Source organism: Bos indicus x Bos taurus, chromosome 27 (genome assembly GCF_003369695.1).
Source record: "Bos indicus x Bos taurus breed Angus x Brahman F1 hybrid chromosome 27, Bos_hybrid_MaternalHap_v2.0, whole genome shotgun sequence".
Classification (NCBI taxonomy): domain Eukaryota; kingdom Metazoa; phylum Chordata; class Mammalia; order Artiodactyla; family Bovidae; genus Bos; species Bos indicus x Bos taurus.
The window spans coordinates 39,368,417-39,480,190 of record NC_040102.1 but is presented as its reverse complement, the minus strand read 5'-3'; the positions used below and the strand labels follow the sequence as shown (position 1 = coordinate 39,480,190).

Sequence of the window (111,774 nt, the reverse complement as noted above, 5' to 3'; positions counted from 1 at the left end):
TGGTGGTCAGGACTCAAGGAGCTTCCACCAGACGGGGACGGTGTCTTGATCCTCTAGAACGAGGAGCTTTGCCCAGGGGTATTGGGCGTCCCTAGTGGCTCAGCTGTAAACAATCCGCCTGCCGTACAGGAGACGCGACTTCGATCCCTGGGTTGGGAAGATTCCCTGGAGGAGGAAACGGCAACCCACTCCAGTACTCTTGCCTGGAGAATCCCATGAGCAGAGGAGCCTGGCAGGATACAGTCTATGGGGTCCTCCCAGTCTATGGGGTCGCAAAGAGTCGGACAGGACTGAGTGACTTCGCAGCAGCAGTAGCAGTCTGGTAGTGATAGTTTCCAGTGAACATGTCGGATTCGTCATCTCCGAAGAAGACTTAGCTTCGGGACCATGGACCAGGGACCAGGCTTGATCACTCAAGAGCTTTTGTGTAACAGAGTCTCATTAAAGTATGAAAGGAGACAGAGAAAGCCTCTTATCAACCTGCCTGGGAAATTGACTCAGTAGTCTGGGCCAGGGGTGGGGTGGAAGGGCTGGTACACGGGGCTGCGGGCTTTGGGCAGGGCTAGAGGGTGCTGGCTGGTACATGGCAGAAACCTGGGTTCCTCTGTGTCCCAAGGCTGGCCTCAATAGATCCAGCCAAGATGGTGGGGAAACTGTACTCCAACCGCCAGCTTTTTCCCAAATGAAAATATCTTACAGCTTCCTCCTCACAGGTTGTCAGAGATCAGAGATCAGTCGCTCAGTCGCGTCCGATTCTTTGCGACCCCATGAATCACAGCACGCCAGGCCTCCCTGTCCATCACCAACTCCCGGAGTTCACTCAGACTCACGTCCATCGAGTCAGTGATGCCATCCAGCCATCTCATCCTCTGTCGTCCCCTTCTCCTCTTGCCCCCAATCCCTCCAAGCATCAGAGTCTTTTCCAATGAGTCAACTCTTCGCATGAGGTGGCCAAAGGACTGGAGTTTCAGCTTTAGCATCATTCCTTCCAAAGAAATCCCAGGGCTGATCTCCTTCAGAATGGACTGGTTGGATCTCCTTGCAGTCCAAGGGACTCTCAAGAGTCTTCTCCAACACCACAGTTCAAAAGCATCAATTCTTCAGTGCTCAGCCTTCTTCACAGTCCAACTCTCACATCCATACATGACCACTGGAAAAACCATAGCCTTGACTAGATGGACCTTTGTTGGCAAAGTAATGTCTCTGCTTTTGAATATGCTATCTAGGTTGGTCATAACTTTCCTTCCAAGGAGTAAGCGTCTTGTAATTTCATGGCTGCAGTCACCATCTGTAGTGATTTTGGAGCCCAGAAAAATAAAGTCTGACTCTGTTTCCACTGTTTCCCTATCTATTTCCCATGAAGTGATGGGACTGGATGCCATGATCTTCGTTTTCTGAATGTTGAGCTTTAAGCCAACTTTTTCACTCTCCACTTTCACTTTCATCAAGAGGCTTTTTAGTTCCTCTTCACTTTCTGCCATAAGGGTGGTGTCATCTGTAGGTTGTCAGGCCTTCCTAAATAAATGGGGATGAAAGACCCCAGGAGGAAGGAGCAAACAGTTTTCAAAACCAAAGGCATGGCTATGAACTCTGCTGGGATTCCCCTCTATGGATTCCTTTTAGAACTAGATAAATGATTGAAAATCTCTTGCATCATTCCCAGCCCAGATAGTATTGTGCTTCTGTAAAGAAGTGTTTTTCAAAAGTGCAGGTTGTAGGTGGGGGACTCTATTGACCAAAATAAAACACAGACCCAATAATGACAATAGGATAGAGGGGAAAGGGGAGACAGCAAGTTATGCATACCATATAGTAAGGGCATGGATCGATTTGTGACTTTGGTGTGCAGGTAAAGGCTGTGATGAGTGTCCTCTATTCCTTTTAGAAGATGGATCCTAACCTCTTTAATCCATGCTTTGCCTCTCCATGCCTTTGAAAATGTGCTTTACCAATGCCTCCTTTCTTTGCAGAAACTCCTTTCCAAACCTCAACAAATATTATTTCTTGATGATAGATTTTAAATAGGTTAGTTTTTGTCTAAGTTAGTTGCTTTAAATTTTCTTGATGCCTTATCTTCAGTTTGCTTTTTGAAATTTTCTTCCAGTATCTCTGAGCAAGGCCCTGAGCTATACTATCTACTTCAATTATTGTTCAATTGCCAGATATGTGTGAGAAGATTTAATAAATATAATATTTATATATTAATAAATATAATATTCTTGGACCAGGTTCCAAGCATAGTGTGTTTAACTGATAATTTGTTGTTAGCTACTGTAACTAAAGATTTCCATGATTTAACATAAATATCTTTCTTGTTCACACAACAGTTTAATAGTGCAGTTCTCATTTGTCAGTTCCTCCGTGTAATGATTCAGGGCCCCAGGCTCCTTTATCCCATAGCATAGAGATCAACAAACATTTTTTATAAAGGGCCATGTGCATGCATGCTCCGTTGCTCAGTTGTGTCTGACTCTTTGCAATCCCATGCTCACGGACTGTGCCCTGCCAGGCTCCTCTGTCCATGGAATTTTCCAGGCAAGAATACTGGAATGGGTTGCCATTTAGTAAATGTTTAAGGCTTTCTGGCCATACCATCTCTGTTTCAACTGTTTAACTACTCTGTCTCTGCAGCAAACAGTAGTTTGCTCTTAACACCCCTAACATGGGGTGTTAGGGTGAACAGCATGGGCTGTTATGGTCACCAACACTCCCTGGCAGTCAAATTCTGTGAATAACTTCCTCTGTATATATGTGAGGTTCCACTGTAGCTCGTAGATTGTATTGAGTGGTTTTGAATTTGAGGATTTAACCAACAGCAGACCATGTAGCACTGTAGCATTTAATATTTTAAAAAATCCATATATTAAGTGAACCCAGGCAGTTCAAACCCATGTTGTTCAAGGGTCAACTGTACTTTAGAATGAATGGGTGTAGCTATGTTCCAATGAAACCGTTTACAAAAACAAGCACCCTTCTGGATTTAGCTTGTGGTTTGTTAACTACTGCTATATGGCCTCAGAGACTTCTGCATTTACTTAGTGGCTGGGCACAAAGAAGGCATATCTGCTTCACGAGCCCAGAAATGACAAACAGCGTTTTCTTTACTGTATCACTGGTAAAAAGGAAGCCCTGACCAGGTAAAAGTCCGCCGGAGTTGGGGAGGTTGGGAGGCTGGGAAATGTAGTCCTTAGCTGGACAGGGAGCACCCACAACCCTCAAGCAGGGAGGATGGGGGTGGGGGTTGGGGTTGTGATTAGCTATCTCCATCACAAACTGTATTCCCCTGGAGTTTCTTTTTCCATCAACGTATTTATTCTATAATAATCATATAAGGTTACCATATACTATCTAATAGTCAGGATTTTTTTTAAAGATCTAGAACATCTTTTTTTTTTTCCCCCAAATAAAATCTTAAGAGAAAACCTAGTATATATAAAACACCGAAGTGGAGGCACTCTAGGATTGAAGCAGGAATGCATATGTGGTGTGGGGACGAATAGAGTATTAGCAACTCAGCTTTTCCCTTGACAGGTGTTGGTCTTGGGGGTGCTTCTGTGGGAAACATGCAATCGTAGTGTGAAAACCAGTGCTACAAAATTAATGCTATTATAATATCATACAGTCCATAACGTCATAAAAATCCTCATTTCAAGGTAATTCACTGAGTTATTGTTTATTTTAATTCATCTGAAATTTTACTCCTTCCCAATTACCCTTTACTTTGAGTAACTAAAATCTCTCTAGGATACCATTTATGGAGCTATTAAGGAATTTACTATAAGGGACTTGACTCATTCTTTTCCTTGTCTGCTTCTTCTACTTTCGTAAGGTGAAAATATTTTGATTTTTCAATTTCCTGTAGAAAAATCGAAGATATTAAGCTACTCTTAATCTCTTTATACCCACCACTGCTTCAAACACATAAAAGGATATTCTAGTATTAAATCAGGTTTGAACTTTCCGTTCACTTGATTTTTTTTTTTTTTTTGCTTCAGAGTAATGAATTTCCTTTTAGGATTCCGGCTTTATTAAGAACACCATCTTTAGAAGACAAATGACATATGGTGGCACTATTCTTAGATGAAATAAAGATACGACTCACTAAAATTTCCCTGGGACAGGTTTTGTCATAAAAAATGAAAATGTTGACCTAAATGAAGGCCAATGGCAAGGAGAGGGGTTGAAGCCTTTCAGGAGTATGTGATGATTCACTATTGTATGATCGTATCATGTATATAACCAATTACTATTTATCGAGCACGCACTCTGCAAAGCAGCCTGAGATGAATGACATAAGAAACCTTTAATCTAGTAGGAAGGACAAAATTAATAATAATACCTTATACACAGATAGCCGTTTAGTTGATGAAACAAAAAGAGCCACTGTGAAAAAACCACGGTAAGAAATGTACAAAGTGGCATCTGCATACGCATGTGTTTATTCATTCATTCCGTAATTCATTCACTCACCAAATAGTTATGCAGTGGCTACTAAAGGTGCTTGCTGTGCTGCACAGAGGCAGTGGGGATGAGCACGGGCCCGCTGGCTTCACGGGAGTCCCTGTGAGTCGGCTCACTGGTTGGACCGGCAGCAGCATCACCAGGGAATTCATCAGGATGTTCGCAAGCCCCATCTTTTTTTTTTTTTATATATAATTTTATTTATTTTCGGCTGTGCTGGGTCTTCACTGCTGTGCAGGCTTCTCTCTAGCTGTGGCAAGTGGGGGCTCCTCCCTCACTGTGTGGTGCAGCCTTCTCCTTGCAGCGCTTTTCTTGTTGCAGAGCACAGCTCGAGGGTGCTCGGGTCTCAGCAGTTGCGGCTCATGGGGTCTAGAGCACAAGCTCAGTAGTTGTGGCACACAGGCTGAGTTGCTCGGGGCATGTGCGATCTTCCTGGACCAGGGATTGAACCCGTCTCCTGAATTGGCAGTCGGATTCTTTACCACTGAGCCTCCTGGGAAGCTCTCAAGCCCCATCTTTACAGGTGAGACCCAGCAATCTGTGCAGTAAGCCTTTCAGGTGCCCAGTAAAGTTTGAGAAGTATTCATTTAGAGGAAGGAAAATTCCACTGTTGTTGAAATTTCATGGAAGAGGAAGAATTTGAACAGAACCCTTAAATTTGGAGGTTAATGGAGTGAGGAAGGGGCGAACATCCCAGCTATGGGAGATCACCATCCCCCCCCCCCGCCCCCCACCAAATACACACACACTTAAGGACAGCATCCTAGCAATCTCTCCTCCTCACCATTGCCCTTGTTCAGGCCCCACCAGTCTGCACTCTCTTCCCCAAGGCCATTCCCACATCCTCCAACTCCCCTGCACATACTGCAATGATGCTCTTTCTAAATCACCCCTCTGATCATGTTATTCTTCACTGAGAAGTCTTCCATGGCTACCCCTTGCCCACATGTAACTAAGCAAGACCCTTATAAAGACTTCCGGGAACAGACCCCCCCACCCATGTCCTCCGCCTGCCTTCTGTCTGTAGAAAGACTTTAGTCAAAGGGAATCAGTCAAGCAGGACAAAACAATACTTTGGCCATTAAACAAAGTCAAGGACCTTTAGTTCTTTCTCAAGGACTATAGATAATATTCTGAGTCTTGGCCTGTGAGCTGTTTTGCAGATTCTGAAACCCCCACCAGGTGGAGAAGTTAATTGCATGCTGCCCACAAGCAGGTAGACCCCAGACCAGTTGGAACCAGAAGGCTGATGATGCTGACTCCGGATTACCTCTCCACCAGCCATTCAGAAGGACGTCCACAAGCTGACCATGCCCTGATCCTTGAACACCATGATTCCTCACTACGCCTTCTAGGGCAGGACACACAGCCTTGAGGGCATTTGCCCGCTATGACCCCCTTTGCCCGGCCAAGCAATAAAGCTATTTTTGTTTCACTCAGAATCTTGTCTGAGATTTAATCCAGCACTAGTGTACAAAGACCAAATTTTAGCAATTCAGCACACTCTCTACAGTCAAGTGATATCAGGAATTAGGCAAGAAATTTGAATGTAACTGGCTTTGTTCAAGACAAAAAGAAGCAGAGGGCCTGGGGTAGGGAATGAGAGAGTGTACCATTTCCTTCCTAGAGGAATTTAGAGTCAATAAAAGAAGGCTGCAGACCACAGGTTGCAGACTGGGGCTGCCCACATACCATCTCTGACCTACAGGAGTAATCCGAAGTCTTTTGCACAAAACCCAAGACTTGTTCCCATCAGCCCATTCTTCACTCTCAGACTTTCCCTGCTGCTTTGTCCCAACCTCAAATCCAGTGTTGGCCACACTGAACTACTACCAGCACGTGTAGAAGACACCAGGTCTCAGAATTTGTTCTGTTCTGCCCGGCACGATGCCCTTTCCCACCAAGATTACTAGACATTTACGCATCTTCAAGATGCAGTTCAAAGGTCAACTTTTTGGAAGACTTTCTTGACTTTGGAAGGTGGTATTGACCCATAGTATTATATTGTCTCTTTCATATTATTATAATTCTGTTATATTCTTCTATTATAGCACCTGTTTCAGTACTTTGCACATATTTGTCTTCACAGGTATTTCATTCTACTAGACAATGAACTTCTTGAAAGCAGGAACCATACCCTATTCATTTTCATACGCCAGTTTCTGGCTCAGGTTAGGCAGAAATGTTGAAGAAAAGAACGTACAAGCAAAAAGAGAAGCTGAAGTCCATCTAGAAGTTAGCTCAGTTTTGCTGGATGTTGGTCTGCACCCTGTAGGCCTGTAAATCCTGTACTTACTTCAAGACTGAAAAAAGAGCCCAGAGACATCAATGGTTTAATGGACGGAGGGATCTTACATGTGTGCTGCAGACGGTGGGCAGGTGGGCAGGACCATGGCAGGGGTCTTTGCTTCCGGTGGGAGGGGGCCCACGTTGACATCCGGCTAGCTCATAGGTTACCAGGAGAAGCAAGCAGAGGGGCACACCCCTCACGGCCCCTTCGAAGAACTGTCACGTTAGGGGGGTTCCGATCTAAAGATTAGAACAATCACTCACTGGGGCTGGGGCAAGTATGTAGGAAGGTCAGTCATGTGAACAGATGTAGGTGAAGCAGACTCTAGTTGAGCAGAGCAAGAGAACAGTCATCTTGGGTGGAAATGTTTTAACAGAGAACGGGAACTATACCTCAAAATACAGTTTTGAACCAAATCACAAAAATTTAAGTAAATCTATGGCTGAACAAGAGACTATGGTAAGTGGGGCCATTTTGAAGTTTTTTATTTTAGATAAAATACCAATGTATTTTGGCAAGGAATATGGTACTAAAGGGCTTCCCTGATGACTCAAATGGTAAAAAATCCACCTGCAATGCAGGGAGACCTGGGTTTGATCCCTGGGTTGGGAAGATCCTGAGGAGTAGGGAATGGCAACCCACTCCAGTATGCCTGCCTGGAGAATCCCCATGGACAGAGGAGCCTGGTGGGCTACAGTCCATGGGGTCGCAAAGAGTCAGACACGACTGAGTGACTAAGCACATGCGCACGCATGGTACTAAACCATAGACAGCTATTAGAATATCATAAAACTTCTCACCCCTTTCCAGACCAAAGGGAAGATCAGAAGGAGAAATGAAAATGAAATGACTTATCAGTGGCTTTACTTTTCTACAATATTTTAATCAACTTGTCACTTGTTATCCAAGATAATTTTGTGATGTATGAAAGAAAAAAGAACAGCGTGTTAAAACTGTATGTTACATATGAGTTTGGCTTCATAAAATATATTTTAGGTCTTTTCACACTGTGACTCGAAAACTGTGTATCAATGAAGAGAGGAGAGAGCAAATTTGGGTACTTCTCACTCATTTAGTTGTATTTTATAACCACATGTTTGTTTTAATTTCTCTTAAAGTAACTCTACTATCATTGAAAGAAGGTTGTACTAAGAAGTGATGGACTAGGCCTTGGATCAAGGATGACTCAAGGTCATATTAGGGAACAATTTTAGAAAAAGTGTATTTCCAGACACATTTAAATCCATTACTAACCAGGAAAAGCTAAGTTTCTCCCAAATCCTCTAGAGCTAGGAAAGACGGCAAAGCACTCTACTTGGAAAAAAAATGCTTCAAGAGACATTGCCCAGAAAGATACAAATATGCTGACAGGTATATAGTCAACCCTTTATCTAAAGGAGAGAAAAGGACAGGGAATTCAGTGGCAGTCCAGTGGTTAGGTCCCCATGCTTTCATTGCTAAGGGATGAGGGTGCAGATTCAATCCCTAGTTGGAGAACTAAGATCCTGCAAGCTGCCCAGCAGGACCAAAAACTAAAAAAGGAAAAAGGACACAAAACTCACCTGGGACAGCACATGAGCTGTAGTTGTTCAGTCCCTAAGTCAGGTCTGACTCTTTGCCACCCTGTGGACTGCAACACACCAGGCTCCTCTGTCCTTCACTATCTCCCAGAGTTTGCGCAAATGCATGTCCATTGAGTCGATGATTCCATCCAACCATCTCATCCTCTGTCTACCCCCTTCCCCTTTTGCCTTCAATCTTTCCCAGCATCGGAGTCCTTTCCAATGAGTTTGCTCTTCCATTAAATACTACCTTGCTGACTTCTTGCATTTTAAAAAATACACTCATGTTATTTTTCCCTTGATAAATTCAGTCAGCTCTGAGCAAATAAGTTGCTGAATTTTTCGAAGACTTAGAAATAAATGTCTACATTTTTCTTTGTTCTATTCCTGTCTCCAAGATCTGAAAATACATTGTAAAAGTAAACATAAGTTTATTATTAGAAAGGCTTATTTGAATACTGTAGACAAGATAGGAAACAAAACTAAGCAAAAATAAGGGTGAGAGGAAATTCCCTGGAGGTCCAGTGGGGCTCAGCGCTTCCACTGCGGGTGGTCCTGGGTTCCACCCCTGGAGGGGGAACTAAGATTCCTCAAGTCTCTGCACCGCTGGGAAAAAAAGGTGTGTGTGGGAGGGACATCACCATTACTGTACATACTTTGCAGACAACCCCCCCCCCCAAAAAAAATCCCCTTTAAAAAGTAAAACCACAAGCTACGACTTGGATCTTCTAACAAAGTATCAATGGCTTTCCACATTAATAAATAAGTCCATTTTTAGCGACTCCATGGACTGTAGCTGTCCAGACTCCTCTGTCCCTGGGATTTCCCAGGCAAGAACACCGGAGTGGGTTGCCCCATTTCCATCTCCAGGGATGGAACCCCGTTGTCTCCTGCACCTGCAAGCCTTTCATTACCACCGAGCCACCCGGGGAGCCCTACATTAATAGTCACACACACAATTATTTTAAGTGGCCGCAGAGCATTTAGATGTACCACAGCTTTGTGCTCCATGGGGTCGCAGAGTCGGACAGGATGTAGCCACTGAACAACAAAACTCACAGCCGACTTCCTGCTGTTGGGCATTTTATTTCGGCCTGTTTTGCTACTACAAACAGCTGTGGGCGATCCAGAAATTACTGGAAAGACACAGGAACGTCTTTAACTCTTCCCTAGGAGTCTAGCAGAATTCTGACGGTGCCCCTTTTCCCCACAACAGAAGACTATTTGGGCATTATTAGGGGAGAAAAAAAAAATCCCCTCTTGACGGGCTCTCTCCTTGCGTTTCGCCAGCGTTCCAGCTTATCTTGGAGCGGCCGAGGTGGCCTAAAGCCCGGAGCCGGGATCCGCCTCCAGGAAGGTCTGACCTCCGCCAAGGGGACGCGGGGGAAGGGCGCTCGGCCCAGCGGGCGCGCGCGCCCTCGCGTTCATGCGTGCGCGCTCTCGCGGACGTGCCTGTGCGCGTGCGCCAGCGAGCCCGGACGTGCCTGTGCGCGTGCGCATCGCCCGCCGGGCTCTGGGGACCGCGGCTGCGCGGGCCGCACCAGGTGCAGGTAGTGGCCGCTCGCCCCTCTTTGGCTTTCGCGCTCCGGCGCCCCGTCGGGTCGGGGGCGGGTGCGGAGAGCGGCGTGGAGGACCCGGGGCTGCTGTCTGTTCCTCTCTCCACGCCCTCCCCGGGTGTCTGGGGCGGTGCTGGTAGTTGGCCACCGTCCCTTGTCCCCGGCCTCCCCTCGCCCTTGACCTTCGCGGTCGCAGAAATCCTGGTTCTCTCCGTGTTGAGGATCCAAAAAGTCCTCTCACCCCTACTTCGAAGACTACGCCCCGAAATGTGTTTTACTCCGTTAATACCAGAAGCATTAAATGTAATACGGTCTCGGCCATCCTGAAAAAGGATGCTTTCCGCAGCCGTATCAGGCCAGGAGTGCCCGTATGTGTTTCATAGTCAAGTTCTGTTTCTGTGATTCGAATGAATTGTCGTTTCACCCCTTTGTCTTCGAATATCTTAGGGTAATTGGAGTCTGAAAAGGGCTGCGTCCAAACAGTGGTTCGATAATAAGTATAAATTAAAATGAAGTAACGTTATTTTCCCTAAGTTTCCTTAACAGCTCACAACCGAACGCCTGAAAACCACACCCTGGATGTTGTTTTCTTAGACCTTTTAAGGTGTTCTAAACCACAGTGAATATACCTGTTGGGCGTGTTGTGTTCTGTTCCAGGAAAGGTGCTGAGCCTCTGAATTTCAACCATGCTGTCCGACGGCTTGCAAATTTTCCTAAGGATTACCAAATGTCATCTGATACATGCAAGATCATGCCAGCGATTAGTAAATGAAAGGCGGTTTTTGGCAACCGCACCAGCACCGGGATTGCGTCGGCGGGTCGTCATCACTGGCATCGGTTTAGTGACCCCTCTTGGCGTTGGAACTCAGCTGGTGTGGGACCGCCTTGTCCGGGGAGAGAGTGGAATCGTCTCCCTGGTTGGCGACGAGTACCAGAGCATCCCTTGCAGCGTTGCTGCTTACGTGCCAAGAGGTTGTGATGAAGGGCAGTTCAACGAGCAAAACTTTGTGCCCAAGTCAGATACCAAGTCCATGTCTCCTCCCACGGTGATGGCCATCGCTGCCGCTGAGTTAGCCTTAAAAGATGCGGGCTGGCACCCTCAATCAGAAGCTGACCAGGCAGCTACAGGCGTCGCAATCGGCATGGGAATGGTTCCTCTCGAAGTGATTTCCGAAACCGCTTTGACGTTTCAGACCAAAGGTTACAGTAAAGTCAGCCCATTCTTCGTCCCTAAGATTCTGGTCAACATGGCATCAGGCCAAGTCAGCATCCGCCATAAGCTTAAGGGCCCCAACCACGCGGTCTCCACGGCCTGCACCACCGGGGCTCATGCGGTGGGAGACTCGTTCAGGTTCGTAGCCCACGGAGATGCGGACGTGATGGTGGCCGGGGGGACGGACTCTTGCATCAGCCCCCTGTCCCTTGCTGGGTTCGCCAGAGCCCGGGCTCTGAGCACAAACACGGATCCGAAGTCCGCCTGTCGACCGTTTCACCCCCAGAGGGACGGGTTTGTAATGGGAGAAGGCGCGGCAGTGCTGGTCTTGGAAGAACACAGGCATGCGCTCCGCAGAGGGGCCCGGGTCTACGCAGAGATTGTGGGCTACGGACTCTCCGGGGATGCCGGCCACATAACCGCCCCCGACCCTGGAGGAGAGGGTGCCTTCAGGTAAAGACTGCTCGTTTGTTCCCGTTTCTTCAGCTAAGACTGTTGGAGGCTCAACTTAGGGGAAATGGTAGTATCTGGCCTTGGTGTTTGACCGTGTTTGAAATATTTGAAAACGTTTGAATATCCTTTTGAGTTTTATTGAGTAGTTGCTGGTACTGGAAATGTCAAGCGTAGCAGCCAGCTGGATGAGGAGATGGTCGAAGCCCTTCATCACACTTCAGATTATACTCTTATATTTCCTTCTCTTAAGGAAATCGAGGCACCCAGAACTGAAAAAAGTGTTAACATCCATGAGATTTTCAAAGGTTTTCCCAGAGAAATGTTTTATTTATTTTTTTGAAATATTTTATTTTAAAATTTGTCTGTTTGGAGGTTTGGCTTTGTACTTCTTCATTCACTTAGAATTCTTATGGCCTGAATAAGAAGGTTTTGAAAGATATTTGAAGCATTAAGATAATGGCACATTTTTGTGTGGATTTTTTTTTTTTTAGATTATTGGGAAATATGCAAAGTTTTACATTTAAATGTGAAAGAAAAAATTAAATCATAGTTATAAATCTTTTCTCCTTATTTTAACTCTGTATGCATACCCCACTGATAAGAAATTCCCCAAAGAAAAATTATTCTGAGGCTGAGTCTACATGGCTTTTTCCTCCAGGAAAAAAGGACAGTTCAAATAAAATGGAAATATGTTTTATTAGAGATTATAAAATCCATAGGCTTATATGTTTATGTCACAGTGATGAATCAGTCCAGGGTACTGGGGGTGCCTTGGTATTCCCATGCAGATGGCATTCTAGTACACGTGGTAATCCAAGATGCTGTTCTGTTATGGGAACGAAAAGGGTTCTTTTCATCCAGTGTACTTGGATATTTCTGTAGCCATTATCTGTAGTCCTATGGACAATGAGTGTGTGTTCAGTCGCTCAGTCATGTCTTACTCTTTGTGACCCCATGGACTGTAGCCCGCCAGGCTCCTCTGTCCATGGGGATTCTCTAGGCAAGAATACTGAAGTGGGTTGCCATTTTCCTTCTCCAGGGCATCTTCCCAACCCAGGGATTGAACCCATGTCTTCTGCGTTGGCTGGTGGGTTCTTTACCACTGAACCACTGGAGAAGCCCACAGATGATGGGCTTGTTAAAATGAAGCGTTGTTCTGATGAGTTCAACTGCTTTTTTCTTATTTATTAGATGCATGGCCGCTGCTGTGAAAGATGCAGGCATCCAACCTGAAGAGGTATCCTACATCAATGCACATGCTACTTCCACGCCTTTGGGAGATGCTGCTGAAAACAAAGCCATCAAACAGCTTTTCAAAGACCACGCACACGCCCTTGCGGTCTCCTCCACCAAGGGAGCCACAGGGCACCTCCTGGGGGCTGCCGGGGCAGCTGAGGCCGCCTTTACTGCCCTGGCTTGTTACCATCGGAAACTGCCGCCTACTCTAAACCTGGACTGCACAGAGCCGCACTTTGATCTCAATTACGTGCCACTCAAGGCACAGGAATGGAAAGCTGAGAACAGACGAATTGCACTCACCAATTCCTTTGGTTTCGGCGGTACTAATGCAACACTTTGTATTGCTGGCATGTAGGACAAATCACTTGTAATTAAATATTGATGTTTTTAACTGTTGTAAACTTCATTGAGAAATAATACATTTATATAAATGCATATTTTTGTATAATGATACCCAGGCACCCTTTATTCTTATCTGGGTTTCTCAGCCTTGGCACTGTGGATGTTTTGTGCAGGGTACTTCTTTGCTGGGGAAAGGGGAGCTGTCCTGTACATCATACGATGCTTTACAGCTTCCGCGTCCCCGCTCCCTAGATTCCAGTGACCCCTCCTTCCCCAGCGGTGACAACCAAAAATATCTCGGCACTGCCACGGGTTTCCTGGGAGGCCGGGAGCACAGAAGGGAGATGCTAACGGGCCGCGTGTGTTCCCTTCCCGCCGGCCTTTGCCGTAGCACTTTATCGCCTATGTGCCCATCTCCAGCCATATTCGTGCACTGAGCCTCAGTCGTAATTCTCACTGGCACACAGTTCGTCCAGTTGATGTTTATTAGGAGCCAGCTGCGGATGCGGTTTTGTGTACTGGCCACCAAGGATAGTGTGGAAAGACTGGGAGATCTAGAAAGACACCAGCACTGAATGTCAATACATGTAACCTGAGAAGCGGGCAGGAGGGAAAGTCAGGTCTGGTGGAAATCAGGTCACAAAATTCACTTTTAAAAATAATATTGTTCTTCTTTCATATGTATTATAAATTATATTATATATTTTGTTCTTTCATATACATTTTATATATATATATATATACACTTTATTTATTTATTTGGCTGCAATGGGTCTTCGTTACAGCATGTGAGATCTTAGCCGCAGCATGTGATCTAGTTCCCTGAGCAGGGGTTGAACCTCGGCCCCCTGTATTGGGAGCATAGTGTCTTAGCCACTGGACCACCAGGGAAGTCCCAGAAGCTTTTAAGTTTTGTTAAAGCACTGAGAGTATTTGGAAGCCATTGAATGTTTGGAGTGTTATGATGGTTCTCTAAGCTGTCAAGCTGGCCAGGCTGAAATAGGAATACATTTCCCAGAATTCACTTTCCCTTATGTTTGGTCAGGGCTGGCCCTGAGAGATTCTTGTAGGCAATTTGCAAGGTGCAGGGGAAACAGCAATGATTTTGTAGCTCACATGGGTTGTGGCTTTGCTGGCTGACAACCTTGTGCTGAGGCGGTGGCCCAAGCCTGTAAATTGAGGCATAATTTACATGCAGTAAATTGCACCCATTTCAAGTGTACAGTCAAATAAGTTTGATAAAAATAGTTCCACTTGTGGAACTGCCACCTCAATCAGAATGTAGGGCGTTTCCAGGAATTCCCTGGTGGTCCAGTTGTTAGGACCCCACACTTCAGCTGCACAGGGCGTGGGTTCCATCCCTGGTTGGGGAAACAAGATTCTGCAAGCCATGCAGCACAGCCCAAAACAATAAAGAGAATCTTGAGGATTTAAGATAAAAGAGCATAGAGCATTTCCATCACTCTAAAAATCTCCCCGTGCCCCTTCACAGTCAGTCGCCCTACCTCCAGAAGAGCTTACGATCACTGTAGATAAGATTTGCCTTTTCTAGAATTTTATATACGTGTACTCCTATAGAATGAATGCTCCTTGGTTCCTGACTGCGCATGTCTCGTGGCTGCTATGCTGCACCCCTTGTACCGCAGGCGTCTACTCCCAGCTGGTTTATGGGGCAGCCCTTTCTGCAGGAAAATTCGGAAGAGGACAGTCAGTGGGATCAGCAGCAGCCCCTGGCCCCGCGTCTGTTTCTGGCGCACCCTGGTCAGGAGCCACCCTCTCCCTAAGCCACTGTTCTTTCTAAATTCCCCTCGCCCTCAGCCATTCTCTTGGCAGGACTTGGCGGCTTGCCTGGTGGCTCAAACCTTTACTCCTGGAAGCCAGCCCTTGGCAGTCCCACCACACATCTTTCTCAGACAACAGTTGCTGCGGGGTCAGAGAGCCCTGGCATCAGGAAGCCTGGGGGCACCAGGAGGTACCCAAGTGGACCACTGGGGTTGCATCCTTGTCTCCCCGTCCCACTGTGAAGAAGCATCGCCTCTCATAGCTGGTCGGGGTCAAATCCCACGGCCAGTATGCTGCCTTTCTGGTCCCTGGGGCACTGGGAGGCCAGAGTGTCCTGGCTCTAATAATACACTGGCTGTGTGCCCTGGCCAGAGAGTGTGTCTCCTTTGGAGCTCAGAGCTTTAACCCTGCAGAGCTCAGGGTGGCAAGGATGGAAAGCATGCACTTCCTCATCCTGATTAGATCAGTGGGACTGATGGTGAGTGGGTCACTCCTGTTCCCCATGCCCCTTTCTGTACCCAGGTGTTTTTCTTACTGGGGACTTAGCCCCATACAGAATTCCTCATCGTTCAGTTGGTAAAGAATCTACCTGCAATACAGGAGACCCAGGTTTGATTCCTGGGCTGGGAAGGTCCCCTGTAGAAGGAAACGGCAACCCACTCCAGTATTGTTGCCTAGAGAATCCCATGGACAGAGGAGCCTGGTGGGCTACAGTCCATGGGGTCCCAAGAGTCGGACACGAGTTAGCAACTAAAGAGAGAGAGAGAAGTCTTTGATTTAAGCATACGCTGCATCCTGAGGCTGGGCGCCACATCCCTTCGGGAGCTGCCTCTAAGCTGGTGATCTAGGGTCCCTTTGGAAGGCAGTCTGGCCTTCTGGGAGGCCGGCTGCTTCTGCGGGGCAGGGTGTGTCGCACAACCCAGGGGTCCCATGCCCTTGGCCTCTGCCCACGGCCTGTCTTTGCTGCAAAGCAGGGCCCCTGCTCAGTGTCGGAGGAGGTCGTCAGGAGGATGCAAATCACAGAGGTGACCAGATTTCCTTGCCAATTGTGCCATAATGAACTCTCATCAGATCTTCATCCGTGGCCATTTTAAAGTCCTTCTGTCATTTACGGACATTTGTCATGCTCTGATGCTTTTGCAAAAGTGTTCCTTTAAGAAGAATCTTGAAGCATTTCTTCAAGGTTTGTGGAAAAGTATAGCTTTCCAAAGGGCTTCCCTGATAGCTCAGATGGTAAAGAATCCGCCTGCATTGCAGGAGACACCAGTTCAATTCCTGGGTCGGGAAGATCCCCTGGAGTTGGGATAGGCTACCCATTCCAATATTCTTGGACTTCCCTTATGGCTCAGCTGGTAAAGAATCCGCCTGCAGTGCAGGATACCTGGGTTTGATCCCTGGGTTGGGAAGATCCCCTGGAGAAGGGAAAGGCTACCCACTCCAGTATTCTGGCCTGGAGAATTCCATGGACTGTATAGTCCATGGGGTCCTAAAGAGTAGGACACCACTGAGTGACTTTCACTTTCACTTCACGTCATAGCTTTCTGAGAACTAAGATCACACCACTGAACAGAATACGGATTCACAGAGTTCTGACGGAAAACTGCTGAGGGTGACTAAAATTTTTATAACCCTTTATTGGAAACATTGTTGATTCTTTAGTGTTTTGTTTTCTCCAGATTTAAGAAAACCATTTGTCTTTTAAACTACCAGCAGTTTGCTGACTTATACCCTTGGGATCAAAGATGAAACATTTATCTTTTTCTCCCTACTTTATTTCTCCAGAACTGAGAAAATTTTAGAATGAGTAGTCTTATTTTCATGGCAATACAGTTATTTGCATAAATTCAATAAGAATCTGTTCTTGTCAAGGGGCTGAACTGTAGCAGCTGAGGGCTGAAGCCAGCATTGAGCTGGTGGTCCCTCCTGAGCCTTGGCCATTTGCCCTTTGTCCTGACAGCCGGGCTGTTCTCAAGGGAGTAACCTGATGGCTTAGCCAACAGGGACCCGAAAGTGGATTTTCATGAATAACCCCTGGTGTGGTCAGGATGTATGGAGAGACGTCTGCGTCCCCCCTGCAGGAGACTGGGCACCTCACTTGTCTTCCATGTCCCCACTCATGAGGCGCTGACACCCCTGGCGATCAGGAGGCTGATGCCCCAGTCTAGGTACCAGCCCTGGTTACTGGCCCTTCAGTAGAATCATCAGTAGGTGGGATGCACAGGAAGGGCATCCGCCGCAGCACCTGGATGGGGTGACGTGTTGCCAGGACCCTGCATTGCCCTTGAATACAGTGAGTTGGTTAATGCAGCAGCAGCACCTCCTGTTCTAAACAGTGCCCACGGCAGCTGCCAGAGGAGTCCAGGGCCACCCCCAGGAGTTCCCCACCAACGACGGGTCAGCAACCGGATCATATCAACTAAGTGAGGGTTCTAAATATGCTTTGATTTGCGTGGACACTGCTTCTGGCCTAACTCAAGCTTTCCCATCACCACATGAACCAGGCCGCCACCCTCTGTTGATCAGAGAAGCAGAGCGCCATGAACTGACTCCCTCGTCAAACAGTGATGGGGGTCACATGTCAAAGGCTGGGATGTGTGAGACTAGCAAAGGAGCATGGTGTTCAAAGGAGGTTCCCTCTGCCCTCAAACCTGCAGGCAGCAGATTAAATCACTAACAGGTCCAACCAGCCTGCCTGGGTGGACTAAGAAGCTGTCCCAGACTTTATGCACTTGAGTGATCAACCGGCAGGGACTGTTGCCCCCTAGGCCAGCCTGGGGGCCCTGCCAAAAATCGCAACCCCATGAAGTATTGAAGTGTCAGCAGACAGCAGTGCCCTGCTTCTCATCGCGGGGCAATGTGCTGTGCTGCTGGGAGCACCAAGCCCCCACGCCCGGGACAGGTGGCGTCCACGGGAAGCTGCAGTGGGACGTCCCACCTAGGTAGGAGGGTAGCTTCCTACTCCGGGGGAACTGCTCAGTCTCCGCCGGACCCCTTGTGGTGCTGCCAGCTGCCTGTGGAAATGCAGTATGCCTGGAGTGGACTGTGCACCCACTGAGAGAGGGGTCCTGGTCTGGTGGACCCCACCCCAGTCCATCTCACACCTGACAGGGCTGCCTCTCCCAGCCAGCATGTGTGGTGTGCTCAACCAGGTCAGGTCCTAAAGCTGCCCAACTCCTGCTCCTCGAGGACAGGCGGGTCTGTTCTCTTTTCTGCTGGTACCATCACCTGGCCACCACCTTCATCCCTCCATTGGCCTGGATGCTATTTTAGCCCACGTAGAAGCCCTCCCCCAGTTCACCCAGCAAGCCTTGAATAGCTGGCAAAGCCAGCCCTCCCTGTACACCGAAATGCCTCTAGGGAGAAAAGCCGTCCTCCAAGTTAAAATGGCCTGGGAGGGTTCTCTCTGCTTGCTTCACAAGGAGGCGCCTGTGTGTTTGTTGTCTAAACACGATGTTGCATGTTCACACCTGATGGATCTGTGAGTATGTCTTCTTTGTTAAAGTCACATGGAGACACAAGCAAACACCCTGAGTGATCCACCCCCAGCCAAGGGAACTTTGGTAAATCCGTGGTTTGGGTCATGCGGCTCTTGATGGGGAGATGTTACTTAATTTGGGAATCGTTCTGATCTCTGCTTTCTCTTCGTGTGCCTATTGCTGCCAAACAAGCCACAAGCCATGTTGATGCTGGTGAAAGGCTTGCTGACTTCTCAGAGCCCGTTGTAGGGAGCAAGGGTGCAAGTGTGATTGGAGGAGCCAGTGGGGAGGCCTGGAGTGTGGAGGGACGTTTTAAAGAAGACGCGACCTTGGACTGACCCTTGAGCTGGCCCCAGGCAATCGGAGGCTCCTCAGTCCCTCCCCAACCTTGAACTGTACCTTCCGCCCTCCTTTCCCACAGTCCCATTTTCAAGGACGCAGCCTGGAGAGAGAGCAACGAGGTGTTGAGACTTCTGGACGGAACACCCAACTGAACTGGGTAAGGGCTCTGTATGAACGTTAAGATCTGCTGGGAGGGTGGAGATGCCTCCTGGACTGGCCCAAGCCAGTCCTCCTGTGTAAGTTTCCTTGCTTATTAAATCTGCCACCTACCTGCCTGGCTTTGGTTCTTCCTTGCCTTCAGTGTTTGGGGGGCCAGCTTCAGATATCCTCCGGGGATCTCCTGAGTTTTTAAGCCAGCGCTCAGGAGCTGCGTTGTCAGGGGTCCCGTGCCTGGGGACCCGCAGACCGCCGAGCTGGCGGGAAAGGCAAACCCACGCCTGGAATTGGAATCCTCACCTGTGACGCTGCCTTTTTTTCCGGCCATGCTGCACGACATGTGGGATCTTAGTTCCCTGATCAAGGATCAAACCCATGTGCCGTCTGTAGACAGCGCTAAGTTTTAACCACTGGACCACGAGGGAAGTCCCGACACCTGTGAGGATGGGCCACAGGCTCTCCCTTTGCAGCTTGCTGGGACACACAGAGGCAGCGGCAGCTGATCCACCTTGGTCAGTGGGAGTCCACAGTGCTGGGCTGTCTATGGCCCCCATCGCTGGCACGATGACTTATTCCGTCACGCACCTTTTAAGTTCTGGGTGGCCAGTGACAATGGCTGACAGCGTCAGCTGACCGAGTCGTTTTGTCTCCTGGGTTGTTCAGTGGATGCACAACCCGCGTATCATGTGAGTGTTTCTCGTGGGTGTGAACGTGTGACACGCAAGTCCGTCCTCTCCACGGAGGGTCTGTGTGTGCCTCTGCGTGCTTCCACTCCAGATCATCTCATCTCTGATCTTCCAGATTTTTTCGTTCCAGACCCCTGACTAAAGCCCAGACCTTTGGCTACTGTCCAGGAATACTGATACAGTCTCACTTCTGTCCAAAGTGAAGGACCAGAGGCGTTGTTTGCAGATCTGCCCAGTGGGGGGTGTCCCCTCTCAGTGTCTTTCGGGTATGCTCCGTGTTGAAAGATAAACTTAGGCATTTCAAATATTTTAAGAGTTTATTTGGACATTTTTTTATTCAAATCAGCCAGCACCAAACTGTGTTGAGGCAGCTTCACCAGCTGGAGCTCAGAGACTGGCTTGTAGGAAGCAAGGCAGGGACCTACTGGTTGGATATAGCTTAAAGCTCAGCTGGGTGAATGTGATTGGCTGTCCTTAGTTTAGCTTTAATAACCTTGAGGCATTTCAGCCTTAGATTTTGGTTTGCTGACTCAGGCTGCCAGGACATTGGAGCCATATCAGTCTAACAGCCTCCTATTTGATTAACACCCTGAATACGGCTTTAATGCAGCTGCCATCTGTTTTCAGCTTGAACCACTGCAAGGAATGTTTAGGAGACAGAATGGGTGAATTGAAGGATTTGGTAAATGATTCCCTTTGTCTTCCTTCCCAAAGTCTTCCCCTCTAATACTCTGAATTTTCTATTCCCTCCTAGAGTATAAATTCCATCAGAGTAGGATTTTTTTTTTTTTTTTTGGCTGTGCTGCTTGGCATACGTGATCTTAGTTACCTGACCAGGGATCGAACCTGGGCCAATGGCAGTTGATGTGCAGATTCCTAACCACTGGACCACCAAGAAAGTCCCCAGAGTAGGGATTTTTGCTGCTAATTTTGCTGCTATGATCCCTGGTGTCTAGAACAGTACCTGGCACAATGTGTGTTCCCGATAAACATTTGTTGAATGAACAAACGAGTGGGTCTCAGAAAACCCGTAAGACTGGTTGGAAGCACTCATCTTACCCTGTTTGCTTTCCCACAGCCCCTCCTTCCAAAGCTTAACTTACGGTGTTCTCCAAATATCCCCTGCACAGCGCTGCCCTTCACCTCCACTACAGCTGACAGTCTCCCCGAGTGTCTGCAAGAGGCAAATCTCTGGTCTTCCTGCCTCCACTTTTCATTGCTTCCCAAGCACCGTCCATTTTGTTAGGGAATTGTTGATTGAAACTAAGTGCCTTGCTCAGGCATGATGATGGCCCCTTGCATGAGTTGTCTCCCAACAGAAGGCCCCAACAAGACGCATGGTGCTGCTCCTGGGAGGATTCAGAGGGAACAAAAGCAGGGAGAAGATGCCAACCCATAATATGTCCTGCCAACCTCCCAGAATCCTTTGCGCTGGGGTCCACCTTGGCTGAGAGAAGCACTCGCCACCAGGAAGGACCCTGAGTCAGAACAAATATGGACCAAGCAAGATGACTGGCCAGAGACAACCCAGAAACTAAACCATCACTATTAAACCTGCAACTGCGAGCCACGTGGCAGGGCAGTTCTCCTGGGCTCCCCTACCCTCTCCTGGGTTCTCCTGGGCTCCCCTACCCTCTCCTGGGTTCTCCTGGGCTTCCCTACCCTCTCCTGGGTTCTCCTGGGCTCCCCTACCCTCTCCTGGGTTCTCCTGGGCTCCCCTACCCTCTCTACCTGGGTGCCCTTTCCCAATATACTTTCTTGCTTTGTCAGCATGTGTGCCTCCTCAGAAAATTAATTTCTGAGTGTTAGATAGTAGCTCGTTCTGGGGCCCCAAAAGGGCCTGCCACAATTTTAGTCACTGTTGACGGAATTGATCTTTTTCTGATGTAAATCAGATCATGTCTTTTCTCGGCTTGCCTGTGGCTGCCCACCTGATAGTGATGAAAGGCAGACGCGGGCCCCGCCCTGGCCCACCTGGTACTGCTTACTTGCAAGCCAAACTGTGTTCTTTTTCTTCCTCAGGCGTATCAAGCTCCTTTCCGCCGCTGTCTTTGCTCTGCTCTGTCCTTTTTCATGTGTGTGCAAATTGGCTTCCTCCTGTCACTCAGGTTTCAGCAAAACGCCTCTTCCTGAAGGAGTCTTCCCTAGCGCCCAATTGTAAGGAGACCCCCTATCTCTCTCCATCCCAGAGCAATTTTTTTTCCTTCATATCTCTTATCACTATTAGAAATGATCTCCTTTTAGAAATATTTTTTTCTGAGCTTTTAAATCCCTCTGTTAGAATGTAAACTTTTTGAGAAAAGAAATCTTATTGTTCTTGGGAACAAAAATCATATTCCCAGAATCCAGCCAAGCACGCGGCACACGCATGTCAGCGCACACACACACACACACACCAATACAAACAGTGACTTAGCGCTGATAGTGACTTAAAATATCTGTTTCAGGAAGACAGCAATGAAGAGCAGTTTGTTCATGACCTTGGAAAAACCAAGAGAGCTGTTTTTACCGTCACCAGTAAGTACAGGGGGTGGAACTCTTGGCTGTGGTTAGCAGAGGCTGTAATGCTTTTCTCTGTCTAGTTATTTGAGGCTCAGCTTTGATCTCTGGGACCAAGGAGGGTCATGGATATCTTGGTAATTTCTTTAGAATTGCATGAAAGCAGTGTACCTTGAATTTTAAAAGCCTAATTATGTTGTTTTGAACAAAAATGACTTTAGCTTGTGATTCAGCCAGTTTTTTTCTGTAAAGAGCTGGAGAGTTAATATTTTTGGCTTTATGGGCCATATGGTCTCAGTTGCTGCTTCTCAGTTCTGCCCTTCTAGTGCAAAGGCAGCTATAAACAATACTTAAGCAAGCGGCCGTGGCAGGGCGTGACCTGGCTCGGGAGTTGGAAATGGGGAGGCAGATTTGGTCAGTGGGCTGTAGTTGCATAATTCCTGCTCTAAGTCTTCAAGGAAGTACATTTTCAGAGATGTTTAGCCAGCTAGTCTTTCTGTGCCAGTAGGGGATCCAGAAACTTTGCAGCATAAATTTAGAAAGCTGAATTTGGGGACTAGAAGAGTAACAATAATTGTAATAGCAGTAGCTGATGTGACAGAGGATGAGACGGCTGCATGGCATCGCTGATTCAATGAACATGAACGTGGGCAAACTCCGGGAGATGGTGGGGGACAGGGAAGCCTGGAGTGCTGCAGTCCATGGGGTCACGGGGCTGGACATGACTTGGTGCCTGAACAACAACAAACAATGCTTAGGTAGTATGTGGGGGAGTATTTCAAGTACTTTTCTTAACGTCTTCTAGTTTCATCCTCACGATGTTACTGAACTTGGGTCCACCTGCCTGAGTGCCCAGTTAAAGCCAATCTGCTGACACCAGGCTCTGGTGAAGGAAAGTACAGTCTCTATTGCAGGGCATTAGACAAGGCATCCAGGGACAGCTAGTTCTCTGGAAGCCCAAACTTCCTGTTGGGTTTCAGGAAAGCATTTTTAAAGGTCAGGTGTGGGAGGGGAGTTGCTGTTTTTGTGATCAATCAGGTCATGATTGATGAGCCTCTGATGGCTCATCAACCATCCTCTGATTGGTTTAAATTGTTATTTAAGAAAAAGGAGGAAAAAACCCTCCTTTTTCTTATCCATAAATTGGAGTTGTTACTGGAACAAACTTGGGTCCATTTTCTGCCTCGCAGCAAAGCCAATTTACTGACACTGGATTGTGGTGGAAGAAAAAAGACAGTGTTTATTGCAGGGCACCTAGCAGAGAGTATGGGCAGCTCATGCTCAAAGGGCCCAGACTCCCTGATGGGCTTCAGGAGAAGGCTTTTAAAGGCAGCCTTTGAGGGGCGGGCTGAAGGGTGCCTGACTTTCTTCTGATTGGTTTGTGGGAGGTGACAGGGTGATGTTTCAGGAATCTTAATCATCAGCATTCTGGTTCCAGCCAATCTGGGCTCTTGTGCTTGTGCTCAGGCTATAGTGACCATCCTCCACCTGGGTTGGGGGGAAGTCTTAGTTCCTGCAGAACTACTCAGAGATACGCATCAGTTCAGTCGCTCAGTCTTTGCAACCCCATGGACTGCAGCATGCCAGGCCTCCCTGTCCATCACCAACTCCCAGAGCTTGCTGAAATTCATGTCCATTGAGTCGGTGATGTCATCCAACCATCTCATCCTCTGTCATCCCCTTCTCCTCCTGCCGTCAATCTTTCCCAGCATCAGGATATTTTCCAATGAGTCAGTTCTTTGCAACAGGTGGCAAAAGTATTGGATTTTCAGCTCCAGCATCAGTCCTTCCAATGAACACCCAGGACTGATCTCCTTTAGGATGGACTGGTTGGATCTCCTTGCAGTCCAAGGGACTCTCAAGAGTCTTCTCCGGCACCACAGTTCAGAAACATCAGTATGCATCAGATCGTTGTGTACTTTTCTTGAGGAGGAACGCAGGGCTGTTTCATCACTGTAGTGTTGTCATTCTTTTTCGTCTTTACCTGCTTTCTTTTCCTTCTTGAATCTCATACTTCCGTAATTAGTAACTGCACCTGCCTTTTCTTTGGAGCTTAGGGAAGGTCTAAGAGACTAAAGCCTTTTTCTATAAACAACAAATGGGCACACAGAGGAGCTTTTGTACCCAGGAGGGCCCCACAGGGTGCTGCTTGGTTTCAGAGTCAGTAATATTATCTATGCAACAATGGTTTTGAGCCTCAAATAAAGTTATCAATATATTAACTGCCTGCTCTATACAGAGAGTGGCTGTTTTGTTGAGAGATGAATGTGGGCTTTTCCATATTAATGAATTCTCTAGGAGCTTGGTTGCTAAGTCCAGAGAATTCAATTGATTTGGATTTCATATTTCTATATCTATATAGGTTTATTAATACTATTATAATTACAGTTACTATTATAGTGTCATCCATGTGACCTGTTAGTAAATAGGAGAAAAGCTTTGTCAAGGTAAAAAATGCCATATCCAGATATTAATTCCCCTAAAATAAGCAGTGTAAACCATAAAGCATTAACAAAGAACCTTAAAACATTCCTTCTGAAGAGACGAAAGGTTAGAAAGCTGCCCCTGTTGGCTGGCTCAGGCCCACCCCTTCCTAGAGCAGCGGGGCATGAGATGACCTCTCAAGGTTCCTTGTAGTTTTGGTTTTGTTTTCTGATGTCTGTTTAAAGATTATGCTAATACTGCTGATGTAAAATCCTTTGTACACAGTGATGCTTAAAAATACTGGCTCCTGACCTGAATCTATCCCTGCCGAGTTAAAATTGTATGCTGGAGATTAACAGGACTCAAATGCTCATGTTTTATACAAGCCATTGGGTCTTTTTCTTCTCCTCAAAAAGATTTCTTGTTATTGTTATATTTTGGACTAAAGCAGAAAGAGAAGGTTGATAAAAAATGCATTCAGATAGAGAAGGATTTAACTAAGCTTAATTTTTATATTGTGGGTGAGAAAAAGGAATGAATAATAATGTAGAATACAAAGACCCAGGAGGTGACCCCCCAGTAAGATATCACCAGAGCAGCATATTAACTAGGAAAGAGGCTTTGTAGATGAGAATAGAGTTCCCAGATTGGTAAGCCGCGTGGATCCAATAAGTAACTCGTCTAGAATTTTGGGAGAATAGGCTTTGGAGCCGGCGTAGGAGGGTTCAGACACCAGCAGTTCTGACCTCTGATGGCCTCTGTGTTCTTGGCAATGTATCTTGTGCTTCTCATCTATAAAATGGGAATAATGATAGAACCTACTTCTCAGGGTCGTTGGGAAGATTAAAGAGGTAATAAATGTAATGTGGCTAGCACGGTGCCTGGAATATGTGCTCAATAATAGCAGTTAATTAAAAATCATACGTACTATTGTGCTTTATTTTGTTTCCTTTTTGTTTTGCTTCTTTGCTTTGTTTTTTTTTTTCTTTTTTGCTGCACCATGAGGCTTGTGGGATCTTATCCCAGGGATCAAATCTGAGCCCCACTGCAATGGAAGCGTGGAGGCTTAACCACTGGACTATCAGGGTAGTCCTTCTGTACTTTTTATGATGGAAAAATTTAAAAATTTTAAAAATATTCGGAGAGAAATATAATAACCCCCATGCATTCATCAGCAGTTACCCATTTACGAGCAATCTTGTCTTACCCAATGCCCATTCACTTCTCTTACTTTTTCTTGATTATTTTGAAACAGATTACATTCATATATTTTACTTTGAAATATTCCAGTATGTATCTCTAAAATAAAGGTAGCAGAACACAGTGGCAGCGTTCAGAATATGCCACTGAGACATAAATATTATTTTGAAATGAAGTCATTTGAGAATAAACTTCTTTTTCCCCTGAACTCTTTTTATCTGCCTAAGAGCAGAGACTCTCAGAAGAACTCAACGGTAGTAAAAGTTCCAGGAATGTATAACTAGGGAAGACGGACTCATCACTCATCCGAGAAGTTGGAGCCATATCTACACAGACATTGTCACAAAACCATACCTATCATCTGTTCTCCTGGGGGGGCCATTTATCTTTCCTAGAAGTCACTTGTTTTCCCATAAGTGCCCTTTCTTCTCCTCTTCTTGCCCTATTAAGGTTCATCAGTCCCAGACTATAAAGATAAGACGCCTTTTTGAATCATGTTCCTTTTTGCTTTGCTTCTTTCTTCCTGGCCGCACCTTGCAGGCTCCTGCCCATTCTGATAACCTTGAGACACACCTGGATCTGTCCACATTCTGTCCTCTCCCAGGCTCCACCACCCTGGCCCACGCCACTGCCCTCTCCTGTCCATGTCACCGTAGCGGCCCTTGTAGTAAGTCTCCCTGATTCTCTCCTTGAGTCCCTGCCGCCTGTTCTCAAACCCAACAGCCAGAATAACCCTTATAAAACCTAAGCCATTTACACAACTCCTTTGCTCAAACCCTTTCAGAATAAGTATTGAAGTCCTTGCAATGGTTTAAAAGCTTCTAAATAATCTGCACCACTTCACCTCACTCTACTCCAGCCTTATTTTCGTGCTTGGCAGATCTTTATTATTATTTTAAATTAATTTTTAGTGGGATATAATTGATTTACACTGTTGTGTTAGTTTCAGGTGGACAACAAAGTGAAGCACGCATCCACATCCATATATCCACTCGTTTACAGATTCTTTTCCTATGTGGGGTATTACTGGTTATTGAGTGAGTTCCCTGTGCTGTACAGTAGGTCCTTGTTATTCTGTTTTATATATAGTAGTGTGTATATGTCAGTCCCCAATCCTAATTTATGCCTTTTCCTCTTCCCCCTTGGTATCATAAGTTTGTTTTCTATGTATCTGTGACTATTTCTGTTTTGTCAATCAGTTCATTTGTACCATATTTTTAGATTCCACATGTAAGCCATATCATATGACATTTGTTTTTCTCTTTCTGACTTACTTCCCTTGGTATGATAACCTCCAGGTCCATCCATATGCTGCAAATGGCATTATTTCTTTTTTGCAGTTGAGTAGTGTTCCATTGTATATATGTACCATATCTTCTTGATCCTTTATCCTGTTGATGGTGGCTCAGATGGTAAAGAATCTACCTGCAATGCAGGAGCTGCTGTTGCTGGTGCGAAGTCGCTTCAGTCGTGTCCGACTCTGTGCGACCCCACAGACGGCACCCCACCAGGCTCCCCCGTCCCTGGGATTCTCCAGGCAAGAACACTGGAGTGGGTTGCCATTTCCGTCTCCAATGCATGAAAGTGAAAAGTGAAAGTGAAGTCGCTCAGTTGTGTCTGACTCTTAGCGACCCCATGGACTGCAGCCCACCAGGCTCCTCCATCCATGGGATTTTCCAGGCAAGAGTAATGCAGGAGAGCAGGGTTCAATCCCTGGGATGGGAAAACCCCCTGGGGAGGGGAATGGCTACTCTCTCCAGTATTCTTGCTTGGGAAATCCCATGGACAGAGGAGCCGGCAGGCTACAGTCCATAGGGTTGCAAAGAGTCAGACACAACTGCGCAACTAACACTTTCACTCTTTTTCCCCCAGTATTCCATTGTATATATATGCACCACACTTCCTCATCTAGTCAAGTGTTTTCAGACACTTAGGTTGCTTCTTTTGCAGGTTTTTAAATGCACCTGTCATATCCCTTCACAGGGCCTTTGCTCTGGATGTTCTTTTTGCCGGTAGTGCTCTTCTCCCAGACTCCCACATGACCAATTCTCTTACCTTCTTCAAGCCTTTGCTCAAACATCACCTTCTCAAGAACCCGCAGCCTAACCACTCTTAAATACTGCACTCTACCTCCTGCCCCCACACTACTGATCATTCTCACCCTGCTCCTCTTTTTAATTTTCTAAGGTATTTAGTTGCCTGCTCATGTACCTTATCATTTACTTGTCCATTGCTTACGTATTTGTTCCTCCAGAAGGTAAGTTTCCTGATGGTCTTTTGTTTTGTTCACTGAAGCATCCCGTGTGTCTCGGTCAATGTCTGGCACAGAGAAACTGCCTAGAAGACACTTGCTGGATGGATGGCTGAATTTCTGTCAGTTATCCCTATAAAGAGAACGTAAGTGCATTCCATGAGCCAAAGGACCTCTGGCTCATGTGACCATCCACTCCCCATTTTTTTTTTTTTTTTCCTTTTCTTCCTCTTGGCAATTCATCTGTGTGCCTGGCACTGTATTAAATGTTTTCCAGTCTTGTCTCATTTAATCCTTCAAACAACCCTTAAGAAAATAGGTGCTAACAGTATGCATCTTCAGATGATGAAAATCAGGCCTAGGAAAACTCAGCTCCTGGCCATAACCTGCAGGATGAGAGCTGGAAATAAAATCCAAGAGACACCTACATCACTGCTTTAAGCCACTAGGTCATTCCTTCCCCGGGGGGTGGAATTGCTCTAAATTTAGTCATTTATGGCAGTTTCTCCATTCGTTCATTCAACAGGTATTTATTAAGCACCAACTGCGTCAGGTCCTTAGGACACATCAGTGGACCAAACAAGAACCCTTGCCCTCTGCACTTTCCTTTCACCGACCTCTTTCAAAGCTCCAGTTCCGGGCTAATGTGGGGGGAGTCAGGCCGCGTCCTAGGGTCTGTGGGTCTATGGCCATAGAGAACACCCTTCACATAAAACCACTCTTCTTATGCGGTGCATACAGACCATGGAATACTTGTCAGCCACCAAAAGGAATTAAATGCTGTTACACGCAGCACATGGATGGACCTAGAGATGATCAGACTACATGAAATGAGACGGGCAGGGAGAGACAAATGTATGCTCTCCTTTATATGTGGGATCTGACATGGCACAAGTAAACGTGTCTGCAGAACCGGGCAGGGAGAGACAAATGTACGCTCTCCTTTATATGTGGAACCTGACATGGCACAAGTAAACGTGTCTGCAGAACAGAAACAGACTCACAGACAGAGAGAACAGGCTTCTGGTGGGCAAGGGGGCGCGAAGTGGGGAAAGGGTGGTTAGCAAATACAAACCATTATACCCAGAGTGGATGAACAAGGTCCTACTCTATAGCACAGGGAACTATATGCAGTATCCTGTGATAAGCCATAATGGAAAAGAATATGAAAAAGAATGTATATGATCATATGATAACGGAGTCACTTTGCTGTACAGGGCCTCCCCTGGTGGCTCAGATGGTAAAGAATCTGCCTGCAATGCAGGAGACCAGGGTTCGATCCCTGGGTCAGGAAGATCCCCTGGAGAAGAGGAAGGCAACCTACTCTAGTGTTCTTGCCTGGGAAATCCCACGGACAGAGAAGCCTGGTGGGCTCTAGTCCACGGGGTCACAAAGACTCAGAGACAACTGAGGGACTAGCAATTGCTGTACAGAAGAAATTAACACAATGTCGTAAATCAACTACACTTCAATTAAATTAAAAAAAAAATAATTCTTCTTCACCCAAACTTGTTTTGACAGCCCATCCGAAGTACCTGGATTAATGCCACCTTTGGTGAGATTTGAAAGGCCTGCCTTTAAGTACTTTCTAAAAATGTTTAGATTGGCCCCCACTTTATAGATGAGGAAATGAAGCCTTAGATGACTTTGTGACATTCTGAAAGTCAGTAAATGGCAGAGCCAGGATTTCTGGCTTCAAACTTTATGCTCATGATTCTTAGTTACCACTAGAGCAGCACCTGGTGCGCTGAGTGGGATGGGGTGGGGATGATGGGGGGTGGGGGTGTTCTGCCTGGTAGATAAGAGGAGAATTGAACAGGAAAAGGAAGGGATCCTGGAGGCCCAGACTTGCCCAGGTGTTTTCCTGCTGTGGGGTAACAGGGCCCTGTTTGATTACCAGGGGCAGGTCAGTCCTTTGGCGGGGTGGGGGACATGAGAAGAGATAGGGCAGGGGTGATGTCGGGAGCCCTACGGGCTGGACCTTGGAAGCACCTGGGTACCTTTTCTCACACTGATTTCTGGAGGGCACAGCCTCAGAGGCACTGGAGCTGGGGCTGGAGAAAGTCACCCGTGCTGGGCTGTGGCCTCCCACCTCGCCTGCCGGACGGACTCAGCCTGACTCAGGATGTGGCAGCTAATGTCTCCACCTGGTTGAGATGGGAAATGTCTAAAGAGCAAGGATTCTGTTTATTGCCGTTCTGCTCTTCCTGTCCACATGGGAGAGGAAGTGAGATGTAATGGGGAGAGAACAGGCTTTGGATTCAAAAAAGTGGCTCTGTCATTTACCACCCAAATTATTTGTTTCCTGTCCATAAGAAGGAGCTGAGGCGCCAACAGTACTTATAAATATTCATTCATTTTTGGAGCATTTATTGGCATCTTTTATACACAAAGAAGTATACATGCTAAGTATCAAGGATATGATAGTTTAAAGTTCCTGGCATATACTTGCTGCTGAATAAATAGTAGCAATTATTATTGTCATTATAATTACTGGTATACATGAGTGAATCAGCAGTGAGTCTTCTGGAGTGGTAGATATCACATCAGTTAGCATTCCAACTAACTAACTAGACGTCCCACCCTAGTATCTTTGTGGAGCCTTATCTGCTGGGAATGATCCTTTTCCTCTCTAACTGGAAGTACTGTGTCTTTCTGCAATGGCTATGTGACTTCTGACAACCCTGGTCAACTGTATCCCAAAAGGAAATTAAGCTGCTTGCCCTGAATATCTTTGTTTCATGATGCTTGATAGAGATTTGCTAATAATTTCGACCTGGTAAAGAGTCGGTCAGTAGAAAATTAGAAATTTTAATGAGGATTCTCATTAGCTGTTCCTTGCAAATAATGGAGCTATAATCTTACTCAAGATTCTTGGCAAAGCAATTCTCATTTCAATTCTTCCAAGTAATTATTATTTAGTGTTTATAACACTTTGTATTTCCTTAAATTTTTTCAATTATCTTTTCCATTATTCTTTAGGGGAAAAAAATCCCCAGAAAATAAAACCCCTGAGGCATCTTAGCATATTAGTCTCTATTTCACAGATGGGGGAAAATGGGACAGATCTTTAACAAACACCAGTGTAACCCGTTATGCTTATGAAAATGATAGAAAGTTCTCTCTTAATGATTAGTCACAAGCAGCACTTAACCATTAAAATAAGAAGTACATGCACACACACACATACACACACAGAGATAGAAAAGATGCTGTTGGTTTAATGCTTGCAATGTTCAGTGAGCAAAAACAACTCTGTATGACTTCTTTCCAGAAAATTCATGTGTTGAATAAACCCAGATTAAAGATGGTGATTTCATCACCTCTTTGCTGGTTTCTTGCCTTCAGAATTCCTGTTTTCCTCCTTGTCGTCTTCATTTCTTCTATTATTTTTTTAAATAAAAAAGTGAAAGTGATGTTCAGTTGTGCCCCACTCTTTGCAACCCCGTGGAAAGTGGTAGATTTAATAATGGTGGGTCTTTTCATGAAGGTGGTGAATGCAAACTCTTCCATTGAGAATGGATGGACAAGGTCCTACTGTATAGCACAGGGACCCACATCCAATCTCTTGGGATAAACCAAAATGGAAAAGAATATTAAAAAAACAATGTTTATATGTGTATAACTGAGCCACATTGTTATACAGCAGAGACTGGCACAACATTGTAAATCAACTTCTCTACTCAGTTCAGTTTGTCAATAACTCAGTCAATTTCAGTTTCATGCAACTACAAACGTTTGTTTTTGGCTCCTACACTCTGGGTGATCTGGGCTGGTCTGCTCCATGCTGAAGGGGCAGTGTCTACCCAGGGTATGCTTTTCTCATGGCAAAGACTCAAGCACGATAGTATAAGCATAATGCATAAGCACGTGTTCAGTCTTTGCTGGCGGCTCATCTCATCAGCCAAAGCAAGGCACACTGCCGTCCCAAAGCTGAGGGACAGGGAAGCTTGCTCCGCCCGTCAGAGGGCCAGAGCACGGGTTTGGATGTGTTGCTGGTGCGAGTGGAGAGGTGGTAAAGCCCTGAAGACACAGGCAGTGTCTTCCTCTTCCCCTCTTGCCCTGACTCTTCTGACTTGCCCTTTAGAGGGTAACTGCAACTGAGCAACTGCAAGATGGGGTCACCGTAAGATAAAGTCTCGGGAAGGATGGCTGCCCAAGGATGTGCTAGGTCGAAATGTAATATCTAAGGAGGCTACCCGGGGTTTCCCAGGGATGTTAGACTTCCGGCCAAGACACTTGCATAATTTTCTATCCCTGTATTGTAGCCCTTTGCCAGTGACTCTGAGGATCTTCTCTTCTGAAGGTGGGGTCCGTTTCCCTGTCCCTGGAATCTGGGTTGGCTGGTGGCTTGCTTCGGCCAATCCCAGTCATCATGGGCTTTGCATGCTTCTGTTCTCACTTTGCCACCAGCATGAGAACAAGCCCAGGCTAGCGGGCTGCAAGATGAGAAGACCACGTGGAGCAGAGTCTCTGCTGAAGCCACTACCAGTCAGCCAGGGCACAGCCGGCCCGCCAGCTGGCGGCAGACAGGAGTGTGCTCAGATGGGAATAATACACAGATGTTGGTTTTTAATTGAAGTATAGTTGTTTACAATGTGTTAGTTTCTGCTGCACAGCAAAGTGATTCAGGTATATATATATTCTTTATATATATAAATATACATAGTTATATATATAACTCTATATATTCTTTTTTTTTTTTTTGGTATTCTTTTCCATGATGGTTTATCATAGGATATTGAACATAGTTCTCTGTGCTCTACAGTAGGACTTTGTTGTTATGGCTGCTGTTTTAAGGCATCAAGTTTTGGGTGGCGTGTTAGGCAGAAGTACTAACTTAAACACCCTGGATCGTCCCATCTTGGGCTACCTGGTACCACAGCATCGCTTTCCCAGATCCTCCACATTCTTGGAACGAACAGGAGGTGATAAAACATTTGCTGTTTGCTGATGCTGTCTCTTGTTGCCCAAAACTGCATTCCCCACAGTTCAGGAGATTTTTTTCGTGCCTGACTTTTCCACAGTTAGCTTATATAGTGGGTAGCTATTTCTTTAGAAAGATTCTAGGATACAAATTGGTTTTGGAGAATGTAATTACTGATATAATACAATGGAAAGGGAAGCTTGCAGGGTTTTCTGTTCAAGCTGTCTGATGCATTCTGATTTCTGTAACAATGATAATTAATTGTAGCTGGGTAGAAAATCCATTCTCTTTGAGGAATCAGTGAACTGTAGAGAAATTTGTCAGTAACCGTTGTCTGGAATTTTAGTCTCCATGTAGGAGACAATAATTTTGCAATGATAGCTAATGTACAGCAATACCAATCCAAGATAGAGAAGCCTATTATGCACTATTGTGTATTTCTAGAAATATGTTATATTGGGATTGAGATCAAAAAGGTAAGAGGCCTGATATCAAAGCTCTGCTTTTCTCTTCCCTATTTTATATCAGCATGCCGACTTAAAGAAAATGCACAATGTAAGAGTTGTGAGTTGAGTTTCATTGGGGGCAAAAAGAAGACTGTGGCCTGGGAGAGAGCACCTCAGATAGCTCTGAGAAACTGCTCCGCAGATGCAGGAGGGAAGAGCAGTATGCATGTGATTTTGGTGAAGTGGGGGGGGGGGCGGTACATGCATTGAAACACACACTTTTTTTGCGGAAGGTTTCTGTCAGTCCTGAGGAGCAAATGTCACCATGAAGGAGTTTAGTGCTTTTCTAGATGAGAGGAGATGCAAGAATTGGGCTCCTAAAATCTTCTCCTGAAAATAACTATCTGAAGGCCTGTTATGCCCATTTTCCCCAGAGCACCGATTGCCTCATTTCTGTTCTCCACCTTGAGTTCCTTTCAGAGGGTGTTGAAGGTCAGTGGCTTTGACTGCATGACTGCAGCGGCTCATGATTTAATCCTTGTAAATCCTTGCAAATCAGAGGGAGATGGCAAGTGCCCATGGCAAGTGCCAACTTGTAGTTGACAAGCCCTGAAATACAATATAAAGAGAAAAATGTGAAGCTGTAAGTGTGGCAGACTTTTGCAGTTATCAAACATAATTAAGGCCATGATCTTTGGGATTTGAAGAAATTATCAGTCTATGAAGGTATCAGGGGAACTTTCCATCTTTGCAGTTAATCTACAATTCCACTGTAGATTTTCTGTGGTTTAGTGTTTTGTTATCAATGTTTTTCTGCTCATAGCTGAATGCTACTAGATTCCCCTTCACTTTTGTGGATGTGTTTCATTAGTTAATTTTTTGTGTACTATTGTTATTGGAGTGCTGGTTTTAGCCTGTCCAAAGAATGGGGACTGTGTCACAAGTGAAATCTGTGCTAAACAAGAGATACAGCAGGATGCCTCACACTGCTTCGATTTACACTGATAAATCTATTAATCTACTTGGAAAAGTTTTCTCGGATGTGGTGGACTTGTACTGTTCCATTCACAGTTCACCTCCCATCCCTCCTGGAGGGCAGAGCTGTTATTTTTTTTCGTGACCTCAGAGTCTAGCATAGATAAGCACTGAATAAATGCATCAGTCATTTTGGCTTACCAGGGGCTCAGCTTCCATCAAGCCTCTCTGTAGGGCCAATGAGAACATGAAGAATCCAGGCCGTTTTTGTGTATTCACTCTTACTGGTAGGTTTCACAAACAGAAAGCCTTTCCCTTAAAGATTTCAGGTGATGTTTTGGATTTCTTCTGGAGTCCTGGAGCTTGGTCACTGAAGAACGCAACTCATATGATCGTCTCTTTTTTAAGTGACTCATTAAGCGGAGAAAAGAAATATTTCTATGAAGAATGTGAGGGCAACAATGTTTGCATTTTGCTCACTGCTTTATCTCTAGCACCTAGAACAGTCCTGACACATAATAGGAACTCAGTAGACATCTGTTCAATGAATAAAAAGAAATTGGAACAGGAGAGAGACCAAGAGTTCTGGGCGAATTCTCATCCCAGCTGAAGTCTTGAACCGCTGCCTCTTCCTTAGACTTCCTGGCAAGAGGGGACTGCCTTGGGAAAAAGTGTTACACACCTTTATATAGGTGTTATAAAGACAGACGTGCTTTAGGTTTCCTTTCACTCGCCCTTTATCTGAATCCCTGCCTGCCCCATTTTCCTGAGTTCAGGTCAAGTTTAGTGCCAGCTCCAAGGTGAGGTCCTTGATTACTCCTCTCTCATGATCTCCCCCTTATCTGAACACGTGGGATCAAATCTGCCCTTGGAATCGTACAAAGTTAATATTCCTGTTATGTAAACCAGGCAGATATCCTGACAGCAATTTTATAAAAGTGCAAGGGGGACTTCCCGGGTGGTCCAGTGGTCAAGATGCCGCACTTCTACTGCAGGTGGCATGGGTTTGATACCCGGTCAGGGCATTAAGATTCCGTATGCCTCATGGCTTTGCCCAAACAAAAAACAAACAGAACCCATAAACATGCAAGGAGCTCAGAAGAGAGAGCTGAGCTGGAGATGCGCGTTTGCATCATTGGTGAATGGGTACTGATGAAAGTTGTAAGGGCAGATGAGATCGCTTGGGAGAAATGCGTAGGATGAGAAGAGGCAGGGAAAGCAGCACTTCTCAGCCTGGAATGTGCACATAAATCCCCTGGGAATCTTGTTCAAATGTTGACGGATTCAGAAAGCCTGGGACAAGGCCCACGATTCTGAATTTCCATCCTGGTCCAGAGGATGGCGATGCTACTGTTTCATAGACCACACTTGGAAAAACAAGGGCATAGATGATTGAAACTTAAGGAGCAATGATGTTTTAATAATAGGTAAAGGGAGAGAAAGCTGCAAAGAGATTGTGAAGAGTTGCTAGAAATGGAAGAAATCAGGAGAGCTATTGTGTCATGGAGTGAGCGGTGGGGAGATTTTCAAGACAGAGAGCACGTTCAACTCAAAGACTGCAGAGAGACAGTAACCAAGAGCAGGCTCTTTTGGATTCTGCAGGAAGAGGTATCTCCGATGATCTTAGGGCCATTTTCATGGAGTAATTTCTTTGAAAGGAAGAAGAGAAAGGAAGCAATAGCAGTTGTTGGATGCATATAACTTTCAATATAATAGAAATTTGAACACGTTTATATACCGAAGAGAAAGAAGCAGCAGATATATTATGCCTAACAACCTAAATGGGAAAAGAATTTGAAAAAGGATACATGTACATGTATTACTGAATTACTTTGCTACACACCTGAAGCTAAGAGAATATTGTTAATCAGCTATTTGTTGTTGTCGTTTAGCTGCTAAGTTAGCCCACCAGGCTCCTCTGTCCATGGGATTTCCCAGGCAAGAATACTGGACTGGGTTGTCATTTCCTTCTCAGGGGATCTTCCAGACCCAGGGATTAATCAAACCCACGTCTCCTGTATTGGCAGGCATATTCTTTACCTCTGAGCCACCTGGGAAGCCCTAATCAACTATACTTCAAAATAAAATAAAAATACAAAATACATTAAAAAAAGAAAGAGGAAGTGGAGAAGAAAGGCCAGAAGTAGGGCAGTAGATTGGAGCAAACTCTGAAGAAGGTGGGAGGTGACAGGAGTCAGACAAGAGGCAGAAGAGGATGGATAAAAGCTGAAGTCTGAAATCTGAAGGAGAAGCAGGTTTAGGGAAATGGGATTCGTACACGAAGCTTCCGTTTCTCTATGAAGGAAGGTTAGAGTTATCCATGGGAAACTGACAGGGGAGGGTGGTATGCCGAGGTAACAGGCTTAAGGAAAATCGTGGAAGTGTGAAAGAGCTGTTGAGGACAGTGGGGAAGGGGATGGACCAGGGACAGAATTTCTGGGTAGAACTGAGTTTCCAGTTGAGGTTTAAAGCCTTGCATTTGTAATGGTACCAGTGCTCCAAGTTATGTGATTTTTCTTCAAGAGAGCTGCTCAACAGCCTGGGTGCGAGTGCAGGAGGGATGATCCATGGTTGTATTTTCGCTGAGTAGGTGTCATAGACCACACAAGGCGTTTCAGATTCTTGACACGCACACTTGGGTGTACCTATACCCACATGAAATCTTGAATTTGCCATTTACAATACCCAACATGGAGTTTCTATGTATTTTGCTGGTAAATGAGGCTTTGGATCTAGGAGAATCACTGATTCCCAGCTCAAACAGATATTAGGGAACTGTCAGCAAAAGTTAAAAACCAGGGTATCTTATTCTTTCTAGCTTCACCATCTAATCAGGTAACCACCAGCCACATGAGGTTATCGAGCACATAGAATACTGCTAGTCTGAACTGAGGCCCACTGTAAGTATAAAACACACACAGGATTTCCCGAGTGGCCCAGTGGTTGAGAATCCACCTGCTGATGCAGGGTACAGTGCAGGTTTGATCTCTGGTCTGGGAAGATCCCACATGCCACTGGGCAGCGAAGCCTGTGAGCCACAACCACGGAAGCCTGTGCACTCACAGCCCGTGCTTGGCAACAAGAGAAGCCGCTGCAGTGAGAAGCCCGAGCACGGCAACTAGAGCATAGCCCCCACTCGCCGCAATTCACAGAAAGCCCACATGCAGCAATGAAGACCCAGCACAGCCAAGAAACAAATAAGTAAATTAAAAAAAATACACACAGGATTTCAAGACTTACAACTAAAAGAAAGCAAAATGTCTTACTAATGATTTTAAAATATCCACTGCATATTGAAATAATAATAAGATTTGGCTATGTTAAATTAGATGAAACCAATTGTTTAAATTATTTTCACCTTTCATTTTACTTTCTGGAACATAGCTGCTAGAGGATTTAAAATTATATGGGTGGCTCACATGATGATTCTATTGCATGGTGCTGCTCTCGGTTCTTCTCTGGATCAGTTAATCTTTACTGTTAGTTACCCTCTGTTTCTGCTTGTCGTGTTAATCACTGTGTCCAGTGGTACAGCTCAGTCAAGTCTTTTCTGAGCTCAGATGATGGCTGACTTTGCCACCCACTTTTTAATTGCTACTATTTCTAGGAGCAGTTGAGTCACGTCTTTGAATTAATCAGAGAATTTTTGCCAGAAGTCCTGTGGATTGGCAGCCTGCCAACGTGCAGAAGCTAAAAGCCTGACTCAAATGAGGAAACTAGTCTTTTCTGGGTCCCAGCAGGGCCTCTGTTATTGGAGATTGGGTTTTCCTAACATCCATAGAGGGAACCCAGGGAAGGATTCTGATTGGCTCTATTGCACATCCCTGAACCAATCCCTGGGGTCACACAGGAGGATGTTGTCCCAGTGTGATGATGACCCACTTTGATTGGGTCACATGCCAAAGCCTGTGACTGGTAGGGAGAGTTTGTTACTAGTAGGAGGGAGAGAGAGAAGTGTGTATGTGTGGGGCAGACAGAAGAGTAGTTCTACCGTCTACTATCATCAGCAAGAAGTCTTCAAACCCAAGCCTTTTATTTCAAGGGCAGGTTGTACTTTCGCTTGATTGAGCGTCAGCAGGCTGGAGTTTACCCACAGGAACGTGTGCATCTAAGAGCACAAACCATCCTGAATCAGAGACTAAATGACCTGCATGGAAAACACTTAACGCTTTCCCTGAACCGTTTGTTTGCCTCCAAGTCTTATAGCATTTGTACGGTTTCACTTAGTAAAAGTATAGAAGAGACAACTGTAAGTGTTGAGCAATTAATTACATGCTGCTCCACGTGACTGAGCCATTACCCACAGCGAGGGAGTATATACAAACTGCACAGAAAAACATCCCTTGGGTTGGTTCTGGAATTAGTCCATGCTTGTAATAACTGCATTCCAGAAAATTGTTTCTCTGTCCACTTTCAGCATATTTTAAAAAGACTAACATCTGCATTATTTAAAATCATGGTATAGCGTTGCATTAAAAAAAACCCAACTAATTCTTGGGGTGGGTCAAATGAGCCTCTGGGAATTCTCTTTGAAAAGAAGATAATCTGGAGATGTGAGAAATGTAATTGCTTCTGCTCGTCAGCAGACTGTGATCTTGTTTCTATGCTGTTTTTCTTTACCTGTTGATTTTGAGATTTGAGGACATGGCCTGTCAACAGTCATTGACAAAGCATGAGGATATCATTAGCTTCAACCTGTAATTAAAATAGTTTTCATAACCATTCATGATACCATTCTTGTGAGGAAGGCCATGATACATAGAGAAATGGGGAATCAGAGTTATTAAGAAGTTTTTCTAAGGTCATACAGATAGTAAGCGACAGAGCTGGGTCTTAAACCTCTGTTTTCTCTATTAAATAAGGATGCTTTTGGCTACGTGTGACCAGGTACCTGGGTCATAGTGGCTTAATCACAAAAGACCATTAGCAATCTCACATAAACAGAAGACTGGAAGCAAGTTGTTCTAGGTCAGTTCAAGGAGCCAGGCTTGTGTCTCTTTGATTCTCTTGACCTGCCCCTTAAGGCCACAAGATGATTGCAACAGCTCCAGCTGTCACATCTTCACATTGTAGAGTCAATCCAAAGAGAAGAGAGACAGGAATCCTCTCTCTCTCTTTCCTCCTCCCTCTTCCTTTCTCCTTCCTTTCCTGCCCATTTCTGCCACTCCCTCCTTCTTGCCTGACTTCATCCACTTCTCCCTCCCTTTCTCCTTTTCCGTCTTTTAAGTCTTCTTTCTCTCTTTCACGTTCTTTCCTTCTCCCCCTGTTTTAATTAGGAGATGCATCTTCCCTGATAACTTAGATGGTAAAGAATCCGCCTGCAGTGTGGAAGACCTGGGTTCCATCCCTGGGTTGGGAAGATCCCCTGGAGAAGGAAAGGCTGCCCTCTCCAGTGTTCTGGCCTGGAGAGTTCCATGGACTGCATAGTCCATGGGGTCGCAAAGAGTCGGACATGACTGGGTGACTTCCACTTTCACATCTTTCCAAGAAATAGTTCTAAGATTTCCTGATGTATCAGTATGGCTAGAGTTCGGTTACATTTATTATCGCTAACTACAAAAAGGGCAGCGAAAATGAATATCTGGCATTTTTAGTCTCTGTCATGGAAGCGGATTTTGCCACAAGGGATGACAGTATTGTAAAGTGAACGTAGAGATGATAACCAATAGTATCTACTATATCTCTGTACTTAAGATCCAGTGTCCTTTTTAAGGTATCTCATCAGATTGAGTTTTATTAGTCAGAATTAGAAACAGGCTTAGAATGTATTAATTGATTAAGAAACCATTGTCTGGGACTTCTCTTGCTGTCCAGTGGTTCAGACATTTTGCTTTCCAGTTGGGGGGTGCAGGTTTGATCCCTGGGTGGGGAAATAAGACCCCTCCCTACCCCCACCTCATGGCCAAAACCCCAAAAACATAAAACAGAAACAATATTGTAACAAATTCAAAACAGACTTTTAAAAAGGGTCCTCAACAACAACAGCAACAAAATCTTTGGCCTTTCCTGGTGGCTCAGTGGTTAAGAATCCACCTGCCAATGCAGGAGACATGGATTTGATCCCTGGTCCAAGAAGATCACCCATATGCCACTGAAGAATTATGCCCGGACACCACAGCTATAGAACCTGGGCTCTAGAGCCCAAGACCTTCAACTGTTGAGCCCGCAAGCCACAGCTACTGAAGCTGTGTGCCCTGTAGCCTGCGCTCTGCAGCGAGAAGCCACCACCAAGAGAAGCCTGTAGCGAAACTGGAGAGCAGCCCCAGCTTACTACAACTAAAAGAGCTCACACACAGCAACGATGACCCAGCACAGCCAAAACTAAATCAATAAATATTATCAAAAAAGTCTTTAAAAAGAACTGCTTATTGAAGGACTGATTGCTGGAAGAAATATCAATAACCTCAGATATGCAGATAACACCACCCTTATGGCAGAAAGCGAAGAACTAAAGAGCTTCTTGATGAAAGTGAAAGAGGAGAGTGAAAAAGTTGGCTTAAAGCTCAACATTCAGAAAACTAAGATCATGGTATCTGGTCCCATCACTTCATGGCAAATAGATGGGGAAACAGTAGAAACAGTGACAGACTTTATTTTTTTGGGTTCCAAAATCACCGCAGATGGTGACTGCAGCCATGAAATTAAAACACACTTGTTCCTTGGAAGAATGACCAACTTAGACACCGTATTAAAAAGCAGAGACATTGCCAACAAAGGTCCATCTAGTCAAAGCTATGGTTTTTCCAGTAGTCATGTAGGGATGTGAGAGTTGGACTAGAAAGAAAGTTGAGCACTGAAGAATTGATGCTTTTGAACTGTGGTGACACTCGAGAGTCCCTTGGACTGCAAGATCGAATCAGTCAATCCTGAAGGAAATCAGTCCTGAGTGTTCATGCTGAAGCTGAAGCTCCAATACTTTGGCCACCTGGTGCGAAGAACTGACTCATTGGAAAAGACCCTGATGCTGGGAAAGATTGAAGGTGGGAGGAGAAGGGGATGACAGAGGATGAGATGGTTGGATGGCATCGCCGACTCGATGCACATGAGTTTGAGTAAGCTGTGGGAGTTGGTGATGGACAGGGAGGCCTGGTGTGCTGCAGTCCATGGGGTCACAAAGAGTCAGACTCGACTGAGCAACTGAACTGACTGACTGATTGGGGGACCACTCTTTACCAGACAGATGGTAGGTGTCCTGGGATTTCAGTGATAAGTAGGTGCTGTTCTTGACTTTAAGGGATATACAGACAGTGAAGGAAGGCAGGACCCAAGGGAAAATGTGTTAAATGCAAATCAGCATTAAGTGTTATTACACTGGAGAATCAACGGTAGGGGTTTAAAGAAACAGATATTACCTCTAGCAGGTATTTGGTCTTAAAGAACTAAAATGAGTATATCACCAATTCAGTCCTCTGCTGAGAAGTCTGGCTGCAGTATGTCCCTTGGCAATGATGCAAAGCTCTTACAAATAGCTGAGTCCTCATTTTTGGTAGAAAGTAGAGGAAATGAGTTGAAAATGTCACAGCTGAATTTGTGTGTACATACAAAGCCAAAACCGAGGTATATACATTAGAGTCTTTTTTGACAACAAACCACTCTTCAGCAACTTCAAGTAGTCTCGGACAACAGTCACCTTGGGACATTGGCCAATTTGGGGTTGCTGATCTAAGCTTGCTATTTAATATCACTGTTTTTGTTCTTTTTCTTTAAAATGTATTCCTTTTGATACCCTATGGCCAGGATGCTTATAATTGGGGTGTAATTAAAGTTGGCTATTGACTGTCCAGTTTTTGGAGCCAGGTTTTAAGCCAATGGAAGCATGGGCCTAGGACACTTACGATCTCTATTCTGAGAGTCTCATGCATGAGATTCATCTTCTCCATGAAATCTAGCTTTGACATTCAGATAATTTTAGAGGCAGAAATTCTTTGTATCATATCCTACTAGGAGAATATTCTTCAAAACATGAAATTTTTGCCTCTTATAAGTTGACTTTTTGTCATGTACTTAAAAAAAAACCTCCCATGGCCTTGATATAGTGCACTGTATATAGTAGGAGTTCGTAAATAATAGCTTTATTAAATGATGCTTATTTCTCAGAGGCTTTGAGCAGATTATTAAAAATAGTCTTAAATCTGAATATTAAGAAGCTCAGAACTAAAAAAATTGCTTTTGTGATAAAATACATTGAGCAGTGAAACAGGTTTTACATGTTTCCAAAAATATTTATGAAATAAGACATACAAAAAAGTGCAAAGTATAACATAACAAACACCTTTGTACTTCCTACCCAATTTTAATAAAAAAATTAAACTTGTTTTAAAATGAGTAGTTGCTCTTTTTTGTGTGTGTGCAAAAAACCTGGGACTTCCAGTATGAATCTTGACAATGAATCAGGAGTTAAGAGCAAAGGTCTATTTTCTCCTATATTTAATCTCTTTTTAAAAATTTTAAAGTGTAGCTTATGTACAACATCATATAGATTTTAGGTATACAACATGATGATTCGCACTTTTTAAAGGTTATGCTACATTTAGTTACTATAAATCATTGGCTGCATTCCTGTGTTGTGCAATCTACCCTTGTAGCTTCTTTTATACACAGTGGTCTGTGCCTGTTAATACCTCCCCCTCTGGCCCCTCCCCACCTCCCCTCTCCCCGCTGGTAGCCACTACTTTGGTCCCTGTATCTGTGAGTCTGCTTTTTCGTTATATTCACTAGTTTGTTGTAGGTTTTAGAGCCACACATACGTGATGACATATGGATTTTGTCTTTCTCTGTCTGACTTATTTCACTTAACGTAATACCCGCCAAGTCTATCCACGGTGTTGCAAATGACAACATTTCATTCTTTTTTATGGTTGGTTAGTATTCCATTGTATCTATGTACCACACGGCCTTTATCCATTCCTTGGTTCCCATGTATGTAGTTTTAAAGATGAGTAATTTACTTGCTTTTGAGCACTTCACTGCTTCTGTAAAAATAATGCGTGTACACTTTTAAAGTCAAATGATGCAGAGAAAAACAAAAACCTAAACCCTGACAATTGGGAGAAAACCTCAGATAACATTGTTTCAGATATTTCTCATGTCTGTACCATATGTGGAAATATGTACACATTTTACATGAGTGACTTCATGTCAGTCATTCTGTTCTCTAAGTTGTTTTTACCCTTTCTTTTCTATAATATATAGTGGGTATCTTCCCATTTAAAGAAGCAAAATGTCTATTTCAATTTTTATAGCTGCGTAAGTTTTCATTCTCTTATATCATTGTGTGTTTAAAAAGACCCCCATTCATGGATATTTAGGTTTCTAGTTTTCCCATATTGTAATCAATATGTTGCTGAACATTCTTGTGCATCATTTTATTTTTATCTTGTTAAAACATTTCCTTCGATAAATTCTTAAGAGTGGATATGGTGGCTTGTGCCATGCTGAGGTTCAGATGGCTGGCTGATTTATTCAGAGCTTTATTGAAGCAATTTAACTGGGGCAGTTCTGTTTTCATTGCCCTTCTGGAACCAGCAGGCTAGCTAGGAATGGCCCACACTCAACTGCACAATCATTTTCCTAGACCCTCTCTGTATCCCATTTTTAACACCCTCTGGCCAAAGCCAGCCATCGGAGACCAGAGGTGACATCACACTCTGCCCACCATGGGAGACAGCCAAAAGATTACATTGCAAAGGACAGGAAAACCAGGCAGGGAAAATGCAGCCAGGTGGATGGGCACAACCCCTCAATCTAGGGCAAGTGCAGTGAACCGCCACCACCACACAAAAGGCAGGTCTTCATCTGAAAAAGGTAATGCTGTGGGATTGGAAGGGAGTCCTCTATTACTAGCTTATTCCAGTAAACCAAACAATTAATTCCAACAAGTCCTGCTCCCAATTAGACCAACTGAAAGCAGCACTTGATGAAAAGTGTCCAGAATTAGTCATTGGAAAATGCATAATCTTCCATCAGGATAATGCAAGCCCACATGTTTCTTTGATGACCAGGCAAAAATGTTACAGCTTGGCTGGGAAGCTCTGATTCATCTGCTGTATCCACCAGACACTACAACTTCAGATGTCAATTTATTTTGGTCTCTACAAAATTCTCTTAATGAAAAATTCTAATTCCTTGGAAGACTGTAAAAGGCATCTGGAACAATTTTTTGCTCAAAAAGATAGAAAGTTTTGGGAAGATGGAATTATGTAGTTGCCTGAAAAATGGTAGAAGGTAGTAGAACAAGATGGTGAATATGTTGTTCAATAAAGTTCTTGGTGAAAAGGAAAATGTGTCTTTTATTTTTACTTAAAAACTGAGGGAGCTTTTTAGTCACCCCAATATTTGGTCATGATGTAGTTCTATGCTAAACTTGGGGTGACTAACAAGTTCCTTCATCTCAGAATTATAACCGTCATTTGCAGTGGGTAGAGATTAAGATCCTCACATTAGAAAGAAACATTTATTGACATATTTGTACCTTACAAAAAACACTGAGATAAAAAATACATGATATTGTTGCCTTGTCTAGTCACTAAGCCATGTCCGACTCTTTGTGACCCCATGGACTGTAGCTACCCACCAGGCTCCTCTGTCCATAGGATTTTCCAGGCCAGAACACTGGAGTGGGTTGCCATTTCCTTCTCCATGATATTAACGTAACTATTTAAAGTGTACAACTCAATGGAATTTAGTATATTCACAAATGCTATACAGCCATTGCCTCTCCCTAGTTTCAAAACATTTTCATTTTCTTGTAAGGAAATCCCACGCTCATTACACAGTCCATTTCTATTAACCCTGCTGCCTCTCCCCAGTCCCTGGCAACCACTAATATGTTTTCTGTCTCTTTGGATTTACTTATTCTTGATATTTCATATACATTGAGTCACGTAATCTGAGAACTTTTGTGTCTGACTCATTTTTCCGTAGCATAATGTTTTCCCTGCTCATCATGTACCAGTATTTCACTCCTCGCGCTATTCCCATGTATGGTGTATCACGTTTGTCATCATTTTTTAAAATTTAATTTTATATTGAAGTATAGGAGACAGAAGAGACAGAAGAACCAAGTGTTAGATCCCTGGGTCGGGAAGATCCCCTGGAGGAGGGCATGGCAATCTACTCCAGTATTCTTGCCTGGAGAATCCCGTGGACAGAGGAGCCTGGTGGGCTACAGTCCATAGGTTAACAGAGAGTTGGACGAGACTGAAGCGACTTGGCACGCACGCTAATTGTTGATTTGCAATGTTGTGTCAGTTTCAAGGGTACAACAAAATGATTCAGTGATACATAGATCCACTCTTTTTTAGATTCTTCTCCCATGTAGGTTATCATAGAATATTGAGTTGAGTTCTCTGTGCTGTACAGTAGGTCCTCGTTGATGATCTCTTTTACGTATAGTAGCGTGTATATGTTAATGCCAGTCTCCTAATTTACCCTTCTGGCCCGCACTCTCCCCTTTGGTAGCCATAAGCTTGTTTTCTCAGTTTGTGAGCCGGCTTCTGTTCTGTAAGTAAGTTCATTTGCGTCAGATTCCAGATTCCACGTGTGAGTGGTATCATGTGATATTTGATTTTCTCTGTCTGGGTTACTTCTCTTAATATGATGGTATCTAGTATCTGTTCCGGAGAAGGCAATGGCACCCCACTCCAGTACTCTTGCCTGGAAAATCCCATGGACGGAGGAGCCTGGTGGGCTGCAGTCCATGGGGTCGCTAAGAGTCGGACACGACTGAGCGACTTCACTTTGACTTTTCACTTTCATGCACTGGAGAAGGACATGGCAACCCACTCCAGTGTTCTTGCCTGGAGAATCCCAGGGACGGGGGAGCCTGTTGGGCTGCTGTCTATGGGGTCACACAGAGTCGGACACGACTGAAGCAACTTGGCAGCAGCAGTATCTGTTCATCATATGATGGACATTTGGCTTGTTTCTTCCTTTTGGTTCTTGTAAATAGTGCTGTATGAACAGCTGTGCATGTTTCTCTTTGAACACATGGTTTCAGTTATTCTAGGTTTATATCTAAGAGTAAAATGTACATTTATTGTTATCCACTTTATTTGTATTTCATGTAAGATACAAACATTTTTTGAGGTAATAGTAGATGTGTTAGCTCCATTGAATACTAGGTAACTTTAAGAAAATTAGAATGATGATATGAGAAAGCAAAAATTTTGAATGAAAATATGTAAATGACAGGTACCACATGATTGCTACAATTAGATTGAGAATTTGACTCCTAGGGACCTGACAGGTGTCAAAAGCTTTTCTAAGTAAGAAATGAAACCCAGAAGTAAAACACTTACCCAAGCCATGAAACTTAAAAGACTGGTTTGACTCCACAGAAATGCAGAACTTCTGTGTGATAAAAGGCAAACAAAGCTGAAAGAAAATTAGGAAACTGGAGGGAACTATTTGCAATATTGGTAACACAAGTTCAATATCTATAATATGTAAACAGTATCAACAAATCATTAAACAAAAACCGTTTATTAGGCATTTTGAAAAAGTAAGATTTGGGGCAGAAGTTCAGTGGATTGGAAAAATATTTAAAAAGACAGATAACATTCATGATTGATGGGTATACAGAGAAAATGTAAAACATTGTTATTGGGAGGGCATATTGGTAACCTTTCTTGCAGGGCAGGCTGATAGCAGGGTATTGATGACAGACATGCAGATTGATACAGATCAGTGACACAGATTAAGGAGCTAAGAAATAACACCTAACAGGTCTTTGACAAATGAGCCAAGGCAATTCAATAGTGAAAGAATAACCCTTTCAACAAATGGCGCTGGAATAACTGGAAGGCCAGAAGCACAAAACGAACCTGTAGTACTCCATCACTTATGTGTGGAATCTAGAAAAGTCAAGCTTGTGAAAAACAGAATGCAGAATGGTGGTTATCAGGGGGTGAGGGCTGAGGGGAAAAGACTGATGGTGTTTAGGGGCACAAACTTGTCACCAGTAGTAAATAAGCCCCAGAGATCTAATATACAGTACAATGAACACAGTCAATAATATTGTACTATTATTAAATAATGCTGATAAGCATCACTACAATGACAGGGATATTATAATATTGAAATGTATCAAAGTAACACAGTGAACACCTTAAATTTATACAATGTTACATGTCATATTTATCCAATTAAATCTTTTTCTTTTAAAACAAGTGAACCTGGATACAGACCTTACACCATTCACAAAAATTAATACCTTGGCATGAAACTTCAAAACACTTGAGATAAAAAGAAAATCCTGAAAGATAAAAACCAAATTACCTACAGAGGAAAGAAAATCAGAATGATATCGGGCTTTTTATTAGTGATACTTGATGCATAAAACCAATGTGCAGTAGACCGAGAATCAGAGAGAGAGCTCTGTGGACAGAAAGAAATGGGCACCATTAGAACTCACAGACACATCGTGAGAAGAGTGTGGTCCCCTGCAGCTTACACATCCAGACTTTAACTGAGACGGAAAACTAAGCACTCAGCCTAAGCCTGGAGATGAACACAGTAAACTTGTAAGACAGAGGAGTGGAAATAGGTGGTTCAGTTGTGGTCGAGCTAATTAAATACTCTGAGTCTGGCTACCTGTGATTTCCCTCAGCTGCGTATTTGTTCTCTTTGTATCACATGTGGCCGAGTAGATACCAGAGCTCTTCATTTAATCCCTTCCTATAGAGCCTCTAGCAGTTTACTTCAGGGAGAGCTTTCTAGTCAGTGCCATGGCTCAGCTCTTGACAGCTCCTTCTCCCATAAGACATGATTTCAGCAGAAAGGCTTTTGCTCAAAAACAATGTAGTTTGACCTCATCAGCTAATCAAAAAGTAAACTGCCAGAAGATGCAGTTTTCATCATGCGGAGAACTTTCGTTGCATTCTCTCATCTACTTGCCGATCCAGGCTTGTAATTAAAATCACCCTGCAGCACAGATGGATTTTATGCCATTGCACACAGATGCATGCCAGGATGGGGCAAGGAGCTTCCAAGCACAGCAGTCAGCGCTGTGGAGCCGGGGCTGGAGGAACCAGACTCCCCAGTGGGTGCTCATGAGAGCTTGCTGGACTGCAGAACTCTCAGTCTGCCAGTCAGGTAAATGGAACGTGAAGAACGATTTGTACCAGGCACAGTTTTGGGTGAAAGCCCTGCTGTTCAAAGCCCTATCTGGGGTCTAGAATATTTTTAAAGGTTTTTTTTTTTGGCTTCCTTTTCAGTTTTGTTTTGATTTGTTTGATTCTCTTGGTTTGTGGAGAAGTTTTCTCTCTTAAAGCAGCTATGGGCATGCAGACCTTTGTTAAATTAATAACCATCATAAAAACATAAAATCAGCAGAAACAATGGAGTTTTTTTTTTAAACAATGGAATTTTAATCACTCACTTGGCATGTTTTTAAGGTCAACAGACAGGAATTCTCAAGAAACAGTTGCATGCGTTTCAAAGCAAAGAGTCATCATGCACAGTATTTTGTCTTCTGGTTCCTTGAAGTCAAGTCAAATTCCAGAATGTTCTGGGTGATCGTGGAACATTTTAATGGCTCTGGAAGAAAATGCCCTATATTTGTGTCCAGAAATTATCTTGGGGCCTCCACACATTGAAAAAGAGTAAGTTTTATGGCAGAGTAAGTAAGTAAGTAAGTGAAGTCGCTCAGTCGTGTCCGACTCTTTGCGACCCCGTGGACTGTAGCCCACCAGGCCCCTCCGTCCATGGGATTCTTCAGGCAAGAATACTGGAGTGGGTTGCTCTCCAGGGGATCCTCCTAACCCAGGGATCGAATCCAGGTCTCCTGCATTGCAGGCAGACACTTTAACCTCTGAGCCACCAGGGAAGGTCCCAGAAGAGGAATATAAATTCGAGAGAAGGGGACTAGGGAAGAAAAGAATGTGGAGCGCAGTCCTCAGGGATGAAGGGGAAGTGAGAGCGTAGGGGTTTCAGGGCTCGGGGCATTATTCTGGGAAGTCTCTCAAGGGTTCAGTCGAGCTTCCTCTTTCACCTAGGATGCTGCAGCCCAATGTCAATCACACAAGTTCAGTTTTGGGTTTGGGGCTCCTTCCTGCTTGAGGTTTCACTTGGAGACTGAGCTGCTTGCCTAAAGACTGTGATCACCACTGCCCAAACTGAGAAAGACTTTAGGAACCTTAGTTTAGGGGCCACATACTTACTCGATTTTGCAGAACTGTTTTGTTTTCAAATATGAGCAACTTTATGGTTCCCAGGTGTTCAGCAGTAAAATTCCCTTGAAGTGCAGTCATATTTAACAGTTCCTCTTAGGACACTGGGGTGATTCAGTGTCTCAAGCTAACTCAGTCCAAAGTAGGAACTCCTAAGAAGAAAACACTTCCTCAGATCTCAGTGATGCTTTATTGCGACCATGCTGCTAACTACGGTTACCATTCTTGATTTTACACACTTTCAGCAGCCTTTTTAGAGAAAGAAATGGCAACCCACTCCAGTATTCTTGCCTGGAGAATCCCATGGACAAAGGAGCCTGGTGGGCTCCAGTCCATGGGGTCGCAAAGAGTTGGACAGAACTGAGTGACTAACACACACACACGGTTGGGGTATAGAGGAGGAAATGTAAGGAGCAGAATGGGTAGGCACAGTTCTTAAACTACTAGGAACAATAAGAAAATTCATTAAGGAGTCCAATTATAAATTAATATCTGAAATTTAGCAGATTTCTCATATAAAAACATGAGCAAGTTTTATACGAGCTGTATAGAAATGTGTATAGGAAATCTTACGGGAGAATATATTCCATTCATTTTGGCATCATGAAAAAGAAAATATCCAGAAAATAAACCTAATGAAAAGTGCAAAGGACCTTTTGGAAGAAAACTCCATTGTGGAACCATAAAAGAAAGTCTTGAATAAATTACATACTTTGTTTTCAGATAAGACTTTCAATATTTATCATGCTTATGTTCAGTTCAGTTCAGTTCCGTTCAGTTGCTCAGTCGTGTCCGACTCTTTGCAACACCATGAATTGCAGCACTGAATACAAATCATGGAAATTTTGCTAAGACAGAAGGTAACAACAGTCTATTTTTTATCAGTTGCATAGAACCTTATTGAATGTCTATACCCTGCCTAGGGTAAATATCAGAGAAGGCAATGGCAACCCACTCCAGTACTCTTGCCTGGAAAATCCTATGGATGGAGGAGCCTGGTAGGCTGCAGTCCATGGGGTCGCTAAGAGTCGGACACGACTGAGCGACTTCACTTTGACTTTTCACTTTCATGCACTGGAGAAGGAAATGGCAACCCACTCCAATGTTCTTGCCTAGAGAATCCCAGGGATGGGGGAGCCTGGTGGGCTGCCGTCTATGGGGTCGCACAGAGTCGGACACGACTGAAGTGACGCAGCAGCAGCAGCAGGGTAAATATAGTCCAGGTTTTCTGTATTGGAAACAATGTTTCAAGAATTTGTGTGTGTGTGTGTGTGTGTGCATTCGTACTCAGTCGCTCAGTCGTGTCTGACTCCTTGCCACCCCATGGACTAGCCCTCCAGGCTCCTCTGTCCATGGGATCTTCCAGGCAGGAATATTGGAGTGAGTTGCCATTTCCTCCTCCAGGGGATCTTCCCAGCCCGGGGATTGAACCCGTGTCTCCTGCATCTCCTGCATCTCCTGCATTGGCAGGTGGATTCTTTCCCAGTGAGCCACCTGGGAAGCTTCAAGAACGTGTTCATACTTAGGTGCTGTTTATGTATTATGGGCATTGATCTTTTGTTACCCACACTGCCAATAAACCGTCCAGTGTCCTAGTCATTTTTAAACTTGTCTTCCTTTTTGTTGTACAGAGGTTCTTCATTTTTACTTACATAATCAAAACCTATTTTTAAGTTTCTTGTAGCTGTTTCAGTTTTGGTTTTCATTTCTTACTCAGAAGAGCTGTTGACACCTGCCAGGCACCTGGGAGTCAAATTCTCAATCTGATTGCAGCCACCACGTGGCGACTGCGGCTGCCGATTCTGCCTCCAGTGGCTTCCTCTGGCCTTGACTGTGACCCTCTGGGTTCACCTGTCTCTCCAGACCTCAGGGTGCTCTTTGCCCCCTCAGTTCTCTGACAGGTCTAAGAGAAGTTGTTGATTTTTCAGTTTGTTCACCTTTTTCTCTTTGTAAGAAAAGAGTGATGCCTTCTAATCTTTTTAGATGTTGGAGCTGACGACAGGAGACTTTTCACTGCAAATGCCTTTTATTTAAGTGCTATGTAGGAGCATGTAGATATGGTTAGGACAAGGATTCCTGGGTGAGGAGCCATCCTTGGGGTGGCACATCAGGAATCGGTCATGTCAGAAAGAGCTTTTAGACGAAAAGTGGAGTGGAGTGCTTTGGTGTACGGGTTCGAGTCAGGGAAAGAGTTGGAGCTGGAAACACAGCTTTTTCAGAGAGCCTGTGTGTTGTGTGTGAGGTCTCTGGGAGCTTCCTGTCCTCCTCAGCTAAAGTCCTTCTTCCCTCCTCCAGGAGCCTCAGGGAGGTGTCCTGTCTCTTCCCGGCCCCTCCTGCCTCCTCAAGGAGGTATCCCGTCCCCCTCAGGGAGGTGTCCCATCACGTCCTGGCCCCTGTCCTGTCCCCTCAGGGAGGTGTCCCGTCCCCCTCAGGGAGGTTTCCCGTCCCCCTCAGGGAGGTGTCCCGTCTCTTCCCAGCCCCTGTCCTGTCCCCTCAGGGAGGTGTCCCGTCCCCCTCAGGGAGGTGTCCCGTCTCTTCCCAGCCCCTGTCCTGTCCCCTCAGGGAGGTGTCCTGTCCCCCTCAGGGAGGTGTCCTGTCATTCCCCGACCCCCACTTCTTCTTTCTCCTCTTGCTCAGGGAAGCTTCGGCCTCCCTGACCTGTGACTGCGTCTTAAGTAAGCCAAGGCTGCTCTTGCCTTACAACCTTCCCCCTTTCTGTCTCCTTGGCCTCTAGCAGTTTTTCTGCATGGCTTCCCTCACTTTCATTAAGACTCAGAAATCACCTGTTTGATGGTGCCTTGCCTCAGGTCGCTTACCTGCAAGTCACCCACCCGTCCTAGCTCCTACTCCCTTCCTGTGCTCTGTGCTCAGTCCTGAGTGACTCTTTATGACCCCAAGGACTACATTTTAGCCCACCAGGTTCCTCTGTCTGTGGGATTCTCCAGGCAAGAATACTGGGGTGGGTATCCATTCCCTTCTCCAGAGGATCTTCCCGACCCAGGGATTGAACCTGAGTCTCCTGCATAGGCAGGCGGATTCTTTACTGTCTGAGCCACCTGGGAAGCCCCTTCTCCTCAGCAGGATCATTATCTTGCTTGTGCTGTCTCCTGTCCTGTGCTGTCGTCTGTCTTCCATTTGTCCCAGGAGATTGGGAGACTCCACAGGGAAAGACACTTTGCTTCCTTGCTTCCCTGTATCCCCAGGTTGTGTGTCCAAATTGTAAGAGTAAAAGGAGACAGGTGGAAATAAGTAAAATATTATTAAAAATTAAAATAAGTAAAATATAAAAGAAGCAGACTCACAGACATAGAGAACAAGCTAATGGTTACAGGGGGGCAGCAGGGGCCATAAAAGGGTGAGGGAACGGGAGCTACAGACTAGTTGGTTTAAGACAGGTTCGAGGATATATTGTACAACAGGGGGAATTTCGCCAATATTTTGTGGTAAATGTACATGGAAAGTAACCTTTAAAAATTACATAAAATAAAAAAAATTTAAATACTGTATTTAACCCATGATGTCCAAAATATTCTCATTGTACCCTAAAGTTATTAATAAGGTAGCTGCTATTCTTTTTTTCTGTTTGAAATCTTCAAAGTCTGGGGTGCTTTTTGCAGTCACAGCGCAGTTCATTCGCACCAGCCTCCTTTCAAGGACTCAGGGACCCCATGTGTCTGGAGGCTCCTGTGTTGGGCAGCGCCGGTGGCCTGCAGGCTGAGTTAGAACTGGACGTGTTTCCTGGGAGAAGTGGGGCATTATCGGAGGGTTTTAGGTGGGCCTTAGGAGTGGCAGGATCGGTTTTGTTTTAACACACGTCCCTGTGGCAGCAGACTGGAGAAGGGTGGGAGGGACTCGAGAGGGGTGATGCTTTAGGAGCCCAGGAGACAGATCCAGAGAGAGACCCACTGAAGGGTCTGCCCTTGGAGGGGTGGCAGCGGGGACGGAAGAGAGAAGAGGCAGGTGATATCCGGTCAGTAAAGTCCGCAGGACTCGACAGTAACTGGATTCGAAATCGGCAAGCTACCTTCATATGATAATCTTTTGTCCCCTGTCAGTCAGAGAACAGGGTGGACTGAAACATTGTTTTAAAGAGTCTCCTCTCTATTTCCAGATATCAGTTACGATGTGCGTGGAGTTGCCATGCAGGTAAGGGCAGTACTTACTTTAGCTTTTAGTGGATAAATCTATACGGCCACATGATGGAGCCAAAACCTTGGTAGTTCGTGCGGCTTTTCAGACCAGCTTCCAAATTCCTTCTCCTATAGTAATGTTGCCACCATGACTTTGTTATTTTACTTTGAAAAACAAATTTATGAAGCATAAGTAATTCTTTTTGTATTTTCAAAGTAATGTGTTATATTCTAGTCAGTTTCTTAAGTCAACAGGTAGACCCGACTTAGTTCTTGTGATTTTATACTGGTAAAATTGGAGTTTTCTAAGCCACAAGGAATACATTGTCTGAGTTGTGCAAAAGAGGGATACAATTCTATATTTTTTAAATTTAAGAATGAGACCAGTAGAATCTGTATATAATAACATTCCCATTTCTTAGAGAATGCAAAAATTTCTCCATGGGACTGGAAGATGTTTATAAGGCTGAATCCAGATACTTCAACGCAACTTTTGAGATGATTATTTAGAGGAAGTTCTGCACCCTATCCATGGTGGTGGCCGTGGTCTTGTTCCTCAATCATGTCCGACTCTTGCGACTCCAAGGACTGTGGCCTGCCAGGCTCTTCTGTCCATAGGATTTCCCAGGCAAGAATACTGGAGTGGGTTGCCATTCACTTCTCTAGGAGATCTTCCCAAACCAGGGGTCATACCCACGTCTACTGCATTATAAGTGGATTCTTTACTGCTGAGCCACCAAGGAAGCCCACCCTATACACAGCAGATACTAAATTAATATTTGCTATCACAATGATTGCAAATAAGAATTAACGATAGCTGGAACCAACTGTTGGCCAAAGTCTTCACTTTTCACAAGTTAAATAGCCAGTTTTGATTGAATAAAAAGCATGGAGTGTAGAAATTTGTAAATATCAGAGATATAATTTTGATTTTATTTGCTGTAATGATTATTTAAAAATTTTTTATTATTTTTTAAATTTAACTTTAATTAGAGTATATTTGATTTACAATGTTGTGTTAGTGTCAGGTGGTTCGGCAAAGTGATTCAGGTATACACATACGTATATCTGCTCTTTTCCAGATTCTTTTCTCATATAGGTTGTTACAGAATATTGAGTAGAGTTCCCTGTGCTATTCCGTAGGTCCTTGTTGTTTATCTAGTTTATATACAGTAGTGTGTTTATGTTAACCCCAAACTCTTCCCATTCTCCTTTGGTAACCATAAATTTGTCTTCTATGTCTGTGAATCTATTCTGTTTGGTAAATAAGTTCATTTTTATCATTCTAAAAGAATTTTTTAAAGATGTAAGTGATATCAGTCTTTCTCTGACTTATTCACTTAATATGATAATAGGATTTTTAGCACACCCTGGAGACCCAAGAAGGGGCCACTTATTCACTGAACTCCTAATTTTCCCCAATCTGTAACCAAAAGTGTCATTAATTCCTAGAACCAGATCTGTGTCAAATATTTTAAATCAAAGTTGCTACCAAGTGCAAGCAATATTGAGAAACAAAACTGCGTCAATGAGTAAACGTACAGAAAACATCTCACGGGGGTTGATTAAGCACGGCAAACCCTGTCAAGAAAGCTTCTAGACTCCATTTTTGTGTCCTATTCAGAATATTATATAGACAAAGATTATAGGTTTTGTCACAATTCTCATGTTTTTATTGACTCTACAATTTTGTCCTTTCTTAAGCATATTATTTATGTAAAAGGAGAAGAAAAGAGGATGAAGTAATAAATTTTTCATATATGAACTCTTCCTGGATATTATCAGTTTCATAAGTACTGATGTCATTAACCTTGAAATATCAGCATGTAGATAAAGGGTTATGAATATAAATGAACTCCGAGTTAGGACTTGTTGACATCTGCTTTAAATAGCCATCTAAGTGCTGTCAGGAGGGGAGGGCTGTGCAGCAAGTTTGGTGAGTAGGCTGACGTGGGGCCTTGAAGGCACAAATGTTATGTCACATAATGCTCATTTGTTACTTGTTTAACTTAAAAAATAAAAAGGAAAAGAGCCTCATTTCTGGATTTGTGTAATAGGTTAGAGATGGACCAACAGGGTCCTCAGATGCAGAAGGAAGAGATTAGCTGATGCCTGGTACTTAGAAGTCAGTCTGCAAAAGAAAGAACAAACAAGAAATCAAAACCATTTATATATTCAAAATCACAGAAGATTCTTGGGTGTCATCAAAAAGAAACAGCCAAAGGCATGAGTTAGAGTTTGAGGTGTTATTCCCTAATTTTGTGACATTCAGTGAGACACTTAAGTCTGAACTTTCAGTTCAGTTCAGTCTCCCCTGACTCTTAGCAACCCCATGAATCACAGCACCCTAGGCCTCCCTGTCCATCACCAACTCCCAGAGTTCACTCAGACTCACGTCCATCGAGTCAGTGATGCCATCCAGCCATCTCATCCTCTGTCGTCCCCTTCTCCTCCTGCCCCCAATCCCTCCCAGCATCAGAGTCTTTTCCAATGAGTCAACTCTTCTCACGAGGGGGCCAAAGTACTGGGGTTTCAGCTTTAGCATCAGTCCTTCCAAAGAAATCCCAGGGCTGATCTCCTTCAGAATGGACTGGTTGGATCTCCTTGCAGTCCAAGGGACTCTCAAGAGTCTTCTCCAACACCACAGTTCAAAAGCATCAATTCTTCAGTGCTCAGCCTTTTTCACAGTCCAACTCTCACATCCATACACGACCACTGGAAAAACCATAGCCTTGACGAGATGGACCTTTGTTGGCAAAGTAATGTCTCTGCTTTTGAATATGTTATCTAGGTTGGTCATAACTTTCCTTCCAAGGAGTAAGTGTCTTTTAATTTCCTGGCTGCAGTCACCATCTGCAGTGATTTTGGAGCCCAAAAAGATAAAGTCTGACACTGTTTCCCCATCTGCTTGCCATGAAGTGATGGGACCAGATGCCATGATTTGAGTCTGAAGTCTGAACTTAGTTCTTTATAAATAAACTGAAGCTCATCATCACCACCATCACCTTCATCATCACCTTCATTCCATCATCATTATCACCATCTCATCGTCGCCTTCATCATCATCACAGCATCTTCACTACTATTAGGAAGTTGCTTATTATGGGTCACTCTTACATACGTTATCTGTTTTAATCCTCACTGAAAGCATAGATTATTTTACTCTTTTGACAGATGGGGAAACTGAAGCTTAAAGTAGAAGGGGTTTTCCCAAGGTCACACAGGAGTCAATGACGGCACCAGGCTGCTGCATGGCCCAGTGTTTTAATCTTATGCTAATAAAAATTCTGCTTCAGTATAACTTTTTTGAAGGAAATTTCCAAAGCATATTAATAATTAAAGAGTGTTCGTATCCTTTTATCTGGTAATCCTCCTTCTGGGGATATCATAAGAAAATACTCCTATAAAAGTAAAGAGGAGAATGACATTCATTGCAGCATTATTTATCATGGTAAATCACTGGAAAATCCCCAAATGTCCAACAAGTGAGAAAAGATTAAGTAAATGATGACAGAGTACAAAAGAATCTTAACTAGTCACCATGAAGCCTATTTAGTGATTCGGCGTAATGCTTGGATTCATTATGTGAAAAACTGGAATTTACTATGTTACTAACATTATGATGCCAATTCAGTAAAATTTTGCATATGAAAAAAGAGTAGAGCAATATAAAGAAAAACACCAAATATTTTTTCCTGGGTTCGAGATTTCTTGGGTGAATTTTCTTCAGTTATGGTGATTGTGTGTGTGTGTGTGTGTGTGCTGTGCTTAGTCACTCAGTCATGTCCAACTCTTTGCGACCTCATGGACTGTAGCCTGCCAGGCTCCTCTGTCAATGGGGATTCTCTGAACAAGAATACTGGAGTGGGTTGCCATGCCCTTCTCCAGGGGATCTTCTCAACCCAGGGATCAAACACATGTCTCCCACATTGAGGATGGATTCTTTACCATCTGAGCCACCAGGGTGATCATAACTTGTATGAAAAATGAACAAATTTGAAATGTAATACATAAACACACACACACACATACACATACCTGCTCTGTGTAAGTCATCGAACGTGGCAAAGATCAAACAAGACAATATGAATAAACTGGATAAACTGTTAAGACAATTCAAGGCTTCTCTGGTGGCTCAGTGGTGAAGAATTTGCCTGCCAATACAAGAGACTCACATTCGAGCCCTCATCCAGGGAGATCCCACAGGCCTCGGAGCAGCTAAGCCCACGAGTGACAATTATCGAGCCTGTGCTCCAGAGCCCGGGAACGGCAACTACGAGCCCAGGCGCCACAACCACTGAAAGCTGCTGTGAACTAGAGCCTGTGCTCTGCAACGAGAGCCGCCACCGCAGAGAGAAGCCCGCAGATCCCAGCTAGAGAATAGCCCCCACTCGCTGTAACCAGAGAAAAGCCTATGCAGCAGTGAAAACCCAGCACAGCCAAAAATACATACATAGACAGGTAAAATATATAAAAACAAACTAGGGAAAACGAATGTCTGAAAGAAAAACAAATGACAATTGGAATACTCATATTAAAAAGTCAGGCCGGCCTAGTTAGGAGCAGAGCTCTTGTATTCATTCTGAAAGCCACCCTGGGATTCTGGGACAAGGAAGTTTAGTTACTCTTTGCATCTCTTTTCACCATCAGGACCAGAGATCTGCAAATGCTGGCCCACGGGCCAAATCTTGACTGTCATTTTGTATGGCCTTTGAGCTAAGAAAGTTTTTTGCAATTTTAAGTGGTTCCCAAAACAAAATTAAAGAAAGATATTATTTCATGACACATGAAAATTATATGAAATTCGACTTACAATGTCCATAGTAATGCCTGTATTATTGGAAACACAGTAATGCCCATTTATTTACATATCCCCTCTGATCTGCGATCCTGATACAATAGCAGTGGGGAGCTGCTGCTGTAAAGAACCTGTGGCTCATGAAGCTTAAAATACTTACTATCTGGTCTTCTCCTCATCATTGATTTAGACCAACTCAGTTCTCCAAATCTTGTCCTGGCCTCATGAGAGTTTTATTAATTTTTTCAATTGCTTTTAAATGGTTAGAAAGGCTATAAAGCACATAAGTAAGTGTTAGTCACTCACTCATGTCTGACTCTTTGTGACCCCAAGGAATGTAGCCCAATGGGCTGCTCTATCCATGGAATTCTCCAGGCAATAATACTAGAGTGTGTAACCATTCCCTTCTCCAGGGGATATTCCCGATCCAGGGATCAAACTCAGGTCTCCTGCATTGTAGGCACATACTTTATTGTCTGAGCCACCAGGGAAGCCCAGAAAGTCTGGATTTTCTTAATATTTAGATAAAAAAAAGGTTTTCAAAACATTAGGGATGGGAGAGCCATTGAATGGCCATGACACTGACCAGTGGCAATGTTTGTTGAAAACACATGTTCTTGGACCACTCTGTGGATGGCATAAGACCCGTATTGGGCATTGGGAGATGCAACTCTGATCTGTTTAAAGTGTGACCAGCTGGGCCTCTGCCCCTCACCTGCAATAATGAAGCCAGTTGCATGATTTCTGAGGCCCCTTCCAGGTTTATATTTCCTCAGTGATGCCTCGTTTTTTAAAAGTTGGTGGTTCTTCATGGCTTTATGAATGTGTCTCCTCCTTTTATGATCCTCCTGACTTTGGGGAAAGTAGCCCATCAGTTTTAAGGCCAAGAATCAGAACTTAAATGCCTACAAAACCCAGACAGTTCAACTAAACACATTTGGTGGAATGCTTTTGTGGACCTCAAAGACTTTGCATTTACTTGGTGGTCAGGCTTTTCTTGGTGGTCTTCTCATATCCCAGTCAGATAGGTTGATTGAAAAATCTCCCTTCAGGTAAGTAGAATCTCTAAGACATCTCCTTGTCTATAACTCCATGAGATACCAAATTACTGAATATGCAACTTCTAAAGTTTCATTAAAAACACTTAAAATTTTTCTCTACCTTTGAGAGCACCTAGTAATTTGAAGCTTACTGATGGTAGAGGTATAATTATAGACATGCCATTTATCTCTGAGATCCTCTGAAACTGAAGCAGTTAAATATGCTAAACGTTTATGCAACCCCATGGCCCAGGTATCAAATTTTCCTCTCCTTCCAATGTGAGATATAGAATGAAAACACATCAAATTGATCTCATAACTGGAGAAATGCTTTGCTTGTTGTTCATTGTGGACTCTTTACCCTCTAAGCCACCAGGGAAGCTCATTTTCATGTGGTAATACCAAAACAGGAATAAACCAGTATGTTTTTGAAATGAAAAGGGAAAGAAGAGGTGAGCAGATTTGAGCAAGGGGGTGGGCAAGCAGGGACTAGGCTCTTCTTTACTCCCTACTGCCGGCTGTCTGTCTGGGTTTGACCAGGGGACGTGGGGTAGGATAATAGTAAGAGGACTACCATGCATTTGGGCTTCCCTGGTGGCTCAATTGTAAAGAAACTGCCTGCAATGCAGGAGACCTGGGTTTGATCCCTGAGTTGGGGAGATCCCCTGGAGAAGGAAATGGCAACCCACTCCAGCATTCTTGCCTGGGAAATCCCCTGGGCAGAGGCGCCTGGTGGGCTACAGTCTATGGGGTCACAAAGAGTCGGACACGACTGAATGTGCACCACGCATCTGTTCACTTAGTCAATTAATAAACTAACAAACAGTGGCTGAGACGTGATATTGCTCAGGCACTAGTAAGTGCCAACTAGTGGGGGGTTTCCTTCGGTTAGCACTTGTGTCCCACTACAGGTGGTAGAAACCCCAAGAAGAAAGAATGGAGGGGCAGTGATAGGCAATCCCGAGCAGTCACTGGAGAAGGCAACGGCATCCACTCCAGTGCTCTTGCCTGGAAAATCCCATGGACGAGGAGCCTGGTGGGCTGCAGTCCATGGGGTTGCTAAGATTTGCACACGACTGAGTGACTTCACTTTGACTTTTCACTTTCATGCACTGGAGAAGGAAATGGCAACCCACTCCAGTGTTCTTGCCTGGAGAATCCCAGGGACGGGGGAGCCTGGTGGGCTGCCGTCTCTGGGGTCACACAGAGTCGGACACGACTGAAGCGACTTAGCAGCAGCAGCAGCACAGCAGTCATTACTGCTCCATGGAGGCTATTTCTGGGTCTCTCTTCTGCTTCCCATCCCCTTGACCATCACTTTCAGTTTCACAATTGCAAGAGGGCTGCTTCACTTCCCAAACTGGGTCTGCCTTACAGACATTTTTCATGCATCCTCCACTAAGCACAATGCCCAGCTCACGCAAGGCATTCATTTACTGAGTAAATGAATACATGGTAATTCAGTGGAGACATCTGAAGTAGAGATGTGTGCAAAAGCAAAAGCTAAGTATTCCAAATGATTTAATGGCCAGCCATTGTCAGATGATCCGAGCTGTTTATCTTTGCATTGTTGCTGGTTGTGTTCTCTGGAAGGAGACATAGAGATGCAGTTTATGGTGCAAGATACTGTCAGGAATTAGTACCTGTGAACAGAGAAGGCAATGGCACCCGACTCCAGTACTCTTGCCTGGAAAATCCCATGGACGGAGGAGCCTGGTAGGCTGCAGTCCATGGGATCGAGAAGAGTCAGACACAACTGAACGACTTCACTTTCACTTTTCACTTTCATGCATTGGAGAAGGAAATGACAACCCACTCCAGTATTCTTGCTGAAAAATCCCATGGACAGAGGAGCCTGGTGGGCTATAGTCGGTAGGGTCACAAGGAGTCGGACACAACTGAGTGAGTACAAGAGAAAGTGGATGCTGCCTGGGTTTTAAAAGTGAAAGTGAATGTTGCTCAGTCCGACTCTTAGTCCATGGAATTCTCTAGGCCAGAATACTGGAGTGGGTAGCCTTTTCCATCTTCAGGGCATCTTCCCTACCCGGGGATCAAATCCAGGGCTCCTGATTGCAGGCAGATTCTTTACCAGCTGAGCCACCAGGGAAGCCCAAGAATACTGGAGTGGGTAGCCTATCCCTTCTCCAGTGGATCTTCTGACCCAGGAATCGAACTGGGGTCTCCTGCATTGCAGGCAGATTCTTTACCAATGAGCTATCAGATTTTAAAAGCACATCCTTTTTTTCCCCTGGAATTTAATTCTTGTATCCGTCGTCTTCGTGTGGATAATCTGCAGTGCTTGCATTTAGGATCCTTTCCCTTTGCCTTTTGCTTCCAGGTGCCTTCCCGCGTGAGCGTCCTTGGCATACAGTCCCCTCACCTGGTGCAACCTTTCTGGTCACTGTCTTACTCTCAGATGACTGCATCTAATCAAGGATGAGCTGAATTTGGCTTGGGAAGTATTTGTTTGTAAATGAGAGATTCCTCATAAAGTAAATGCTTTCAGGATCCAGGGAGTAATTTAATAGTGGTGTGTTTTGGCCACCTTGGCATGAAGTGGGAGAAATATTTGGGAAAGAGAGGGGAGAGAGAGAGGTGGACTTACTTAAACTCAGTTATGCTATACTTATAGGAGATAAAAATACACGAAAAATCATAAGCGCATGGTCTGTTTTGCTTTTGAACAGTGCAAATACATTTCCTCTCCCACCAATCACACTTCTCTTAGCAGACAGCACTTGAGTGCCCTCAGAGGCACCCAAACATGTCCATGAAAGCACCACGAAGAGAGGAAAACCAAGTCATTTTGGGGTTGTCATTCCTAAATCAAAACTGTTATTGAAAAATTTCCTTCTAGTGAGAGTCTAGGAGCATTTCCCGCCTTGGTCGTGCCACATGGCTTGCAGGGATCTTAGTTCCCTGACCAGGGATTGAACCCTTGCTTCCTGCAGTGGAAGCCCAGAGTCCTAACCGCTGGACCGCCGGAGAAGTCGCAAGAGCCTAGACATTTTAAACAGGAATCTCTTGGATTATTTAATGAGATGATCTTGTTTTGGTTTTGTGTTTTAGGCTTTTTATTGTATGTTTTATGATGTTGTTATTGTTTGTATTATTGCTTTGGAAAATTCTGAATAATGGCTTGATTATTCTGGTAGGAAATCATCATCAAAAGCAGCTTACCCTTCTTAGAAATGTATGTTTGTGTTTTGCTTTGAGAAGGAATATTTAAACTTTCCACAAGTTTGTGGAGAAGACAGAGTTTACTTGCAGCCACCCAAGGCACATTTCCACCTTTGTGACCGCCTCAGAGAGGATTGAAAACTGTTTGAATTCATCTCTCATGCAAACAAGATGGGCAGAACTGGTGCCTCCCTCTTTGAAGAATCTGCACTTTGAAAAATGATTGTTTTCTGACTATAAAAATAATGCAGCTTAATTTATTATGGAAACTGTGAAAAACAGAGAACAATGTATTATACAAAGTAAAAATCTCCTATACCCCTACTACCTAGAAAGAGCCACTGTTAATATTTTGGTGTATATCTGATGAGTATTTTAAAATTATCTAAATATGTATCTATAATTTATAGATAATAATATGTGCTATAGATGTAATTATTATAGATAATATGTATTATAATGTTCTCTATCTAAAATTGTATAGATAAGCATAGACAATCTCATTATTTGCTCTTTTCACTTGATTATTCAGAACACTACTATTCTGTTCTAGCATACTTCCTGTGGTTGCAGAGAATGTTAACCTGTGGATGGATAAACTTTGTTTAAGCAGTTGCTATCATTGTACATTTGGTTGTTCTTAGTTTTTATAAATACTTTTGTATGAACACATTGCTGTTTAATCTTTGAGATGTCTTAGAATGCATTCCTAGAAGTGCAAGTGTTGCATCAAAGGTAGTCAGGTGTTTGAAAAAAATTTTTTACCAAATTCCCCTGGGTTGGGATACAGTTTTGAGGGCATGAGCCTGCTGTGTCCCCTTTTGCCTGGCAAAGCAATAAAGCTATTCTTTTTGCTTCATCCCAAACTCTGTCTCTGAGAGTCAATTCAGCACTGGTGTACAGAGGCCGAGTTTTTGGCATCAGTCTCTGAGAATTGTCAGCCCAACTTGAAGCATCCTATGACTTAGCCTTCTGTTCACAGCTTGTTAGACCAATGGACTCTTAACTCAAGCTGAGGCACTTGGATTTTCTCCTCCAGAGATTTAACATGGTATCCTAGGGATGTTAGGTAGTTGGAGCTCTGCTACTGGGATGGTCATGATCCACCAGCATCTGGAAGCCAGGAATACCTTTGTGCAGAGAAAGACTATTAAAAAAGATTGCACAGAGAGAATTGGAGATGAGCTGTGCTGTGTAATAAAGAATTCATCTGATCTTTATTCTAGGTTCCTTACGAGCTTCTAAAACTCCTGAGATTTCCTAAGTGGTGGAAATCTCTTTGTTATTCATAAGCCCCTTGGATCGCACTTGAATTTATACTAATGAAATGCCTCAAAGTCAGTCTTTAAATATAGCTTCAGGGTGGGGGCTGGCCAGCAGAAAGACCATCTACGTGATTAGAAAGTTTTTGAAAGTTTAGTCGCTCAGTCATATCTGACTCTTTGCGACCCCATGGACTGTAGCCTACTCGGCTCCTCCATCCATGGGATTTTCCAGGCAAGAATACTGGAGTGGGTTGCCATTTCCTTCTCCAGAGGATCTTCCTGACCCAGGGATCGAACCCAGATCTCCCACATCATATACAGATGCTTTACTGTCTGAGCCACCAGGGAAGTCAACCCTAAATACTCACTGGAAAGACTGATGCTGAAGCTGAAGCTCCAATACTTTGCCCACCTGATGTGAAAAGCCGACTCCTTAGAAAAGACCTTGATTCTGGGAAAGATTGAAGGCAGGAGAAGAGGGTGACAGAGGATAAGGTGGTTGGATGGTATCATCGACTCAAAGGACATGAGTTTGAGCAAGCTCTGGGAGATAGTGAAGGACAGGGAAGCCCGGCGTGCTGCAGTCCATGGGGTCGCAAAGAGTCAGACACGGCTTAGCGACTGAACAACAAGAACATGATTGGAGGGTTGAGACTGAGGGCCAGTCTGACCTGTAGGAAGAGGAGAAGGGCTGGAGATGGAACTCAGTCACAGGACTGATCATCTAATTGATACTGCTCCATAGTGAAACCCAGCCAGCACTTGGACTCGGGCACTCAGTGGAGCATCCAGGTAGGTGAACACATTTATATGCCAGAGGAGTGGCATGTCCTGACTCCATGGGAAGAGGGCGTGGAAACTATGTGTTCAGAGCTCTCCCAAACCTTGGCTTTTATGTCTCTTCCTTTGACTTGTCCTGATCTGTATCCTTCACAATAAGACTGTAATCACAAGTATAGTGCTTCCTTAATTCTGTGAGTCAGCCTAGCAAATTATCAAGGCTGAGTGGTTTGTGGGAGGCCCTGGGCCCCCCTGGGGGTTCATACAGTAAAGAATCTGCCTGCAATGTGGGAGAGAGAACTGGGTTAAACCCCTGGGTTGGGAAGATCCCCTGGAGGAGGGCATGGCAACCTACTCTAGTATTCCTGCCTGGAGAATCCATGGACAGAGGAGCCTGGTGGGCTATATTTCATAGGGTCATAAAGAACTGGACATGACTAAGCAGCACAGCACTGAATTGATAGCCAGCCATTCAGACGTGCAGGTAACGGTGGGGCCCAGATGTTCCGTGGGGATTGACATGAGGGTAGTCTTGTGGAGGCCTGAGGCTTTTCCTTTGGCTGCTGCTGCTGCTAAGTTGCTTCAGTCGTGTCTGACTCTGTGGGACCCCATAGACGGCAGCCCACCAGGCTCCCCTGTCCCTGGGATTCTCCAGGCAAGAACACTGGAGTGGTTTGCCATTTCCTTCTCTTTACCTTTGAGGTCTGTACTAATTCCAGAAAATTAGTGATGCGGAAAACATTCTCTGTTTACTGGTGCCAAATTGAATCTTAACGACAGAGTTTTGGGTAAAGTAGCAAGAATAGCTTTATCGCTTTGCCAGACAAAGGGGATAATGCCAGACAGTGGGATAACGTCCTCAAAACTGTATGTCCCTGGAGGGGGAACCGGGACCTGCCCCAGGGTCCCTGTTGTTTCTCGGTTGCTCCTCCCTTGTCTCCGAATCCCCCTCCCTTCTCCGATCAGCAAGTGTCTGAACCTGCCCTTTGGAACTCAGGTAAGGTGGTGGAGGCTGAAGCCTATTCCTGACAGACAAGAGATGGAAGACACAACAAGGCTTCTGTGCCCAGGAGCCCCACAGGGTCCTGATTGGTTCCTTGGGTGCCAGGCTTTAATTGCGGTTTACCAGTTGGTGCCTGAATAAGCTCCAGAGTAATCAAGAGGAACCTCAGCTCGGATGTTCCCTCTTTCAGCACCTTCTGAAGGTTGGCTAGTTTTCCTGCCCTGGGTTTCCATGCGATTGGTTGGTACTTTTCTTTCTTTCTTTCTTTTTCAGTCTTGAAAAATGTTTATTTGTTGACATGTAGAAAAAAGATGAAACTACCAGAAATTGGTTCATAGAGTGAAGGGAGAAATGAAGCTTTTCCACCAGCTTAGCACAGACTGTGCTATACAACGGTCACAATCCTGACAGCGGAGTTTCTAACGCAGAAATGGAATCCAGTGCTACAGAGAAGCTCAGAGCACTTAGGACATTGAGAAGGCGGGTTTGTTTTCCCAGGCAGTAAATATATGCTCATCGAGCTGAAGACACAACAAGCATCACTGATCTGAACGGTTGCTGCTCTTGCTGCTGCTAAGTCACTTCAGTCATGTCCGACTCTGTCCTACGCCATAGACGGCAGCACACCAGGCTCCCCCGTCCCTGGGATTCTCCAGGCAAGAACACTGGAGTGGGTTGCCATTTCCTTCTCCAATGCATGAAAGTGAAAAGTCAAAGTGAAGTTGCTCAGTCGTGTCCGACTCAGCGACCCCATGGACTGCAGCCCACCAGGCTCCTCCATCCATGGGATTTTCCAGGCAAGAGTGCTGGAGTGGGGTGCCATTGCCTTCTCCGATCTGAATGGTTAGATCTGACCAAATAGATGATTCTTTGAAATCACAGTCTGACTGTGGAATAATGTAGCTTTGAGGGGATGAAAGAAAGCTTACCCCAGAAATTAGCATGAAAGTGAAAGTTGCTCAGTCGTGTCTGACTCTTGCGACCCCAGGGACTATACAGTCCATGGAAGTCTTCAGGCCAGAATACTGAAGTGGGTAGCTGTTCCCTTCTCCAGGAGATTGAACCCAAGTCTCCCGCATTGCAGGCAGATTCTTTGCCAGCTGAACAAGGGAAGTCCAAATAAATCATGCAAAAAGGCTGGTAATTTTTTAATAGAATCCATGTTTTGTTTATACTGGCTGAAGTGCTACATAAATAATCTCTTACAAAAAGTTAAAATAGAACTTAGAAGGAACGGAACATGATGTATGAGACTCACTTTCTAATTCTTCTTAAACTTCATATAAATATTAACATTTTCCTTCTGTTTGCATCTGTGAGAAATTAGTTTCCACAGCAAACCCCTCCACCCCAATGGAGATTTTGAGGAAAGCCTGATTTTAGTACTCTCTGAAATGGTACAGCTTTAATCTGCCATGGCAGTTAGAATTTACAGGTCTCTAATTTTTCTCCAACTGAGTACTGTGACTTTGAAGTTTTGGTGGCTCCTTGCCTAAGTCCACCGTGTTATAAAACTTTGGGTTATAAAGGCAGGACAGGACCAGAGCGAGCTGCTGGTTCATTCCTTTTATGACCACAAACATAAGGAGAAATGAGGTATTTGGTGCAAGGTTATATTATTTATTACTGGCAAAGTCTGGGTTTGAATGATTTCATGTGTTCTGAGTCACTTTTCAGTGAAAAACCTGTTTCCTCAAGACTTAATTATTATTTTTTCAGGGCTGTAAAGGAATGTAAATGTTTCCGTTACACATTTTTAAAAAATGGATGTGGCCGGAAGTTGATCCTGAATCTCCCCAGGGAAGCAGGTTCCCTGTGACACTATCTGACCCTCACCAGCTTTTGGGGCCTGGTGTTCAGGTCAGTCTTCACTGACTTAAATACGTAAGCCCTCCATAGGACTTGAATCCAACCTTTCCCCATGACTTTGCTTGTTTGGGTGAGATTATTTCATGGGGAATCTTTGCAAAAATTCTTTTTCACTGAGTGAGTGTCTGTTTCATTCTGTCTTCTGTCTGGCTCCCCTGAAAGGCAGCAGACTGAGTGATTTTTCAAGTGTCATGCGCTGAGGTTTAATTTACGTGGAGTAAGATTCACCCTTTTACAGTAAAATGCACACTTTAACAAATTTTGATAAAAACACAGTTTTGTAATCCCACAGCAGTCAAGTCATAGAATATTTTCATCACCCCAATGTTCCCTTGAGCCCTTTTTAGTTAATTCCCTCTTCCCACCCCCATTTTCAGATAAAGGAAACAGAGGTTACTACCAGTGTTGCGAAAGGAATAAAGATACGGTTCAGAAATTAAGAAGTAGCTAAGGTGTGCATTATTTAAAAGTTTAATAATTTGAAATACACAATTTATAAACTCCTGTCTTTAGGTTGTAAAGGTTTCTTTCTCTTTAAAAAAAAATCTTATTGGAGTAGAGTTGATTTACAATGTTGTATTCGTTTCTGCTGTACAGCAAAGTGAATCAGTTATGCATATACATGTGTCCATTCTTTTTAAGATTCTTTTCCCATATGGGTCATTACAGAGTACTGAGTAGAGTTCCCCGTGTGTAAAGTTTTCTGTATTTCTTTCTTGTTTGCTGTCTCTTATGGTTCTCTATTTCCTTAAGTGATTTGCAATTTTCAAAATTGAAATATAGGTGATGTACACTCTCCTGTTAGTTTTAGGCAATCTGCACAATGAGCTGACATTTACACACACTATGAAATGATCGCCATGAGGAGTCTGGTGACCGTCTGTCCCCGTATGAGATATTACAGTACTATTGACCATATTCCTTGGCTGTATATTGTACATTATTTACTTATTACGTATATTTACTCTTATTACGTAACTGGGGACTGACACCTCAATCCCCATCACTATGTCACCCCCACCACTGTCGTTTCGCTTCTCACTGCGAGCTTATCTTTATTTTGAGCTACAAGTGTGTGAGCTGCAGTGAGTTGGACACATCTCTTCAAAATGGTTTTGTTGCTTCTGTTTGTGGGTTTGTTTACTTCAGGGGTTTCGTCAGTTTCAGACCAGTGTTAATTTCTTTGCCTGAAATTCCAGCCCAGCGAAAGAAGTATAAAATCATTCTTCTAATTCTGGGTACTGATTACCTTTCACTGTATAATGAGCTATCCCCAGAACTATAACAAAGACAACAATTTTTTATTATTATCTTTCACATATGACTGGAGCAAGCCTGGGTTTTCACTTTTTTTTCCCCCAGGAATCTTTCTTTTTTTTTCCCATCCAGAAGGCAAGTTTCCTCGACGCTTTGCCTTCTCCTGGCACAGAATCCCGCTAGTTTCTATTTTGTGGACTGCATTCCTGGTTTCTGGGTTCCTGGATGCACCCTACTTCTTTTTTACTTTTTTAGTTTATTTCGGCCACACTTTGTGGCTTTCTGGATCTTAGTTTCCCAGCCAGGGATAGAATCCAGGCCAGAGCAGTGAACGCGTACAAGTGTCAAGTCCTAACCATTGGACTGCCAGGGAGTTCCCTGGACACATACCATTTCTAGCATCAGTCTTCCCCTCCTGAGCTCCATTCAGGCCAGTAAAATCTCCTAGAGCTTATATTTGGGTCCAACACTGAAGCTGCACAGATCAGATTGAGACTGAGACCCATTGTCCTTTGAGATCATACACCTGGTCTCAGGACTTAGTGAAGCTCAGGTTCTTTATATCTCACCACAGACAGAATTTAGTGAGAGACGAAGCGATAGGTAAGAAGTGGATTTATTTAGAGAGACACGCATTCCACAGACAGAATGTGGTGTTTCTCAAAAGATGAGAGTAGCTTTGGGAGAAACACTCTCCACAAATGGTGTGTGGGCCATCTCAGAGGCAAGAGACCCCCACATATGGCGTGGTTAGTTTTCGTGGACTGGGTAATTTCATAGGCTAAAGTGTGGGAGGAGTATGCCAATTGTTTTGGAGGAAGGGCAGAGATTTCCAGGAACAGGGCCACTGCCCACTCTGTGTCCTTTTATGGTCAGCCTCAGGACTGCCATGGCGCCTGCGGGTGTACCATTTAGCCACCGTGCTACACTGAACATGTATGAGGCTCACAGTCCATGGGAAGTCACGTCTTCCGCCATCTTGGACCTAGTTGGTTCTCAGTGGTGTTTGCTCTTTTTCCTCACCCTGATGTCATTCTTTTCAAGGTTGTGCCCAGCCCTCTTCTCTCTTGTTTCAATATGACTCTGGGCTGCTGGAGTGTCTGGTTGAGCTATTTCTCACCCATGTCTTGAGCTTTTACAGTTTTGTTTCCAAACCAAATGTGGGTATGCACACTTGAGCAGAAAAGCTAATCTACTGATGCTGGGTCGAAGTGAAGGAAAGTGCAACACTTACTGCAGGGCACCGGACAAAGAGTCCGGGTGACTACAGTTTAAAACCCCCAAAGTCCCCAGTGGTTTTTTGGAACAGTTTTTAAAGGAAAACGTGAGGGGAGGGCTTCAGGGTCTGTGAAGCCCTGTTCCTCTGATGGGTTGGTGAGGAGGTAACAGGGTGATCTGGGAATCTCAGTTGTTAGCCTTCTGGTTCCAGGCTTCGGGGGTCACGTGCTTGTGCTCAGCCTGAAGTCACCCTCCTCCACCTGGATGGGGGCCTTCGCTCCAGCAGAAGGACTCAGAGATCTGTGTCAGACTGTGTGTGTGTGTCCCTGGAGGAGGAGCTAGGACGCTGCCTTATCACTGCGCTGTTTCTGCCTGTCTGCTTTCCCTCTCTTTCTGCATGCCCTCGCTCCTTTAATTAGCAACTGTTTGAATCTGCTCTTTGGAATGCAGGTAAGGTCTAGGAGGCCGAAACATTTTTCTTACCAGCAGGAAATGGGGGACCTGGAAAGGCTTTTGTGCTGGGGCAGGCCTCACAGGGTCCTGCTCAGTTTCAGCCTGTAATGGGAAAGTGGTTCATGTCAATCAACCAGTTAGCAAGACATCCCTGGTAAGTTTACTTCAGTGGGGGGGTCTTATGTTTTAAATGGCTTTTCTCAATTTCTCAAACATCTTACCTTTTCTTTCATATTTATTTGATTATCAGTATCAAATAATGTGCTGTCTTCGCTTTTTTTTTTTTAACTTGTCTCTGGTGGGCTGCCATCTATGGGGTCGCACAGAGTCGGACATGACTGGAGCGACTTAGCAGCCGCAGTAGCAGCAGCAGCTGGGTTGATAAACAATTCTGGCTGATTAGTGACAGACAATTTTAATTTCTTCCCACTTTCATTTAGACTGAAAAAAGTTAGATCTAATGTTGTGTTACTTTACCTTATTTTAGAGATTATGCCTGTTTGTTCGGGACTCTGAATCCTTCCGTTTGCTTCTTCCCTTCCTGCCTGCTTATGCTAAGACCGATGTTGCCCCAGTAAGATGTGTTCCTGCAGGATTACTGCTGAAGCTAATCTGTGCTCTATCATTACTTACTCTTCAGCCTAGTCTGCGTTCAGTCTGATTTACAACCCTCTGCATTCTGTTGTTGCATCTTCATGATGCCTGCAGATGCTTTTATGATTTTAGTCTACGAGACATTGTAGACTCATTTTTTACTTACCTCTTAGCATTCCCATGATTGTCATTCCGCAGAATGAAACTCAAGTCTTTGCTTAATTCCAGCTGTCAGTTTGGAACCAGGGAAAAAGCACATTACTGAGAGAGAATTAGAACCACTGGCCTAGAGTTAAGGTCCCTTAGTTAGTGGAAAAGTCACCACCACAGTTTTTTAATGGGTAGCAGTTGCAAGTTGCATCACAGACCATTTATATTTCCATCCTGTGTTGCATGTAAAAAAAACGGAAGCAAAATTGGCAGGAAGCTACGGATCCACATTAAAGGCTTGTTGGCAAAAGGCCACCCCTGCCCCCGACCCGGAATAGTTAGCACTGCTATTCTGGGGCTACTTTTCCTCTCTGTACAGAGGGTGCCATGTTTTCCAAATATAACACAGGATACACTGGCCTGTAGACTCGCAGTTTTGAGAACAAGGAGAAAACATTGTCAGAGAATTCCAGGTTATGAGGCCTCTTGTTTTTTTTTTTTATTTAATTAATTAATTAATTAATTTTATTTAAAAAAATTTTTTTATTTTTAAACTTTACAAAATTGTATTAGTCTTGCCAAATATCAAAATGAATCCGCCACAGGTATACCTGTGTTCCCCATCCTGAACCCTCCTCCCTCCCCATACCATCCCTCTGGGTCATCCCAGTGCACCAGCTCCAAGCATCCAGTATTGTGTATCGAACCTGGACTGGCAACTCGTTTCATACATGATATTATACATGTTTCAATGCTGTTCTCCCAAATCTTCCCACCCTCTCCAACAGAGTCCATAAGACTGTTCTATACATCAGTGTCTCTTTTGCTGTCTCGTATACAGGGTTATTGTTACCATCTTTCTAACTTCCATACATATGCGTTAGTATACTGTATTGGTGTTTTTCTTTCTGGCTTACTTCACTCTGTATAATAGGCTCCAGTTTCATCCACCTCATTAGAACTGATTCAAATGTATTCTTTTTAATGGCTGAGTAATACTCCATTGTGTATATGTACCACAGATTTCTTCTCCATTCATCTGCTGAGGGACATCTAGGTTGCTTCCATGTCCTGGCTATTATAAACAGTGCTGTGATGAAAATTGGGGTACACGTGTCTCTTTCAATTCTGGTTCCCTCAGTGTGTATGCCCAGCAGTGGGATTGCTGGATCATAAGGCAGTTCTATTTCCAGTTTTTTAAGGAATCTCCACACTGTTCTCCATAGTGGCTGTACTAGTTTGCATTGCCACCAACAGTGTAAGAGGGTTCCCTTTTCTCCACACCCTCTCCAGCATTTATTGCTTGTAGACTTTTGGATCGTAGCCATTCTGACTGGCGTGAAATGGTACCTCATTGTGGTTTTGATTTGCATTTCTCTGATAATGAGTGATGTTGAGCATCTTTTCATGTGTTTGTTAGCCATCCGTATGTCTTCTTTGGAGAAATGTCTATTTAGTTCTTTGGCCCATTTTTTGATTGGGTCGTTTATTTTTCTGGAATTGAGCTGTAGGAGTTGCTTGTATATTTTTGATATTAGTTGTTTGTCAGTTGCTTCATTTGCTACTATTTTCTCCCATTCTGAACATGAGGCCTCTTGTTTTGCTTTGCTTCACTGGTTCTTTTAGAGAATTTGAGATGCAGTCCACCAGATGGTAGCAGATGTCAGTTTTTTATCCATTGAGGCTGTAAGAACCAAGGATCCAAGTGACAGGAAAGGAGCGGATTGGCAGTAGCACTGGTGACGCACTCGCACCAGCCTGTGGGGAAGCCGCCTGCTGGCCTAGCGGCTGGGACGTCCCACAGTCAGCGCACCAGAGCCCCAGCGGGAACACCATCCACTGCGTGTGTCTGTGCGTGCAGGGCTCGATCAGCTCACACACATTATTCTGATTGGTTCAGTTCAGTTCAGTTGCTCAGTCGTGTCTGACTCTTTACGACCCTGTGGACTGCAGCACGCCAGGCCTCCCTGTCCATCACCAACTTCCAGAATTTACCCAAACTCATGTCCATTGAGTCAGTGATGCCATCCAACCATCTCATCCTCTGTCCTCCCCTTCTCCTCCTGCCCCCAATCCCTCCTAGCATCAGGGTCTTTTCAAATGAATCAGCTCTTGGCAGGAGGTGGCCAAAGTACTGGAGTTTCAGCTTCAGCATCAGTCCTTCCAAGGAACACCCAGGACTGTTTTCCTTTAGGATGGAGTGGTTGGATCACCTTGCAGTCCAAGGAACTCTCAAGAATCTTCTCCAACACCACACTTCAAAAGCATCAATTCTTTGGCGCTCAGCCTTCTTCACAGTCCAACTCCCACATCTGTACATGACCACTGGAAAAACCATAGCTTCGACTAGAGGGACCTTTTGTCAGCAAAGTAATGTCTCTGCTTTTTAATATGCTGTCTAGGTTGGTCATAACTTTCCTTCCAAGGAGTAAGCGTCTTTTAATTTCATGGCTGCAGTTACCATCTGGAGTGATTTTGGAGCCCCAAAATATAAGGACAGCCACTGTTTCCACTGTTTCCGCATCTATTTCCCATGAAGTGATGGGACTGGATGCCATGATCTTAGTTTTCTCAATATTGAGATTTAAGCCAACTTTTTCATTCTCCTCTTTCTCTTTTATCAAGAGGCTCTTTAGTTCTTCTTCACTTTCTGCCATAAGGGTGGTGTCATCTGCATATCTGAGGTTATTGATATTTCTCCTGGCAATCCTGATTCCAGCTTGTGCTTCTTCCAGCCCAGTGTTTCTCATGATGTACTCTGCATAGAAGTTAAATAAGCAGATGCAGCGACCAAATGGCACAGTAACGTTGCAACCATAGAATTACACCTCTGTACCTTTGAAAATGACTTGTGTTCTTTCCCCGTTTTATTTCAATGCACGATGCTGCTACTATTTGAATTAAATGGACCTCCAACACTGGATATTTACCAGATAGGTTAAGTCAGGAGTTAAAGAAAGTAGACACTAGGTCATTAAAGAAAAACATAACTTTTCTGAAAGCTAAGTCATAGAGAAACTGCCATATATAAAAGTGGAGATGAGCTGTACATTAAAAAACCAGTTCTAATGGAAACATTCTGAAGAAAATAGAGCATTAATTCAAACCTGTTTGACTCTAGAGTTTATACTCCTATTTCTTAATGTTAAGCACCAAAGCAAGGGGAGGAAGCAAACCAAGTTGATCTCTCTGAGCCTCCATTTCTTTTTCTGTAAGTGAGGATAACTTCACAGAGTTGCTGTAGGGATTAAATTAGATAACGTATCTAAAGCAACATATACACAGAAGGCAATTTATAAAAGTTTCCTTTTGTGCTCCTTGCACCCAGCCCAAATCTTTACGGGAGGTCTTTGAATGTTTTGGAGAAGGAAATGGCAACCCACTCCAGTATGCTTGCCTGGAGAATCCCATGGAGGGAGGAGCCTGGTGGGCTGCAGTCCATGGGGTTGCAAAGAGTTGGACATGACTGAGCGACTTCACTTTAAATGTTTAGATTTCAAAGAAATTAGTTGTGGTGTTCAATTTCAGTTCAGTTGCTCAGTCGTGTCCAACTCTGCGACCCCATGGACTGCAGCACGCCAGGCCTCCCTGTCCATCACGAACTTCCGGAGCTTGCTCAAACTCATGTCCATCAAGTCAGTGATACCATCCAGCCATCTCATCCTCTGTCGTCCCCTTCTTCTCCCACCTTCAATCTTTCCCAGCATCAGGGTCTTTTCCAATAAGTCAGTTCTTTGCATCAGGTGGCCAAAGTATTGGAGCTTCAGCTTCAGCAACGTTCTTCCAATGAACAGTCAGGACTGATTTCCTTTAGGATGCACTGGCTGGATCTCCTTGAAGTCCAAGGAACTCAAGAGTCTTCTCCAACACCACAGTTCAAAAACAGCAATTCTTTGGCGCCCAGCTTTCTCTATGGTCCAGCTCTCACATCCATACATGACTACTGGAAGAACCCCAGCTTTGACTGGACGGACCTTTGTTGGTAATGTCTCTGCTTTTAATATGCTGTCTAGGCTGGTCTAGCTCTCCTTCCCGGGAGCAGGCATCTTTGAATCTCAAGGCTGCCCCAAGGCTGTGCTGTTGTTTCTTGGCTGCCCCTCCCTTCCCTGATTAGAAACCATTTGGACCTGCCCTTGGGATCTCAGGGAAGGTCTTGGAGGCTGCAGTCTGTTCTCTAGAAACGAGAAATCAGGGGACACAGAGAGGCTTCTGTGCTCAGGAACACCACAGGAGGGCCCTGCTCTCAGGTTGCCTGAGTAATTGAAGGTTTGGAGGTAAATGACATCCTGTGTCACCTGTCCTATTTCGGGAGGAAATGCAACAAAGTAACCAGCAGCATGGTCACTGGCATTAACTGTTTGAGAAACATCTGGAACCCCCCCCCTGCATATCTAAGTGTCACTAACGTGGATTCTCTTATGTTGCTTGGCAATCACTCAGTTACCTCCTGTGCTCACTCTCCATCCTAGCCTTTTAATACAGACTGCGTCACATTTTCAGCAATTTCTGGCTCTAGTTAAATCTCAGGTATGTGCAGCAACAGGCATAACAGAGACGCTGCAAATCAAACTTCCCAGATAACCCCAAGTCTCATTTTAACTTTCAAATTCTCCCTCCACCAAACTTTTCATTAGAACATCAAGAGAGGTGGGATGGGGTCACTGAGTGAACTTCTGAGTGTGCTGGAGGTGATCATTGTAAATGACATGGCCTCAACATCACCAGTTAGAGAGGGAGTCATGTTCAAAATCATCCTTGAAAGGCCAGCTAATCGCCAGCTACTGATTCTTATTGCTACATTGTAACACACGGCTTCGGAGAAGGCGATGGCACCCCATTCCAGTACCTGGAAAATCCCATGGATGGAGGAGCCTGGTAGGCTGCAGCCCATGGGGTCGCGAAGAGTCAGACATGACTGAGTGAATTCCCTTTCACTTTTCACTTTCATGCATTGGAGAAGGAAATGGCAACCCACTCCAGTGTTCTTGCCTGGAGAATCCCAGGACGGGGAACCTGGTGGGCTGCCGTCTATGGGGTCACACAGAGTCAGACATGGCTGAAGTGACTTAGCAGCAGCAGAAGCAACACATGTCTTAAAGCAATTTATTCTCTCTCTCAGTTGCTTGTCTGGGCTAAGCCTGAGGTGTCTCAAGCAACTGAAATCAGATGGAGGCTGAGGCCATGTTGATCTGAAGCTTCCTCTGGGGTGGGACATCCCCTGGATGGCAGCTGATGCTGATGGCTGAGAGTTCCGCCAGGGCTGCCCGCCTCGCCCCTGCCCCTATGGCCTTTCCACATGGCTTAGAGGTCTCCTAGCAGATCCTCAATGGAGAAGGCAATGGCACCCCATTCCAGTACTCTTGCCTGGAAAATCCCATGGACGGAGGAGCCTTGTAGGCTGCAGTCCATGGGGTCACTAAGAGTCGGACATGACTGAGCAATTTCACTTTCACTTTTCACTTTCATGCTCTGGAGAAGGAAATGGCAACCCACTCCAGTGTTCTTGCCTGGAGAATCCCAGGGACAGGGGAGCCTGGTGGGCTTCCGTCTATGGGGTCGCACAGAGTCGGACACGACTAAAGCGACTTAGCAGCAGCAGCAGCAGAAAATCCTTAGAGGGAGCAGGCCAAGAGAGGCTTTCTAAGAGGTCCTGGCGGAAGCTGCAAGGTTTCCCATGATCCTCTCTCAAAAGCCTCAGCATCTCTCTCCTGCCACATTTGTTTTGTAGGTCAAGCAAGCTGCTCCCATAGGGTATTGAGACTTGGATTCTTGGTAGGGATGTGGTAAGATCGAACTACAGAAGATCAAGTTTGTTTGGAGATGTTGTGATGAGCACATCTGGAAAACACAGTCTGCCAAACCCAGCTCATCTACTGTTCCAGCTGCCAGGAGAATTCACCTGTATCCAGAAGGGCCCTGGACTCCAGCTAGTTTAATTACTTCCTTCATCTACCTGTAAACTCAGAATGCTTCACAATTAGTAAAATGCATAAAGGAAGTCAGAGAGTGTCAGTTTCAGAACTCAATTATTTCACAAACCAGACTCTTGCGTTCTTACCCTTGGCACCCATGTCTTGGTCACTGTGACATTCAGAATTCTGTGTTTATATCTATCTTGGTCACTGAAATCCTATTGTTCTCCTTTCCTCTGCTTTGACTTTTTTGTGTTTCCATTGCTTGACTTGGTCCTGAGCCCCAAGACCCATCACCTCTGTCCCCCAAGTTTGGCTCCCAGACCTGTGGATTACTCCTGGTAACTGCTAGCTGAGGTTCTGTAGCTTCTGCCAATACCTCCTGGCTTACCGAGCCCTGCCTCTGATGCAGTCTAAACCTTAATGTTCAGCTTTCCTATCTCAGCCTGACTTCTTACCCCGGCTTCTTCAGGTTTTTAATTTTATCAGCCTGGTCCCATTGGTGTCTACCTCCATCAGGGTGAAGCTAGAATTTTTCCCTTCAGGAGAAAACAAAGATTCCTCGCTGCAGAATGTTCAGTTGCAGTGCCTTAAGACTTCCCAGTGCCTTCAGTCTTTGAGGCCTCCTATATTACTAGGCTGTTTTTCTCTCTAGATGGTGGAGCTGCTGCCGCTGCTAAGTCGCTTCAGTCGTGTCTGACTCTGTGCGACCCCATAGACGGCAGCCCACTAGGCTCCTCTGTCCCTGGGATTCTCCAGGCAAGAACACTGGAGTGGATTGCCATTTCCTTCTCCAATGCACGAAAGTAAAAAATGAAAATGAAGTCGCTCAATTGTGCCCGACTCTTAGCGACCCCAAGGACTGCAGCCCACCAGGCTCCTCCATCCATGGGATCTCCAGGCAAGAGTTATTCTCTCTAGATGGTGGATATTCCTGTACTTGCATGACTCAGGAGGTATATTTGCGCTAGCCTCCATCGTTGGGTGTGTTCTGGCAAGGATTCAGCAAAAGTTTCTTTTACACATTTAGCATATTGAAGGAAATACTTTTAGGAAGGGAGGTGGAGAACCCCAAGCATTTGAATAAGTATTGGGCTGAAAACAACTAGGGAAATTATATTAATGGTCAGAAGCTATAACGTGTATGTACTGATTTCTCAGGGTCACCAACTTTGGGATGAGATGACAGTTAAAATCCGTTAGTAACTGGAAACTAGATACCTCCCACCCTGGGGAATTTCCCCTTTGGTGGTTTCTTCTTAAATTGATTTATGCTTGTATAATATAAAGTCTCTATTTTTTATGAAGTGAAGTGAAGGTCACTCACTTGTGTCCGACTCTTTGAGACCCCATGGACTACACAGTCCATGGAATTTTCCAGGCCAGAATACTGGAGTGGGTAGCCGTACCCTTCTCCAGGGACTCTTCCCAACCCAGGGATGGAACCCAGGTCTCCCGCCTTGCAGGCAGATTCTTTACCAGCTGAGCCAACAGGGAAGCCAATTCTCCAGGCCAGAATACTGGAGTGAGTAGCCTATCCCTTCTCCAGAGGATCTTCCCAATCCAGGGATCAAACTGGCGTCTCCCACATTGCAGGCAGATTCTTTAATGTCTGAGCCACCAGGGGAGCCCCTATTTTATATAGTTAGAAATTAATGTATAGAATATATGATTTGTCTTTTCCGATTTGGGAAAACAGAAGATATTCTAATTTATTAGGTAACAGTTTTCTTGACCTTCCTTCGACTTCTCAATTGAATTTGAAAGATTTTTAAAATTGACTTTCTATTGTGTTCTTAGGCCACTGTAGGTATCTATGAAGATGTGGGTGAGAGACAGCCTTAAGATAAATCATCCCTGCCCTCAGTGATTTTCATCTGGTAGAAGAGATAACATGCTCACCCAAATAGCCAGGATACAAGCACCGTGGAATGTTCGTTATTGAGAAGTATAATATTTGTTAGGCACCATTCGTGATGTGCCTTGAGAAATAGGCTATAATTTGCCAGGAGTGACGGGGAGGAAGCAAGGTGTTCTAAGTGGGAAGAACACCTTGAACAGAGATCCACAAAGGTTCTTTCAGAGAAATGGCAGCTAGATGAGTTTTGACACGATAAAAGGTCTATTTAGGGAAATAACGGGCTGTGGGACTAGAGAGGTGGGTCTGGGCCTTTGGGGAATGGCTGACGCGCTGGGGATGTGTGTGTTCATCGTAGGCCATAGTGGCTACGGACATGTTGTGCCTCGGTAAGCCTGTTGTCTAACTCGAATTGGGAAGGTTGTTCTCAGCAAGTACGTTATGGTAGGGCTTTCAGGAGTTCCAGTTAGACCCAAGAATCATACAGAATTGGCTTGTTGTTTTAATATGTGTGGTTTGTGCTTGAAGGATGCTGAGTTGGTAGGAGAGGGTATTAAATGGGAGGAGGAGACAGCCCAGGACTAGGTGAACTAGTGTGGAGATAACGTCGTTCTTGAGAGCATCTCGGCCGTCAAAGGCAAGTGGCCAGTGCGTGTCTTAGTTTGCCCGTCTTGGTCCTCAAGAGCCTTAGTTCTGGAAAACTTCAGGCAGTAAGAAAACTGGGTTAACTGGGAGGAACTGCCTTGTTTCTGGAAGATTTTATCCAATTTGAAACAGGACCCCAGCCAGAGGTTGGAGGTGTTGGATCCGTCTTCATCTAGGGGTGGAGGATTCTAGAAAGGATTGGTTCATTCAGGTGTTCTAATCAGAAGGATAGGGTTCAAAATCCTGTTGAAAGTTCCCTTGTAAGGTTGATAAAAAGCCCCTCTGAGAGGTCTCTGGGCTCCATGCGGTTTTGTGTGTTTTAAATGCTAAACTCCTTCTGTGCTACTTGGTTGTCATGGGTAACAATGTTCAGATTGATAGTTGTAATTCTGAGAAGTAATAAACTGCCATTTTTCTTCATTAAGCAAAACAGTCTTAAAACTCAAAAAAAAAAAAAAAAAAAAAAAGGATAAGTTTCCAGGACCATGTTAAGGTGTTTAAGTCATGGGATTTTGCAGGCAGGTGATGCTGGCAGGGACTGGGGACAGGAGGAGAAGGGGACGGCAGAGGATGAGATGGCTAGATGGCATCGCTGACTCGATGGACGTGAGTCTGAGTGAACTCCGGGAGCTGGTGATGGACGGGGAGGCCTGGTGTGCTGCGATTCATGGAGTCGTAAAGAGTCAGACACGACTGAGCGACTGAACTGAACTGAACTGAACTCTCCTAGGTTCAAATCTTAATTGAGCCATCTTCCAGCTGTGTAACCTTGTATTCCTCCACTGTTCTGAATTTTGTTTCTCTTTCTGTTCTTGAAAAAAACAAAACAAAACAAAACTGCTCAAGTCATAGAATTATTGGAAGGATTAAATGATGTAATTTCGCGAGGTGCTGGGTTGGAAGGTCAGATCATTTAGCTCAGTAAGATAAAGCTCGGAGCCCACGGAGTGATGGTTCTTAGACTTGAATCCTTTGTTAGAGCTGAGTCAGGGCTGGACTGGGCTCGAGGAGCCCTGTACCTGGATGGGACCTGGTAAGGCAAAGACCCAGCCAATCTGGGGCTCGGGCTTGGAGCTGCCACTTTGGTGCTGTTTCTGTGGTTCCACAGATTTTGGAACACATGTTCGAGGACAGAGAGTGATCTCTGGATGTGAGAGCAACCTGGCTGCGACAGCTGTCACCCCACTGATGGCCAGGGCTGGTTTGGCTGGTCTGGCCAGCAGGTGGGTGTCCCCTTCCTGCCTCACTGCTCCACGTGCAACCCCCCCCAAAAGTGGGCTTTCAGTGGGAGAGGATCACCTTCCCGGACAGAGGAGGACTGTTATTTGGTCATAGGTGTAGGAATAGCTGCGCTGCCCTGCTAGAACCTCCAAATGAGCTCTCAAAGACTGATTTCTATAGAAGCGATATAAAATGAAACCTTGAAATTATATCACGACATGTGTCGGCTTTTAAAACCAGCTGCATGAGTTTATGGATTCCATTTCTAAGAAAATAGTATCTCGTTTTGCGCTGCATCTCAGCATTTTCTAGTTGATGCTCAGAGGGTCATTCATAGACTTTTTTTTTTTTTTTTTACTGAAAACACACTCTACTGATTTATTACAAATTGTTATTTATTTTTGTTTAATAAATGACACTTGGCCTGAAAGTGTTAGCCTTTTTTACTTTTTATATTATTTGTGAATTTAGAGTTTTGCTTTTGTTTAGCCAACCAACTTTTTGTCAATTAGCTTTCGTTTGGAATATTCTGATGCAAATTATTGAAAGCATATTTTTATTAGAAAATATTCAAACACATTTACAATTACCTAACACACAGGCTTGTATCAACATCTCGGTTCTAGTAAATCTCTTCCACATTTACTTTAGTTCAGTGTTTCAATCTGAGTTGCACCCCTCCTGAATCCATCACTCTCGCTTCCTCCCCAGAGATACCTTCTGTGTTGATGTTCATCATGAGCTTTTGTGCAACTCTCACCACAAGTATATGCCTCCTGGGAGTTCCCTGGTGGTCTAGTGGTTAGAGCTCTGTGCCTCCCCTGCAGGGGGCATACGTTTGGTTGCTGGTCCGGGAACTAAGATCCTGCCAGCCTTGTGGTGTGGCCAAAGACAAACCAGCAAGCAAAAATTCCAAAACAAATACATGTTTCCTCACAAATACTAGAATTTGTCTGTTTTTTTAAAAATCTTTTTTAAGATCTATATATATAAGATCTATATATAGAAAACTATAAAACACTGATGAAAGAAATCAAACATGACACAAATAGATGAAGAAATATACTATGGTCATTGATCAGAAGATTCAATATAGTGAAAATGAGTATACTACCCAAAGCAATCTAGAGGATTAGCACAATCCCTATCAAGTCACCAATGCTCTTTTTCACAGAACTAGAACAAATAATTTCACAGTTTTTATGGAAATACAAAAAACCTCGAATAGTCAAAGCAATCTTGAGAAAGAAGAATGGAACTGGAGGAATCAACCTGCCTGAGAAAAAAAAAGAAAAAAAAAATCTTTTTTCAATTAAAAAAAAAAAACCTATTTATTTAATGGCTTCACCAAGTCTTATTTACGGCACACGGGGTCTCTGGTTGAGGCATGTGAACTCTGAGCTGCTGTATGTGAGATCTAGCTCCCTGACCAGGGGTCACACTCAGGCCCTCTCTGTTTCGAGTGCAGGGTCTTAGCCACTGGACCACCAGGGAAGTCCCCATTTTGTCTGGTTTTAAATATATGAAATTGAACTGTCTATGTGATTTGGCAACTAGACTTCTTTCTCTCAGCTCTATTTCCCAGATTTATATATTACAATGCTCTTAGTTCTTATTTATCCATTTAGACTGTTCTATAGCACTCTGTAGTATTATTAAACAGTGCTTTTCTCTTTTTCAATTGTGGATACTTAGATGGTTTCTGTCTTAAACTTTTTTTTTCATTACAAGTCATAATGCAATGAAAGGCTGTGTATGTATGTAGGCAGGGAAGTAGGTAGGTAGGTATGGAGCAGACGATCTTCAGGGACCAGATATGAACTGGGTACATGTACACATGTGTGTATGGACACACATACACACACACCTCCATCTTTATATCTGTTTTCATGCATATGTGTGATTTTCAGGGCCTATATCTAGGGATGCCTGATAAAGATATCAACCTACACAGCATATTAAAAAGCAGAGACATTACTTTGCCAACAAAGGTCCGTCTAGTCAAAGCTATTGTTTTTCCAGTAGTTATATATAAATGTGAGAGTTGGACTATAAAGAAAGCTGGGTGCCAAAGAATTGATGCTTTTGAACTGTGGTGTTGGAGAAGACTCTTGAGAGTCTCTTGGACTGCAAGGAGATCCAACCAGTCCATCCTAAAGGAAATCAGTCCTGAATATTCATTGGAAGGACTGACGCTGAAGCTGAAACTCCAATACTTTGGCCACCTGATGAGAAGAACTGACTCATTGGAAAAGACCCTGATGCTGGGAAAGATTGAAGGCAGGAGGAGAAGCGGACTACAGAGGATGAGATGGTTGGATGGCATCACCGATTCGATAGACATGAGTTTGAGTAAGCTCCGGGAGTTGGTGATGGACAGAGAAGCCTGGTGTGCTGCAGTCCTTGGGGTCAAAAAGAGTCGGACACGACTGAGCGACTGAACTGAACTGAAGCATCTTTTCAAACATATGGTTCTTTGTAAATTGTCTGTCTGTATTCTTCGCCGCTGGGTGGTTTGCCTCTTTTTGAATTGGGGACTTCCTCTGATTTCTAGATGTTCACCTTTTAGTGGTTCCATGCTCTCTTCTCCCAGTTTATGACTCAAATTTAACTTTTTAAAAGGATGCTTTTTGAGACATAGACACTTCAAGGTTTAACTTGGAATTTTTAAAATAATTTTATCCCCAGGGGTTTGTACTCTATCCATAAACATTATAAAAATATCCTGCTTTTGCTTCTGAAAGTTTTAATGCTAAAATAATTCCCCCTTTTTGATGTTTAATGTATCTGAAATGTATTTTGTGTATGACATAAGGTAGGGGGTCTCATTTTTTCCTGTATGTTTAACTATGTGTTTCCATGGTTATGATCCCAGGATGTTTATTAATTAACCTGCCCTTTCTCTATTGATTTATAGGGACATCTCTGTTTCAATATTAATATATTGATGTGACTATTTCATACATTTTTCCTTTCCTGCATAAGCCCCACACCATTTTAATTGCTAGAGCTTAATAATAGTCTTTGCATTAACATCATTTTATGTAACAGAAATTATTCCTTGAAGATGGGGTAAATGTACGTGTATATTGTGGGGAATTGGGGTCCTCTTTTCGTAAAGATTTTGAAAGATTAATTCACTTTCTTTAATGGCTGTTTATTCAGGAATTACCTTTTTTCTTGAGTCAAATTCAATGTTTTTATGCTGTTCTAGTAAAACTTTCATTTTATCTAACTTTAAAATTCATTGGCTTGTTCTTGTCAATTCCGGAAAATCTGAGCAATTATCTTTGAAAAGATTTCTTCTCCACCATCCATCTCCTTCATTCTATTCTTATGGTACTGCTCTTAGGTGTTCCTTGAGCCTCTCTCTGTTCATTTCAGTGCAGACTCTTTGCGACCCCTGGACTGCATTATGCCAGGCTTCCCTGTCCATCATCAACTCCCTGAGCTTGCTCAAACTCACGTCCATTGAGTCGGTGATGCCAATGAGTGTATGTTTCTCTCTGTGTGTCCATATAGATGTAGATATTTTTAGAATCTCTTTGTCTCTCAATGCTGCATTCTGAGTGCATTCTTTAGAGACTGTTTTCTTCCCAGTTACTAATTCCTTTTTCTCTTTAAATCCAACCAGGGCTTTATCTTGTCTATTTATTGTGCTTTAGTTTCAACACTCATAGATTTAATTTTACTAATTTTTACCATCATCTGTTCTTATTTTATTGTTAACTGCTTTGAATTTCTGATTTATTTTTATGGGTATCATTGTTTACTTATCCCTTTGAGCATACCAAGCAATTTGATTGGCATTAATTTATATTCTGATTTATGGATGGTCTCTCTTAGCTATAGTTTTATTTGTTTATTTTGCAGGCTCATCATGTGTTGAAGGTCGTTGTCTCTCTCTCTGTACTTATTTCTCCCTGCTTAGTCATTTTGAAGTTCCATCCACCTGCCTCCCACTTGACCACCCTGGGGCTCTGATCCAGAATCATGTCTCCTTCTGGAGGTTCTTGGGTCTTGTCCCTCAGTGATGATGGGGGTGGCTTGGCTCAGCATCTTGTTGCCAGGTGACGTGAGTGTTCACCTGCTTCTCTAGGCATGAGGCTCATACAGTTGACAGCATCTATTCCTACTGCTGTTAAGAGTGCATGACCCCATGCCAACCTGTTCTTCATCAGGGGCCAGATTCCCACAATTCTCTGCCTGTACGCAGAGACCCATAGGCCCTCAGATGTGCTGTGCAGTATTGAATGTTTCCATTTGCTCCTTGGAGTTGGTTATCTCAGTTTCAAATGTCATAATTTTAAATACTCTTTTAAAATATTTTATTTATTGTTGTCATATGTTTGGAACCAAAAAGTCCTCAAAATATAAGGAGAGCAAACTAATTTTAGAAACTAAAATCCTTCTAAAATAGTTTGGGGTTATTTCACACTTATTTTGAGCAGCAGATCTTCAACCTTTCTTGTTTGTCTTTTTGTGGTGATGAAAGGCTTGACTAGTCTTATATCTACTTATTCATTTTTATCTTTGCATTTGAACTTCACTTGCCTGCATAATGTAATGTTGTGGAACAGTTTGAACCTGTAATTTAAGCTCAAGAATCATTAAATGTTATAATTCTAGTTTCAAGGAAATTGTTGCTGGTTTCATCAAGAAAAAAAATTGTGAGGTTTCTTCTGTAAATTTAAGTTAGTCCTCAGCTCACTCTTAGAGCCACTACTATTTGCACTGTTTTTGTTTCAGATTGTGTAACAGAAAATTTAAATATTCAGTTTATAGCCCACAAAACAACTTAGTAATGAGGATTAAATGAGGAAATGAATGTTAAAACACTTTGTAAGTCTTAAAGCCCTATGCAAATGTGAGTTAATTATTATCAGTTTCATGCAAATTATTCTGTTTGGATTTATGCATAAAAGCTGTTTCAATAGATTTTGCTCTGTGGAACAAAAGTTCTGTTTCCAAGTCACAGAAAAGTATATGAATTATTCTAGCTTGCATTTTAATACTATCATTAAAGCTTAATTGACAGTTGCTAATATCTTATTAAGCATTGAGTTAAGTAGTCATCATAAGCTCAAGACTGTGGGTACATGTCGTCCCCAAATTAATAGTCTTTAGATGGGAAGAGCTGGATATTTCAGCAATTTTTGCAATAATCTAACTGAGCAGGACCCTTTGAGGCCTTTTGGGGACAGAGCCTCCCCCAAACCCCCCGCCCCATATCCTCTGCCTGCCTCTTGTTTGTAGAAAAGCTGCTCGTCTCCCAGGCCTCCACTGAGTCACAGAAACATAGCTCAACAATTAATAATTGAAAGGATGTGAACATGTAGTAACAAAAAATAGCACTTGGACCAAGGGAACTGGTAACAATTTAAACTATAGATCAGCCATATAGCAGTTAACAGAATCGTTAGTTCCTCCCTGAAGGACATGGATTACAGTGTCGGATGCACATTCCTGAGTTGTGTTGCAGATACTAAACCCCCACTAAATGGAAGAAGTTAACCACTTGATTATCATGACATAGCCCCCAGGCCTACTGAGCCTGAAGTTCATGATGGTGACCCCTGTGACACTGCCCTGTTACCTTATCATCAGCCAATCAGAGAATTGTGCACAAGCTGGTCACACACACTGTGACTCTCCTCCCTCCCCTGACCTTTTAAAACCCTTTTCCTGAACCCCATCGGGGAGTTTGGGTCTTTTGAGCCTGAGCCAGCTGCCTGTACTCTTTCCTTAGCCCTTGCAATGAACTTTTCTCTGCTCCAAACTCTGACGGTTTGGTTTATTTAGCCTCACTGTGTGTGGGTCACAGGAATGTGTATTCAACAATCACTATAAAATCAAAATATGGTGGAACTATGAGGGAGCTTGGAGGGTGAGCATCGATCAGCTAGAATTACTTTTACTTTAAACAGGCCAATCCAACAGTGGTCATTCTCATCAAAATTTAAGATGCTGAATTAAATCCAAAGAAATTGTGACCTTGATCTTAGTGCTGTGGGTTTTCAGACTGAGCGTAACTCGGGTAAAGCTTTGTAGAACCTTACTGAACACTGTTGCTCTTGGAGTCAATAGACGGGCACCACCTTGACCATTGAACCTGTCATATAATGAACTGCTCTGGCACTGTCGTTCAGCTCAAGTTCAATATGCCTGATACACAGTGAGGCCAGGCAGACTGAAACGTCAGAGTCTGCAGCAGAGAAAGGTTTATGGCAGGACCAAGCAAGAAGAACAGGTGGTTCATGCTCAAAAGGCCCGAACTCCCTGATGCTTTAGGGGCAAGTTTTTTTAAAGGTAAAATTTGGAGTGAGGGTTGCAGGGTGTGTGACTCTCTTCTGATTGGTTGGTGGTGAGGAAACAGGAATCTCACGCTCAGCCTGAACAGGAAACAGGAATCTCAGGTCTTCCACCTGGGTGGGAGTTTCTGTAAAACAATTCACAGATATGAATATGTGCATTCCTTGAAGAGGAGCCAGGACCCTGCCCCATGGCTGCCCTATTGTTTCTTGACTGTCTTTCCTGTGTTTCTGTTTCATCTCATGTGTGTTTCATCACATCCCCGTCCTAATTGATAACTGCTTGAATCTGCCCTTGGGAACTCAGGGAAACTGCGCAAACAAGAAAGTGAAAACAGAGCCTGGAGTGGGGTGGGCACAAGTTTCAGCATTTCTTCAGTAAAAGCTTTTGGAAGGGATCTCTGATAGACCAAGCTAATCTGCTCTCATTGCAGCAAAATTATGAGGCCTGATTAAGATTTACCTTTTTTTCTGTTGGACTTCAAGATGGACACGGTTTATCTAAGATACTCTGGTATTTTTGAATTGTTGCATGATCTCAGTCACATTTTAAAGCTTTGTACTAAGTTTTAACACAACCTTCAAATTTCTATGTGTTATCCTGGGACCAAATTTGCAGACTTTCTTTAAACGTTTTAATAATGCTCTTTTTTAGGCCTTAGGCTTATGACATTTTGGATGTCTTTTACCAATGAAAGGAATAATACAGTTTTCAGTGACTTGCCTTGATATTTAAATTTTACGTTCGTATACACTCTATTGCCTGTGACAAGATGGCAACTTTGAAGGCTAGTTCAGAACTCAAATTCTGTTAAATTGTATGTGTCCAATACTCCTCAGTTATTAGCAAAAATTGGGAGTGGATGGGAAGCAGTAGTCTAGAGAATTCAAAGAGCAAATTAGGTTTTTAAAAATTATGGTAAAATATACATAACACAAAATTTACCATTTTAACCATTTCAGTTCAGTCAGAAGTTCAGCCTCTCAGTCATGTCTGACTCTTTGTGACCCCATGGACTACAGCACGCCAAGCCTCCCTGTCCATCACCAGGTTCCGGAACTTACTCAAACTCATGTCCATTGAGTCAGTGATGCCATCCAACCATCTCATCCTCTGTCATCCCCTTCTCCTCCTTCCTTCAATCTTTCCCAGCATCAGGGTCTTTTCCAATGAGTCAGATCTTCGCATCAGGTGGCCCCCTTATACTTGTTCAATTCAGAGGCATTAAATATTCTTATAATGATGTACAACCAATAGCAGTATGCATTTCTAGGAGTTTCTTTAATGTCCCCAGTAGAACTCTGTATCCATTAAAAAGTAACTCCCATTCCCCTCTCTCCCAACCCCTGGCTTCCCATATGTCAAAGCCCTAAACCCCAGTGTGATGCCACCTGGAAGGGGGCCTTTGGGAGGTGATTGTCATAAGGGTGGAGGCTTCAATAGAGGAATTAGTGCCCTTATTAGTAGAGAAGAGAGCTGCTGCTAAGTCACTTCAGTTGTATCTGATTCTGTGCGACCCCATAGATGGCAGCCCACCAGGCTCCCCTGTCCCTGGGATTCTCCAGGCAAGAACACTGGAGTGGGTTGCCATTTCCTTCTCCAATGCATGAACGTGAGAAGTGAAAGTGAAGTCACTCAGTCGTGTCCGACTCTTAGCGACCCCATGGACTGCAGCCCACCAGGCTCCTCCGTCCATGGGATTCTCCAGGCAAGAGCACTGGAGTGGGGTGCCATCGCCTTCTCCAGAGAAGTGAGAGATGGTCTCTTTCCACCATGTGAACACACAGCCATCTGCAAACCAGGAAGCGTGTTCTCGTCAGAACCTGACCACACAGGCACTCTCATCTTGGCCTTCTCAACGTCCAGAACCATGAGAAATATGTTTCTGTTGTTCAAATCATGTAGTCTATGGCATTTTGTTAAAGCAGCTCAAAATGACTAAGATACACATATAACTAGAATTACACAATATTCATTCTTTCATATCTGGTTTATTTCACTTAGCATAATGTTTTCAAAGTTCATCCATTTGTCACCTGTATAAGAATTTCACTCATTCATTTTCAAGGATTAATAACATTCCGTTGTGTGTCTATACCACATTTTCTTGGTTCATTCACTTGTTGGTAGATGCTTGAATTGTTCTCTCACAATTTGGCTTTTATGAACATGCTGAACATTGTCATACGTATCTGAATTTCTGCTTTTAATTCTTTTGAGGCTATAACTGGAAGTGGCATTGGTGGCTTATATGGTAATTCCATGTTTAACTTTTTCAGAAATTGCCAAACTGTATTCCATATGGCTGCACTGTTTTACATCTCCACCAGCTATGTGGGGAGTTCTATTTCCCCACATCCCTGCTAATATGTTACTTTCCTGGTAGATGTGAAGTGATATCTTATTGTGATTTTATTTCCCTGATGACTAACAATGTTGAGCACATTTTCATGTGCTTTTTGGCACATGGTATATCCTCTTTGGAGAAATAGTAGTTATTTATTTTTTAGTTCTGAAAGAAGTCCTGATTGTCAGATATGTTTCTGTTTTATTGATAATTGTTTTGAGAATATCAGCTTAGCATCACTTCTTGGTGCAATTGATATATCCCCAAATAATAGCATACAATATTACTTTTTGATTCTGGCACTGTATCTTTAACATGGTAGAGAAAGTTGCCATTTAAATAATTCTATAGGTAGACATAAAATCACCTACTAATTTATCTGTTATAAATGTGCAGTTTTACATGTTAATTTTGCTCTAAATGGAATATGCCTCTGATAAAACAAAATTGCCTTTTCTGATACAATAGCAACAACAACAAATATCAAGAGTCTTTGAAAATGGAATCGCTGTTGCAGGCACTAATGAGAGCTTCAGAAAACTGTAAGATTTGGTCTCTGACTCATGGCGTTAAAAATCTTGATATGGTCCTGAAACGGAGCAGGACTCAATGGGGCTCCTGGGCACAAAAACCTTTCTTGATTACAGGAAACAGGCTTCATTCAGCCTCCATGAACTTCCTTGAGTTCCAAGGGGCAGATTCAAACAGCTGTTAATCAGGGAAGGGAGGGGATGCAGAGACAAGAAACATTAGTGCAGCCTTGGGGCAGAGTTCTGGTGCTCTCTCAAGGGGTACACAGAGCAATATCTTTGAGCTCTTCTGCAGAACTAAGCCCCCACCAAATGGAAAATGTTAACTACTTGATGAGACACTCTTCATTTCAGAGAAGGTCACAGTTCCCCATCATCACCTCACTCCAGGCAATCTCTGGATTGAAGGCGTGAGGGCCCTGCACACACCCATTCCGTATCAGCAACCCTACCCTTGACTATAAAACTCCTCACAACTCCTCCTGGGTTGGGATGGGACACACCGTTTTGAGGGCCCTGCTTATTTAACTTGTATGCAGAGTACATTTATGCGAAAGCCAAGCTGAATGAGTCACAAACTGGAATCCAGATTGCTGGGAGAAATATCAGCAACTTCAGATATGCAGGTGATAGCACTTTAATAGTAGAAAGTTAAGAGGAACTGGTGATTTCAGCCATGAAATTAAAAGACGCTTACTCTTTGGAAGGAAAATTATGACCAACCTAGATAACATATTGAAAAGCAGAGACATTACTTTGCCAACAAAGGTCCATCTAGTCAAGGCTATGGTTTTTCCAGTAGTCATGTATGGATGTGAGAGTTGGACTGTGAAGAAAGCTGAGCACTGAAGAATTAACGCTTTTGAACTGTGGTGTTAGAGAGGACTCTTGAGAGTCCCTTGGACTGCAAGGAGATCCAACCAGTCCATTCTAAAGGTGATTAGTCCTGGGTGTTCTTTGGAAGGAATGATGATAAAGCTGAAACTCTATACTTTGGCCACCTCATGCGAAGAGTTGACTCATTGGAAAAGACTCTGATGCTGGGAGGGATTGGGGGCAGGAGGAGAAGGGGACGACAGAGGATGAGATGGCTGGATGGCATCACTGACTCTATGGACATGAGTTTGAGTGAACTCTGAGAGTTGGTGATGGACAGGGAGGCCTGGCGTGCTGTGATTCATGGGGTCGCAGAGAGTCGGACACAACTTAGTGACTGAACTGAACTGAACTGAACTGAAAGAGCCTCTTGATTAGGGGAAAAAGGGAGAGTGAAAAATCTGGCTTAAAACTCAACATAAAAAAACTAAGATCATGGCATCCAGCTCCATCACTTCATGGCAAATAGAAGTGGAAAAGGTGGAAACAGCACAGATTTTATTTTCTTGGGCTCCAAAATCACTGAGATGGTAACTGCAGCCATGAAACTGAAAGATGCTTGCTCCTTGGAAGAAAAGCTATGACAAACCTAGACAGTGTATTAAAAAGCAGAGATATCGCTTTGCCGACAAAGGTCCATGTAGTCAAAGCTATGATTTTTCCAGTAGTCATGTATGACTGTGAGAGTTGGACCATAAAGAAGGCTGAGCGCTGAAGAACTGATGCTTTCAAATTGTGCCAGAGAAGACTCTTGAGAGTCCCTTGGACAGCAAGGAGACCCAGCCAGTCAGTCCTAAAGGAAATCAACCCTCAATATTCATTGGAAGGACTGATGCTAAAGCTGAAGCTCCAATAATTTGGCGACCTGATGTGAAGAACTGACTCATTGGAAAAGACCCTGATGCTGTGAAAGATTGAAGGCAGGAGGAGAAAGAGATGACAGAGGATGAGATGGTTGGATGGCATCACTGACACGATGGACATGAGTTTGAGCAAACTCTGGGGGACAGTGAAGGACAGGGAAGCCTGGTGTGCTGCAGTCCATGGGGTCGCAGAGAATAGGACACGACTGAGCGACTCAACAACAACAAGCCTGCAGTGGTCCCTTTGGCGTCAAAGCAATGAAGCTGTTCTTTCCTTCTTCACCCAAAACTCTGTCTCTGAGATTTAATTCGGTGTCAGGGTACAGAGGCTGGATTTGGTTTCACATCCTATGATCAGAGACGGAAAGGACGTCAGGAGCTAATAGTGATAAGGAGATTAGAAGCCTGTGTCTTCAGCCTGCAGGACATCTGGCCCCCTGAGGTCTCTTTGGTATCTAGGAGATGTGACTCACAGAGACAGTTGGTGAATATGGAGTGTGATCTGAGACTAAGCAAGATTGCTTAAATCTAAAGCTGACAGCAGTGTTTGGTTTGCTGGCAGAATATAGCCTCTTGGTATCTTTGACCTATATGCAGCTGTGAAAGATAATATGAGCCACTTCTAGACAATACTATACCATGCATTTAAAACTTTGTTAAGAGGGTAGATCTCCTGTTAAATGTTATTACCACAAAAGTCAAAAAAAGGGACACGAGAAAATATTTGGAGGTGATGAATCTATTCTCTTGATTGTGCTGGTGGTTTCACACAGGTGTGTGGGCATATTTCCAAACTCATCAAATTGTATAACATATACATGAGGCTGTAAGGGACTGAGGGTAGGAGGAGAAGGTGGTGACAGAGGAGGAGATGGTTGGATAGCTTTACTAATTCAATGGCCAGAAGTTTGAGCAAACTCCTGTAGACACCGAAGGACAGGGAAGCCTGGCATGCTGCAGTCCATGGGGTTGCAGATTTGGACACCACTCAGTGACTAAACAATGCTGTATGTGCAGTTTTTGTATCAATTATACCTCAGTAGAACTGTGAAGAAGGCTGAGCACCGAAGAATTGATGCTTTTGAACTGTGGTGTTGGAGAAGACTCTTGAGAGTCCCTTGGACTGCAAGGAGATCCAACCAGTCCATTCTGAAGGACATCAGTCCTGGGTGTTCTTTGGAAGGAATAATGCTAAAGCTGAAACTCCAATACTTTGGCCACCTCATGTGAAGAGTTGACTCATTGGAAAAGAGTCTGATGCTGGGAGGGATTGGGGGCAGGAGGAGAAGGGGCTGACAGAGGATGAGATGGCTGGATGGCATCACTGACTCAGTGGACGTGAGTCTGAGTGAACTCCGGGAGTTGGTGATGGACAGGGAGGGCTGGTGTGCTGCAATTCATGGGGTCGCAAAGAGTCGGACACAACTGAGTGACTGAACTGAACTGAAGGCTGTTTAAAAAAAAAGATTTGATCCAAAATGCAAAAGTCAAGGTATTTCACAAAGAAGCGTGCATGTTTTGGGATTCTTCTTGAAAAGTCAGATCAGGGCATACTTTCATTTCTGCACTCTTTGGATCTGTGTTGTCTAGTAGGGTGACCACTAACCAGGTATGTATATTTTACATTCATATTTATTTAATCAGTTTTATTAACGTATAACTGATTTACAATATTGTGTTAGTTTCAGGTGTACAACATAGCGATTTAACGTTTTTATAGATTATACTCCATTTAAAGTTATCACACAATATTGGCTATATTTCCTGTGCTGTACAATATTCCCTTGTGGCTATTTATTTTATAGTTCATACCTCTTAATCCCATAACCTATTTTTCCCTTCTCCCCACCCCACTGATAACCACTAGTTTGTTCTCTTCATCCGTGAGTCTGTTTCTGTTTTGTTATTTTCATTGATTTGTTTTATTTTTTAGATTCCACATGTAAGTGATAACATACAGTATTTGTCTTTTTCTATATGACTTACTTCACTAAGTATGATGCCTTCCAGTTCTATCCATGTTGTTGCAAATGGCAAAATTTCCTTTCTTTAATGCCTGAGTATATTCCATTGTATATATGTACCACATCTTCTTTTTTAAAAAAAATTGTTTATTTTAATTGGAAGATAATTACTTTACAATATTATGATGGTTTTGCCATACGTCAACAAGAATCGGCCATAGGTATACATGTGTCCCCTCCCCATCGCCACCATCCTGAACCCCCTCCCAGCTCCCTCCCAACCCCATCCCTCCGGGTTCTCACCGAGCACCAGCTTTGGGTGCCCTGTTTCATGCATCAAACTCCCACCGGTTGTCTGTTTTACTTATGGTAATGTATAGGTGTCCGTGCTAATCTCTCAAATTGTCCCACGGTCTCCTTCTCCCACTGAGTCCAAAAGCCTGTTCTTTACGTCTGTGTATAGTCTTCTTTATCCATTCCTCTGTTGATGGGCGCTTGAGTTGCGTCCATGCTTGGCAGTTGTAAACAGTGCTGCAATGAACATTGGGTACATGTGTTTTTTTGAATTATGTTTCTTTCCGCCCCCGCCGGATACATGTCCAGGGGTGGGATTGCTGGATCATATGGCGGTTCTCTTTGTCGTTTTCTAAGGAGCGTCCAGTGTTCTCCAAAGTAGTTTACATCCCCCGCTGGTGGGGCTTCTGGCCCAACTGACCCAACTCAGGTAGGTAATAGGAAAGCTGGTTTCATCCTTAGGTTCCAACCATGCCTTCTGATTCTACTTTGCCAGCATAAAGCTGACACTTTGACATCTAACCAACTCCTGTATCTATTTCTTAATTGTTTTAGCATTTTCAGAGGAAAGAGAGGCGATTGGTGCTTTTACCCATTTCCACAGCAGTTCCAGCCTGCCTGTAACACTTATCCCCTTGGAGCCGGGCCGTCTTGCACCACCAAACCGATGATCGGGACAAACGACAAGTGTCCAAAGAGGTACAGATGATAAGTCACTTCCAGCTAGAGCTATTAGAACTTCACGGAAGAGGTAATATTTGAGTTAATCTTGGAGAAACGATTCACTTACACTGGAAGAAAAGTGATTCAGAAGTGAGTGAACTGGCAGTTCGAGAGGGGCCTGATGGGAGCAATGGGAAGTCTGGGGAAGCTCAGGAACTTTCAGCCCCAAGGAGCATTCAGCTCTGACACTGGAAAGTTTTTGTTGGGAGGTAGTGGAAGTTAGGGCAGGCAAAGTGGGTGGGAGCTACATTTACAGGTGCTGGCATTTGAATAACGAAAGACACAGTTTCAAAAGGGCAACAGACTGACTAATGAAGTTGGAACTATTTCTTGAAATCTATAACTAGGAAGCAATTTAAAAGCAATTATTTCTGAAATCTTGGCCTTGTTTGTTTTCTCTGGTTGCTCTCTGAAGTGAGGTGCCTGCCCACGCCCCCATCCCTGCCCCACCAGTGGACTTACAGTTCTTTCAGAAGAACTTTTCATCTGATGCCTATCCAATGGCTTTCACACCCAGGAAAGCCAACTTCCTGTTGTCTCCAACAGAGGCTTGAGAAGAGGTGAAAATAAAACATTCATCACACTGTGAAAACAAACACGGATACTATCAGATTCGGCCACTCGTTGTAGTTGTGAGTCATGGTCACGCCAAGAAAACGAATCAAAAGGATCGGATAATAAGATCCTATTAGGGGATTAAACATTTCAGCATTTCACAAACTAGGCAGAGTCTTCATTTCCTTAGCACACCATCAACTTGCTTATTTTCTACAAACCTTGTATAACAACGTATTCATTTTTAAAGTCTCTTTCGTGTTAAATCATTGATATGCTAAGTTAGAGTTGGCTCAGGTCAGTTTACTTAAGGATCCCAAGTACTTTCTGATACAAAAGGATGAGACTCGTGTTAAAAGATAATTGTCAGAGAAAGGTAAAATCCTGACTCTTCCACAGATATAAAAATGAACTTATGTTAAAGATTTTATTTTACTTGTATATAAGAGAACCAGGGATATCTTATAGTCCGAGCCAAAGAAAAAGTTAAAAGCACAAATTGATATGGAGTCAAGGAACTGAATGCAAATGAATGTAAATCTGTTTTTCTACAAGAGGGAGGGAAGTCAATAGGAACTCTACTTGGAGACAGAGTTTGCATGGAGTGTCTACTAAGGTACCAAGAGCTACAAATAGACAAAGCAAGAACAAGTCAGCATTGGACGACCCAAAAGGGTGTGCGCCATGTAACCCTGTAGTTTTCCATTGAAACTCACGTTTTATTCTATACTCCCTATTCCTTTCTTCAGAATCAGAATTTTGGAAACTTTTGTGGAGAAGGAGTCCCCAGCTGTGTGCCTGACACAGAGAAAGTCAGGGAAGTCCCTAAAATAAATTATGAAGGTAGAAAGATACTGGGACCAGTGGGAATGGTGGTTCTGGATGGTGCAGTGCTTGGTTCTGGGCAGGCCCCCCAGGAGCGCTGGGGATTCTCCGCTTGTCTCCAGAGGCGCTGGGTACCCTTCTCTCCTCTGGGGTCACATCACGGTCCCCTACGCTCTGGTTTCCAGTGGGACCGCCAGCAGGATGCTGAAGGGTGAATCTGGAACGCCCCGCCCCAGCTCCCTCCCTGTGGGTGGGATCCGTTGCCAAGCTCCTCCCCCAGACTCCTCCTCCGGTCCCCAGGTCCTCTCCCCGCCCCCGCCCTGCAGACCGAGGGTGGGTGCTCCCCTGCCTATAGCTCTGGAGTATTGGGCTTCTCCTTAGAATGTCCCTGCTTCGTGACCATCCTTTCAAAGTAGTCTCTTTTAAACATAATCATTTGTTTTAAAATATTTGTGGGGACTTTGGAAAATAGGCTGAGTAAACGAAAGGTCACACTGGAGACCTGATGTGACAGATTCCTAGCTGTTTCTAAAGCAGCTTGCTTCCTCAGGCGCATTCACTCAGTACCAAGAGGGCGCAGCTAGAGTCCCAGCACCTCCCAAAGGTGGTGGGGCACCTGGATTAACCCTTCAGTTGTGAGTAAGCATTCTCCAGAGTTCTGGGAACATTCTCCAGAGGGGTCTTGATGGGAAACACATCTCTGGAAAAGAGAGACCACCCCCCTCCCCCCCTTTTTTTTTTTTGCTTAATAGGCAAGATGAGTGAGGACTTGAGCTATTTTGATGATGTTATATTATCTGCAATTAACCACAACACTTCTATAGGTTGTAATATGTGTATGTGAAGATTAATTTATACCCTGAGGCTTGATGCTGAAGTTGAAGCTCCAATTTTCTGGCCACCTGATGTGAAGACCAACTAATTGGAAAAGACCCTGATGCTGGGAAAGGTTGAGGGCAGGAGGAGAGGTGGGCGGCAGAGGATGAGATGATTAGATAGCATCACTGACTCAATGGACATGAGTTTGAGCAAACTCCAGGAGATAGTGAAGGATAGGGAAGCCTGGCGTGCTGAAGTTCTTGGGGTTGCAAACAGTCAGACATGATTTAGCAACTGAGCAACAAAAACCAAGGTGAAATGAATATTTGAGGCTAGTTGATATTTGTTTTAATTTTTATTTTATACTGGAGCATAGTTGATTAACAGTGTTGTGTTAGTTTCAGGTGTATAGCAGAGTGATTCAGTTATACATATACATGGATCCTTTCTCAGATACTTTTCCTGTTTAGGTTATTACGGAGTATCGAGTAGAGCTCCCTGTGCTACACAGTAGGACCTTGTTGAGTATCTGTTTTATATACAGTAGTGTGTGTATGTCAATCCCAATCTCCCAATCTATTCCTCCCTCTCCATTCTTCCCCAGTTGTAACCATAAATTACAACCCCAGTTGCAACCTCTTGTTCTTCCCTGGTGGCTCAGAGGTTAAAGCGTCTGCCTCCAATGCGGGAGACCCAGGTTCGATCCCAGGGTCGGGAAGATCCCCTGGAGAAGGAAATGGTAACCCACTCCAGTATTCTTGCCTGGAGAATCCCATGGAGGGAGAAGCCTGGTAGGCTACAATCCATGGGGTTGCAAAGAGTTGGACATGACTGAGTGACTTCACTTGCTTGCTTGCAGCCTCTACGTCTGTGAACCTGTTTCTGTTTTGTGAATAAGTTCATTTCTATCGTTTTTTTTTTTTTAAAGATTCTGCATATAAATAATCTCGTATACTTGCCTTTCTCTGTCTGATTTATTTCACTTAGTATGAACATCTCCAGGTCCAACCGTGCTGCTGCCAAGGGCGTTATTTCTTTCTTTTAGTGGCTGAGTGATATTCCACTGTATATACGTACCACGGCTTCTTTCTTCATTCATCTGTATGGCTGAGTGATATTCCACTGTATATACGTACCACGGCTTCTTTCTTCATTCATCTGTATGGCTGAGTGATATTCCACTGTATATACGCACCACGGCTTCTTTCTTCATTCATCTGTATGGCTGAGTGATATTCCACTGTATATACGCACCACGGCTTCTTTCTTCATTCATCTGTATGGCTGAGTGATATTCCACTGTATATACGTACCACGGCTTCTTTCTTCATTCATCTGTATGGCTGAGTGATATTCCACTGTATATACGTACCACGGCTTCTTTCTTCATTCATCTGTATGGCTGAGTGATATTGCACTGTATATACGTACCACGGCTTCTTTCTTCATTCATCTGTATGGCTGAGTGATATTCCACTGTATATACGCACCACAGCTTCTTTCTTCATTCATCTGTTAATGGAAATTTAGGTTTCCATATCCTATTCATAAACATATTGCAATGAACATTGGGGTGCATGCATTCTTTCAAACCATGTTTTTCTCTGGCTACATGCCCAGGAGTGGGGTTGCTGTATCACATGGTAACCCTGTTTTTAGTTTCTTAAGGAACCTCCATCCTGTTCTCCACAGTGGTTGTACCAAGTTACATTCCCACCAACAGTGCAGGAGGGTTCCCTTTTCTCTACATCTTCTCCAGCATTTATTGTTTGTAGATTTTTTTGATGATGGCCATTCTGACTGGTGTGAGGTGATACCTCATTGTACTTCTGATCTTCATGCATGTTCTGTCGCTTCACTCATGTCCATCTCTTTGTGATCCCATGGAATGTAGCCTGCCAGACTCCTTTGTCCATGGGATTCTCCAGGCAAGAGTACTGGAGTGGGTTGCTATACCTTCCTCCAGGAGATCTTCCAGACCCAGGGATTGAACTTGCGTCTCTTACATCTTCTGTACTGGCAGGTGAGCTGTTTACCACTGGAGCCACCTGGGAAGCCCAATGGGAGTCATTAGTATTTGAATATTTTGAAATCCAAACTTCAGAATAAGCAATAGCTATCTGAGTCTGCACCATTGGGCTCATTATTTAGCCCTGTTAATGGATGTTAGAAATGCTTTTTGATTAATAAGATTTTTTTAAACTATGAGGTTGGCAAAAATGGTTGTATAGGTACCTTGTCATTGTATGAATGAGTGAAAATCCAGTGAGTCTCAGCACTTAACTTCAGAATAGTTTCCAAGATAAAACATTTAGCTACACCCCACTTTCTACCTTCCCTCGCATCAAATATGGAAAATTCAGTCTCCTGTAACTTTAGATTAGCTGATTCTACTGTAAATATGACTGCATTTACTTCGAGTGAAGCTTTCACTCAAAATGCTTACTGGAATGAAAAAAGGACCAGGAAAGGGGGAATTTGACTGCGCTTACAGTGATCGCGGCGCACCGGTCAGGACAGCAGGCTGCGCCGCAGGAACAGACAGCAGCTGGAGCCTCAGGAGCCTGAGGAAACAAAGGCTTGCTTCTTCCTCGTACTTTACCAGCAAAGTGCTGGACAGTAGTTGAGGGAAACTGGCTTAGGACAGTTTGAATCGAGTGGAACACTAGAAGAATTCTTGACTGCCAAGTGAGGAAGAGGAACACGCTTTGGGGTATTGCCCCTCACATCTTCTGTGGCTTAAACGCTTGTCTGAGATGATGGGTTGGTGGAACACAATCCAGCAGATGCCTCCGAATATTCTAGACTTTCTTTTTTCTATTTTCCTTCCTCCCTCCCTTCCTCCTTCCCTCCCTCTCCCTCGTTTCTTTCTTTCTCTCGTACTCTTTACACTTCATAAATATTTCAACATCTAGTGACTCTTCTATGGGACTCCATAGCACCAAGACAGTACAATTCTTCGTCTCAGCTATACAAGCAGGTGGCATCTTTGAAATGATACCCTTGACTCTTAATGATTCTGAAGGTCTATTTGGAAGTTCCTCCCTTTGGTCCCCAAAGTCATGGAGTATTCAGAGAAACATCTAAAGGAGAGTTAATTTCCAGCAGACTATTGTTTGTTGCATTTGGTGCCAATTAAACTCTAGCCTAGAGCTAAGCGTATGATTTGGGAATGAAACTTTTTTTGGCAATACAATACACAAAAAGCAATTATGGTGTTTTTCCTATAACCAGTTCAGTGAGAGAGGAAATAGAATTGTTACTTAGTAATTATCACACTCTGCCCAACTCCCTTCGTAACTTAATAGGCATAAGATTCTTTTAAACCTCAAGTTACTCAATGATTTAGCTAATCTGTAACCTAGGTAAACCACCTTAGGTTTTTGCTAGCTAAACCAACTGGTTAAAATGATGAAGTTAAACTATAACACATCTAGTTAGATCTTTTCTCAGAAGTGTTTCAATTCCATATTGAGTTTTCTGAATGTAAAATAATCATATTTAGATTTCCAAATAGCCGGCCTTACCTGTATCATGACTGAGTATAAAGTCTTGTGGATTATAGCAATCTATTGGCAAAGAGGACTAGAGACCTCTTGTATACCTTGGTTTGAATTTTAAAAGAAAGATGCTTAAGAAATGAAAATGATATAATTTCTACCACATATATGTTAACAACAATCCATTAAATTTTTTTCTTCTAGAATCTCAAAAGCATAAATTTGCCTGTTGAAAAATTGAGTTGCCACCCAAAATATGGATGATACAATATTTTCTGCTGTATTTTCACAAATGAAAGGAGCAACTTTGTGACCATACCATAAAAGTATATATACTTGCTGTCTTTATTCAGATTTTTTTCAACGCTTATTTGTATTTATTTTTTATATAATCATTTTTTAACTGGAGTATAGTTGATTCACAATGGTGTGTTGATTTCTGCTGTACAGTAAAGTGGTTTAGTTATATATTATATATTTAGTTTTATATATTATGCCTTTAGTTTTCCATGTAGTCTATCATAGCACACTAAATACAGTTCCCAGCGCTGTACAGTAGGATCTTATTGTTTATCCATTCTATATATAAAAGCTTACAGCTGCTAATTCTAACCTCCCACTCCAGTCCTCCCCCCTCCCTCCCCGGGAACCACCAAGCCCACCTCTGTATCTGTGAGTCTGTTTCTGCTTCACAGACAGGTTCATTCATGTCATAGATTCCATACATGAGTGACATCCCGTGGTATCTGCCTTTCTCTGTCTGACTTACTTCACTAAGTGTGATCATCTCTAGGTCCATCGATGTTGCTCCAAATGGATTATTTCACTCTTTCGTATGGCTGAGTGGCATCCTATTGTATATAGGGATCACATCTTTATCCATTTGTTCGCTCACTGGACATTTAGGCTTCTTCCGTGCTTTGGCTACAGTAAACAGTGCTGCTGTGAACATAAGGGTGCGTGTATCTTTTTGGATTAGAGTTTTATCTGAATACATGCCCTGGAGTGGGTAATCACTTCTTGGCCTTTTGGCTAAGATCATGTATTTTTGTGATTAAGATGACTCCATTAAAAATACATTCAATTTTCTTTCTTCTCTGACCTGAAGTAAACAGAAATCCTGTATACCAGAATGGAGAGCCCTGGGTGTGTGGGGAGAGAAAGATGACAGGTTGTAAGGAGTTAGGTCAAACTAGGGACCCTGTTCGGAGAAGGCAATGGGAACCCACTCCAGTTCTCTTGCCTGGAAAATCCCATGGATGGAGGAGCCTGGTAGGCTGCAGTCCATGGGGTCGCTAACAGTCGGACACGACTGAGCAACTTCACTTTCACTTTTCACTTTCATGCATTGGAGAAGGAAATGGCAATCCACTCCAGAGTTCTTGCCTGGAGAATCCCAGGGACGGGGGAGCCTGGTGGGCTGCCGTCTATGGGGTCGCACAGAATCGGACACGACTGAAGCGACTTAGCAGCAGCAGCAGCAGCAGCAGCAGCAGCAGCAGCAGCAGGGACCCTGTTAGCTTATCAGTGAGCAAGCCAGCCAGTCAAGCCTGACCAAGACTACAGACTCTGTACAGTCGGCCAAGTTTGTCTGCAGTTTCCATTCATTATTTCCCTGGGTTTTCTTCGGGGTGCCATGCTCCTGTTATTTTTATAATAAAGCACATCTATCCCTTGTTTCATTCTGTATTTCCAAGATGGCAATTATTCAAAGAGTTCTATATATGTTGTTAGAAAGTTGACATGCTACATTTTATGATGGCATCATGACTCAAACCAGTGAAAATACTCTTGACCCTACCAAGGTCTTAATGGGTTAGACTCACTGACATGGACCTCATGCGACCATAAGTGTGAAACTCTAACGCTGTGCCTGGCGTATCGGGGAATGGCCAATGCTGTTAGTTAAAAAAAATTAAATACATCTAGTAAGATAGCACCCTCTTGTTTCTGTTTATATATTAATAATATAGAGGTGGCTGCCTAGACAAAGAAAGAAAAGGTTGTTTATTGCCATCTCTAGAACCACCTCTAGAGAAAATCTGGTTTCACATAATATTCATGATTTAGGGCACTCGAAGAGTGCACGTAACTGTCTTGTTTATCAAAGCTGCTTATGAAGAATGCAGACTCTGGGGCTCTCAGGGCAGCCTGACCCAGGAATCTGCATTTCAGCGTGATTCTCATGGATTCTAAAGTTGAAGACTCTCTACTGCTTACTGACCTGAGGCCTTTACTTCAGTGGTTAAACTTGGACCAGTGAACTAGGTTACCTTAATAGAGGATACAATCATGTGAAAAAGATGTGAGGGACAGAATAATTTTCAGAAAGATGGTTGTGTGGTTTTACTAATCTCTTTTAATTGCTCCTAAACTTTCTTCAGAACTAATCTCTAACAATTACAGTTTATATTTCTTTGAAAGTACCTTCTGCTTTTCTGAGGTTTTTGCAGATTTCTACAAGGACAGCTACAATGAACAGGTCAAGAACAGTGAGGGTTTGCACCATGAGATCCAACCAGTCCATTCTGAAGGAGATCAGCCCTGGGATTTCTTTGGAAGGAATGATGCTGAAGCTGAAACTCCAGTACTTTGGCCACCTCATGTGAAGAGTTGACTCATTGGAAAAGAGTCTGATGCTGGGAGGGATTGGGGGCAGGAGGAGAAGGGGACAACAGAGGATGAGATGGCTGGATGGCATCACTGACTTGATGGACGTGAGTCTGGGTGAACTCTGGGGGTTGGTAATGGACAGGGAGGCCTGGCGTGCTGCGATTCATGGGGTCACAAAGAGTCAGACATGACTGAGCAACTGATCTGATGTGATCTTTTCTACATTTCCTGGTCTGTTAAATACACCATTAAAACAAATATAAGCAAATAATTTAGTCTTTATTATAATAGATACCTACATAAAATACATAGGTATTTTTAAAAGTCATTTTAGTCTAGGTCTTGTGTGCGTGCTTAGTCGCTCACTGGTGTCCGACTCTTGCGACCCCACAAACTAGCCCACCAGACGCCTCTGTCCATGGCATTATCCAGGCAAGAATACCAGAGTGGGTTGTCATTTCCTTCTCCAGGAGATCTTCCCAGCCCAGGAATCGAACCTGGGTCCCCTGCATCGTAGGCAGACGCTTTACCGACTGAGCTACGCGTTTCGGCCTTGGTTGTGCCATAAACTGGACTTGCGTCAGGCCGGTCGTTATTCAAAACGAAGACTGAATTTGACCTTATTTTCAAATGGTGGGTGCTTGAATTGACGTCCTCAGTGGCCACTAAACTTGTGATAATGTTCAGGAAATCTTCCCCGAGAATACCGCACCGTGGCGTATCAACTGTTTTAAGCTAAAGACGTCTGAGACAAGGGCAGAAGGAGAAAGGCCACGCTGCCCTTCTCCCTCCCCCGTATCTCTTCTGTGACCTTGAAACAAGTCGTAAAAGCCCCCTGTGCGAAGGGCCCTCCCTATACCTGGAGGGAAGGAGCGTCCTCATCTCTGAAGACAAAGGCGGCGGAGAAGCAGCCGACAAACAGGCCCCGAGAAGCTCCGCTGGTTCACTGAACTTTGCGCTTGTTGTTCTTGCTGAGTCCCTGCGTCGTGTCCGACTGCACGCGACCTCGTGGGTGCAGCCAGGCCGGCCTCTGTCCCCTGTCTCCAGAGTTTGCTCAAGTTCAAGTCCAGGTGCTCTTTCCTTACATTCCTCATACTCCCAACCTATCAAATTCCTCCAAGACAGCCCACTCTCCATCAGACATAATAGACATACTCTGGGTTAGCCATTTCTGTCGGCCTTCATTTCCTTATGAAGGTTCCCAGTGTCAAGTAAGTGAAAGTGAAAGTGTTAGTCACTCAGTTGTGTCCGACTCTTTGTGACCCCTGGACTGTCGCCCTCCAGGCTCCTCTGTCCGTGGAATTCTCCAGGCGAGAGTACTGGAGTGGGTTGCCATGCCCTCCTCCAGGGGATCTTCCACACCCAAGGATAGAACCTGGGTCTCCTGCATGGCAGGCAGATTCTTTACCATCTGAGCCACCAGGGAAGCCCCATGTCAAGAAAAACTTAAATAAATATGTATGCTTATCTTCTATTAATCATTGTCCATTTAATTTTCAGACCCAACCAGGGACCCATAGGAAGACTTTTTCCTCTCCAGCACATGAATAAGTGGAAAACCTAGTGAATAGGGCCCCAGGGTCCACTCCTGCTGTAACAGAAGCAAGCTTTTTATTTTTCATGTTTTCACATTTTCACTTTTATGTTTGCTCTGTTGTGGGTCTGCAAAAAGTGCATTTGAAACAAGTATTAATAACCCAGTGTGCCTTATGAGGTCCAGGGGTCCGATTCCATTCTGGATTCAACTTTGGACAAGTTCTTCTTCTAGGGTTTCTTAAATGCTTAAAAGGATTAAGGAGTCTGCCTTGAGCTAATAGCGTGGATTTCTCATTTCATTTCTCTAGGTTCATTCTTCTGTTTCAGGGTTGTGCAATGCCCATTGGGGCGGAGGGTGGAATTTCATTCTGTCTGACAATCTTAGTAGGGAAAGAGGATTTCTGTTTTATCAGTTGGGTTTCCCAGGTGGTGCTAGTGGTAAATAATCCAGCTGCCAATGCAGGAGACACAAGAGATGCTGGTTCGATCCCTAGTTCTGGAAGGTGTCCTGGACGAGGCACACCAACCCACTCCCATATTTTTGACTGGAGGATCCCATGGACAGAGGAGCCTGGTGGGCTACAGTCTGGGGTCACACAGAGTTGGATACGTTTTATAAGTCACTCTGGTGGCAGCATTTATCCAATGAGAAAGGCAGACATACCCGCTTACAAAGCCAGGGAAATTACCTGCTCTGTGTGTCTGTATTCTTGGCCATCCCCTGCCCATCCCCTCAAGCGGATTCTCTGGCCTCACTATGGGACAGCGACGAAGGGCAGATGAGAGAGCTAGGCACTCTGGTTCACAGCCACGCAGTTGGAATCCCTTTGGAATCTCCATGTTTTCCTCGGAATTTGTTCAGAGTAGAGAAAAGGGTGTGCATAAATAGAATAGACCGTATCAGTAGTTGGAGAAGACTCCTAAGAGTCCCTTGGACTGCAAGGAGATTAAACCAGTCAATCCTAAAGGAAATCAGTCCTGAATATTCATTGGAAGGACTGATGCTGAAGCTGAAACTCCAATACTTTGGCACCTGATGTGACGAGATGACTCATTAGAAGAGACCCCGAAGCTGAAAAAGATTGAAGGCAGGAGGAGAAGGGGATGACAGAGGATGAGATGGTTGGATGGCATCACTGACTCAATGGACATGAGTTTGAGCAAGCTCTGGGGGATGGTGAAGGACAGGGAAGCCTGGTGTGTGGCAGTCCATGGGGTCACAAAGAGTTGGACACGACTGAGCGACTGAACAGCAACAACAAAGTAGTCCCGGTGCTTCTGGCTTCATAGTTATTTTTCATTCTTTGGCTACAGCACTGAACAGTCTCGTCTAGTGGGAATCCACAGACTGCAATCTTAATGAAGGCAGAGGGTTATCTCTCACGAGGGAAGCCAGAAAGTGTTCACTATTCTTTCTACCTGGGGTGAAGGTGAAGAGAGGGCATGTGACCCAGGCTTGGGCAATCTAATGTTTCCTCATGACTGTTGAATGACACAAAGATAATGGCATTGATAATTCAATTAAAGTCACTGATTCAATATTCACATGGGCATAGCGCCATCTAGGGGCGGGCAGCTGCATTGTCTTACAGGGAGGTGGAATCCTGGTTGCTGGAAGCTATCTTGCTTCCTTTCCGTTTTGCAGTCCTGGTCTTCCAAGTTTGTGTTGATTCTGTCACATCTTCACGGCCTTCCAGTAAATTATCTTTTGATTCAGACAACCAGAGTCAATTTCCGTTGCTTGTGTTCAAGAACCCTAGCTCATACTGAAAGGCTAAAACCAAACCCAAACCAATCCTGTTACGGAAAAACATAATGTTTATATTAACTTTTTATCATACAAAAATTAATATACAAGTATGGGACTATTTTGATGTAGTATCTTTTATATCTTAATAGTAGCAATAGTTACTTTAAAATTTTTATTGTATATTTATATGCTCTGGAGCATAGTTGATTAACAATATGGTGTTAGTTTCAGGTGTATATAGCAAGGTGATTCAATTATACATACATATGTATCTATTCCTCTTAAAATTCTTTTCCCATTTAGGTTATTACAGAATACCTAGCAGAGTTCCCTGTACTATATAGTAGGTCCTTGTTGGTTATCTATTTTATGTATCGTAATCCGTCTATGTCAATCCCAGCCTCCCAATCTATCCTGCTCCCTACCCTTCCCCCCATAAGCATAAACTTGTTCTCTAAGTCTGTGAGTCTATTTCTGTTTTGTAAATAAGTTCATTTGTATCATTTTTTTAGAGTCCACATATAAGTGATATCATATGATATTTGTCTTTCTCTGGATTACTTACTTCACTTAGTATGATCATCTTCAGGTCCATCTCTGTGGCTGCAAATGACATTATTTCTTTCATTTTAATGACTGACTAATATTACATTGTATTTTTGTACCACATCTTCTTTATCCATTCATCTACCAGTGGACATTTAGATTGCTTCCATGTCTTGGCTCTTGCAAACAGTGCTGAGATGAACATTGGGGTGCATGTATTTTTTTGAACCATGTTTTTCTCCAAATGTAATATCTTTTATATCTTAATAGCAGTGACAGTTAATTTTGTGTGTCAATTCACTGTACTCAAATACTTGGTCAAATATTATTCTAGATGTTTCTATAAGATTTTTAAGGATAAAATTAATATTTAAGTCAGTAGACTTTGACTAAAGCAGATTACTTCCCACAATGTGAGTAAGTTGAAGGCCATTCCGTCAGTTGAAAACCTTAAGGAACAGAATAACTCTCCCTGGTAAAGAGGAAATTCTGCCAGCAGATGGTCTTTGGACTCCAATTGCCATTCTTCCCTGGGTCTCCAGCCTGGCAGCTTACCCTGCAGAGTTTGAACTTGCCAGCTTCAACAATCACATGAGCCAATTTCTTAAATCTTTCTCTCTAATACCTTATGGGTTCTGTTTCTCTGGAGAACCCCGGCTAGTACAATTCTCAAACACACTATCCTGTGACTGGTGCAGATCTCTGCTCTGTGTGCTAAACAGCTGCATAAAACCTGCATGCATGCTAAGTCACTTAGTTGCATTTGACTCTGTGCAACCCCATGGACTGTGGCCCACCAGGCTGCTCTGTCCATGGGCTTCTCCAGGCAAGAATATTGGAGTGGGTCATCATGCCCTCCCCCAGGGGATCTTCCTGACCCAGGGATCAAACCCACGTTTTTTACGTCTCCTGTGTTGGCAGGTGGGTTCTTTAGCACTAGCACCACCAGGGAGCCCTGCGTAATACCTACTGTGGTGCAATTATGCACCTCCACCCGTTTGTTGGATTTAGGCAAAGATTCTTTTGGGAAAAGCAGGTCCTAATGCAACAGAGAGCAGACCCATTTCCTGCCTAATACCACTTCCCTGAGGGTTTAAAATCTGTTCAGTGCCTGGTCAGGGAGTGTTGATGTAAATGGAGCCCCCAGTGGTGTCTCCTGGATTACCTCTTTCAAGCCCACCAGGTGCAGGCTGAACTTGTGGAAAGCAACCTCGCAAGCCAAGGCTGTCGCTCTGGGCAGGTGGTTGCCTGGTGGTAAGAGGTTCACCACGATTCCATATTAGAAGAGATTAAGCCAGTCCAGGCAGACTTCCCAGGTGACTCAGCAGTAAAAAAATTTGCCTGCCAATGCAGGAGATGTAGGAGACTAGAGTTCGATTCCTGGATTTGGAAGATCCCCTGGAGGAAGAAATGGTAACCCACTCCAGTATTCTTGCCTGGAAAATTTCATGCACAGAGGAAACTGGCAGGTTGCAGGTTACATCCATGGGGGTCGCAAAGAGTTGGACACAACTGTGCATGTGCGTGCACGCGCGCGCACACACACACACACACACACATGAAGCCAGTCCAAGCAACTCCTATAGAGTCAGTGACTCTTCCTGGCTAGTATTAGAAATAGACTAGAGAGAAGACACAAAAGGATCAGGACTTGAGTCAGGAAAAATGGAGTACTTCCCTGCTTCAAACCTGTGTGCTGCTTTAGGAATTGAAAATTTTAAGAGGGAGACAGAGACAAGGGCAAGAACTGACAGCAGCATGGATGCAGCTAGAGACTACCATACTGAGTAAGGCAAGTCAGAAAGAGGAGGACGAACCCCACGTGATATCGCTTATGTGTGGAATCTAGACTGTGACCCAAATGAACCTATCGATGAAACAGAAACAGACTCAGGGACAGTGAAGAGACTGCTGGCTGCTAAGGGGGGGGGGGGGGAGGCACGGAGTGGGAGGCGGGAGTCAGCACAGGTTAGCTTTCATGTATAGACTAGACGGCCTGCTGGATAGCACAGGGCACTATATTCAGCATCCTATGGGAAACGATGGTGGGAAAGAATTTTTTTAAAAAGAAGGAATATATATATATATATAAAGAATGAATATTATATATATATATAACTGTACAGTGGTAATAAACAACACTGTAAAGAAACTACACTTTAATTAAAAACAAAGAGAGCGAGAAAGGCTAGAGGGGCGTGATGGTGAATTCAGAGGGGTGGTGTCCGGCGAAGGCGGGAAGAAGAGGGGCTCGTGCAGAGGACACTGGAGACCACCCTTAGGGACCCCGCGTGCGAGGACCTGGCCGCGCTTCCGCACCAGGTGGAGGCCGCCAGCCAGTGTCATCTGACTTCTTCCTGCATGATCTAGTTACCTACGTTTGTTGTGAGGCTCACACAAACGAGCTGTTGCGCGTGATGGTGCCAGAGGAACCGGAGACAGTGACGCAAATGCCCCTTAATGCGAGGCCCCTGGGTGCGTGGGAGCAAAAGGGTGAAACCCAGTCTGCACATCACGGCTCTGCTCCACCAGCCTGCCCCTGTCGCTGCCCCCCCGCCCCCCATTTCCAGGGCGAAATGGGACGGAGGAGAAGGAAGGCAAGCAAACTCACCGCGCCCTCCTAGGCTGCGACGACAGCTCTGCCTCTAGCGAGTGATCCTTGTGTAGCGGGTCCGCTCACGTCCCCGAGCCCGCACTGCAGACTAGAGGTACCACTCACATCGACCGGCGGAAGGGGCTTGCTGCCTGCAGCCGGAAGGACGACAGACTCGGTCCTCGGCTCCTGGGGGCTCGGCCCTCCCCACCGCCCTCCCCAACTCACTCCGTCACCCCCTTCCCCTGAGGCCATTGCCCAGCGCTGGAGCAGGACAGCTCTGAGGGGCCTGCCCTGGACTGCACCCTGGGCTGGCCAAGGCTCCGATGCGCCTGCATCTTAGCCTAACTCCTCCCTCCGTCCCCTCACCCTCCTTCCTCTCCCCTCCCTTCGCAAGTACTGGTCCTGCAGGGACACTCTCTACAAACTCCATCTCAGCACCTGCTTCCAGAGAACCCAGTCTGTAACACAATCTTTAATCCTGGGTGTTTCCTTGCTTCCACAGAATTTCTCACTAGGGTCCGTGGGGGTGTGCCTGTCCAAAGAGGGCCGGGCACCTAATAGATGCTCAATAAATACCTGTTCTGTGGATGTGCAAATTATCGATCCAGGAATTGTCAGCTTGCTGACAATTCCTGGATCGATAATTTCTTAATGGAAATGAAACATAAAAACATGTTAAAACAAACATATCTTATAGATTATAGCATGTTTTTTAGAAATAAGGAATAGTTAGTTTACAATGTGGTGTTAATTTCTGTTGTACAACAGAATGACTCAGTTATACATATATATATATATTTATACATTCTTTTTAAAAATATTCTTTATAGTTTATCACAGAATATTCTGTGCTCTATATAGGCTCTTGTCTACCCATTCTTTATATGAGAGATTATATATGCTAACCCAATCTCCCACTCCAGCCTCCCCCACCTCCCTTCTCCCTTGTCACCACCGGTCTGTTCTCTATGTCTGTGGGTCTCTTTCTGTTTCATAGTTAGGTTCATTTGTGTCTTATTTTAGGTTCCATAAATGCAGCATCATATGTTAACTGTCTTTCTGTCTGACTTCTTTCATTTAGTGTGATAATCTCTAAATTGCATCCATGTTGCTGCAAAAAACATGATTTTGTTCTTGTTATGGCCGAGTAATCCCACTGTGTATGTGTACCACACCTTCTTTGTCCATTCATCTGTCGATGGGTATTTAGGTTGCCTCCATTTCTTGGCTATCGTGAATAGTGCTAAATAGCAATGGATTTTAGAGTTAAAACATAATTCAAAAAATTTTGGCCCAAGGAGGAAGTTGCTTTAATATCCAGATTAAATCCTAGGGGAAGTATTTGCTTCTTTTGTGTTGTCAGGACACTAATGATTAACTGGAGACGTTCTGATCTTGGGTCTCCTGACTCACGAGGGACACTGTAAAGCCGTCTTCACAATCTGTTGCCGCCGTCTTTGCCAGCAGACCTCCTGCCTTCCTGGCTCTACCTGCCTCACCCTGGCCATGTCGAACCCCCGCAGCTCCCACACCCCCGCTGGAGCAGTCATGTGTTTTGGGTGTGCACTAGATCCACACCCTGGTTTCTGTTCTGCTTCTTCTGTGGTGAGTCTTTACTTGTGTCAAGGGTCCCTACCTTCTCCACTTTGTCCATTTGGTTTGAGTGAAGCTCCCTTTACATTTGGCTCCAGGAGTAGGCTTGTGATCTAGGCATGGCCAATCAGAGTGTCATATCCTCTTGACCATAGTACCGCAGGATTGAATGATTCCACTGGACACAATGAATCCCAACTTCAAGGCTTTTGCAGACCTATCAGTTCAGTTCAGTCACTCAGTTGTGTCCGACTCTTTGTGACCCCATGAATCGCAGCACGCCAGGCCTCCCTGTCCATCCCCAACTCCTGGAGTTCACTTAGACTCACGTCTATCGAGTCAGTGATGCCATCCAGCCATCTCATCCTCTGTCGTCCCCTCCTCCTCCTGCCCCCAATCCCTCCCAGCATCAGACTCTTTTCCCGTGAGTCAACTCTTCACATGAGGTGGCCAAAGTACTGGAGTTTCAGCTTTAGCATCATTCCTTCCAAAGAAATCCCAGGGCTGATCTCCTTCAGAATGGACTGGTTGGATCTCCTTGCAGTCCAAGACACTCTCAAGAGTCTTCTCCAACACCACAGTTCAAAGGCATCAGGAGGGCAGAAACATTTTTATTGAGATTATTGACAAGCTAAGATGTAAGCCTATATCTATGGCCAGTCATCTTGCACCATGAAGGGGAAGCTTGTCTAGGCTTTGGGCTTGCACA

The 111,774-nt window shown here is 44.1% G+C and overlaps 1 protein-coding gene and 1 long non-coding RNA gene across 3 annotated transcripts; both read left to right on the top strand.

Moving 5' to 3' along the window:
• Nucleotides 1–9,775: 9,775 nt before the first annotated feature.
• OXSM (3-oxoacyl-ACP synthase, mitochondrial) lies at nucleotides 9,776–13,227 on the top strand. Its single transcript, XM_027530062.1, has 3 exons — nucleotides 9,776–9,863; nucleotides 10,527–11,535; nucleotides 12,727–13,227. Exons 2-3 carry the CDS (start codon nucleotides 10,556–10,558, stop codon nucleotides 13,127–13,129), a joined length of 1,383 nt encoding a protein of 460 aa, XP_027385863.1. The 5' UTR covers nucleotides 9,776–9,863; nucleotides 10,527–10,555; the 3' UTR covers nucleotides 13,130–13,227.
• A 5,459-nt stretch (nucleotides 13,228–18,686) lies between these two features.
• Nucleotides 18,687–103,004, top strand: LOC113884990. Of its 2 annotated transcripts, XR_003509086.1 has the most exons (4): nucleotides 18,687–18,873; nucleotides 22,006–22,075; nucleotides 94,565–94,708; nucleotides 102,885–103,004. It is a non-coding gene; the product is annotated as an uncharacterized LOC113884990 (long non-coding RNA). The 2 variants fall into 2 exon arrangements; XR_003509087.1 differs by lacking the exons at nucleotides 94,565–94,708; nucleotides 102,885–103,004 and adding an exon at nucleotides 61,757–63,464.
• The last annotated feature ends 8,770 nt before the right edge of the window (nucleotides 103,005–111,774 follow it).

Excerpts from the sequence above, each read along its gene's own strand:
- OXSM (XM_027530062.1), top strand. The coding sequence starts at position 10,556 with ATGCTGTCCGACGGCTTGCAAATTTTCCTAAGGATTACCAAATGTCAT. Across the intron at positions 11,536-12,726 it reads GGAGGAGAGGGTGCCTTCAG|ATGCATGGCCGCTGCTGTGA; the intron begins GTAAAGACTGCT and ends CTTATTTATTAG.